General features: G+C 39.3%; 2 protein-coding genes and 1 long non-coding RNA gene across 4 annotated transcripts; 1 reads left to right on the top strand and 2 right to left on the bottom strand.

The window, feature by feature from the left end:
* Positions 1 to 30,593: 30,593 nt before the first annotated feature.
* On the bottom strand, positions 30,594 to 71,914 carry EFNB2 (ephrin B2; the record flags this gene model as incomplete). Its single annotated transcript, XM_080612882.1, has 5 exons — positions 30,594 to 30,976; positions 32,571 to 32,684; positions 33,441 to 33,533; positions 49,992 to 50,275; positions 71,787 to 71,914. 5 exons carry the CDS (start codon positions 71,912 to 71,914, stop codon positions 30,594 to 30,596), a joined length of 1,002 nt encoding a protein of 333 aa, XP_080469008.1.
* Positions 71,915 to 78,942: 7,028 nt separating this feature from the next.
* On the bottom strand, positions 78,943 to 89,989 carry ARGLU1 (arginine and glutamate rich 1). 2 transcript variants are annotated; one of them, XM_080613296.1, is made up of 4 exons: positions 89,353 to 89,983; positions 84,687 to 84,912; positions 82,231 to 82,314; positions 78,943 to 80,964 (listed from the first exon to the last, which is right to left on the bottom strand). In XM_080613296.1, exons 1-4 carry the CDS (start codon positions 89,706 to 89,708, stop codon positions 80,800 to 80,802), a joined length of 831 nt encoding a protein of 276 aa, XP_080469422.1. In that variant the 5' UTR covers positions 89,709 to 89,983; the 3' UTR covers positions 78,943 to 80,799. The 2 variants fall into 2 exon arrangements, 1 of the variants encoding a protein (XP_080469422.1); XR_013956433.1 differs by having other exon boundaries at positions 80,899 to 80,964; positions 82,231 to 82,799; positions 89,353 to 89,989.
* A 74-nt stretch (positions 89,990 to 90,063) lies between these two features.
* On the top strand, positions 90,064 to 110,853 carry LOC308218867. The gene is made up of 3 exons (XR_013956434.1): positions 90,064 to 90,240; positions 104,774 to 104,832; positions 105,265 to 110,853. It is a non-coding gene; the product is annotated as an uncharacterized lncRNA (long non-coding RNA).
* The last annotated feature ends 33,326 nt before the right edge of the window (positions 110,854 to 144,179 follow it).

Below are 144,179 nucleotides of genomic sequence, written 5' to 3'. Positions count from 1 at the left end.
TGTGCAGCCATCCAAGCAACATAAAATTTACATGGATGTTCACAAATACAACAGATAAGCTGGTAACATTAAATTCTACTTTCTGAAAAAGAAAAATTCTTTTTCACCACAATATGCTGCACAACAAAAGCATTAATGGCATGTACAGCTTTTAGCCATAAGTATAAAAAAGTAAGCCATAAAGACTCACCACAGAGTCTGAACTATCAGTAATTTTTAAAAGGTTATGTTTTATCAAGAGCACAACAAACAGTCCAAGAACAGAAGTCCTATTCATTATAAAAAAGTTCTTGCTGGTCAATCCTCACAACATTTGTTAATTAATATAACTTTGCAGTAAGCTTAAGTACGTCTCACTGAATGGACGGATTGTGCTATACGTATTATAATAGGCTCAGTAGCTATATAGCACAATGAAGGATTTTTTTTTCTTTTTGAAGGATCAGAAGGACTTACACTAATCAATTTCATACAGGTTTTTTCCTGTGTTTAACAATAGTCAAAGCTGGGTATTTCAGAAGAAGCTGTAAAACCCTGACATTGAATGCAACTGTAGATTTCTATACCATAAAGCTAAATTTCTGCCAAAGCACAGATGGTGATCTACCTATTTCCTCAAGCACAAGGTTTGATGGCTCCTGTAATTTGATTCACTTTTGTTAGTACAGCTAGTCAATGAGGAGTACCTTTCTCTGAAAGTTTTGCATGTATATTAATAGTGTGTGATGCTATGCTCTGCTGCACATATTATGCTGCAGACATTCTGCCTCCATAGGAGATTTTAAAAGCATGTTGGTCCAAAATATTAACCTTACTAATGTCTGCATATTTAAAGATGACTTTTTGATACAGAAAGTTCAAAAAGACACTTATACAAATCACAAATTCAAGCAACAGTGGTCCTGTTCTTAGATAAAAAGGTATGAGCTTTTTAAATGCCCATGCAGATGCCAACCAAGGATACTATTTTTCAATTCCTTTTCAGATATTTTAAGTCTGCTACATGACAAAATATTTATTTTCTCTAAAATTAGCCACTTTCATTAAACATAGAAGCATTGATCATGCACTTTGAGAAATGCTTTTAGTTTTGATCAACTAATGTTCATATTTATGACTCCTGAAAACAAAACAATATAGTATTTTCTTTTCCAATGAAAAGATAAAAAAGCACCAGTACTGTATTAAAAAGAAAAAAAAAGTCATTACTACCCAGCTGGCTCTAACATTCTTATTGTTATCTGCCACAGAACTTTCCTGGCAAACACTGATTATCTTTGTAAACTAATTGCAACAACTCAGCAAAAGAACTTGATTTTATGGCTGAAATTCTAATGCTGACACCAGATTTCACGTGCTTGTGAAATCCGGCTGCAAACTCAGGGTCATAGAATTGAATATATACACATTCACTTTAAAAAAAAAAACCCACAAAACAAAACAAAACAAAAAAAAAAACAAAAAACAAAAAACAAAAAAAAAAAACAGGTAAGATATTCATAGCTCTGGTCTCCCTACTGAATTATACAATTATGTTCCCAAACCAGTTATATAGGAAAATCTTCTGGGAGATCTGTTTATCGAAAAAAACTTTCCATGTCCGTTAGCTGTAATTACAACAATACTTCTTTTAGTGTGATCAGTTTCAGAATTAAAATAGAAACTCCCTCAACAGCCTCTTTCCTTTACTTTGACTACATTTCTACAGAGCCTAGAGCCATTTTAGCCAGGTAAAAAAATATATTAAACTGAAATTATGTCATTGTTGGAGAAGCAGGAAGTTTCTTATAGGTTTAGATAAGTGGAAGGTGTTTCGTGGTATTTCATTTTTTACCATCCCCTTCTGCTGTAGAAAGGATAAGTCCTGCATCTCATTTCTGAAGAACATCACTGAAGAAAGTGTTGGTATGCCTGTTAGTCAATAACTGCTATTCTGGCCTGTGGTGCAGGTGTCCTCTGAAGTGTGATCCTTAATACCAGGTGGCTACCAAGCTATGACTACAGGACTGTCACTCTCCATGGTACAACCTATAGAGAGGGTCCTCTGACCACCCAAACTGGGCGGATCTATTGGCATGTATGTCAGCACTTTCCCTGCTCATGTGCCTGGTTTTTCCTCAAAGGGAAGGACACCTCCAACTAAAATATAGATACACCAAGGGTAATTTAAACACTTGCCTAGATCATTTCTTGTATGGACTTCCAGTTCAAGAAAGCATTTCGTTTTCTTGTTCCCTCAACTGAGATGATCTGAGACAGTCCCAACAGCCTTCATTTCCCTATATAGCATATAAGATCAGGATTTAAGTCTTTCAAGCTCAGCCATCTGCCATTTATTTCAATTATATTCCTGCACTTTAGATTTTCCTGCCAGTCTGGTGGGAATTACTCATCCATTTTGCTTTCTCATATCCCTGGATACACACAGAAGTACATGTGTACACATGCATTCCTGCAGGAGGTCAAGCACAGACTCTCATACTGGGGATTCAGAGGCAGCAGTGACAGCTTAATTAAGAAATACATCCCAACTCTGCTCCTTCCCAATGCAGGTCAGAGCCTAAATATCTATTACTTCTTGCTACTGATTCAGATAATCTGCAATCAGTAACTCATAAGCCTTATTATCTTTACCTGAGATGAGATTAGTCACAAAATGTCCCATGAAGGTTAAACTATTTTCAGTGGATATATTTTCAATGGATATATTTTCAGTGGATATAGTTTATTTTATGGATTATTTTTTGTCTATACAAGTTTCTCTGTTTTCACAGAGGTCCTCTTCCCTGTTATGAGTATATTCTGTGTGAAAAGCAAGCAAAACTAATTGTTATGTCTATTCCCCTTATGTTTCCTGCTCCACTGGCATCAGGAGGAACTTTGCTGTTAAACGCAGAGGATATTGGATCCAGTCCTAAACAGGCTCATGTACTGCAGTAACATCGTTTCCTCTTGTTTTCAATGGCATACCTTGTTCTTTCTATTAATGTCCATCTAACACATCAAAAGCTGATTGAATCAAGGCAGGTAATAGCTAAAAAGAACATAATCCCCACCAGCAAAGTTAAAGGCTGAAGCTATGACCTACTTTACCTAATAAACAAAATGGGCTTCACAGGTGCCAGAATTCCACTGCACTCAACCACCAATATTTGTTTTCCAAGAGTGAAATAACAACTAAAGCAATTTTTCTGCAAAATGAGTGGACTCTTGTCAGTTTTGTGTTAAAACAAGAGACTTCTGTAGGTATTTTTGAATGTATTTTTAATTGTGAACTTCTAATTCTTCTCATATGTGAGGTTGGAAAGGAATATTTATATGATTTGATTCTTTCATCTACCTCCCAGGCTCAATTATTTTATCAGCTGAAAAGCTGGAAAATATTTTTATGAATAAATAACTTCATGTTTATCATTCATTTTATTTTTTTTGCCAGCCCCCATGATACCATTCTAATTCTGATAAAATTGATAGAAGGAGCTGGAAGCATTTACATTGTTATCTAACAATTCTACTCATTCAAAGACATTGTCAAATATATAAACCACTTGCCAATAAACTGGTATAATGAATATATTTCATACTGCAATAGTTCTCTTGCACAAATAGATCACAATCTTTTTTTATGCATTCTATATTTTCATAGGTTTATATATAGCTTAGTTTTCTATGTAAGCATTGGTTCTGGGAAGAACAAATCATAAATAAATCATATTCCTATTAAACTGTAAGATCTTTAGAACTGACATTCTTGTTTTAACCTAGGAAGGAGGATTTGTTGGTTGGATTTGCTGGTGCACCAATAACAAATAATTGCCATCTCCTGTTTCTTTGCATTTTCCTTGTTTTGTAACCTATTGTTATCAAATAGGCTCGCAGAATCAGAGTGAGTTTTTATTTTGCAGGCTACATAGATAACTTTGACTTTTTGCAAGCATTTTTTGTGGCAATTTAATTTTGATGGTCTGTCAGACATGTGCAGCCAGCAACATAATTGGCTTTAATTTAAAAAATAATAACTTTCGCTGTTCAAGTAGCCAAAGAAAACAAAGAAAGGGGACAAAGGGTTAATATCTGAGCCAACTGCCTTTCCTCAGGAAAAGCCTGTAGTTGAGACAAGGGGAAATCATATATGAGAACAATTTTCTCACTCTATATACAAATAAAGAGAAACTTTACTGTGAAAATATTAGCCATCAGATTTTTTCTGACAGATGTCCTTACATCTTGGTTCCATCACAGTTCAATATAATGTTTTTGAACTCTACCTCATTTCAGTATATATTTACTCAGAGAGAGGAGAATGACAGCAAGACGCAACATTCAGAGTTTTTATTATAATTTTAGAAGATGCAGATAGCCAACATCCAAATCATTACCCAATGGTGCCAGGCAAGTAGCAATCACATGATTTTTTAATATGTGCACAAATGTTTCGCATTAAAACCTGATAGACTGTATAGTACCTCCCTCTAAAAGGAAAACAGGGGAAAAGAATAATAAAAAGATGTGGAGCAAGTAATAAATTGTTATGCCTTTCTTTGCTCTTGATTGCCCCTTTATATACATAAAACCTCTCCTCCTCTTCAAGAGGCTGCTATTTGTTGTAGACAGTTTGTAGCAGAATCACTGACACTACTTGAGGCAACTGGATTTTAGCTCTTCCAGGTTTCTTTGTTCTGCATTTATACAGTTTCACTTTAGGTATAGCACCCTGACACAGGAATAAGGAAGCACATGAATGTATACAAGCCCCTTTACTTCTTAGCTTACTGCAGCTTTTCTGTGCTGGTTTCAGGTGGAAAAACCTTGATAGGTTTTAGTTGTTCCTGTTGGAGTTTGCACTGAAAAAAAGATGTGCTTCAATTAACACAGACCTGCATGACTTCTGCAACAGTTCGTCACATGCCTCACTTTAAAAAATCAAAAGTTCTCCACATCTTCCTATTACACATGGCTCTCGGGGCAAAAGCTGGTTTGTGTCTCACACAGCTGAAGCACCTCACTGTTTAGGCAATCTCTCTCTGGCTATGGCCTGAGGAAGTACTTCGACAGGAGCTGGTGCTGGTGACCTTTCTCATCTTCCCCATCTCTGCCACACCTCACAGTGGAGATGTGACAATCAACAGACACTGCAAGAAGAGGGTTTCTCATATTTCTTATCGAAGTCTTACCTTCACCAGAAGGAAACTTCTCCACCCCACTGCAGAGGACCAGGGCTTACTGTTCCTTCCTCAGGCTCCCCGTCTTTTCGTCTCTACTGTTCCTTTAATGGCAGGATACACATGAAAACCCTCAAATATGTGCTTTCAAAATAGTCCTGGTAGATCATCCCCAAAGCTTTTGTTTAACTTTTTGTTTATTTTCAATGAAGGTAAAAATACGGCCATAGGATGTTTAAAGGGAAAAAATCCTGCTGCGAGGAAAAAGGAGGAAAAAAAAACCAAACCGAAATAACAGAAGGGTATCCTATTTGTTCCAGAAGGGTCTCATAGAGATGACCAACTTCTGAACATTGGCAGAGACAGGGTAATATTTTTTTTTTTAAGTAAAAAGTAAATCTGGTTCATAGTCAGCTCCACATGCTGTTTATGAAAATCCTGTCTCATTCACCAGAAGCTCAGAAACAGCTTAAAAAACATCATTGATTAATATGGTACATTGATAACAACAATCTCCATTTGTTTTAAGCATTATTTCAGATATTCAATAGAAGTCTGGAAGAGATAAAATGAAGAGGTGTTGAGGATCCAGATTTATATCACTAAGGATACCTTGGACATCCCATTAGGCTTTCTGAGATGTGAAGGAAGGAAAAATATTAATAACTAGATATACAAACATAATAACTAGAAAAGGATCTCATCACCAAACACTGAAGTTAGTATTGAGGCTTGGCTAGCAAACGCATTTGCAAAACATCCAAGAAGATAGAAACATTTTTGTCATTCTCAAAATGAAAGAAGCCAGAAAAGCTGCTGTTAATCAGAAGGTAATGTAATTCCAAACACACCCTTTAGAATATTTATACTACCACTGTGTTTAACAGTGATGCATGATTTTGGTTGCCCTGACTCCATGTAACCATCCCAAGTTTTAAAAGGCTTGATGTTTAGAGGATGGAACTGAGACACTTGAAACCACTTATTCAAAAATCTCAATTTTCTAGCATATTCAGCAATACCTTAAAGAAGTGAAGTGCTGCCACCAGTTATCTGAGACTGCTTCCTAATTATCTCACTGTTTCTAGGATATGGCTGCTCAGAAGTGGGTTCCCTGAAGCACAGAGCTATCTGGACTAACATAACCTAGTTAGTTCAGACATCATTACCACTCCAGTGTCAGCAGCCCGAGCTAATTTCTCCTCCTCAACAGAGCAAATTGCTCAAACTTCAGCAGAGACAGTCTTAGCATAAGAAATTGCCAGTTTCTGTAGATATGGTGTACAACCTCTTCTTAAAGTTAGCTTTTAATATGGGCAGAGTAAATCACCATTAACATTTGTGTAATATACTGGGGATTTTTCAAGTGGTGACAGATTTTAAGGTACGCAGTAAAACTTTAATTTTGCCTATTCAGGAATGAAATTGTGGAGCAAAACTGTACATTTACAAATGTTATCATTCATGGTACTGAAAGATCAAGTAGCAGAACTAAAGAGACAAGCAGATGCACTTAGAAAAAAATCAATGCATATGAGATATTTCTTTGATGACACATGCCTAGTTTCAGACTCTGAAGAGGTGACAGGAGAGGGAGGCCAGCTGCAGGGATGGAAAAGATGAGTAAAACAGAGATAAGGCACAAGAGAAACAGGATAATATATAAGATAATGATTAAGTAATTGTGAAGACAGATATTAAGAGAGGAAGGAAGCATGGCAAAAACAGTGATGCAGTAACACTGTCTCATATATCAAGTATTGGATATCATGGATAGTGAGTCAGAATTTTTAATATAACACTTGAAAATAAATAAGAAAAGAAATGACAAAACAATATAGTCAAGGCTAGAATGGTGGCAGAATGAAAGTATAGAAGGGAACACTGAGAAACAGAGATACATTTCAAAGAAAAAAACATGGAAGCAAAAACCTTGTGAATTTTTTCCTTTAATTAAAGTTCATGTCTATTCTTTTGTCCCAGTCAGCAACAGTTGCTGCTTATTACTGATTTTTATTTTCTTTACTGTATTAGGGTTTTTTTAATAATTACTATTATTATTACAAAGCTTTGTTCAGTTAATAGCTGCTTTTGTTTTGCAGGCTCATTGTTGCTAGGAAGCATTTCATAAAGACTATCTTTGTTAGCAGGTATCCTCATACCAAATTTACCCCTTGGGTGCTGGTCTCCCAAAGTTGGTAGTGATGTGAAGGGTTAACCGATGTACAGGGGGGGTTAGGGTTAAGCCGCTTGCTTAACAATGTTACTGTTTATTCATGCTTACTCAACAAATGCGTGCTCAACACTTACCGTGCTTGCTGGAACAGGGTGAGAGGACCAAGACTATTGATAAGAGGAAGGAACAGTAACTCTGTTCCTGTTCTCTAGACCCCCAAACCGGCTGAAATCAGCTTTGCGTTTGGACGGTGACTAAATCACCAGGGAACATGCTCAACGACTAGAGGTGAAAAGTTCAAGGAAGACTCCTTACTTCATCTTGAGATCCTCGCCCATGACCACCAGGAAACACTATGCAAGCAAGGACCTTTTACCTCATCATAATACGAGAGGGGATAGGTCATGAATACTTGTAAGTGTGTTGTGTAACCTCATGAACATGTATAAATATGAAGGAGAACAACGCTGAGGCACGCATGCCTTTGGAGGAGCGATCCCCCATGCGTCTCAGCGTTGAATAAAGCATACCTACTTTACAACTTTAACGAGTTGTGGAGTCTACCCGCATATCAGGTAGGGCTGTACAACCTTAGTGAAGGACAAGTCCAATCAGGTAAGCACTCCACTGCGTGATACATAATTTCCATCAAGAGATCAGGACATAGGACACACTTTCCTGCCAGATTTGTCTCACTAATAGTGAAAGGAGAGGTACTCAACAGAAATAAATAGGAAATGTCTTCTGGGCTGCTCTGCTAGGCCACAGTCAGAGAATATGTCTTCAAGTGGGAGTCCTTTCCACTTGCAGCCTGATGAGAAAACACACTCCATTTGTATTTGCACCCAACATCACTAACCTTCAGCTCCTTAAGGATGACAATACAACTGCTCTGGTATCATTGCACCAGCTACAAATTGCAAACTGTCCTCAAAACATGAGGTGTGGAAGGTGACCCAAGGCTTTTTTCTTATTATCCCTCTTATTGAAATTCCAAGAATAAAAAGCAGTGTGATCTTTATGAATATGGTGGGCCTTGCATTGCAGGGGAAGGAGGGTGCCCCACAAGAAAAGTTTTACTTCCAGCTTAAGGTCTAAAAAAGGCTTTGTCTCCAGCACAGATCGTGGCTTTATCATTATGCAAAGAACTGTGATTAAACACATCAGAAACCAGGGCCCTCCATATAGAATTAAAAAAATCATAGCACCCATGAATCAATCTTACTGAATTTTTGACTGAGATATAATACAGAAAAGGTCGACATGTGCTATGGGAACGATTGGTTTTCCAACAGGGAAGTTGATTGTTGGTTGAAAGTCTAAAAAGTAAGGTTTTTTGTTTTATTCTTTTCCCATTCTGAAGTTAAAAAAAAAAAAAAAAAACAACACCAAACTAAAAGTGTTTCCTTGATATAATTTAAACTAGATCTAGTATGGAGTTATTACTCTACAAAAATAAGAAAGCAAGCAGTGAAATTAGCTCATTCTTTTTCATATTGTTATAGTCAGTTTCTTGGTAGCTGCTTCTCACACCTAATTTACCTGTATCTACAGTGTCAGCTGATTATTCAGAAATTTCTAAATGTTTTCATTGAATTGCTCATACTGAAACTACTGGATAACTTGGGCCCTACACCATGCTGAAACTTTGTAACAGACACGGTGTTTCTTCCATACAAATGAAGCTTAAGCATCACATTACTATGGGCTTCACTCACTGCAAGTTGCATTTATAGCAAAGGAGTCTGAAGGTCTAAATTGTTTAAAAGTACAGCCAAAGCTGCAAGTTTTTTAGCTGAAGAGAACTTTATCTTAATAGTTAGAACTCACACCTGCTCAGAGGACAATGCCAGATCCTTAAAATGAATTTAAGCCCTCATAATATTGCTATAAATTTAAGCAGCAACTTACCACAGAAGCCTTGATCTGGCTCTAGACCTAGGAATAAAATTCACCTGCAGTGAGTGTTGTGTGAAAGGAAAAAAACATATGAGAAAGATTCCTCAGAACTAAGCAATCAGGTAAGTTAAACAAGAGGATTGGCAGAGAGCCTGGTATGATTGGTCATATTGGATAAACAATGTGAGAAAAGTAATCTGAGATATTTTAAAAGCTATTCTAAATCCTTACCTAGAAACAAAGGAGAGATATACTACACTTCTTTGTGTTAACAAGAAGAAAGAGTGAGGATATCGTTCTTCCATTCATGCCTTTGCTGAGGCCCTGAATTTTCAAACATACTGAATTAAAGCCAGAGGAAAATCTGAGCTGTAGAGATACAAAACAAACCAGTGATAAAGGAAAAGAATGCATAATAGGTTAACTATTAAATACTATTTTCCACCAATTAATATAATAACAGATACAGCTCTAATAGGATTAGAAAAATGCAGTTCGACATGGTATCTTTGTAATATAGAACACAAAAAAACAAGAGCTATAGCTGAAGAAAGCTAAATATGTTGAGTTGTATGAGCCAACCAAATAGATTACTAGCCATCAAATAAATCAGATATCTAAAACCAACTTTAAAAAGCTTTACTGATCTAGTATTCGAGCTGGAAGACTGTTATTTCACACTTTGCCTGTGCTGGCAACTTCTGCAGACATTTCTCTGCTTACACAACATGAGTACTTCATATCTTTATGCAATCACACAAACTACACATCCAAATACAGGTTGTACATTCAAGCTTTTACATGTGATTGGTGCCTGTAACAAATAAATGGATTTGAAATAAAGGTTAAATGAATTATCATATTTATCTGGGACTCCGAGCTGTTACCAGGCTTTCCACAGGCTAGCACTGTGCTTAGGAGTGCGTACTTCAAAGTAAAAGGTTAAGGGTTTTATACAGGAAAAAAAATCAAATAATCAACAAGTTCATTTGCTAAGTCAAGTAATAAAGACACTTTATTCTTCAAAGTCAGAACAGAGGTAATGTGGTTTGTAAAACCCTGTATGAAACTAGAGAATGTTGAGGGTTTCCTTTAAAACTTCATCTTTCAGCAGGAAATGCAATTTATCAAGGTAATATACATACTTTTGATTGACCTTGCTTTTGCTTTACAGTGACATCGGATATTCTGACATAAGACTAGAACCAAGAAGAACAGAAAACAGATAGGAACTCCTGGTAGAAAAGCAGCAGATTTTGGAACTTAGGTTCATATTTGCAAGTACTCAAACATGAATTTCACTTCAGGAAATACAGCATACAATTACAATATAACTGTCCAAACATTACTCCTGTATGGCAACTGTATTTCATATCCCTATTATGCATGATTTCAGAAACTACTTTCAAAGCTGTACGCTAGAAGTGGCTTCATTCCAAGTCATTGTGTGTTGGATATTACTAAACATAATAAAGCCCAGTTACTGCTGAATATGAAATGGCTGTTATTCATGTATTTGCTCTGTTAGTGACAAGCTTACAATAAATTTGTGGTTAACTGAAGCAAAACTCAGTGTGTGATGCAAGAAAAACCTGAGCTAATTAATTATCTAAAGCTTATATGCTATCAGCCGTGATAATAAATTCCTTTATTCAGACAGAGTCTCCATCTTATAGCTTAAATTTAAAGCAATATTTTGAAGGAATAATTGTAGCAGTGTACATTAGAACCAGAGTCATCCTTCATTCTGCAGTACCTTGCAAAGCTTTTAAAAATGAGCTCTAACTAGAAAAACGTGTTGCAACCTATCATAGCCTAAGTGTACAGACCTGCAGAGTGTGAATGCATAGCCTGAAAAAATATAATAGGCTACCTGGTTTTACTTGGTTTTAAATATTCTGCATGCTTTTTATAAATGGCTATTGTTACGAAAAGGAGCAGTTGTGACACTTTGTCCTCCTTTTTTCCCCCAAGTATTAATTTGATAAGTTTTAATTAAATACAAGCATATGAAGATTACAGGAGCATGGACATGAAAGTATATACTGTGGCACATACATGTGTCTACATTATTTTTAGGAGAGGCCCAGTACATCTATAAGTAAATGAATCTGAGGGCTCTAATTTCCATCTAATTTGAGGCTAAACCAATAAACAAATGAAACATAAATTGAGGTGCACACTTCCTGGACGAAGCTATCTTTTCCCATCCTGCAAACCATAATGCTCCACAAGGATAACAGTAGTTAACTATTTCAGCCATGTACAATGGATAAAATGCCTGAATCAATATTTATGAATGTTAATGTTAATTTGATTTCACCATATGCCACAGGAACTTATGGGTTTAATTATGACTTTGCATCAGAATAAATAAAGATTTTAAATCTTCTAAGTAAAACTTTCCAGATTTCTCCTAAGGGAATGCCATTATCATTATAGGGTTTTTTTGACAGGCTCAGTGTGTGAAACAGACTTATCATTTCATTACTCCAGGACATTAAATTGCGCAGCAGAGTGAGTGCATTCCCCTCTTGGTGTGTTGAGTCATGCAGTGTCTATGCTGGGTTTGCAAAATTCCTTTATCTCTGGTAACCTCTGTGACCCACCCCAATGACTGACTGGCACCTTCACTGTGTGGGGTTAGGATACCTCCAGGCTTTCACTTTGAGGAGTTTTTGTAAACCATTCTTTTAAAAGCTGAACAAGGCCTCTACAATTATGAAGTAATCCAGGAAACTTTTCTGCCTTTCTAAATTCTTGCATAAGAGCCTAGTGTCAATGAAACTATGTGCCTAAATGAGCTCCATTACAAAAAGAGATAAACGTTATAATTGTAGTGTTTAAGCTGACCTGTGATTACCTGAATTGAGTCTGACACGGATACGCTTCATGCTGAAAGTTGCAGTGGCCACTGGCAGATTATTAAACCCTGGGAACTCAGCAAACATTTTCATTTTAATTGTATCAAAATGATGACCCAGTTCAAACTTTCCCATTTTCATTATCTGGGTTGAAAACATCAGCAGATAATGTTGTCAGTAAAATCAGCTGTCCTAGCCACAAAACTGAATAACCCAGGGCAATGGTGGCTTCTTTCAATTAGCACTTTGCCTTGCAAAGTTGGCCCAACCATAAATTGGCATAAACAGTCATTGAGCTAAATCAGGTGAGGCTGAACAGCCAAACACCTGAGAAGAGATGGTATTTATCCTGACTAACCTGCAAAAATAAGATGGGGTGGGGGAAGCGCCTTTTTTTTCTTTTTTTAACAGTAATATAATAATCTGCCTAATAATTCTGCCTCAGGGAATGTGTATATGCACAAAGGTACAGGCTTCATCAGTTTGTACTTGCTTTTTTAAATAAATCTGCAAATACAAACACAAAGAGTAAAAAATTATATACCATCATCTAATTTTTGGCTGTGCATGAAAGATGCAAGTTTAAAGTATGAGACATACATGAATTTACTTATTTTTAAATGTGTTCTTTCATTTCTATCCTTCAGAAACTATATGCTATTTTATAGTGTGAGCACACCTGAAAAATGAAGAGACAAAGGGAAGATAGCAGTTCTCTGCCTATCCACAATAGTTGCATATTGCCTTAAGAAAAAGGAAAGGTATTGCACAAAACAAATTAACAAAAAACAGCAGCCACAATACTCCTGTAAGAGCAAGGTAATGTAAGCCTGCAGACACAAAGCACTGCAGGGCTTTTGAATCACATGATTAGGTTGTGGTAATGTACATGTGTTTATTTGAAACAAGGTGGCATTTATATATACTAATGTGGTATTTTTTGGTACCAAAAGAAAGAAAATATTTTTGGAAAATATAATACCAAAAATTAAATAGAATAACAAAAAATAATTGATCCATTCTATACGAGGTGTATATGCTACTACAAAATTAGGAAGGAATGAAATATAGCCAGTAGCATAGGACAACTTTGCACCTTCCTAGTGTCCTGGATCCTAGTGATCAAAAGCGTCAGGATATTTCTGATTAGCTGAGACCGTATTTTAGTATCTTCATAACATGTCCTGTGAGGAGCCATGCCGATTTCAAGCTGCCAGTACAGTGAACAAGGAACTAAGAGGTCACTATGTGGATTTCTGCACTGTATTTCTCCCTGCTTACCAGTGTTCCCCTCTGCATTTGTCCTGTTGGATCTGTACAGCGTTGCTCTTACTTACTGAATCTACCCCATCTCGCAACCCAGTCTTCCTGCTCATCCTTCTCTTGGGAATCCCCCCCTCCTCTGCACTCCCAGCTCTTCAAATTCCTAATCTCCTGATGAAACTGTTCCTTGCTGCAGTATTGCACTATGATAACTGATGATTAAATAGTTGTCAGGTGTGACTGTTTTTCTGGATTCTCTTTCCTTTCCTGAGGACAGCACTGGTGGAAAAATCAAAGTGACTGTCATGATACTTCTTATTACGTATAAATACAAATTTTCATATCTAAAATTAATCAGAAGTCATATTTTATACGTGATTTCATCTCAAAAGGGGATTTTTTGGCTTCGTGATTTTGTTGTTTTGTTTGTTGGGTTTTTTTTTCAAATGGCCAGCAAAAGGGCACTTAGGACACAGACATCTCCCTTAGCTACTCAATGACATTTTGCATTGGCATCTCCAAGACACATTTACACAGAAAATGGCAGTATATTTCCATATTTTATCAGTCATTATACTCCTGGCGTTCTCCTGCTAAACTTTGTTTTCGAGAAGTTTCCTCAAAGGCAGCCAAGCCAAGGGAATACGGTAAATGCCTGCTCTGCTTTTTATTAATGCATAGTTTACAGTGGAGATAATCCACATGATCCAAGGAAGAAAAACACCCACTTCACGCAGGTGTGTGGGCACGGCTTAGTTTCACTGTGCTGCCAGAAATCTAACACAGGCCTTGAGACTTATGCTGACTGGATAAATATGCAATCCTTCAAATGATTTTTCATCCAATATACCACTAATTTATAAAAGTAAGCACATAAAAAAATGGCACCTGCCACATAGTGTAGTCTTCAAAAAGCCTTGGTACAGTAATGATTTATCCTGCTTAACAAGGAGAAAATAATGCCTAGTAAACAGTTGTTAACACTTCTTACAAACCTCCAAAACAATCTTTTTTTGCTCAGTGACAGAAGATTTCTTCACAGGTTTTCTTCACACAAAATCTCTAAGCGGTTATCCAAGATCTGCAGGTTTTTTTCCTCCAGCATTCTTCCTCCTTCTGTTTGCTATTCTACTTGGCTCTGCTCTTGAGTGTCAATGAAAGGTGTCATTCTAAACCAAAAAGTTTAATCAAGAGCATATAAATTTGCTAATGTGATGGTATATCAAACACAATGGCTGGTAGAGCATGCTTTAAATAAAACCCACAACATTTTGTGATACGTCAAACATATACTGCACTAGAGGGTGCGCATGCTAGCATGAGAGAATAAAAATGAGGAGAAAAAGAAAAAATAGAAACAAAATCAAAACCAGCAAATCAAACAAATGTAATAACTGCTTGTTTCCTGATCTGACCTAGTTACTGTTTCTCCATCTACTCCTGCGCACCTGCTACTCTGGGAGGGGTTATTTGCTCAGGTGCAGTAGTGCGTGAGCACAGGTAGCCAGCTCAGGCCACAGGGTACTGTGGCTCTTTTTTTCACACGAATCTGTGTCCTACCTAGTGAGCCCTCTTACAACTAAAAATATTAGGATACTAGAATATTAACCATGGGTAAAGGCTGTTCAAGTGTGGCTTTATTGCTTCTGGGCAATGATTCCAGGTATTTATGCCACATAATACCTGATCTAATAGATACGGCCAGATCTATGTTTCTTCTCTGGAGTCATATCTGGCTTTACATCACAGCTGTACTCACATTTGAGTGCATCTACTGAGGTCTCAAACCAAGGATTCCTTTCACCTCACCAGACCTGATGTTGTGCGTGCATGGCACATGGGGAGAAGGAGAGAATGGTGATTGCCAGCAGCCAGTATTGTTAATAGAAACCTTATATTCTGATTCACAAGGCAGCATAGTAGTCTTTTGACACTGCTCTCTCTCATCTTCAAATGAAAGTGTTGGAAAGACCACTTCTACCCATTCATTTTAATACATTTTAATCTCGTGCCTTATTTTGTCACACTTATTTAAACTTACTCCACAAGTCCTCCCATTGATGTTAAAACATCAGCTTACAGTGATCAGGTTACTTTGAAGATTCTTCCTGAAAAAAGACAGAGCAATTTTATCTCTATTAATTTTATCATCTCATACAGATAAAAAGCTTCTTCAAACAAATGCCCAATAGAACAGGTATCATGAGAAATTATGTAGCAGATAATGATTTAAATTTATTGTTATTATTGCCTTTTCATATTCCTAAACTGTCACCTATTAAGACAGACGAATAATTTCCCTTTAACCAATGACAAATAATCTTCATGTTATTAGCTTTCTAAAATAGAGCTTCTCACAATAAAAGAAGCATTGCAAACAATACATGACTGTGTGTTTTGGCTCATAACATAAATGAGTATCTGACTGTCACAAGGAGTGCCTGCAAAACAGCAGGTCTTGGTAGGGTGCAGAGTGATGTGTGGGAGCACACCGGACAACTGGGGAAAGGTTTTTTTGCTAAGATATCCATGTATCAGTATATAATAGCATGATTTTTTTGGTAACTCTCCTCCTAATAGCAATCTTCTGCTGTTTACAGTTCTCCATTACCATATCATGTTTCTCATCAGACTGCAATACATCTGACATAGGATTTGTGTCTAACTGATCCTTCTCTAAGGCATCTAAGATACTACAGGGGTGCCATAAGTATATATTTTTAATTCTTTCTTCTCTCTAGTCATATTCTCATCTCTCTTTATGAACTGCCACTCTTTAGAAATTGTGGTCTTGAAGATTTGCCACTTCCCTGTTCCTCTGTGGTGTTACACTCTGCCTCCAGTTCAAGCAACTAAATTAAGTCAGTAGCACCCAGCTTCTCTCTCTAGGCTTTCACCTGCTGCTTCATGGCAGAAAAAGGAGCAGTTCTCCCCAGTCTGCAGCTGTGGGCTAATTATCTCTGGTCTGTCAGCAGAAAATTTAAAGAAATACACACTTCTACTCTTTTTTTTTTTTTTTTTTTCTTTCAAGTAAACCACAGGCTAAGTGTTCTCCATTTAATTTTCAATTTAACCCCACGGACTTCAGAGCCTGTACAAAATAGCTGAATTTAGTTGAGTAGATTATGATTTACCTAGTTCTTCTCCCCGGGCACTACATGGGGAATTCATGCACCACATCTGGGTCTCTGGATTCCACTACAGAATTCAGACACCTAAAATTTAGGTTTGAGCATTGCCATGCCTACAATTCTTTCTGCATCTGGAGCACTGAGATCTACATCAGCTGTGCCTAAGGCTGCTTTTCTCCCACACCCCTTCAGATTGAGGTTTCCTGCCCCACCTCAGCAAATAAATGGATAAAGGTCATTAAAGACAAAGAGTCTCTCCCTCTTTCAGATTACAAATATATAGGATGGTGCCTCTGATTTTAGGGTAAAATCAGCCTTATTTCTAGGGATACAGAGTTTTTCTAAAAGCAGAACTTTGGTAAGGAGTCTAGTAATAGTAGCAAAAAGTTAATTATTCCTCTTCACAGCAGCAGGAAGGAATTAAAACCCTCAATTAATTCGATAGGTGACAGCTTCCTTTAACGACCCACTCAAGCATGAAACAATAAGGGGACCCAGAGTTTATACCTGTACTATCGAACACCACTAAAAGAAGCATATGGAGCAATGCTGAATTCTCTGTTGGCCTAGCAGTAATTTTATTCATGTTGCCATGGGGAATAGACTGCTCATTAATTAGCTTACTCATCCTTAATATTTTCTTTTTGCATTAGCTTGTAAATAGGCATTTCTAGGTTAAATCAATCATTTGTCAAGGATCTGATGGTTTGGCCATCATAGAAATGGTTACAGAAAATGGTTAACACTGCATTGAAAATGTAGTGTTGTCATAGAAAATGGTTAACATAAAAAATATTAACCTTGTCATAGAAAATGGCTAACACTGCATTAAGCAGCTAAAAATTGTTATCTCTTCTAATGGAAAAGAAATCAGAATCTGTCCAAATCTCATGGAACTAATTCTAAAATAGAAAGACAAACCAGGCAGGCTTTCATACACTTCTTTTCCACCTTGTAGTAGAGAACTGAAAGCAGTTGTAGACACCTAAGCAAATGAAGCCCATGGAAAAGACATATGGCATAGGATACATCCTGTGATTGCCTGGACGTAAAATACTGAAGACATCTGAAAATGTCATCTGTGAATCTTGACTGTTGGTGGGAACATCTCTCACCCAGAGCTAAGCTTTTTGAAGTGCAGGGCCTCAGCTGTTTCCTTGGCACTTCCTGCTGACATCCTTGTCTTTGATGCCAGCACCAGCTCTGCCTCTTTTAGGATAAAGTGTGTGTCTTTTACATGTGGATAGATTTGATTTATTTATTCTTAAACAATGTTCTTCTCTTGCTCTGTTTTTTCAACTGTTTGTAATGTCATTAGTTTCAATAAATTCAGGGTTGTGACTGTTATAAAATAGTCCCCCAAATGCTCCAATGGGATGGGATTTTCTTCAGTTATTGTACACTTTGCAAAATTGTCCCAGCTGCCTGACCATTAGATATAAGCCAGCTCACTCTGGCTCCTAGTGATAGAAAATGCACATGTAAATTGAAATCATAAGATATGTTTACAGTAGTCTTCCTTTCTGCCTTTTCTCTTGTTGAGAAAAGGAAGGCTACTGATTTCCTATTATTTATTTTCTACTGTTCTAAGTTTAAGCCTTTTGTGGTTTTATGAACCTTAGGGGAACTAAAACCACAGTGCTGAGAAAGGGTTAAACAACTTTTTAAGCAAAGAAAATGTGTCCAGACTTGTTGAAGCTTTTAAAATACCATCTGAAAATCAGTATATAGGAGTCAGCACCAGCTCAGCGGCTGAACATAGAAAGCAGTGCTTTCAAAAGGGCACTTTATTGTTGAAGTACTTTGAAAGTGTATTTTGAAACATCTGGAGCTGCAAAAGCTGTACGAGTGGGACTGTTCATTATGGGAAGAGGCAGGGGATGGCAAGCAGCCATGGGATCAACAACATAACACCTGGTTTCTGACGTAAAGTGACTAAACTGGAGATCTCATCATTGGCAGCCACAGCTCCCCTGCAACATGATATATTCTCTGATATATTTGTCTAGTGCTCTTTCTAGGCCTCCTGTAGACTCTCTCTCCAGAAAATGATCCCTCTGAGTTCTTTCTTTCCTTGTAGAAACTGGCAGAGAGATGAGAAACAAAGTATGAAAGATGGCAAATAGATCTCAGTGGGGTGAGCCCCTCTCTCCTTATAATGACCAGCCAGCATGCCTATTGCTCCAAAGCAGAAATTCAAGTTTTGTCTTTAAAATCACCAGGCATTTCCTAGACCTCATGGACTCCCTAATTTTACCTCCATTTCCACATTATAGCATTCACACTTCCTGCTACAGGTGTCTAACCGCAGCAAAAGTTTCTCAGTCTGACAGAAGGATTGCTTAGAGACACCATGTATTTGTTTCAGTCCCACGCACTTCCGTACATTTCTTGGTGCAGACATGTACAAAGTCAGTAGGCATTATTCCTGTGCATGCCAAAGCTGAATATGGCCCTAGATTTACTGTGTCATCCAGCATTTGTAACACAATAGCATTTGTCAAAGTGCCAGCGTGAAGTGCAAGTGGATTTCAAACAGCTGTGGTGCTGCCATATGCTGCCCTTTGGTCAAGCCATGATGTAAAGTTCAGCTTCCCATTTAGAGGAAAAACTGACAGATTCATCTTTTTCGGATCTTCAGAATGAGCCAGGCTTTTTGCTGTGCCTTTCCTCATCCAAATCCTTCAGATGGGCGCTGCTGACACCTCCCCCTGACATTGGACCCAGTGGGTACCTCGATTTCTGGAAAACAAACAAGCAAAATCCATCTCCTGATGGAATTCACTGTCCACCATCAAGGAAGTGTTTGGGATCTCAGCCCAAACCAAAGCTCAGAGGAGAAAAACAGACATGTTGCCAGCAAGACCTGATATCCCACTTAGGACACCAGCCAAATGGGAGACAATGCAAGGGGCAGAACCCTTGGACAAGATTAGGTTGTGTAGATGGGCTTGCAGTATCTTCTGAACTATGGGCTGTGCCCTCCATATTAAAGGGTAAATCCTTTAATGTCAGGTTTTGCGATATCTTTGATCCGCCTCTCTTACGGAACAGTGACTGGATAATGCTACTACATATAACTAGCGAGGCTGGACAAGAAGGGTTAGAGCCTGACCCCTTAGACTGCTAGTTCATAAATTTTAGTATGTTAGAGGCTTTTCTGAGCAGTAGTGGTTCAGCTACCAAAAATGCTAAAACTCCAACAGAAAAGAACAACAGACTCAAAATACCCGGCAGGGCACTAACTTGAAATCATATATCCGTATCTCTGTTCAGAGTGATGCTGGATATGTATTTAAACTCAGGACTCCTACACCCCTGGTGAATGACCTAAGCTGGAAAGCAAACGCATGTTTCCAGAGGCAGCGGACACGATGACAGTCTAGCTGCTAGCAGGAACCCTTGGTACCCGGGAAAGGACCCAGCCTTTGCTCCAAGTATGCTCTTGTCTATAAAATATAGATTGAGAAATAAGGCAAATTATTCATATAGGTGTGACCGACATGGTTTGTAAGAGAGAAAAAAAAAAAGTTGAATTAAAAGGCATATTCGAAAAAGGAGTTTTATGCACCAAGTTGGAAGATACAACAACGGAGTATTCAGAGAAATATTCCCGGTTAATGTATTACAAAGGAAACATCCTGATTTTGCTGTAGAGAAACATAGGTAGAAACCTCTTAAGCTTTGTGACTACAGGCAAGAATATAATCCTTTCTTTCCCAGTAGGATGCCTAAGAGGTGCTGAGCAGTTTTAAATCCTGCTACTATTGATGCAAGCTTATCACCATGCAAGATGTTTTACAGGAGCAGTTTCCCACAATGCTGTGGACACAGAAATTGGCCATGATAGCATCCAGACTGTTTCATATGCAGTTCCTCCTCAGCTAGTCTAAGGTTACACTCTAGGAAAAAGCTATGTAATATATATATATAAAACTATATACATTCCCTCTCTCTTTGTTTTTAAAGGATAAAGTGGAGCTAAGGGAGAGTTCAAAGTACAGAAAAAATAATTAAAAAATAATTGTTGGGGGCATGGAAAATTCACCAAATGGAAATAGTCTGAGGAGCATGGGTACTATAAGAATAAGAATGAGATGAACTATTTTTTTTTAAAGATAGAATATGCTAAGAAGTGATAGAATTTAAGAGCTGATTTCTCTGTCTCAGAAGAAATGAATAGAGAGTTTCAAAGGTGGGAAGCTAAAAATTGATCAAAGAAAACACTCTTTTATATGATGTGTGACTGAACTATAAAACTCACCTCCACAGAAAGCCACTCAGGCCTAGAATTTAGGGAGCTTAAAAAAATCAGAATTTGAATATTGATTAAAAGTGCTTGGAGTTCTGATTTTCACTGTTCTTAAAGAAAAAAAACTTGGTACACTCAAAAATTATGTGTATCTTAAAGCAGCTGGCAATGAATAGCATTTTTGCAAGAGCTATTATTTCTAAGAGACTTGGAAATGTTACTAAATGGGTTTTATATTTTACAGTAATTTAATTGCCACCTGATTCATGGCTGTCAATTGGTGAGTGATCAGGGGCCAAATTCTTCAGGGCACTGAAATCAGTCAACTGCATTAGTGAAAAACTCCACTTCAGGCTTAAGAAATCACGTTTGGGTCAAATGCTGTTCTAGGAGCTGGCAGTAATGTTAAGTGGAGCTGTCAAACAACAAATAGGGAATGTAAGCCTTCCCAGACCTCCTTCTGCAATCCAGGAACAGCCTCTCCTGAGAAGCCAGTGCACACCTCCGGGTCTGCAGAAGATGCTGCTGTGATGGTTGCAGCTATTTCTCACTGCCTCTCTGATTCTCACCACCCATGCAGTTTCCAAAGGTTTAATTAAGCTGGATCCTCCTCATTGTTTCTTGCAAAGCACGGCTGGTGGAGCGCTCAGCAGTGGTACAGCAGATGAACTAAGGCATGCCAAAAGCCCTGGATCAGCCCCCGTATACTTTCCTTACATGAGCAGCCCACTTCCAAGTAATCTTTTGATTCCCAAATGGTTGCTGTCACAGCCACGAGCAGAAATCTGAATGACTAGCACCACTGCTCAGAGCTTTGGCCCTGCATTTATCACGTTTGGTGCTGCAGCAAGGGCCATGTGAAACTCCCATTTTGTGCAACACGGAACAGCTCTTCCCTTTGAGAAGGAATGGTCAAAGCCCTGGGGATTGCGGCCTCACCACCTCCTCTCCGCCTCCCTGCAAAAGCCTGAACAGCTCAGGGTAATCCCTCACTGCTGGTGACTGAAAGAGAGAAAACAAAATCAGTCCTTACAACTTTTGTGAGCAGGAATGATGCCTTTTTCTGGACCAAGGTGTATTGGTGTTTTGATCTGTCAGTAACGTGACACAATTAAAATGCAGCGGCAAGATATCTCTCAAAAAACTGATGCAAATTTCATCTGGATGTTTGTAGGCACCGGTCTATTAATGGTGCCTTGAGTGAGGGGATGCTGTGGAAATGTTGCAAGCAAAGAGCTACACAGGAAAACAAAAGTGTTGTATAACTTGATAAATATAGTTCTGATGCTATCTTTGAAATATTTACACTGGGTGAAAAATCCAAAGGAAAAAGGTCTGCTGTTTCAAAATGCAGCACTAGAAGGGAGCGGAGGGGAGCTGGCAAAAGGGATTTATGTTTCTCCTGCAGGAACAATGTCTTCAGATAAATCCCTTGTATTGTGTGGAATCATGTAGGTTACACCTACCAGTGGCCAAAGCATCCAAACTTTAGTTTTACCACTGCTCGTCATAAGACACTGAAAGGACAAAGCTACATAAATAAACCCCAAGCTGGCTGTCACCAGGCTGGTGCACCGACAGTAAAACTAGCAGCACTTCCTGCTTCACAGTATTGAGCTGACTTAAGGAAACGAAACAAAACCAAATATTGGGTTTTGTCAAAAGTCATTCTGTCTTTCAAATATGCTCACTTAATTTTGGGCTGCACACTAATCACTGTCTCTTAATTGTGCTTGAATGGTGCCTTCCAAAGTGAAGTGCTTACCCTTTTCTGACAGATATTTTAATAGATCTTTTTTTTTTTAACTTATAAGAAACAAGACAAAATATTCTGAGGTATTTTTAGCTTAATGCATTGATGACTGGAGATGTAACACCAACCAGACTGAAATGAGCTATATTTAAATTGTATTTAGGAATCTTACTGCATGCTATTTTCCTTCAGATGCAGTTGAATAAATACAAGAGGAAGAGATAAAGCCACATAAAAATTCAAACTAAAGCTGATTGGAAAATAAGGGGCTTAGAAGAAAATGCACTCTTGGTACAAGGAATGTTCCTGTGTTTCATCAGAATTTATTCATTTTTTCTTTCATGAAAAAGTTGTCAGAAGCTAAAATCCAGAGCCAGTCATATAAAAAGAGGAAAGCCTAGGGCAACATTTGAAAAGAAACTTTCACGGTGAGCAACTTAAGCTTTGTCCGAAAGTGAAACCTTATCTGGGAAGATATGAAGCCCCAGAAAGGGCATTGGGACTGACAGGGCTGGTGCACTGAGCAGGTGATCAGGGCATGGCATCAGGGTATGTGATAAACAGGCTGAAGGAAAGCAGTCACTGTTTTCTCAATAGTGGAAATTTAAGGGAAGACCTCCAGGCCCGGCAGTATGCATATGGAACAGAACTGAATGCAGGAGCAGGAAGGAATGAGTTTAAATATTAGAAAAGAGGACAAAAAGACACACTAAAATGTGATCAATCTTTATTAGACATCTCCTAGTAATCCAACCCAGTTCTAATGAACAGATACAGCAAATTGCCGATGATGTTCAATAAAATACAAATTAGAATTCTTATGCCATTTAATAGCAGTCTCTTATAAAAGCAGTCATTGTTGGTATGTTTTTGAGTCCAGTCTTCGTAATATTCAGGACAACACTGTTATAAAGCACTTTCTCACAGCTAAGAGGTATAAAAAAATCTGTATGAGTATTGCTTATGTATGTGCAATTCTGAACTGTGATAAGTAGGATCAGATATCAAAGTGAACTATGCTAATTTACATCCACTGAAGGTCTGATGTAGAAGCAAACATTCTCCCACCCTCAGTGGATTCCCCATATTATTAAATTAATTGCACTTTTTTAGCAGCCTAAGCACATGAGGCTCTGTCAATACACTTATGAAAACGCAAGTCCTACTCCAGAGGTTATGACAGCTATGCGCAAGGTTTTCTGCTGCTTAGACTTTTAATAGTCATACAGTTATTCAGTTCTTGCAGATCCTTGATCTCTTTTTCACAGGATCTCAGCTTGCAGAAAACACTAAATTCTGGTCTCAGTTCTCCATCCTATGCAGGCTTTTTCTCCTCTCAGGGTCTAGCAGAACAACGTGGCCTCCTCACCTGCTCAAAACAAAGCCAACATTTACCAAATGCTATGTTTACTTGCCTTTCATCTGTCAATACTTTTCTTCTGCTTGATGCTGTTTTCCACTGAAGCCTTTACAAGAGTTGTAAAGACTCTGTCTCTCTAACTACCTCCACAGCTGGGCCTGTCATCTTGGTCTGATTTCTCCCGAGGACTTTGTCATTACAGATGTCTCAGAGTCTCCTCCTCAGGAAGTCACTGCCTTCTTGTACATCTTCCCTCTCACCTCCTCCCTCTGCTCCACAGGTTTTCCTCAGCTAACAGCCTCCTGCAGCATCCCTTCCTCATCCTCACCAGGTGTGGACAGACTTTTGGCCCTGTTTCACAAGAGACACCAGCCCCCATTTGCACCTCACTCATCATCAGGAGATCCAGGCATGGGCAAGGATATCGTCTGCATGCTTTTTCCAACAGGAACTCCAGTTCCACCATCAGCCCCATGATTTTATCTGTAGAGTGACTCCTATGGGTTGCATTATGCCTTAATTAAGCATCAAAGTATTTCCGTGAGTCATGTGAAAGATATTATTTTACTTCATAGATGATAGCTCAGCCAGCTGAATCCAACACCATTCAGATTATGAATGGCACAATCATGAATACACTGTGGTGTATCCTTCAACACCCACCTTTTTCCAAAACAAATATTACCTGATTTCTGATCTGATGTTTCATGTAATGACATGTGAACTGTTGAATGAGTATGTTTGGTGCTTTTAAACCCTGGGATTTTTCCCTACCAAAATGTCTATTGTGGCTATGAAGATGGAGAGTGTCTCTTAGAAAGAGAGAGTTTTCATTTTCCTTTATTTTGCTAACCACTACACAATTTTAAGCTTTTCTGCAAAAAGAAAATTTACGGTGCCCATAGAATCAAAATGAGCATGCTGCTGACTGAGTGAGCATTTGATCAATGCATCACAGCAAAGCTATAGAGAAAGGCTAAAGAAAGAGGTATAACGTTTTAAACCTAGGCAGCAACATTGCTAGGCTTACGTTGTGAGGCACTATTTTGTGTAAGAGATCCTTATTCCGCTCTAGATGGATAACAACTGTAAATTATAATTTTATTTTCCACTTAGCAGAGCCTATTGACTCGGGCTGGCTCTTGTCAGGAACCAGTTTCATAACAAAGGCAGTAAATTCTGATTTTGTGCTTATTTGATAGTTAATAGTGCAGCGTCAGCAGCAGTGCAAAATGCGAGTATGATTTTTTTTTTCCTCTACAAGTTACAGAAGATTGGTTATAATTCAGTGACTTTATGTTGAGTGTCTAAGGCACATATCGTTTTCTACAATGAGTGTAGCAGACTCAGTGGAGGTTCCGTTATGCTTGCTGAGATATGTATACAAGGACCTCCCATCAACCCAGCATCCTTGTCCCAAATTATAACTATGTAGATACAGCTACACCAGCAACCATTTTTTTACCCCCCCAGTTGAGACACTGTTTATAACAACACAGTTTTTCCCTTATTGCTATAACAGTGACAAAAATAGGGGGGTGTGGGTATCAGTATACAAGCTAGCTATAAATATAATATATAATTATATAATAATACGTTTATCATAGATGGAAAAAAAGGGACACTAATGAAAACGCCATGTAAGCTTGACACTATTGAATTATTTTTCTTATCACCACCTTCCAGTATTTACCAAGGCCTAAAATAAAAACAATAGCCTTAGCCTTTACTAAGCTAGTCCTATCTCTAACAGATGGCTGTATCAGACAAGCTTTTAGCATAGACCAGACCTGAACACCACACAGCTATTAACAATGTGGTGACCCTTACAACAACCCACTGAGGTGAGCAAGTGAAATCACCCAAGTGCCAGCACAAAGCAGGGAGTGAAGTCTCAATCCAGCCAAGCATGCGTGTGCCTCCAAGTATGTGAGACTACTTCCTCTGAAGTGATTTACAGCGATTTACATGCAGGATTAGGCCCAGGTGATTTACTGAGAAGTCAGAGGATGCTCACATGTTCTACCACGGGGACTTAATGCCTTCTGCTGGGCCACATAACTCTCCCAAGGACATCTGTAACAGTCAGGAGGTGAACTTAAGTGTCACTATGTGACTTTACCCCTAAAGTCAACTTCTATCACGGACTGTAAACTGGACCTGTAAAATGAGATCCGTTAGCAAGAAGCCATGCTAGCTCAACCATTCCAGTCTTTAGGGCTTTCTGTAGGTCCTGTTTAACACTTGTGCCACAAGTGAAGTGGCAAGTGCCACTTGCAATACATACAGTGCCTCTGCCATAGAGTCATTTTTCGATTATTCAGAAAAAAATAATTTGACAAATGGGAATTGCGTGACCATTGTATGACTGTATCTAGCTGCCCCTCTACAATGCATATTTTATGACAAATTGGCATCTATTGTTAAAGCCACAAGTGCATCTTTGTCCTCTGTAGAGGACAAAGTTACTCCATGAATGCTCACACCATTTGAGCACTAACAAACTGAAAGATGCTTTACTTCCAGTAAGCAAAAAGGGCTGGGCTTTGTAAAAGAATGAAGGTATTAAATGAGAGAATTGGTTGTCCTAGTGAAAATCACAGTAACGCAGCCACAGAGCTTGTATTAAGGCTCGTGTCACCTGCACATTGGCACCCACCTCCCTTAAGGTACGGTAAAGCATGGACAGAATGACGCATGGCCCTATTGAAAGAACCATGCAGAGATGTTTTGACTTTGCAGCATTTCCAATCCTTAGGCATTCCTCAAACATCTTCCATCTCCTGTCCCTTCTCATTCAGCCCTGCCACCCCCAAGCTTGTTGTTCCCCTTCCTCAGGAGCAGCAGTGACAGCAAGAGCACCAGAAGGCTTCACGTGTATTTTTATCTCTGACTCTACCCACAGTATGAACCCACTCCATAATGTCTGGCAATTACTTGTGTGCTAAAGCTCGCTGACTTCCAAGAGCATAAGATCCATGTGTTTTATAAAATCTGCTGATATATGTAAGAGAAAGCCCAGGAAAGAAGTAGGTTAGCAGAAGCCAGTATAAGACTTCTTTCCCATAAACCATTAGCAATCAGGGTGGAGAGCTGGGAGAGAAGGGGGGAGGAAGAAAGGGAGGGAGGAAAGGACAGTCAAAGGGAGGCAGGCTTGGTGGCTTTCTAATTTTCATCTTTTAAAGAAGAAAAAAAGTCACAAAACAGAGAAGAAAATACTTAAAAGCAAGGTTTCCATAGGAAAAAAATAATTTTATTTTTTTAAGAACAAATTCAGTTTGAAACAGACGTGGAATGTGATTTTCATAATTTTCATTTTCTGGGAACTAATTGCAATGTGGAACTAAAGCAGATTTCAAACTTATGACCGGCTAGTTTTAAAACAGAATGAAACAAACAAACAAAAAACAAACAAACAAAACCAAAAAATATTTATAACTCAAGCATAATACTGTGTTACTTACAAACTGGACAAAGAAATTCTTAAATAAATATACCTGGTACACAATTTCAGCACAAATATGCGGCAATTTGGCAACCTTTTATACCATTTTTTTCCTCAATACAGTGCAAAGGGGAATGACACTGCCTTTAAACAAGCTGTAGCTAAATACATTGCAAAATTCAAATTTTATACAAAACATCTTGCTCGGACTTTATAAAAAACCAACATTGCTCTATATACACAATCTGGTTAAGAAAAGCCATTTCTGTCTTGTTTTCATGTGGGATTTTTTTATTATTATTATTTAAAAAGGTGAATAAGGCTACTGTAACACCCCAAATCCATATACAGTAAATCTGAACCTATTTACAGCATCTTCACTTAGACATGATGGTGCAAATTCCAAGTCGGTTGACTAGGGATGATCATACAAGCAAGGCATTTACAGTAACTTTTCAAAGCTGGACCAACGTCAAAGAAAGGAACAGTTGGTAGATTGTCATAATTCTGCACCAGACACAAAACAGACGCACAGTACATTTTCTTTTTCTTCTCAATTGGTTGCAGGTTGCTCTTGAGCAACTCATCTGATTTTTTTTTTTTTTCACAGTTTAGTACATAACTAGAATGTAGCCAACTGATGAAGCATAATTTGATAAAAATCAGTATCAGTAAACCCATCTTTTCCCTTCCCCCGTCCACCCCCTCCCCAAAATAAAATCTTAATGACTTACAAGAGAACCTTGTATGGATGGATTCACAAAAAGGAAGGGTTGTTGAAAAGAATTACATATGTACTGTAGTTAGTCACCATGGTAACCTTCCACAGAACCATGGGTTGGGATTTTTTTTTGTTTTGTTTCTCTCTTTTGGACTAACATCCCAACATCATTTTCAGGTTCAGGAAACAAAGAGAGTGATCATTTTTATGACAGATATTTTTTCTTTTTTTTCTTTTTTTTTTTCCTTGCAGGTGCTCACTGGAGGTCTGAGATCCCCAAATGCTGTTGCTACATTTTCTTTCCAAGTCAGAAAGCAAAGTGTTACCATAGTAACATGACTATGTTAGAAATGTCTATTTGCATAGCACATATAAAAGTAAGAGTTTTTTTATTTCCTCCCCAGGGTGGGAGCTGTAGGGAACAGCCATGCTAAAGAGAAAACTTTAACCTGAAACCCCCATCTACGAACCTCAACGAAATCTACAGAACACATCAGCCTGTAAGGCAAAGGAAAACACAACACACAAAATAAATGCCGGCACGCCTTGTTACTGTTAAATATGTGATGCAGTAACACTGACTTCCTGATATTTTGAGCCTTATATTTTGTAGTTTTCTTGTATGAGATGCTTTGGATTATTTATCTTTTTTTCTTTTAATATGCTCCCATTGTTATTTTTGGATGGCTGATGTTTTTCCCAGAAGCAGTTTCTTTTTACAGAAAAAATGTGTGTATATGTGCATATATATACATACATATATGCACATAAATACATATATATGTGTGTATTTATGTATACACACACACACATATATATATGTAAAATGATGACAAGTTAAGACTATTTAATTGCCGCAAAGAAATTTCACATCTTCTGGTGTAGATTCTGTGCAATCTCAAAATATATATTAGTAAAAAAAGCAAACCAAAACAAAAAAGTAAGAAAGAACAAATGAAAGAAAAACTCTCACTTTATATCCCTTGTGTTCTATACACCTATTATAAATAAAGACATATCTTCCTTCTCCATCTCAGTGTCATAATTTATTTTATTCTTACGGACTGCAAGAGGTTTGCCATATGTGCTTTAACTTTGCAATAGAGCACCAATGAACAGCTGTGTCAGTCACAGTACCTAAACTCACTGTGCAGGGACAGCACTACAGTAAACCAAAGTGTCAAAAGGCTCAGTCAGAAAGAAATTCTCTCTTACTTTAGAAATGAGAAAGTGTTGGGGTTTTAGTTTGGGTTTGGTTTTTGGTCGATTTGGGTTTTTTTCTTTCCACAACTTTACCAGTGATAGAATTACAGCTCATTTGACCTGTTGGCTTACAATCATCTTGCTCAGATTTTGTTCTCTGCTATTTTCTTAAACACTTTCCCTGTGTTTAACAGAAAGGGATAGTATAGCAGCTGAGTCTGCTTAAAAGTCATCCAAAGCAGACTACGTTTTTGCTACAGCTTCAAAGCTGTATACTTTATTGCCAGTACCACAACAGCCCTGCCCTAATCTATCCTCAGCGGCCTGCTATTGTCTTGTCCTCTCCAAGCTTGTTCACTTACTAACAATACCCCTTTGTTCTACTGTATTGAAGGTACTATTTTTTTTTCTGCACACTGGTATTTGATAACCATGAATTCCTTCAAATGCAGCCCTAATCCACTGCGTGTGTTACTGTGTCTCCTACTTGCCTCTTAAAACTTACCATACCAAAGTGCTGTGCTACCTAAATGTGTTTTTGTTTTCTTTTCTTTTTATTTCCCAGCTTCTATTTTTGAGGCAGCAGTATTCAACTGCAACTGCAGTCAGCCCTTCCCTCCACCACCCAGTCCTGCTCTTGACTTTGTTGACAGCCTAACTTTTTGGCTGGAAGGCTCCTTACTATCAGACACGATTTCTATAAATGCATTACCCATTCGAGTGAGGCTGCTGTAGCAGATGGATGGAGCGTGGATCTCCAAATATTAATGTTCCATTAGTGATTCAGGAGGTGGAGTGAAAGGAAATCTCATGTGAAGGATGGCACAGCCCCAGATAACAGAAAGAAATGGAACAGTGACAGACTAAAAGCAAGAGAACTTTAACGAGTCTTACTTAGACACCAAGGTCTGTGTGACAAATCCAGTACGTGCTGAGAGAGACACACAAAAGTCAGAAGATTGCATTTCAAGCTTGATATATCCTAGAGCACCTTCCCAGGATGCCTAGAGCTATTAACATCCACAGATCACTCCATCTTCCCTTGGCTTTTGTACATGCCTGAATGCCTGCAGCACATGGCTTTGAGGATGATGAATGTAACAACAGTACAGCAATCAGAATGGGCATCTTCTACATAAAAGTCTTCCAGCTTTTAGTGAATACTTTTTCACCGATAGGAATTCTACAGACTAGGTAAGCTGTCCAGCTCATGTCGGCTCCTGGAGAAAGAGCTGTCGCCTTCTCCCCCCTGTGCTTGAGTCAATGCTAGTGCACAAGGCGTCATCACAAACTCCAACAGAAAGCATTTGACCAGCGAGTTTCCTCTACGACTCAACTGTACCACAGAGTTGGTTGTGTGTTTCTCAGACCTTGTAGTAAATGTTTGCTGGACTCTGAGGAGGCATTTCTTGAACTATGTACACCGGATGTCCATAGTCGCCGCTGACCTTTTCATAGTGGGGGCAAAAGACACTGTCTGCAGTCCTGAGAGGAATGATAATGTCACTGGGCTCAGAACCATTGTTGTTGCCACTGCGTTTTGGGGTGGCTAACGTACTAAGTGAGAGAGTTGTTGTGTGTTGCGGGGAATGCTTCCTGTGTCTTCTCCGGTACTTCAACAAAAGAACCACCAAAGTGATGATGATGACGATGAAAATGATGCACCCTGATGCAATCCCTGCAAATAAGGCCACCTCTGAACCCAGTATACTGGAGTGCCCAGCCTTACTGCCATCTGTGCTAGATCCTGAAAAGAACAGAAATACAACAAACAAAAGTTATTGCCATGCTGCGACGCACTTACGCTGCTTAAAATGTATAGAGTAAGCAACACTGGGAAGAATTAACTGACAGCTAAACTTTGACAAACCAATTACCCTGTTAGATAGCTAAATGCAAACAGCCGAAGTCAGCAATCAATATTAAACAAGACTTTGTGTCTGTTGGTCTCACTTTTGTGCTGCTCCCAAACCACCCTGCTTCATACATCACCATCCATCAGCAGCGAGGACTGGCACTGACAAGGCAGCCTTTGATGCACACCGCATCTTTTAACAGATGCCGGCCAGCCCCAGGCAGCAGAGAGGGGTGGGATAGGACTGCAGGGGAAAATAACACAGAAATTGCAATTCTCAGGACAACTGGTTCTGTTCAGTGTCACACTGTTCTTCCACTATTTTATTCTTCAAGTATCGATTTAAGCTAAACCGTTCTTAGTGCCTCTTTACACGGACTCTTCTTGCTTGCACACAAAACAAAGGAGCTTGAGGCAGTGTGGGAGACAGGCAAAATGGCTATGGCATGTATCTGCTTGTATTAACTTACATTTTACTTACAAGAAAACACCACCACACACTTGGTAGTTAGGAAAAGCTCATATGCTGAAATACTGTTTCTGTTGAATATTTGGTGCTGTCACCCCATCATAGCATTTGTCACAAAAATTAAATGAAAGATCACTTGACCCTTTCTCACTTGAAAAGTTGGACTTCCCTCTCTTGATCCTAACTCACAGGTGGAAGAGTGCTGCAGCTACTACGTCCACGTAACTGTGAACTTTTCCTGGAACCTCTGTAGGAATTAGCTGAACCCTGGCCAGTGACCACTGTATCAAAGATTCATTAGCCCAGTAACTAATGACAGAATTGGCAAGAAAAACTTGCAGCCATTTGGGGAAACCCCAGAATCAACTGCCAGCAAGTTTTGCTTTCTAGCATTTCCAATTCACCAAACCAGAGACCATGGGTCTGAAGAGTTAGGTTTTTTCTTGTCATTTAATGTTGTCAATGCATCCTGAAGATATTTGTTTGGAACCATCGGGTTTATCTTGCTTAGATAATTATTTTAAAAAAGAAAATCTTCAAATTTAGTGAAAGTCCAGCCATTCAAGTATAGACTTTACATGGTCAGTTAAAAGATCAGGACATTAATTATAGATGCTTTGAAATAAACTTTATAAATGGCTGTCAAGAACCACTTGGTAATGTATTATACGGGAAGAGAAAGACAGAAAGACTCGTTCATCTGCCAGAATACAAAATGTAAGGCAGCATTTACCATTGTAAAGCTGCTCAGAGAATGTCCTGTCCAAAAACTTTCCCGTAAATGAGTGATATTCTCACAAGATGTAATTAACTTCTACTGCAGAGTAGAAAAGGGGAGAGAGCAGCTGTTGCCAGAACTTCCAGCTCCCAGACATTATCCACCAGAGCATTAGAACTGGCTTTTGCTTCATTTCAGTATGAAAAAATTCGTCTTTTTGGCACTTTAATGGTAAAACAAAACACATTTGGGGACAAAGGCTGGAGCCTCACCCCAGCTGCAATTGCCACCATACCCACCTGAGTGATCCTTCACAAAAGGGCTGGTTGTGGAACTCTTCCCATTGGTGCCAGCTTCCTGCTCAGGGCGCTTGGTGGGATCCGTGTGCCGGGGCAGCCCTGCCGAGCTGGGATCTGGGGGAGAGAAAGATGGCTCATGCAGCTTCAGTGCTTGATGGTACGGAGCCTTATAAGCTGGCTCTCAGTACCTTGTGAGACACAAATGGTTTTGAACAGAAGAATCTTTATGCAGAGGACTGGGAGATACAAGAACATAATTTTCCTTTTAAAGCAAAATGGGCAGATTAGTTATTTCAGAGGTTTAAATTGTGAGGCCATCTGCAGAAACTATAGGGACTACTGTAATTGGCAAGAAAAGCTTTGCAGATGACATTTCAGTTTAACTGAGGAAGCTGACTGACTACTAAACCAACCTCTACTTAGAAGAATAATGCTTTCTTCCAGCACAATAGGTTATCTATATGTGGAAAGAGACAATGAACAAAAACCTCTCTGTATCAGAATCCATAACAAGCAAACTATAGAAATATTAGCTTCCCTCCTTTCATGTATTTTAAATAATTTTAAGCATCGGAGTTGTGGCTTTTGTTTTTAAAATAAAAATAAAAACGACTGAAACACACTATTCCCAGGTGACCTTCCCTTCTAGGGATCTCTCCAGTGAAGAGATCTTATTACACTAACCCTCCTTCTGTAGAAATCTGTCAGTAGCCTACGAAGAGAAAATAGGCTTTGCTTTCAGACTAAAGGGAGGAATGACTGCACTAGACTCGGTTAGCTCCTTGTTCTACACCGCTAAAAGAAGCCTGAAAACTAAAAGGACACTGAGACTGATCAAAGTGATTTCATGAAACAGCAGATGGTCTTTACCTTGTCCAACTTTCATGAGGATCTTCATGGTTTTTGTCTGGCACACCCCTCCCTCCTGGTTATCCAGGCCCTCCAAAGACCCATTTGATGTTGCTGATCAAAAATAAAAGAAAAATAAAAAAAATAAAAATAAATAAAAATCAGGAAATCAACAGGCAAAGTGATGTGAACATGGATGTCTGAAAGCAGAAATCTTTCAATCTACCAGGACCTGTTCTTGTTGCTCAGGCTGACCTACGGCAAGTTGTGAAATGTTGAAAGCCAAAGGAATGAATACACTGGTAAGCCATACAATATATACAAATGGAGGAATGTGTTACCAAGGTTTCAGATTTACCCAGCAACCTTTTTTTCTATGCACAACTGACTGACTGACTGGCTTGGCCGAGAACACAGCACCTTGCTATAAAGGTGATGGGAGCCAGCTGAAAAGGAAGCCCTGGCAGGCTCAGAGGAGCAAAGCACTGAAAACTCACCTCTTCCCCCCCCCAACACACCCCCACCCACCCCCCCCCCCCGCCAATATCTTTATAATCACCACATTACACCTGCTTCCTCTATTACAAATCTCCTGCTGGAAGAAGTGAACGCATACAAAAGACCGAGGTGAAAGCTGAGATTCTGCACTGATTGGAAAACCATTTAATATTTTAAAGTACAATCTCACTTTTCTCAGCATTGAGGAGCCTCCGTGGGGGTGGGTGGCAGGGGGAACACACTATTCTCCCGGAAACCTTTGAGCTCATACAAACAAACGGGTGCTTTCCTCTCTGTTTATATTGTTCACTCTTATCTAGGTGCTGGCTGGAACTATGCAACCCCGCTGCAAGCTGATACTGCAATGGGATTCCAGCACCAAGCACAACTCCCTCAGAGAATCCAAAACGTTGAGTCACAGTGTAGGGGTGCGCCGCTGCTGCTGCCCAAGCCAACTCTTGGTTGCAAAACCCCAACAGCTGCTGAGAAACTATTTGGCAGCTCCTCAGGTGCAGGCACTGTGGCCACCCTGCACCACGCCAGGCACCAACCACCGCCAGCATTGTGTGCTGGTGCCCCGGTCACAGTGGTAATGCAGACACATCCACCAGCAGTGGACTCTGACTTCTCTAGTTAGGGAACGAAACAGGGGATTTCCCACCCTGGTTGCCCTGAAGGTGGGAATTTCACCGTCGTTTCTTGGAGCTGTTTATTCAAGGCCCAATACACATGCAAACAGGTACAATATGCACACGCATCATTAACGGGCCACCAACTGGAGAAAACAAATAGAAAATTGGATACAGCAGAGCTCGCTACTTGTCATGGCTGTGGCAAAGTGTTTAAGCAGCACTTTCTTGCCTTCGCCCTTCTCCTTTCAGCTCAGGATCTAATTCAATCAGGGCTTCACACTGTTCCTATCTTTGTTTTTAATTCTCTCTCCTTTTTTTTCTGCTTTCCTCGGGGATTTTCTTTCAAATGCAGCCTATGTATATTTCCTTTTTCTTTCACAATGTCTTCCTAGCCCCATGGCAGTATTTTTCTTGCTCTAATCTTCTCTCTAGCCATAAAGATATAAACCCCATACCGCTGAACCCTGCTTCCTAGCCTTTGATCTACTTCTTGTTTTTGTTCCACTTCTGCCTCCTTTGTGACAAACTCGAATTACGGCCACCATACAAACTTCCCAAATTGTGCTTTCTTTTCCTAAAATTCCCTTCTCCTCATACGTGGTCCCTCCCAGTTCCTCCCCTTGTTCTCTCCCCCCTCTAAAAACATGAAAATGGCCACATATGCAATTGTCTTTTTTTTTTTTTTCTGTAACTTGCAAAAAGGCTTTTTAAAACACAGAAGAACGCATTGAGTTATTTAAGATAAAAGGTCATCTGAAATGTGCCACTGCATTGCCATGCTCAGAAAATAATGGAGACATATAGTTTTGTTTTCTTTTGTTTTTTTCCAGAGGGGAAAAAAATCAATACTAAGAACCTGTTCTGGACATAAATCAAATGTGTCTTTGCTGAAAGTGTTTTTTATGACCTATTTGCCAAGGTACCAGCACAAGGACATGGGAAAAAAAGCAGTAAATAGAAATACCAAAGCTGAGCATCAACTGAAAGTACAGCTAATAAACACTGACTTTGCCTTACGTTTTCTGCTACCCTTCGTTTGTTTTTTAATCGAGGTGCTGGGGGCTCACATCTCCTTAAACACTTCTACTTGATTTTAATTGAATAGAGTACTGCTTCTTCTGAACATCAATGCCATTTTATTCTTTAAAGGCCTATCCATTTAACCCACAGAGCAGGAGACCTCAATAAGATGCAAAGGATGCAGCCTGACCTCAGTACAGAGTAACAAAGTAAGATGGCAAAAAGAATACAAAATTACTTCAAATACAGTCTCCAAACGGGAAGGCCCAGATGTACAATGAGTCTGGTTGTGTGCCTACGCGAGCTCAATCTGCCTCACTTGCTTGCTAAAAGAATGCTTTAGCTTTGATGTCAGATGAATGAATTTGCAGAAGTATTCACTTTTTCCACTGTTCTTCAAGGGGTTTTCAAAAAGCCTATGTTATAGCTCAGAGTACAGACTGCCACGTCCCGAGGAATGGGGGATTTTCAAAGAGGAGCATTTCAGTGACAAAGCAAAGTTTCCATCTCAGCTGCTCCCTGTAATTAAACCGACAATTACCCAAGGCCACTGGAAGAAATTATGTTTCAGAATTTATTAAGACTATCAAAATACAACCTCACATATCCCTAGTGTACCAGGAACAAAGTGGGCAGTTTTAAACACATCGTTTCAAGATTTGAAAAGCTGCACTGAGAAAAAGCAGCAATTTGGGACATCAGAGAAAATACAGCTTCATACTGCTAATGCCCCCTGACAGTTCAGTGGACAGAAGTCAAACAAGGGAGTGAGCACAAAATATTCCTCAAACACTTGCCACTGCCTTTCTATATTGATCTCCAAATGAAAATTATACCCACTATCATGTAGGCTCCTCCACCGCACTCTCACTTCTGCATCAAAGTGACCCTGTACCTGGAGCTCGGCTCACAATGAAAGGATATTTCAGAAAAACCCACCAGGGTCTGTTATAGGAGTTTTGGGTATAAACACAGAAACGTAACACAATCTTCTTGTGTCTAAAATGGAACAGCTACTCCCCGGTGTGTTTGTATGATCAATACCTAGACCTTCCCTCCAGTTTATTTTTATATACATATATAAAAAAGAACAGTTTGCACTTTTTTTTTTTTTTTAATTAGGTCTAAAAAATGATATATTGTATAGAGGTAATTACTCATACACAGCCCAGTGCTAAGAAAATGAGATATTACTTGAATATTGACTTTAATAAACATCATTAAAGATTGACACAGTTTTCCATGAGTATTAAATGTTCTCAGGATCCCACACCGCTTTGTATTAACACAGCAACACATAGGACACTAAATTCAAGTACAATGTTGCTAAACAGGTAGCAAAATATTTTTGAATCTTTTAACGGATAGGTACCTCTGATTTTCTGAGACCTGTCCTGTTCCACTGGTGTCAATTACAAAACTAATAATTACAGTCAAAAGCACACTAAATTATTCAGTTGACAGTTTATCCACACCTACAAATAAACACATATAACTGCCCTAAAATCTCTAATAATTTTAAGACTTTCTGACAAAATCATAATTAATTTATAGGCAAAGCTCACAGCAGTCAATCAAAAATGATGTTTGAGCTCTGTATACACAGACACTGTGTGCCCGCATTCCTTGAATACATCAGCAGCTGCCATTTTATGAGGAATTTAAGATGGGTTTTCAACTTTCAGAAAAAATTGACTAGTTATGAAATTATGGTTAAGAGTCTGCTGATACACACTCAAGAAGCTAGTATATATTTTCAGTTTCGTAAAACAGTGCCTTAACATATCCTCTCCTTTACACAAGGGGAAATGAAATTATTCTGACCAAAGGATTGCATTCCAGCTCTGTCTTTTCTTCTTCAAAATATATGTTATTCAAAAAGAAAACAAGACAAAAAACAAACAAAAAAAGACAAAAACAAACAAAAAAACCCCCACACCCCAAAACCCTGCAAGTCATGTAAATCAATGTATAATGTTTTACATTTATTTGCTTTCAAAACTTCACAAGTGGTATTTACTGTTCGAAATGCATTAGTCATAAATGCAGAGGCAGAGAATCAGTGAGCGAAACAGAGTCAGCTGACAAGAACAGTTCCTGGCTATGACTCTTATACAGTCCCCATGGAGAGGAAGTAATATTACATTTTAATATGTCTTCATTTGATTGTTATTACTCTGCCTCCCAGGAGGCAAAGCCACTGCGTGGATCTTGGCTGTTTCCAACCTATCAGGTTGGTAACATTGCTCTAATCAGATGGAGAATTAAGCCGCTGGATTTGTGCCTGTATATAGCTTTTCATTCACAAAGAGATTAGAAATGAAGGCACAGTCACAAAAATTCAACTTCCTTCACTCCTAAAAACCCACATTACAAAATGAAAAAATGCCATCACAATTACTTTAAAGAAAAAAAACAGCAGACAAAAATCTCAGCCTCGTAATTCTGCCACAATTATTACCCATACTTTTATGTTTTAGAATTATGAGAAACATTACCAACTTGCAAATTAAATGTTACATCCTTTGAACCAACACTACATAGCTAAAGAAAGAAATTATGAACATCATACTTAATTTTCTTGTGACCTCTCCTGTTTCCACAGACTATAAGAATGAATGAGTGATGCCAACAGATGGGTGAGGGCAAAATTGGTTTAGCTTCCCCCCTTACTGTGCTGACAATACAAGCCATTTGGCCATGTATCAAAGGCACATCATTGACGAGGTTATCAAGAATTAATTGCTGCTGGTATGGGCCTGTTAATAGAAAAATGAGAATTACAAGTTTCTTTGGGGTAGATCATACTGTCTGACGGTAGTGATTTTCACCTTTTTTTTTTTCCTTAAATACTGCCCGAATTCAGCATCAGGAAACAGGTGTTTCAAAATCAGAGCTAAATAAAATCCGATAACCCTACCCGCCTCCAATTTTCCCCAGCTGTGTTTAGAAATGAAATAGAAGAGCCTGAACAGCAGCAAAAAATCCATGAAAGCTTTAGATCCAACAGCAGTAAGAAGTTATTCTTAAAGCAAAGCTGCACTTGATCTCACATGCACTCACAGGATTACTAAGCACACATAAAGTTTTTGATTTTTTTTTTATTTTACGAAGTAATAGAACACTATTTTGGTCAGGCATCATGCATTTGTCCTCTGACTGCTTTCATCTCCTTTTGGTCCTTTTAATGACTGTCTTAGTAAAGCACCAAATAAATACTTCTTCTTTCCCATAAATTATCTAAATTTATGGGACAGGTTTAAGAACACCAGAAATCACACACTGCAAAACCACAAATCACAGATCACAACACAGAGGTGTTTCTAGACCAACCAGGGATGAAGAACAAGGCAGCTGAGGTAATAGAAACACTGTTTTAATTAAATGATTTTTTTTCTTTCTTTCTTTCTTACTCCACTTACTAGCAACGCCAGACCTGCATGGAGATCAGAAACAACCAGAAAAAATTGTTCAGTACGCTCACCAAAGAACAGGTAGCTTGGCAAACACTTGGCAAAAGCTTGGGTGAGCTGCAGAGAGTTTAGAGAGAAGATACACACACCAATTTCTACTACTAGCTACTACCAGCAGTTTACCCTTACTTGTAGTGAGACTGACACTGAACCCTTCACTTAAACAAAAAAAAAAAGAAGAAATTGCCTTCCAGAATTTAACTATCAGCAGTGCCAAACCTGGACTGTAAGTGCTAAAACTGAAATGCATTATGAATAGTTGCATGGAGTACTGTCACTGTGTTGTCTGTGTTGCTATCTACAGACAATAAAATCACATCTTAACTTTTCCACTGATCTTACAAAGACAAAGAGTCTTTAATAAAAAAGATTAAAACCTGCTGAACTGGCTCAATTAATACAATTCAGGACACCAAGACAGCCATGAAAAATGTGTAAAAATGGTCTACCAATAATTTGCAGTTTTCTAACATGTCTGGTTTTCATTTGTCCTACTTGCAAAGTCAAGGTGGGAGCAGGATTTTGAGTTTCTCAACCTAAAAGCCATTCAGAAACTCTCATTCTCTCAGTCTTATTCCACACATTTCTTCAAATTAAGTTTTTCTCTTAAACTAAAGCTTATAGAGTATTTATAAATACTGATGAAGGCAGCCTTTTTTCCCCTCTATCCACACACAAGGCAAGAGTTCCATGTAAAGAAAAGGACAAGAATTATCCTTCTTTTCCACTTCTCATTCTTGTGTTTTTTTAAAATTAAGTCCTTTGTTGTATGTCTCAGGATTTGTATCTAAACGGGATCCACAAATCATATTCTGCACAACAAGTAAGCAATGCCCTTCCCAGTTAAGCTAAAACCAGAACAAAATGAAGTAAATAAAAAACAGGCCTCTTCTTGCCTGGAAGAAGACAAAGGCTTTACAGTGAAACCTTGTGATTAACATTTCTAACTACTGCTCTAAAATGTATCTTGTCCAAAGGCGAATTGTGTGACTTGTGGTACTTAGATGAGACTCTTGATACAAGAGTCTTTATATAATTCCCCACAAAAGTCTCCATTTGTGGAGGACAGAAGCAAGACAGGGCAATCAGTTCTGTGCTGCAATACACCTTACTATATACCAGTTGGTTAATTCCAGGCACACTTCTGGAAATCCACAGACTCCCTTCCAGGATCTCATACCACCCGAGAAGGACCATCCAAGTATTAAGCACAAAATACGGACAGAGTTCTTGTAAAGTTTCCTACATTCAGAATGATTTTATTAATTCCAGGGATACAGAGTGTCATACGAGAGTACAGGTGGTAAAGAAATAAACAAGTAAGTAACTCCTTCATGTCAACAAAGTCATAAAGCAAAAAAGAGACAGTGAGCAAGACACAGTTGGAAAGCATCAAAAAAGCTGTTGAGCTCTGACGAGTTTCTGATGCTTATAATTTTAAAAACAGCACCACTTTATCTCTGGGGTTAAGGAATACCACAGCTGAAGTGTACTAAACAGCAAACTATTGGCTGAATTATTATCTATTACAGAAGGTCACAGCATCCACCCACAACAAAATCCTACTTGCTTCAGTGCAAGTTGTCTTGAAGTAATTTAGAGATCATACAAAAATTAAAAAGCGTCTCCATACTGTATCCTTATGACTGACAATTTAAGTCTTTCATTACAGTTAAGCATTTCTAAAAGTATTTCAGCTCTGTATTTCACATACTCTGAGAAATGTCAGATAATGATCTACTGCACACATGGTTGCTTCTAGTTTACATAAACAAATTATATATTTGAGAGCGTTGAAGTAACTGTGGCAGATGCAAGCCCACTAATTATGATGCATTCAGTGTATATCAGAAAGTATGCATCTAAAGCAGATTACTAGCTAGTTAACTTCACCAACCACAAACAGGTATTTTGCGTAAGTTTATCCTTTCTCCCAGCACACTACTGGCAGAAGTCTATCATGGATGGGGAGAAGTATCTCCCCACCACCACAACAAGCTTTGCTTAACAGTTCAGCTGAACAGAACTAATAGAATTAGTTAGCATTCAAGTTACACTGATTATTGCTAACGACAAGCCAGCTTGCTGGAACAAAAGCAGAAGCTTTAACATTAAGTGAAGACCTATTTTCTGTATTGTACAAACCCTACCCTACTCTTGAAGAATGTTCATCTGCCTTGAAAATCTCTCTGCTTTCTGTCTGTAGCACTTGGATAAGGCAGGGTTATAGTGAAAGTTCATATTAAATAAATAACAACCCTCTTGCTCATTCGACTGTCACTAATTGCATGCAATGATATTAATGACCCAGTAATTGCTATACGAGCAGCACTGAAGTGGAAAACATCATTTTGAGGCAGAGTTCATCTCTAGGTGGTAGGACTTCACCAGTGACTGAATTAATGCCTAGTGACAGTTTAGAATATAACACTATAGATGAAAAAATGTGCCAGTCTCATGGTTAGAACAATTTAGATGGACATGATGTTATTTGCTTTGACCACAGAGAGTCCAGAAGTAACCCCAATAAAGTGCCACAGTCAGAGTTTGCCCTATAGATGAACCTAATTTTTTTCAGGGGAGATGCTCTGTACTACAACAATCTAGAGCAATTTTCCACATGTTTGCTTCAATAAAAGAATACCTTCATCTCCTGCTTTTACATCAAGCACAACAAAAGTGTGTTTTATTGCAAAACACAAAAAGCTATTTACATCATCTAACCATCCTTCAGCAACACAGAGTTTGGCACCTTAGTACTGAGATCAATTATGATACTATGGGATGACTGTGTGCTTGGCAAAGATGATCAGAAGTCAAGCACTGTTTTGACTGCAGTACGCTTATGTTTGTGTTTAGAGCTTTAGAATACCCATGGAGCAAAACTTAATGAGGGAACATTGCTGAAATAAAGCAATGTGAATTTCCAAGGTGCTACAGGACCTCTAGTTCAAATACTCGCTGTAAGAAATTAAGGGGTTTAGCTTCTTTAGAAATTATCATATAGGCACATCTCGGTTCATTTTAAGAAACTCCGATGGGATGAGAATGTTAATCCAGCAGTGGGTGAAATTTTGAAAAACTGTAATTAAGCAGGAGAACCCATACTTTTAATAATTATGTTCATACATATTTTAATATTTCACTAGTGTTTTAGTAGTATATTATTTTTTGTTTGTTGTGTTTGGTTGTTGTTTTTTTTTTTTTAATTTTCCTTCTGCTACACAAATTTTTTCAAGAATGTCTTTATTCTGCTACCAAATCTGCTGTGGCAGCCTCTGGATGGCAGGTGGAACTGAGTTTCAACACAGGCTGGGGCCAAACACCTGAAAAGTGGATTTGCAGAAAAGGCACTGGAGTCCTGGTGGACACCAAGTTGACCACAAGCCAGCAATGCGTACTGGCAGCAAAGGCAGACAACAGCCTCCTGGGCTGCATTTGGCAGGGCACTGCCAGCAGGCAAACGGAGGTAATCCTTCCCCTCTACACAGCACTGGTGAGGCGACAACTGGAGTGCAGGGTGCAGTCATGGGCTCCCAGCACGACACAGACATGGACTTAAGGAAGCAAGTCCAGTAAATGCTTATGGAGATGATGAAGGAACTGGAGCATATGTATAGGACTTCGGACTGTTCAATCTGGAGAAAAGAAGGCTAAGGGGGATTTTACCAATGTGTATAAATACCTGGTGGGGGGACTAAAGAAGGAAGAGCCAGACCCTTCTCAGTGGTGCCCACTGACAGGACAAGAGCCAATGGGCACAAGCTGGAATATAGGGAATGCTGTTTAAACCTGAGAAAACCTTTTTAAATGTGAAGGTGACAGACCACTGGACCAGGCTGTTCAGGCAGAATGGAGTCTCTATCCTTGGAGATCTTCAAAATTCAGCTGGACACAGTGGTCCTGGACAACCGGCTGCAGTTCAGCTTTCTTGAGCAAGGGCTTGAGCAGGGGACGAGATCATCTCCAGAGGTGCCGTCCAAAGTCAACCGTTCTACAATTCTGCGATCAACCGCACCGCTGTGGTCTAATGCATTTATGTGCTAACATGAGATACTTGAAAAACAAATCTTTCTTGGTTTCCCTGGCAGGATTTGGATTCAGACTTCTGTTTCTCTTACAGCAGCTCAGAGAGCACATAAGGACTAGTCTGCTGCTGCGGTTATTTCTGCTGTCTTCATCTACTGAACAGAAAACAGATAAATCATGCTAACAAAGATCCGAACATGCTTTTTAAAAACAGCCTTATCAGCTTAGTACGGACTCTTCTCCAAGAACTTCTAAGGCCTCCTTAAGCCTAATCCTGCTTTTACTCACAGAAATATTTGCATGATTCCCTTGGAACTGAAAAAGAACAACTGGAAGACTGCCCATTCGGGCTTAGTTTTATAGTCTGATTTATCAGAAATAAATCCTGGAATATTCTTCCTGCAAAGCTCCCAGGATTGACTAAAGTCAGGAAAGAAGGTCCAAGCTGACATTTAACCCTGTTTTTCAACCATTTCAACCTTGTGTTTTAGTTAACACAGTTCTCAGACCAAAGTACATTTCTCTCCAATCCAGCTATGTAAAGACTTTAATGAGACAAACATTTTCAAGTATTTAAAATCAATTTCATTAAATCCTCTATAATTACTTACACAGTTCCTGGCCTTTTATTTTAAGACTTAAAATACTGTAATATGCAACAGATACTATATGAGCAACTATATAAAATAAAGACTGATGATCCCACTTGATGAGATAAATACTCATCACCAAACTTAGGGACAAAGTGAAAGTTAAATACGTTTTAGTATGCTAGTGTGCTTTTCCAGTATTTCCAATATTTTTAAATTATGAGGAACTATAAAAAAAAAAGGAGAAAAATAAACAGTGACTAAAAATATCAAACAGCTTCCTATGAAGTTTTAAAACTGGTTTAATTCCTGAGTATTTCCTGAATAATTCTTTCTTCCAGTCTGAATGATTATTCTTCATTTTAATCTGATTCCATGTTTATATGGAATACTTGGGAATGTGGGGGAGAACAAATGCATTTTTTCACTAGATGCCATCAATTAAAAAAGTGAGCATTCCTCTTTCATTTCCTTCCCTTAGGAATAAAGAAATAATAACAGATTTCCTGCTGAACTATCTCTGTCTGCTTTAAAGGAGATAAACGGTTGGTATTGCCTAGGTAATGGCACCAAATATGAACGAAGTCCATCAATCTAAAATAGCCTTATTCTCTTACAAGACCTATGTGGTCTGGGACAAAACCCCAAAGGACCATGACTCCATTAATCCTGTAGGTCTTAGACTCTGTTAGAAATCTGAAGCTGCACAGACAGTGATTTTTTTTTTTCTCCAATAATATTTGTTTGAGCTGTATTTATACTTCATTCAACAACAGCTAAGTGGTATTGCTGATATATCCCTTAAAAGACTCTCAGCAAAGTCAAAGACTGACCTTTGGATATCATTTTACACTAAAAAGAAATCATTTATCTAATTTTCCAAGGAAGGAGGAGGAGAGGGGAAAGAAAAAATGTGATCTGTGTACAACTGGAATCGTGACGGCTATTATCACATAGGCTTTCATTACCACCACCAAAAAAATAACAGTTGATTGTGGGACCACAGAGTCTTTCACAAAAAGCATGAAAAATGTGTTTGCTGCAAAAGAAATTTAATTGAAATTCTGATAGCTTTAGTCTCCTGTTTTGGCTAGTTTGGAATTAACCTCCAAACAAAAGAAACCCTACTGTTTCTTTTTGGGTAGCTCTTACTGGGTGTTTGTGAGGTTGCAGAGGGCTGTGGACTGAAACCTGCCTCAGAGAGGTGTCAGAATGCCCATACAGCCAGATTAGCCAGCACTTAAACTGTCTGGTCAGAATACAGAAATAACATTTTAATGTAAACCTATTTGGCCATGCAGAGAGATTTTTTCCTCCCAGCTGAGCCATATTTCAGGGCACAATCTATATTGTCCTTTAATGTGTTCTTCCTCAGACAGTTATTGCCCTTTAATTGTAACAGAATGACAAAGTGAAAACATAAAAAGCCTTGTGATTTTTTCAAACCCAGCTAATGCAAAAGTTTCAGAATGACTGTTTCAATTTTAAAAGCCCCAGCACTCTTAAAGCAGTTATCCACAATGTATTGCTACTAGCCAGTATAAACCTTTAAATCAGTCAGGGAACAAATATATATATGTATGTTTTTTTAATTTAAGCCAGAGGCCAATTACATAAGTGGGTCACTTGAAAAAAGTTGACAAAAAACATTCAAGGAAAGCTGCGTATTCAATTTTGCCAATGTCAAAGCCAAAAGGCATCATTAGCTCAGCAAGCTTGGCTAATGAGGCCCAGGCAGAACAAGCATTTGAGAGGAACCTCTTCCAGGACCATGTGTAGACCCATCCCAAGGCTCAGGCCATTCTTTTAGAAATTTTTAACAGGTGCAGGCTTCATTGCAGGTGGGTTATCTTTTTAATGCTGATGATGCTAGCGCATAACCTTCATTTTACTTATGCAAAAGAAGGGATGAAATGAGTAGAGTATGTGCTTGTTTGGCCAAGATATGTCAGGAGTGTGACGGTGCTCCAAGGTAAGCAGCACTGCTCCTCTCCCTCTGGTGTAGCTTCCTTCAAGCTTCCCTTCCCCAGGGCGCTCCCTCAGTGCAAACCCAGGATATCACAGCGCACTCTCTGTGCCCTCTGACTAAAGGCCAAGTTTGCTGGGAAGGATTCAGGACTACTCCTGTTCACCCAAAGTAAACATCTTTGGCATATTATATATGCTTGTACTATGCTAACACACCTCCCTCCCTCCCTCCCTGCATCTGAGAGAGGCAGTGAAGCATTTACACCGTGAGCCAAGTACTTCCAGATCAATCCCCAAATACTGAGAAGATATTCATTGCTCATTCCAAGTAATCCACAACAGCACAAAATTACACATCATTCCCTAACCATGCAAAGACATAAAAAGACTTTTTAATGCAAACATCAAGAGTAGCAAATCTGCACACTCTTCTTGTGCTTAACTTTGCCCTTCACACAGATATTCTTATTGTTGGGCATGATGTATCTTCCTTCACACATCTGATTAAAGATTTCCTTAGAGACTTATGATATGTTAGCTAAATGGTCGCATATTTTAGGATAATCTAACTTTAATACTTCTGAGATCTCAAGTACATTTGACCTTCTCCAGTTCTGCTGAAAAGAAATCAGGTAACTGGAGGAAAATGAATCTATTAATTTCCCAGGAACAAAAAATTGATGATGGCAAAGAATAGAAAAGCCAGGACACTCTGTTACATCATTTATTCACTTCCACAATACCATTCAGTATCATCTTTCCAAGTACTGCTGTTCACAGAATTAACTCTTTTGATTCTGATACTCATATTAAGGAATATTTTGTCAAGAAATGGATTTTATTATTTTTGAATTAAAGTACCATTAAATCTGAAAACAGGTATCAGAAACTCATCTACACTTTTACATTTTTTAAAAAATGTGAATTGTGGAATGAGAAAAGTTGCGTCTTTATATACTTAGGCCTCGGGACGTACTGAGCAGAAAACATCTCCTTCTGCTATACCTATCATGAATATATCTGGATGATATAAAAACTAAGGCTTGAAGACTTCCTGCAGAATCACATTTCCCTAAAGGTACACAGGGTTCAGGAAGCTGCTTCATCCTGTGTTATAACTCCTCATCCCAAAATGACTAACCCTAATCTGAATAGAGGTTTTACTGTTTAATACAGCTCCACAAACCACATACTATTACCTTAGAAAAACAAACCGTGTTTTCAAATAATGGCAAGATGATAAAGGTACATGATGATGCATAAACCATTTAAGGTCTGACAACAGCCTGCCAGCATAAACAACATGAGATTAGGCTACAGACACAGACATAGTAAGCACTACAAAGACACTGGGCTAAGTGAATTCTTGTTTCAGGTTTGTTCGATGCCTCTTAGTCAGGGGAATACAAGATCCTAAAACACTTCAAAATCAAAAGCTGGCACATAAAATGCATCATTGCCTTCACTTCATAGCACCCTCAGACCCCCCAAAAAACAGCAAATCAAGACAAAACTCGAAATTACCAAAGGGAAGGGAAAGGGGAAGAGGAAAGAGAAAGGAAAAAGAGAAAGCGGAAGGGGGCAACAGAAACAGGAAAAAGGGAAGAGAAACGGGAAGGGGAAGGAGAAGGGACAGAATCAGAGTTGGTGGGAGACCCAGTACACCTGTTAAATTACAGGCCTGGGAACAGAGATGTATGCAAATGATTTATGGCCTGATTTGCATACCTGATTAAGATGCATTATATTACTAGTAAAAATCACAGTAAATGTCCTGACTACCAGAACTTGCATCTGACAGGGCTGTGTCAGGGTCATGAGCTTTTGAACACAAGCTGTTAAAATCCTACCAGCTCCAGTATCTCTGTAAAATGGTGTCCTAACTGAGCCCTGGCCTAGTTTTCCCTCTTAGTGTTTCTGAGACCAACATCACTGAGTTCATTGTTTTCTCCCTGAATGACAGAAAAGCATTTTAGCTTTAGGATGGCTGGGTTTTAAGGATTGGGGTTTTTTTTTGTCCAGCCTATTAAAATGCATGGGTAGCCTTGATGCATCTTGGTCAGTATGCTAGCAATATAGTGATAGATTAGCCATTTGATTATGCCAGAATGAGCAGGGAAAGTAATATCCTAAGGCACTCCAGTATTACTGCAAGGCCAGTGTGATTTCTGAGGCATTAAGCTGAAGCCTGAGAAAGTTCTTTCAACCAAACTATACTGTAATCTTCCAGGAAATGCAACGTCTATTATACCTTACTGCTATAATGAAATAATTATACAAAACTAATGAAAATGAGACATATTTAATAATTCTCTGGGTAAATTCATGACATAGATATGACAGAACTGACAGGGTATCAGAAAGCTCAATTTGTGCCTATAATTTTCAGGTAATAATTGTAACAGTGCCATTTGTTCCTCTACAGCTGGTCTGCTGTGAATGTTTTTAAAAGCAGCACTCAATACTGAACACATTTAATTATTACAGGCAACTATTTGAGCATGGTCATTTTTATACTACACATTTTCACTAGAATTACAGACTATTTTTCAACATCTAATCTTGCAGTTTTTACCCTGGTAAATCTCACTGGATTTCAGTGGGAATTTTGTCAAAGCTAAATGCTGTGTAAGTGGGATCGTGTTTCAATATACCCCTTGACTGAACAGAAAGTGCCTATACTAAGCGATCTATTTGTCAAACCTTAAAAACAAAAAAATGGTGTTTTTTTTCTCTCACCAACTGTTACTTGGTAATCTCTGTATTTAATATTTAATGCAGTGAATTCTTAAGTTTCTGTGACATACAACTTGTTTTATACACAGTGTGTCTGTGTACTATTATGCATAACTGCAAAGTGAGCATTAATTTATATTAAATGCATTTCCATTTCCATTTTAAAAGTACTTGCTCAGAGCACTTGTAAAATTACCATTATTTTTAACTAAGAAGTTAAGACATATTTAGAGTGGCAGCCATTACATAAAATAATTATCAGCCCTCCAATTTTCAAGGTTTATAGATAGAATTGTGTTTGGGGACAAACTTTTTAGCAGGGTCTGTTGTGACAGGACAAGGAGCACTGTTTTTAAGTTAAAAGAGGGTAGATTTAGACCAGATATAAGGAAGAAGCTATTTACAATGAGGGTGGTAAAACGCTACAAGTTGCCCAGAAAGATGGTAGATGCACCATCCCTGGCAGTGTTCAAGTGCAGGTTGGACCTTGCTCTGAGCAACCTGATCTAGATAAAGATGTCTCTGCTTATTGCAGGGGGGTTGGAACTAGATGACCTTTAAAGGTCCCTTCCAACTCAAACTATTGTGTGATTCCATGAAGTAAGATACACCAGGATCCTACTTCTTTGTAACTGCAGAAAAGGCAGTGCACAGAATTTGTCCATCTCCTACTAGCCGGTGATCCTTGGTCAAGACTTCGGAAGTCCCCACGGAGCTAAATGAGGCCCGCAGGCTCATTTAGCATTATAATGACAAAACCTAAGCTAATGTAAATCACTGTTGTACTGCTGAGGTCTCAGCTTATGCTAACTCCTGATTCACATCATTAACTTTACACATCGTAAGTAATTTGAATCACTAAACACAGCGGTTACCTCCAGACTTGTTTTCAGCTATAAATCCCTGATCAGATTACAATTCACACAAAGTTTATCTTGCTGGACACAGGCCTGTGTCACACACATTCTTCTTACAAGGCCAGACCCATGAAAATGGAGGAAATTCAAGATCATACTAGTCTAGGTTTTGTCCAAGAACCCTCCCAGCTATTATACGGACATGGCAGGTATAGACTGTAGCTAGTCATGCTCAACTAGAACCTACCAGTAACCCTTGTGGAGAAGTTACACGGTCGAAGTTTGGCACCAAAGTAACCAAAGGTGTTTCCTGTTAGAAACTCCGGATCACTTAAGAGTAATGGCCAGCCATCTCACATAAGATGCCTCAGCTCAGAATGTCCAGGCCACCCTAATCCTGCTCCTGGTGTAAGAGCTTTCAAGTGTAAGGCCAATCGCATGGCTCATCACCAGAGCTGTGAGTGGGAAACACATCACGGTTTAGCTGCACACAACTTGCAAGGTCAATACAGGACACAATACGTGCACAGGAGAAGCCCTTTACAGGCACAGAAGTACAATCTAATTTGGTTTACACGAACCAAGCTAAAAAGAGACAGAGGCCCCATGGAAGTCAGGAATAATGTCAAAAATATGCTGACAAGAAAATATTTTCAAAGAAAAAACCCCCAACAAATCCATTCACATTCTTTTTAGTATGCCTGTAATGTACAACACACAAAAGAACAATTATATTTAAAGGAATCAACAACTGAAATTTTGAACTTACATATGACGTAATAATCTTTGTTCTTCTGAAATTCCAGGCCCCAGAGATTAGGACTGAACTCTTGAAACTTGATGGTAAACTTAACATCTTGATCTGGTTTGGCACAGTTGAGTAGAGGTGTATTGTCCTTTTTAATAGCACAGCTATCTGCTTGGTCTTTATCAACCATGTAGACCTTATAATATTCATATTGGCCAACTGTTTTAGAGTCCACCTTTGGGCATATAATATCCAGTTTGTCTCCTATCTGTGGATATAGTACCAATCCTTGTCCAGGAAGGAACCTGAAACAGGAAAAAAAGGAGGGAAGGATATGGGAGGGAGGGAGGAGGTGGAAACATAGGGGGAAAAAAAAAAAAAGGGAGGGAGGGAGGGAGGAAGAGAAAAAGGGAAAATGTGAGACACTTGATAAAATTGCATCCAGAGTAGTAGCAATTGCAGTGGACAGAAAAGAACAAATACACAGTTTCCAAACCCAAAATGACTGAGCAAACCAGATCTTAATAATCTGGGCCTGGCTCAACTTAATATCAACAAGATGTTTATCTAGATCTTGGAAATTACAGATGGATTAAGTCTTCTAATCCTTATCTCAGTTTTGGGAACTCTATTAGGTTTTATGTCTCTGGCAGGCATTGCTGTTTCTTCCACATTTGGCCATTTACAGCAGCTAGTACAACATCTGCTGTTGTACTAGCTACAATCCTGTTTTTCAGCTTTGGTAACATTTCTACTATTCTTGCACATACTTTGCTAATTTTGGACATAGGAGGATGACGAGAATAATCTTTTCAACCCCCCTAAGCAGCCATGTGGGAAGGGAAACAACTCAGACATTAAAATTTAACAACATATTAAGATACTGATTGATATTGCCAGTGGAAAACAAAGGAACGTCAGTGACACACCAGGATCATGTTTACAGACCTTGGGTAGACAGAGATCTACCTGACTCAAGGACCCCACATGCTTCTGATAAAACACTTTTCCAAGACAGTGTGACTGCTACACTGCAATTTCTTCTCTCCAGCTCTACCATTACCATCATGATTTCTTGTGCTAAACATGGAACATGCATGTGCCTTACTGCAGATGAAGACTTCTTACACAAACTGGCAGTGAGCTTTAATGTTTGGGGTTAGACTCAATATTGTATCTATGCTACTTGCACTAATTAATAGGCAAACCTCACCACTTCTTCACAAAAGAAAAATATAAATAATTACTTATAATATTGATTTATCCACAAAACGAGTAGCCTTGGTCTCACAAGGACAAAAGCCACAGCAGGTTTGTTTGTTTCTTTCTCTGTAAGATATATTTGTTCCAATTAAGGGCAAGAAGTGCGTGTTTTAGAATTACAGCCAACGTCTTCGAATGCAGACCTAAAAGACTGACTTTCTTTCCTCTTTCTCCCGCCTGCCAGCTTTTTCAAAGATCTTCCTTAAAGGAGAATTGGCCTGAAAAAAACAACTGAAACAACTGCTGCCTAATGAACACCCTTCTCCAAGTGCTAGCGTTTAAACAGCACATGTAGTAAATCTAGCTTATTCACAGGCAGCCTTCCTGGACACTTTAATTTAAAAGTATTAAGGCCCAACCAGAACAAAGCTGGTGCTGGTGACCTCCAGCCTCTGGCTTAGCAAAAGGAGCCCACCAGCATGTAGTAGTGCTAGAGGAGAACTTACTAAGTTAGAGAAAATGACAATGCAACACCCCAAATTTCAAGTTCATCATTTAAAACTGCTTGCTCCCACACAATGCAAGTTTATGATCTGTGCTAACTGAGTGGGATTATTTTCACTCACAAACCCTGTGTGAGAATTATATTTGTTGTGAAGCAGCACATAGCAGGACAAAGACATGTAATTACAGATTTAGGGGAAAAGAACAATGAAATGTTATGGCAAGAAAAGTGGCTGTTGATGTATACATCACTGCACTCTTTTGTGCCATGCAACGTGATTTCCAGATTACGGAAGCTAGGCTTGGCCATGGCCGTTCAAACTGAGAAGCACTGGAGGCAAGGAGAAGCCGCTTCTCCTCCTCCGGTTTTCGGGCATGCCAAAAGAATGCGGTGACTACCACCTCCCAAAATCTGAAATGGTTAAACAAAAGGAAAGGTGGAAAGGCAGGAAGGCATCCTCCTCCAAGTCACCAGCCTGGTGAGGGATGACTGACGGAGACGCTAGCTCTGCAAGGACGCCAAGGAAACGGTGGGAGGAAGACCCCAGCCAGCAAATGTTCCCAAGGGAGCAGCACGGATCCTGATTCGGGCTCTCCTCGGGGATTGACTGACCAGGAAAAAGAAAAAGGACACAGTTTCTGAGCTAACCTCTATCACCTGTGACTGACTTTACCACCTTATCTTGATCACAGTCACATTCTACTTTGCTCATGGCACAGCAGTGTTGTATGAGAAAGATGAAAATTAATTGTATTCCCCCATCTGCATGACAGGACAAAGGCTTGTCGCTGTATGATCCCACTGCTGTAAATATTTCTCCTTGCCAGTAATTCTTCTTCACGTAATGGGAATATGTAATAGGAAACACATGACATTTCAGAGACCAAATCTTTTTTGTTAAATCAATTTAGATTCCCATGCATAATAAATATGAAATTCATAAGGTTAGAAACATGCACCTCTGTCATTATCAGTAATATGACCTAAAAGCTGTCCTGAAAAACAAAAAATACTGATTCTAATCTTAGGTTTTGTGTACATACGTATGTGTGTAATGAAGCACCAGCGGTATACATTCCCCACACAAACTCTGAGCACAAACAGTATACGTTCAGAGAGACGGCATGCCAGGCAACCCTCAGAAACAGCTACCAGAGAGGAATTACATTTGTGTGCCTTGGATAAGTAGCCAGGAATTGCCCCATAAAAGGTAGAGGACAGAACCACCCCCAACAGACAGCTAAAACTACTTTTTATAAGAGCTTTACACCAATACACTCGTTAGACTTTATGGCAGGGGAATATTCTTGCTATGGCTCCAAGTCTGTGCAGTTTTAGAACTAAATTTGGTAAATCTCCTTCCACTTGAGTTTCTGAACTTGCAGGATCTAACGCTGATGGGATTAGGAAAGAAAAAAGGCTGAAAATGAAAGGATTAATCTTAGAACTTGATTGTATTCAAATTTTTTCCACAGTCTGCACTTTTGATCGTGACCTCTGCAAGAAAGATATTTTTCCAATTTACTTGCCTTATTTCCTTGCAACAATAAAGCACAAACAGGGATGGAGAGAACATAAAAGTTTCACATCATGCATTCCAGTTCAACCACAAAATTTACAGTGGCTGATTAGTAGTAGGCATGATTATTATTCCTGCATCTGTGTAATACTTTTGCTACTGTATTTTCATGAAGACTTTAAATAAAGCATTTGCTGGGTACTAAGCATTTTCTGAAGTTATTTATTAAATGCCAGGGGGATTAAGACTACTGTTTCACTATCCTGTTTTTGAAAATCTTGTATCTGGAAAAAACAAACAAACAACAAACATCCAGCCTTGGTAGAGGTTAACAAAAATTTCAGGATTAATCCTGAATCTTTATTTCTGCAAGTACCGAAATATATGCACGTAAGCATTCCAGGGTAGCATCAACACTTACAACATGTTTGCAGGCTGGCATCTATAAAATAAAGTTAATGAACTGGCTTTAAAAGTTTGATGAAAAATCGGAATGCCCTTTCAACTAATTAAAAATTTTTTTTTTTTTTTTTTTTTTTTTTACACAAACAGAAATATAATACAGATGGAGGAAGAGTTTTCAGAATCCTGAGACTGGTCCTGAGAAGGCTGTGCTGCTTGGGACAGTAACACTCTCTTTAAGAAGTCAGGGTAGCAACAGCACTGGAAACTTTGCTTTCTATAAAAAGCAAACTTTCTGCTTTTCCACTCTAAATGTTCTTTACTGGGAAACCTACATACCAATATAGGCCCCTGTGCCCTAAGAGAAACTTAGGAGAAAAGCTTAGGGAGTTCCCAACTCATTTCTCTCAGCAGTCATATATAGTGAGATTAGAGCATTCAAAGAATCTTGCTCACAATCAATAATCCTAGTGCTTAGTGTGAGAAAGGACAGAAAAGTACATAAAGTACAGTAAAAGCTGTACGATGAAATTAATGCACTTTATGTCTGGCACTTTTGGATACAGATGGCATTTTTACTGTCAGCCCAAAATTGGTGTATTGTGGGCGACATCTGACATCTGTGCAAAGCCCATGGAAGTGAATCCTTCTCACACTGCTTATCATGTAACAGCAACATGCAGGGTTCCAAAACCTTCTTGAAAGTATTATATTAGACAAAAAGTCACATGACACATGAACAGAAAATAGGAACCAAGTAGTCCATCCCCCACTACCATCAAATGTTACAATAATTCTCTGTACCACACTTAATTTAAGGCCCAGCAATTCCTGGCAGTAATGTAGCCTTAATGGTCAAAGTCCTAGAGAAGTTAAATTTCACTCTGAAATTTCACAAATACCAGAATTTATATTATGCACAGTTCCCAACTATGTTCCTAAGAGTCTACTTTTTGTTTAGAGGAAATTAGCACATTCAACCTTATTAAACAATAAAGGAGTCTTCCTTAGTAATAACCACTCAAACCTGTCTAATTTCATAATAGTAATTTCTAAGAAAAAAAAACCCCAAACTTTATCTGCTCCGGAAATACTCTACTATTCCTTACTACACAGACACTTCTGAAACTGTAAAATTATTAACAGATAAAATTCTTAGAGAAACGAATTCTTAGAGATTTTGTTAATCAGTATTGACTGATATAACAAATGTGCTGTCATGCTTCTTCCAACTTGCAAAACTAGCTATACACACACATACTATAAATATATATATATGTAGACTTATCTTTAACTATATCCTGGTAATTATAAAATGAATGCAATTTTAGAAAGCATGTTAGTACTTGTTGTAAGTCTAGGAAAACAGTGAGAATTTCTGCATTTTAATATCGTACCTGAACTAATTGGTGAAGGCAGTTAGCTTTAAATTAATGTAACAAAAATAACCCTAAAAATGCAAACAATCAAGATGCTTCTTACAATGCAGCCTGAAACCTTCTGTTGGGGAATCCTACCCACTTAACTTTATGAACTTTAACTATCATCCTGACTATAAAGTTATTAATTGAAAAGTTTTATTAAGGAAATGTCATGAATAGTAATAACACAGTATGTTAGTCCGTTACTTGTACAAGGGCAAACTGAAACAGAATACAGAATAGCATTCCACATACACGTCCTTACTGTTGAAAAGGAATGGTCATAAAACCGTATATGCATTCATCATCTGGCTTTTGAGAAAGTAACAACGTTCATTTTTTGAGTATCATTTTGTCCACAGGAGAAATATTTAAGGAAGGCGTAAGTCCTACCAGCTTGATGCAAAGCAAGTAAAAGTTCCAGGAAAAGCTCCTAGTGAGTTCACTGAAGGAGCAGTGGACCAATCACAGCCTGCTGAACAAGACGAAAACCAGTTTACTGCTTTCCAAAACTTTGAACTGAGTAAAATCCAGAAACATGGACCAGAGCTCTCTATAAGAGTCCACTGCTCCCTACAGAGCTTTCACATTAGTTGCTGTCACATTCAACTTTATATGCAGACACATCATGTGGATAACAAGGTACGCACCCAGCTGTAAACCTGAAATGCATTTTTGCAGAAGCACTTATTTTACAGGACTGAATAGATTAAGTGAGAAGAGGACCAGTAACTGCTGTGGAACAAAAGAAAAGCAAGTTTCACAAAAAGGAGAAAAAAATAAAACCAAAAAAGATTATGTGGAGTCTGTCTGAAAATGGGTACGGAGTTTGGTTAAAAAGAAAAGTCTGCTCTTAAGAGAAATCTCTGCAAAAAATTACCATTGTGTGACACAGCAAGATGACAGACTGGCATTATACACAGACTAGCAAACGAAACTTTGAAAACAAAAGTACAGGATTTTACATTACTAAAATCTTTTAAAGTGAGTTTTGGAAGCTACTTTTCTTTGCCAGTGCAGTATTATTAAATCATTTTAATACTATAACAAAGTTTTATAGAACATGCTAAATAGGGGTATTTTTGAATTTAAATAAAATTTAAGAAATTAAATTTGCTGACCTTTATTTTTATGTATCATTTTTCCATGCAGTTAATGAAAATATTCATACAGCAATGGTTACTGGCATTAATAGGACTTGCAGGCTAGAAACTGAATGGAATTAACACAAATAAATAAACAAATATATTCACGCTCATCCCTTCAGATCTTTAGTGGCAAATACCACATTATACAAAGCCAGATTACAAAGTACCATAACACAAGCTGCTAAAGCTGCAGCTCCTGTATTTCTCACTTCCACTGGTAGGGAAGAGCCTCTTTCTGGGGCTCGGGCTTCCCTGTGATAAAACTTGCTGCAAGCCCATAAATGCTTTGAAATAATCCCTTGAAACTGTAGCTAAACTCCATGGTGGGAGTTTGTGGTACCTCGTTGTCCTCCCCCTTCCTCACCTCCAAAGGAGACCATCTTCTTTCGGACTACCGCGGGGGGTTGGGGGGGTGGGGGGAGGGAAAGCTTGAAGGGCACTGAAAAGGAGAATGGTCAAGTGTTTATTTCGTTTTAATCACCACCGTGGACACAAGATGGTAGTGGTGCCACCATTTAGTGAGTCTCAAGTAGCCATGCAAACTGATGGTCCTTCTTGGTACCTCTTCCTGGACCTATTCTTATTGAAATTGGCTGCAAAACTTCCATTGATTTCAGTAGGGCAAGACAATGCACTATGTTTACAATGGAAATCTTAACCTACACAAGAATGATTCTGCAGCATTATTATGTCTTCTCAAAATTTTAAGTGGACAGGGAACGAGTGGGATGTATGAAATTTTATCTGTTTCATATATTAATTCACTGCACTACCTTTTACAAAATACTAGAGGAAAGCATTTAAAATACAACAAAGGGTTTCTAATACGCATAAAATAAGGATGGGCTGAAAGTGCATACACTTCTCCTCAAATAAACCACTTTTTTTCCATGGCCCTGTGAGATTTTACAATCAAATCGTACCATCATATCACAGTCCTAAAAGCACAGAGCTTCCACTGTATAGAGGGACACCCACAGATACTATCCCTCTTCAAACATGGCAGAATATGCTCTAACCGGTCTCCTAGAAAGATGCGCTATGGGTTTCCTTCAACAAATAACTTGTGTGTTGCTGTTGCAAAGATACAGGCAGTCACTTTTTTTCTCTATTCAGCTTATGGCCTGCCACAAGTCTAAAGATGCCTTGCACTTGAGAGAGCACAAAACCTGCAGCTAAGACATAGTAACTAGCAAAAACCATATCCCTTTCACCTTTCATGCATATGGAAGGTCACCTGCAACCCGGCACCAAATACATCTTACTGGAGACACTCTCTCTAAGAGAAAATCTGGTACTCTAAGAGCTGTGATGTACGAGGTTGTGAATGTGATCTCATTCCGTGGAAAAAGTAAATAAGCCAAAGGAGGTGCCGCAGTCTCTCCTTCAGGACTACCTCAATCTGGGCTCTACCAGAGGTAGCTGACTGCAATTCCTGTTCAGGGGATCATGACATCTCGGGGTGACCACAGACCCCCTTTCCCCATGTCCCTCCATGAAGCAGAAGCAGCTTCCTGGCTTCAATCGCCTGCATGCAGCCGTCAGAATGGTTTTGCTGTAAGACAGCAGATCTGTTTCAACTGGACACCATCTCCGCCTGCAAGAGATGATTTAGCTTTTGCTGGAAAGCTGCCCTTACCCTCGCTGCTTGGCTCTCACTCACAGTACAAAGCAAAAACCCCACCTACACAACTAAAACCTTCAGACCAACTTGGGCTTTGCCCCCCTCCGTAACATAAATCCAGGGTGCAAAAATGAATGCACGGTTTTTCCCCGTCTAAAAGGGAAGCATGTTTTCCTTTGCCTTAAAAAACCTCTCTGAGAGCAATCACCTATCTGTTTGGGCTTTTTCTCTACAATGGGAAACAAGAACTGGGCTTTTTGCAGAAGAACATCCAGCCTGGCTTAGAACATTTACCACAAGGGCAAGGCTTGAAACGCTGAAAGAGGCACGATTTGATTTTTTTTACTAAAGTTGACAAAGGAATATTTTATAAAATAATACAGATTTTATATTCAGTTTTCATACATGACCTCCACACAAAGCACTATTAATAGCAATTAACTTTTTGTGTTATTGTGGAGAAAGCAATTACCGCTCAGCTAAAAGTACTTAAAGCACTAGAGAATTCTGATCCATTTACTAAATCAATTCCGGTTACCACAAAAGAACTGCTAATGTGCTTCAGGACAGTCTTCTAACTGAGAGGAGGAAGAAAAAACCCAACAAAAAAAGGGCATGGATATGACCAGTGTTCTATTTTAAAGTGTATTATATTAACATTTCATCAGCATTTACAGAAATATGAACCCTCACAAAAGCACTGGACTTACTGAGCTTCAGCAAACAGGGAATCACTCCTCAAATCACTGCACTCTCTCACTCTCTCATGCACAACCATGGAAACACACAGAGGCATATTCTCCTTTTTACTGCATTTCCTCAGAAACATGCTTTCTACATAGAGTTTAAAAACTGCAAGTGGCTGCAGTGAAGAGTAGCAGCCAATCTGTATAAATGGCTTATTCTGAGGAATTTCTGAAAGAGAAAACACTCAGTAGGTGCATTGCAATTAGCTGCTCTTTCTAGTTACCTCTTGACAAATGATGCATGTGGGTCTGGATGAGAGCCCAACTCTTGACCCATGCCACCACTACACACTTCAGTACTTTCAAGCTGAAACCCCTAGCCTCAGCATTCTTTTCATATTGGTTTTGTTGCTTTTTCTTCTTCCAGGAAAGCGGTGCTGGTAATGCACAACATGAGAACCAGACATGATTAGCAAATTTGGAATTCTTTCAGAAGTGCTTCTTATAGCTATGTCCTAAATATATCTGAGGAAAGCCTTTGATTCCTTCCAAATATGTAGCATGTTTCAGGACTGAGTTAAAAGGACAGGACATGGAAATGCACACAGCAAACACTGTTCCCACAATGCCTGACAATAAGCTTTGGCCACATTTATAAGTCTTTCAAAAGCAAGATATTCATGTGATCATTATTTTAAATGCAGGAGATTATAAACTTACTGACAAATGCAACTTTTGCCACAAAAGATACCTTCCAAAAATAAACATTTTTTTGGATAGCACTTTACTGCCCCCTTTTGCACTTTAACATTAGAACAGGTTTCAACATGAATATACCTCTGGGAAGCACTGAAGAGATTGGGGTAAAACGACAGGGCATGATGTTTACATACTAGTAGACTATTAGGCATTGCTTTGGGGACATCTTCCACTTGCCACAGTAAACAAATGAAACATCTAGCTTTCATTGTCCCTAATCTTCCAGGGAAGAGATCAGTAATAGATGGTTTAAATTACTGTCTTCCATTTTCATCTGCATGTATATGGGCAACTGGGAAAGAGAGGGATATTGCTCATTAACACTAGTTGTCTCTCCAGCACAATTTTCTAAAGCAAAGATCATCTGCAATTTGAATTTGGCTTTATTCATCAGGAAGAAAAGAATGAGAAAGGACTTTCCAGTCTCAGGTCGCCCATGTGTTAGCAATCCTTCAACTGAAAGTATGGGTGTATCCTTCAGAAGAACACTTCATCAACTGGCAGGCAAGAATATTTTCATGAAAGGTGAAGACAAGAAGCCTAGACATTCAAATACCCCGCAAGCCTACAGGCATAAACCCGTTCTGCAACTCCATGCTGCAATTACAGTGAGTACAGAATCCATGTATGCCTCTGTGTGTCCACATATATCTGCAAAAGGTAATAAATCTATAGTCTAGTGGGCAGTTATTTACAAAATACTAATTCATTATGACAGAGCCAGAGGGGGACCCATCCTGCCCCAATCCTCAGCTTCCATTTGACAAAGTCCATGTGCTGCTGTGTACACTTATATTTAAACTTAATCCATTTTCCTCTGTCATCCTACAATTACAATACAAGTCACAATAATATTAAATTTCACTGCCTACAGCATTGCACAATTGAACCATTACTGTAATGAAAACTGACTCCCTTTGATATTAACACTGGTGTTTTCTCCCATTTGCCAGCCATGAAATACAGGAAGAGACCAATGTTGTTTTAATTAAAGAATTGTTGTTCAAAATATGCTACTGGGAATTTTAAAGTAGCTCTTTGCTCTCACAGCAAAGATAATCAGGTATTTATATAGTTTGGATTTTTGAAAAAAAAGAAAAAAAAAAAAAGACAAATTAAAACCAAAGAAAGATCTGCCATGAATTCAGCGTAACATAAAACCAGTGCTCTACTTGACTTATGCTCACAGAGGTGGGGTGTGCCAAACCCAAGAAAGACGGTGCTTTATTGAAAAGATGCAGAGCAGTAGTTAGCACAGAACAGAAAGTCAAACCAAATCATGTGTGCTTCTTACACAAGTCACTGAAGTCTTCCCTTTTAGAAAGCCAACAGAGAGCAGCTGGCATTTGCCAAAGAACTACTTCTTTAAAAGGGCACTGTAAATCACAAGAAAGAAACAATAAAACCACACTGTATTATCACTGTGCTATTCTGTGCTCTTCCCTGCCATTCCTATTGCAAAAGCAAGTATCTTATGTCAGCCACAATACAGGGATACCAACCAAAGTCTGCAGTCTTCTTCCTCTTAAGTTCAATCTGCTTGCACCTGTAGTCTTATTTCAAGACATGCTCCAAGCAAAGTCTATAAAAGAAGGTGGAGACTGTCTTGTTACTTGATGAGACATTAATAATTGGTGATTGTATCTCAAATTCAAACAAAAAAAACCCAGCTGCTTTGCAGTTGCTAGAAAATGTAATATTGTATACCACTTGCTTATTGCATAAGCAAACACTGGGAGTAGAACAAGTTGTTAACTCACAACTTTTAGCGAAAGTTATGCCAAATCAGTAACAGCCCTGTGAGGCAAACCAAACGTATTTTGGCAAATCATTGTTACGCAAAGGTTTCGGGATCCAGTCAGAACCCTCTATCACTCCTATACTGTATCCTTTTCCTCTTTATATTTAAACGATGGGTTTCGGGTGAGAGAAAATAACCTTGAGCAAAAATCCAAATGGGAGATCGACAATCAGTCTGCACTTGCATCTCACATTAAACGCAAGATTCGGCCACCTGCAAGAGTGGAGATCCTACTTTTTTACATTAAATATCAACTTTTCCAAAGTTTGACCGACCCCCAGAAGAAGAATAAAACTTGGTGGCTGCTGCCACCTCCAAAGCAGTAGCAGTATCTGTCCTATCAAGAACCAGCTTTTGGCCCACTGCAGGTCTGAACCTCTCAAATTACACTAAACTGACACTCAAGTAGTTTAAAATCCTCCTGTAAAGGTCCAGAAGTGCATTCAACATTAGATCAGACATCCCTACCCCGGGTGGAAGAGTCAATCAGACAGGTATAGCAGATGGCTGCGAACAAGTGGAGCTCCAGCCACACAATTTTACCCCACTGGAGCTACAGACACTCAATTTTAAGCTGCTGCCCAGCGCCTGTGAGATACTGATATTTTGTTCAGACTACCATAAGGAGGTTCAACCTGTGCATCTGCTGCAAACTGAGTTCTCTCCCAGAAGGGTAACCTGGGCTCTTGGGAACAGCTGGGTCGCTCTCAGCTGTCAGTCACCACTGGAAATGTGCTGTTGACATTACACTGAACTGCAAGCAAAAGCACAGAAAACCCAGTTCCAGCAGAGCTACTGGTGCAGTCAGACCTCCAAGACCTGCTTGAGCCTTCCCAGCCAATGCAAGGGATCACCATTGGAATGGATACACTGGCTACTGGCAAGCTGCATGAAAATTAAGACTTTCCAAACGCAGACAGGGCTGTACAGCTTCTGACATAATTTTCTTTTATATATATATATATAAAAAAATACATAATGAGGCTTCAGAGAGATTTGTATTTGTCCAACCCCAAAAAGCCTTTTTGCTCTGGCCTTGGTTCAAGACAGCTCATGCTTAAATTCGTTCCACTTCAGCAAAATATTCAGCATTCAGCACATGCTCAACATGAGTTTTTCTGAGTAAAGACAGTTTCCTGAGTCAGGCCCTAGGAGCACAATGAAGTCTTGCTTGTCTTGTTGTCACACATAGATCCACAGAATGGAAAAGACCACAATAATGCAATAAATGTATTAAGATTATTCAGCTTTTGTTTTTCTTCAGAAAGTGCCTGAAAACTGTCTGATAGAAGGAACAATTACCACTAAAAATTATATTATCTAAAATATTTATCACACAGACTAGTAATCTTGTCTGCCAACGTAACCTTCCCTGTTCAATTAACCTATATTGCTTGGAAATACCTTGGAAAAAGAAACCCCCAAAAAACCTGACGGTCAAACGTTGTGCACTGATTAAGCTAGACTGCTTCTGAACTAAACTGAAACTAATTAAACATGAAGAAAGCAACTGAAGTGTGGACAGTGAATGCTATGGGACTGCAAATCCTCAAAAGGAGCCAAGATGTTCCAACTCCACATTTATACTTTTATCCAGTCAGGTATAGAAACCAACTGCTGCTGAGGCAGTAGGTAAGCAGATGGCAAGAACCAGCACAAAATGAAAATGTGAAAGCATGCACCAGTCGAAGAGTCAGAAGTGCAGTTATGTGTGCTTTCACCAGCGATCTCACTGCATAGGTTCCTTAAACAAACTGCTTCAAACTTGCAGAATATCAAAAGCCAGATGGGTCTTCCTGAATGAATCCACAGGCAGGGAGCCAGGATTCTCGTATGCTGCAGAAATAGGCCTGGATTTGATTTGAGCCTTCTTAGCTTTGACAGGCTGGAGTCTGGCAGAACTCCCAATCCAAAATAAAATAGCATTCAACTGTGACTGGGCTTTAACTAATAATAACAACAATAATATTAACAATAATAATAAATTTTAAACTCCTCTTATTGGCTTTAACATACGCTGTCCTTTATAGTGCATTGTTCACCTTTCCCACTGCTGTTCTTTGCTTTGGGTATCTAAGCGAATGCACTTTTCAAACAGAAACTAACAAAATGGTGAGAAGTAGTTTGCAGCACCACAGATTTTTCAGCCTAAGGTATCATTCCAACATCAAACCTATCTGTGTAAGACAAACCATAGAATTTCTCACTTTCTGTTGACACGTGTAAAACTTGACTAAGTTTTAAAGTGTACACAGATCTGAATCCTACTAAGTGAAGTTTTGTAAATCCTATTTCAGCCATCAACCATGAGACATTTAAAAAGAATACCATCTAATACATATGCCATACATTGGGAATGATTCACCTAGCAACATAATCCTCTACCGGCCTTTATCTTTTTTGGCTTGGAACCTAAATTTAAAACCAGAAAAAAGCACAGACTATTACATCAAAGTTTAAATCAGCTGCATTATAATTACCATGCTGATACCGCAATAAACACTGGGTGTTGGCTGGCCAGGATTGCCAAAAAAGATAGAGGTCCTGCCCTTATTTGCTGTCTTTTGACAATGTATATAATCACATCAAAGGGAAGTTCTCTGCACAGTTAACAACGGGGGAAAAAAAAAAAAAGAAAGAAAAAAGAAAAATAATCTGGATGTTCTATTTTTGAATAACGATAGATTTTGCTCATTATAAGAAAATGTAAATTTTGCCTATAATGAAAAAAACATTTATAATGTAAACCCCTTGACGGCTACTGTAATACTGAAATCCCTGGAGGTATTTTCATGGGAGTTGAACAGCAGTTAGACAGAAGCCCTGAACACATTTATCTACTCGCAACTACAAATACAAAATAGTAAGTGCCATTTTCAAACATGGGATTTAGAATTACCTGTTGTAATTCTGCACTGAAGGCTGTTAGAAGACTTCTGAAAATCTGGCTAAGACTAAACAATTGAATCTATAAGCACAAAAAAATAATTGAAAATGACACTGAAGACACTTCGAGTTCAGGGAATTCCTGTGTGTATGCTTCATAGTTTCAGTTCTTCAGATCTCTCTGTCCTTGGGGGGGGGAGGAGGAGCAACTTCGAAACTCTATTTTGTTCTGCCATGTTGTTTCCATACTTGGCTTCCAGAAGCAGACTGAGGTGCGATGTGCTTGTTTTCCCAAAGGCTCTCCACTGTTTGGTGTTTGGGGTTGGGTGGGTTTTGGGGGAGTGTTCCCCCAATTAGCGAACAGAAGTGCAAACCCTCCGTGTGCTAAGCACAACTTTGGGCTGATGTAGGCCGGGGAGCAGTACTTCGGGGACACAGAGGGGCACCTGCTGGGAGGGGTATTCAAAAAAGAACCACCGGCTCTTTTCCTTGCCCCACCAAACCTATCGAGCCACCTCCCGAACGTTCCTGAAATGTGACATGACAGGCAGGTTCGAAAGCTAAATGTTGGATAATGGTGGGCAAACAAAGGACATCGGTTTTTTCATTATTTCTTTAATTACTTTAACCCTTGTTAGAGCAGAAAGCACAAGGCCAGAGCAATTCAGCTTCTCCCTTTGTCATTTGCCTGCCATAAATATGCACCAGTCTGCATTTGAAAAGCTGAAGGAGGCCGCAAGCTTGCTGGACATTTATCATGCTCTGTTCCCTGTTAACAAGCAAATACTTTAGTTGAATGGCCCATTAGCAATCATTGTCAAATGCAGAATGCAAGGTGCTTGGATGTGACCGGCCTGTAAATTAGATGAGGGTGCCCCCGTGCTTCGGAGAATTTCAGCAAATGAATTGGATCTTTTGATATAGATTTCTGAAGGTTAAGCTGCAGGAGAGGAAACCTATCTGAGCACTTCAGGCCGCGTATACTCTGACAATCTGTTCAGCTCCCTATATGCACTTGTTTATTTTTCATCTGTTAAATCCCATCAGCAGCTTGACAGTTTTGGGCTTGGAGTGCCGTTCTCAGTCAGAATTGTGAAGCTTTCAGCTTACTATGGGGTAGGATAAGAATGATAAAATTCAAGCATGTAATTAACATCTTTATACATATACATATATATCTATATATATATAGAGATATAAAAAAAAACCACAAAAAAACCAAACCAAAAATCAACCAACCAAAAATTTTAAGTGTCCCAGCCACTGCCAAACGAACAGCATGAATTCCATTTTGCCGAGCTCATCCCAAGCTCACTCCCAGTAAAGAAAGACACAACTGTTATTGTAGACTTCAGTGTTTTTTCCCCTTATGTCTAGACTCTGCCTAACAAATGCAGAATGCTTTCCTCCCCCCCAACCCCCTCCCAGCAGACAAATGAGCAGGCAATAAAGTAAATATTCCTCATTTGAATCGTGCCCCTGATTTGCAATGTAATGCTGACTTTAAGTTGTGGGTGGTTACGGTTGTCAGTTGGGTAGAAAAGCAAGTCTTAACTGTTAGAAAGCTCTGTAAGAGAAAAGGTAAGGAAAATAAAAACCCAAGTAGTTGCACTAAGAGAGGTGGTTTACTACCTTTACAGCTGCAGATCGCTTAAAATAAACAACAAAACAACGGCTAAATTGTCTGCTGGCTGAACTCGAGGGGCAAACAGCAAACTCATCCCAATGGTTTTCAGCTGGGGATGGGAGAGTAGGCAGATGCTTATCTCGTCCCTTTCTAGATTTCAGCCTGCCTTTCGGAAATAAATAACCACCTCGAGACTAAGCCAAATCAATTTTGTTATCTGCAGCTTTATTGGTAAACAAGAATGGATGCTGGTTTGCTTGTGGGGGTTCTTTTCCCTTTATATTTTTGCAGGATGGGAAACACAAGAGATGCTGAAGTATCACCTGGCCAAGGCACAGACAATGCAGTGTGTTTATCTTTGGCTGCTCTCACGGAGTGTGAGACAGAGACCACAGCCTGAAACAGCTGAAATCAAAAGCTCTGTGTTTTCCTTCCAGATAACCCCAGTCCTACCTATCCCCTCAGCTTTCTGTTCCTTGCCAGCATGCTCCTGCCCCAAGCCCAAATAGATTAAGGCAACAAACCCCAAGCGCAGCTAATTCTTTGGAAGGGCTGCTGCTAGGGCAGGAGTTAAAAAGGAAAATCTTCCCCACCCAACAATTGCATCCATCTCAAGTTTTAATCGGCCCCCACCTCGGCAGAAAGCAGTAAATGAAATCTATCTTTACCATATTATACGCCACCAATGAGCAAGAACTGAGCAGCTTTTCTTTGCTGCTTTAACCATCCCAAGCCACAAGTAGGCCTTTCATACTTCCTAATCCTGGCCCCCAAGTTTTGTGCGGTTCTCACATAATACCTTACAGCCCGGAGCAAGGTCCTTAGTTTATAACACCCCTTTCAGAGACGTGTCATTTCTAACATCAAGCTAATCTATATGTTGCCATGGCATCACCCTTTATCTGCCTTTACATCTTATGAACTGCATGGATTTACCACATTATTTTTATCTGAAAGACAGAAAATGGTGGTTTTATTGCCATACAATCAGATTACTGCTGCTAGTTTCTCTATGCCTTTTTACCATACTTCAATCAAAAGGGATCAGTTTCTTTATACTCTGCCCTTGATTTACATTACATCTGTAAAGACCTAGTCTGGGTTGTAATCCCCTTATTAACTATGACCAGGGTTGATTTGCCTAAAAATAAAAGCAAATTGTGTCAGACCTTTTCACTTTGTTTTTGATTCGGAACTACAAAATGGATTACTAAAGAAATCTTCAGAGTTCACACGGCTGGTATAGTACTGAATTTAAAATGAGAATTAAACAAGTTAAACATGGGAGCTGTGTCAATGGTTTACATTTTCCATCATGGGAGAAAGACTGAACTGCGTTTGTCTTTGTGTTCTCTGGCTTTATGGAGACAATGAAGCCACAGGAGTTTTTCCAAGCTCTTCTAACACTGTCCATTTGCCATCCTCCCTGCCTCTGCTTTTCATGAAACTCCCCCCCCCCCAACTCTCCTCCCTTGCTGCTCCCTCTCCACCCCCCGAGAAACCTCTCCTTGTTCAAGACAGCAGTGGTCTGGTTAAAAGTCTGTATTCTATGGCACTGCATATTTTAATCAAAATATTTGAAGCAGTTTAACATTCCTATTTAAGTTTCCACAACACCTCACAAAGAATGAGCTCATAAGCAAATCCATGTAGATGTATGATAAATGACCAGAAAAACAGGTTTCTTTATGTCAGCAGCCAAGGCAGGCAGACATTAGGCACACATGAATAACATTTTAATCACTATTTTTTCCTCAGAAGAACACTTTCTTCTCATTTGCAACAAGCAGTTTCAAGTACTGCAGGTTTGCACGACACATAAAGACCAGGTCCTCCAAGAAAAGAAGAAAAAGCCCCCAGAGCACAACCCAGGCCCTGGCTGACGCGCGGGGCAGACAGGTCTGTCTGTGCCGGCATGTCACAGCAGTAACCTCAGGTCCTTGGCTGAATTTGAGACGATGCTGAGTGTCACATCTAAAGCAATGTGATCTCCTTACAATAAAACAGGGAAGAGAAGATTAAAAAGAAAAAAGGCAAAAGAAAAGGAAGGGAGGCATTCCTGTGTGTGGGAAGAGGGAGAACTTCAGTGATTTTAGCTTGACTTTTAGTCACTGCCTTTCTAAAGGCAATTACTTCATTAAACAAAGTGAAATAACGTAGCACGGCTTACAGATAACACACTTTAAGATAATTACTATAAATAATATAGCAATTATACTCCACGTATAAAAGGCTGGGGCAAATAACCAGCTGAAGAATTTGGCCTTCAGTTTGCTCTGAATTCATGTTGCTAATTCACTTGTGCTTCGGAGAACTGGCTACGAATGCCAGAGATATCAAATGGACTGGAAGCCACCACTTGCTCCTTGTGTTAGCATGCCAAGTGTCAACAGCTATGTTTTGGGTACAATTTAGGAGCATGTGTTTAAATCATTTTACCCTTTCACTCCTGTTTCTTCAGCTTGAAGCTGTAATTGCTGAGGTTAGAAAGTGTGGTCCCATAACACAGGACTTCCAAATAAATTCTTGTCTCAGTGAGAGGCTCCCAAACATGTTGTGAGATATCGTTTTAGCAAGCTCTTTGTGCTCCGGCTGGCTTGCCTGTCCCGTGAAACAACGGCTGTCCATTACCTACAGTTTATCATCCTGACAAAATGCGAGGAATGTGGATGTGAAAGCACTAACAATTCCACCCCTGGTGCTTTCTCCTTTTTTCCCCTCTGTATTAAAACCGACAAGATTAACCCAGATGCAAACTGCAGAGCATAGTTCAAGGGGCTATTCAATCGGTAGTGAATGTGCATTTGTTTATCTACAAAACTAAGAATTTCAGATACAATGAGAAGCAGACTAGTCTATATGCTACTGAATAGAACATTTAACAGGGTCATCAATTGTAGTTTATTTTATCAGTTTCTAACATGTTATATGCATTATAACATGTTATTAGCATTCATTCAGAGGCGGGCTGTGAAATATCCCATCTATAACTGGTTATCAGAGGGAGAGAAAAACAGCTATATCATCTAACTTCATCGGTGTCAAAGGCACCACTTGTGAGGATTACCTTCCACATGCCACTAAGGAGAATGAACTGCTTTGCTCACTGGCCTATAGCACCCAGGGAACTGCCACACTTAAGGAATGTTATTTTGAATGAGATGTCTCTACCTTTTGCCTAAAAGGCACCCTGTAACGCTACGTGCTGTCCTGCGTGTCAAGAGGTGGTGCCTGAGCCCTTGTGAGGTGAAACTGAGGTAACCCATGCTATCTACATACATTGTTTGTCTTGGCAGAAACAGCACAGGCGGAAAGTCCCCCCATTAGAAAGTGTCAACAGGAGTTAGGTCCACAGAGTAGTTTTTCTCTATGTTTTCAAGATCATGAGATTTAAGGTTCTTCAAATGAGAAGTCTGTAAAGTCTACCAGAATCATCTGCAACAATGATGCTTCATCTCCCAAGCAATAAAGTCACAGGTGTAATTATTTCATGTGTCACATCTTGCAGTATCATTGAAGCAATAAAAGCAGATCCCTAAAAAAAGGAGAGAGGGGGCAACAGGGAAGGGAGCTCTGAGTTCAAATAGCAACTGTGTGCTCTCCATCTAGCCACCTGCTAGAAATTATAACCTCTAGACTTCAGTGCAAAACCAATTCAGTTTATACATTCACCTTAACCTGAAATTTATTATTTCATACTTTATATTAACCTAACAACTTCTCCCAGCATTTAATTGCCTACCTGTTCAGCAGATTTATGTGCTGAGGCTTTCAATAGAGTTAAATGCACAGCTTCCCTGAATAAATTAACCAGCACCAAAGATAGTTATTATTTCAAACCTAGAAAGGAGCTTTATTATTATGCTACGCCAAAATCCCTTCAGCAGCTTGCTTCTCAGGCTAACATCCAGCCTGAATCCAGAGTGAGGACAACCTCATATAAGCAGAAATTATTCCCTATCCTTCAGGCAAACAATTGTGACAAGAATTAGTAAGAAATCCTGCTCTGAGAAGTGGAGCTGTCTCACCGGCAGCAGTATCAGCAATGTATTTCTAAGCTTCCACAAACGACGGGCCTCCAAGTGGCCTATAAATCACTAGCCCCAGCAATTGAAAAGACTAATTTTAATAGTGTACTTCTTCACTGTGGTGATTAAGCCTCAATGAATCACTCAAGAAAACCCAATTACATCAACACCACAACCTATTTTTAAGCGTGCATGCATTTAGAGTTGAAAAAGTAATTAGATATTATCATTAGATCTACCAGATCAACCATTAGCAACATCCAAACTTTTTTTTTTTTTTTTTTAATCAGATAGTTTAGAATTAGCCAAATGGAAACACAATTTGTATTTGATAAAGGAAGCATATCCCCGGGCTCCGAAAGATGGGCTGAATTCAGCTGCTGGGATACTTTCATTTCTCTGATGGCTAATAAAAAGCTACCGGTAAGTTAAAAAAAAAAGCAGGCTGGAGCTGGCAGAGGCGAGGCCGCAGCAGCGGGCACAGGCTCTTCTGCATTGGAAGAGTGACCTCTGTAGGTATAAACCCATCAAGGGCCGGAATGCAAGAGCCTTCCCCTTCCTCCCAGGCTGCGCTCAGCCTGTTTTCCACTAGCACAGCAGGCCTTCTAACGCAATGCAACTCCGGCTTGCAGCCTTTGACTCTGGAGAATTCAAATAGCATTATATAGCCCGCTTTACCACCGGCCAGATCCCCTTATTCTTAGATGTTACGTCGTACCTTTCTTAAACCAAAGAATGGCTTAGCTGTGTAGCATCATAAAAGTGCAGAGCCAGAGACTGGAGCTAAACTTTGTTTTATTGTAACTGGTTGCCCACCTGGTGCATATATAAAATGATCATGTCGCACAGTGTTAGGAATGAAAACTTAACTGAGCAGTCTACAGCATATTTTTTATTTTTTTTTTTTTGTTAATCAGAAAAACTTTTCAGTAAAGAAACCGTATAAAGACACAGCAAATACATCCATTATCGAAAAATGCCAGCAGAAATCTGCAGCAAGTTTTCTCTTCCGTGGGAACAACGGTAGGCAATGATGGCTGTAAAAGAAGACTACAAACTTGAGATGTTACTTGTATTTCAAACTTCACTAAACTCCTGCAAATCCTGCCACCTACACAGAATTAATCCCTGATTCAGGAAATACCCTATTCGTTCTTGTCTCATCACCACCTGGTATTTCCTCCAAAAAGTCTCTCGGGAAAACAAGACGGATACTTACTGGATATAATAGGACATTCTAAATTCAATTAACACAATGCTTATGGTTTGCTTTGAAATATATGTAACTGCAGATACAGCATGAGTTAAAACAAATTATCTTAACGTATTTCTGGTGTAAAATTCCCCAGACTCGTTACAAAATATTTTTTCCTACAGTGATTTTTGTTTTCTAGACTCGTGAGTTTAGTCACAAAAGTTCAAAGGATTTCGCAACTAACAAAGCCAACTTTTATTATGCACCTCAAAAATAAAAGAGGAGTAAGAACTGAAATTAGTTTTTCATCACTACTTCAGTTAGAAAGAGCACACTTCCCAAAAAGTTCCTCTTCCCAATCGCAGTAATTCTGTATGTTTAAGAACGTTTTCTAAAAGGATATACTTCTATTTTAAGGGTATTTTCTATTTTAAGGGCAGCAAAGCCCTTGTAACATACAAACTTTTTTGCTTGGGTTTGTTAATGAAGAATGACACTAAATGGTTGTGTGATGGATAATGCTTAGTTCATTACTCACTGACATGTGCCTTGATACCATCAACTCCACAACCAAATTTAGCCCTGTTATAAGCAGATGTAACTTCGCTGGAGTCAATGGGATGAGTTTGCATCTGCAGACGGAGAAGTTGAAGAGTATCACCCTTCCCTGGCAGCCCAGCGCGGCACGGCTCCGCCGGCCTCCGCCGCACCCGAGGCGGCGGTTCCGCGCGCAACCCGCACACCGCGCGCCGGTTTCAGCCTCCCGCTGCCGCCCGGCTCCCGATCCCGCTCCACCGCCCCATCCCGGCTCCCCCTCCCGCCGCCCTCCCTCCCATCGGGGCGAGGGGCGGCGGGGCAGCTCCGCCGCGACACGGGCCCCGCGCACCGGAGAGGCCCAGATGCTGCTGCCAGCCCAGGCAGCCGCCTGTACCAGCATCCCCCGCCCCGTCCCCCCGCCACGGAGGGCAGCGCCGGCCCCCGGAGGGGAGGCGGGAGCCGGCTGGAAACTTACTTGGGGTTGGAGGAATTCCAATAAATGGGGTCTAAAACGATGGACCTCGCCAGCGCAGTTCTGCATAAAACCATCGCGACTCCCCAACAGCACTTCCAGGCGGAGGCGTCTCGTCTCCGCGCTGCCATGGTCGCGGCGGCGACGAGTCCCACCCGCAGCCTCGCCAACTCCGCCGCACCTGAGCGGCAACAGCGGGTAGGACACACCGGTATCCCAGCGGCAGGCGCGGTGGAGAGCGACTACTACTAGTTCGAAAAATAAAAATCACACGCGAAGGGTCGACGATGCACTTGGTGAGAGCTGCAGGCAGATCTACTGAGTCATGTATGCCACTCGCACGTACAGAATTCTCCTGCGAGGTAAGATCCAAGCTACCTCCGAAGTAACAACATCAGTAACAACAACAAACAGCAAAAAATAACGCAAACGCTCAGTCCTTCCTCTTACTCGGGGTCTCCCGGCTGCTTTGGAAGATACCACTCAAATTGCCAACTCCCATTTGGATCCAGTGCGCCATACACGTTCACAGTGTCTAATACTGGCGTGAAAAGGAGTAGAGAAAAAGAAAGGTAAAACAAATGTAAAATAAAGGGTTTGGCGGAGAGGGACCCGGCCTCGGCAGGAGGCTCCCCCCGTGCGCCTCTCAGTGCTCCCTGCAGTTTGCAATCCGCGCAGGCACCAGCCCGGGCTGTTTCAGGGAGCTCGGAAGCAACCGCGAGTCAATAAATCCACTCCGAGAGTCAGCTCCACCGGTCCCGGGGAGGCGCATCCGCAGGGCTCTGGGTTTCCTGGGGGGCCACTGCTGTCCTTGTCGCCGGCAAAGCTTCCCGAGCGCAAGGGGGGCAGAGGAGTGTGGCGAAAATACGAGTATTTTTTGAAGTAAAAAGAAATTAAAAGGGGGGTCCGCAGCGTCAGAACGTCCGTCTCTCCCGTTGCGCGATCCGCAGTGCGCGCCCCGGCGGCAGGACAAGGAGGAGGAAAGCCTGGCGTGAGACTTGCGCAGCCCAGCGCGGAGAAGGGAGGAGAAGCGGCGCCAGCCACGGCAGTTCCCGCCGCGGCGCCGCCAACCCGGGATACCGCTGCTCCGCTCCTGCTGCTACCGCCGCCCCGGCCAGTCCTCTGCGCAGGAGCGCAGCCGGCGACAGCGCGCCGCCGTACCAATATAAGCGCGGCCCCGCCGCCCCGCCGTCGCCGCTCATAGGGCCGCCGCCGGGCCACCGCGCTGGTTGGGCGCCGCGCGTGTCACTTACCGCCGCCGCCGCCGCGGCGGGCGGGGCTGCGGAGGGCCGAGCCCAGCCCCGTCGAGCCGAGCAGGGCCGAGCCGAGCCGAGCAGGGCCGGCAGGTAACACCCCTTGGCTACCGGCTCTGTAGTGCTGCGGGCGGCCGCCGAAGAGAGGGGAGAGCCCACTCGCTCTTAGTCACGCCGGGGGTGCGTGGGAGGCGCGACTGGCCCACGCGGGGAGAAAAAATAAAAATGAAAAGAAATAAATCCCAAAAAGGTCTTTTTTCGGATTTTTTCAAACGTAAAAAATGGACGTTTTTCAAGTGCACTGCTGTTTAAACAGCCGGGCCCGCGGGGCTCCCGCACTCCCGGGAGAGCACTGATGACGGCGCTCCGTGGACGCAGACACCTCCGCGGGGAAGGGCCGGGTCTGCGGTGGTGCGGAGCTCCCCGCGCAACTTTCTGAGGTTGCCGTAGGAGTGTGGGGCTTTTCCGCGCTCGGTGCCGACCGGCCCTTACCACGGGGCCTCTGAGTTCGCGAAGTTTTATCTGGTTGCGGGACAATTAGCCAAGAAATGGAGGGGAGCGGGACACGCGGAGCCTGTCAAAGGGATGCGGGGTAATCAAGGGCTGTGAGGGTGGCTGCGGGCTCCCTCGCCTTTCTCCGGCGATCGCTCAGCGCCTTTTCCTTCCCGTCCATAATGGGGGGTTGAGGGGCTATTTTCGGATCCGGTTGTTTTCAGACCCCGCGTATCTCGCTGGCAACTCGGCCTTTTATTTCATTTTGCTATTAATTCCTGGCCAAGAGGGATCTACCCGCGCGGAAAGGGTCGGGGATGCGGCTCCGGAGGACACCCCCTCCACACTTCGGAGTGCGGAGGGCAGAGAGGCGACCGCGCAGGTGTCCCCCCCCGCCCCGCGTGCGCGCCTGCCGCCGCGCCCGGCGCTCCACCGCGGTTCCACGGGGACACAGCGCCCACTAGCGGTCAGCGCCGCCATCCGCGGGGAGACCAGACCCCGCTCGGCCGTGTCTGCCCCTCCGCCGCTCCTTCGCCTCCTGCCCTGCCCGCAGCCTACGCGGTCGTGTCTACCCCTCCACCGACCCCAAGAAAAAGAGAGAGGAGACGGCGGCAAAGGACAAACGAGGCGCCGGTGCCGCTGCCCCAGTGGTGGTTCGCGCCAGGAGCTGCGCGGTGGCTGAACACCGGTTGTACCGTGTCAGAGTCAGTTCCGTGAAATGGAGGGGGTTGCCGAATTTCTTCGAGCCGGGATTTCGTGCCAAAATAGTATCTGCAGACAGGATTGAAAGTTAAAGCGCAGGATATCACAGCGCTCTTTTTCTGTCATTTCCCTACCTTTTAGTTAAGAACACTCTACAAAGGACCGCAATAAGGAGCCAATTTCGCACAATTTTATTCCCGGAGAAATACGGGCTTTTTTTTTTTTTTTTTTTTAATCGGGTTAGCGGTGGAGCTCCTCCGGCTTTTAGACGAAGGCGAAGAAGCCCTTAGAAGGTAAACGACTGGCATTGTCATTTATTTCCCTGGTCAATTTGGAAGGAAATCTTCGCTCCCCCCCATTTTAAACTCAGCTGGCGCTCCAACCTTCGCCGCCCTGCCTGGCAGAGACCACTCCTTTCCCTCGCAAGAGACGGGGAAGGGGAGCAGAGCCGCGTTCGATGCCCCATAGATTTTGTGCTAATTGTGTTGGGTAGTTCTCTTAATGAAATCTACCACTCAAGGAAACAAGGAAATCAGTTTGCTTTCCACACAAAATATCGAATGCGTTTTAAGCAAACTGCTTAATTAAATTTAATTTGCAGTGAGGAAAGAATTGCAGATCCGGCGATCCAATTTGGTGGAAAAGGATCCGATTTCCAGGACGGAAACTTGGCACTCAAGTGGGAGACAGAGATTGGGTATCTATGCACATCGAGGGGCATCAAAGGAGAGCTTTGCCAGCGAGGGGAGGAAAGTACTTAATTATTAAACTTTTGAACAAATGTGTGGTCTGTATCCAGTAGTAAGCCACTGTAAACACAGAGCCTGATAAACTCTTCTAGCAACAGAGACGTGTAAAATAGCTTTACCTCAGTTCTGTGAAGCCGCTGCTTCTGTTTTGAAGAAAAAGGTTACGAGCGGTGTTTTGCAAAAGCTGTGAGTAAACTGTGACCTCTAACTCTCCGTATCCTTGTTCTAAGTAAACCAGAGGAAATGAAGAGCCCTGGTATTGTCTGAAAATATCCTCATGTAGCTAAATATATCGCTCGACTTCTATTGTCCAGCGGCTAATTATTTTACGTAAATACAGCTGGTTTACTCAGCATCCTTTTTATGCGCGCTGTAGGCGTATAAAGATCAGCGTTAATAAAATCCTTTTAAGTAAGAACCTAGAGAAAAACTTGAACTTATCTCCGAGATAACCCAAGCAACAAAGGTTAAACACATCCAAAGAAATACGGGCTCGGTGGCTGCTCCCCTCAGGTCACTCCTTTTGCCAGAGGGGCCGATCCCCGCGGCTGGGGGTCAGGGCGGGGAGCGCTTTCTGCGCCGCAGAGTAACTTGCGACTCCGTTCGGACCCGCGGCCGGGAGGGGCGAAGGGGCCGCGGCGGTAGCCGCGGTGCGGCCGCCGTCTCCTCCCGTCCACATCCCCGTCCCCATCCCCGTTCCCACGCCGCCCGCTGCTTTGGCCTCCAACTTTCCCGTCTCGCCTCCGAGGAGCAGCAAGAATCGCCTCGGACACGGAGGAAACGTAAGAATACGTGTTGAGGCCGAGGGGTTAGAAGCAGAACAAGCTCACAAACGTTAGGAAGTTAGCAATGGCCTTCAGCCGCGGCTTCTCGGGGGCTATCTCAGGAGGAGGTCCCGGTAGATATTTCGGGTTTCGCGGGGAACACGGTTTCCTGGCAGATAAACGCGCAGGGGACAGGCTTCGGGGGGAGGAAATGCTGCCGCCGCCGTGGGATCGGCGCCGCGGCCCCCTGCTCTCGGCTTCCGACAGACGGACGGACAGACGGACAGATGGATGCATAAGCGGGCCAGCGAGCAGGTGAGACCTGCTTTTCCCTCTGCCTTCAGGGAAAACCAGCACTCTGCCATTTGCACTGCTCAAACCTTGATTTCCTGTACCTCCGCCAGCCTGACAGCAAAAATCGGGTTTATAGCTCAATAATCAACCCCTTTTGGCTTCTTTTCGACAGTGACATGGGCAATAATTACATAAATACTGGCTCCGAGCCTATAAAATCTATAACAAAAAGGGCAGCTAATCTGAACGGGATCAGGATTGGGCCCGCAACCCAACTCTCTTAAACATCAGTCTGTTAACATCGGCTATTAGAATATACGGGACATGAAATCTTTTATTAAGTAGAAAAGCTTCATTATTACTTGAAAATTTAGCAGTTTTGAAAGTCAAGAATAACTCACTAGATGCAATTCCTACTACTTTTAATGAAGACAAGTGATTGACACTTACTGATTTCAATGGGTTGTTTATTGTTTGTACAAAAGGCCAAGTGTGCTGGATACTTGAAACAGCTCCTAAAATATAATTCCCACCGTAACAAAGCATTTTCTGTACTTTATGGTAGAGTGTATATCTAGATGTTAATTTGTCTCCTCCATGTCTGTTTTATAACCACAATTTTGGTTAACCATAGCTTCTTAGAAAATGAGAATGGCTCCTCCTCAACACAGCTAAGGAATTCAAGCAGCCTTGTAATAAAATCAGGCAACAAGTACATCCTAACTATGCATTTTAATTCTCCATTTGACTTATTTTTATACTGATTTTCAGTATCACTCTGTGAAAACAAAAATCCCTGCATTATTTTGTGGTCTGTGATAATGTGGGTGAGAAACAAGGATCAAAGCAAGGATCAAACTTCGGCTGCAAGACTGTCTTTTTGTAGAGGTTTACATGTACTTGAGCAGAGCTGACCACTGAGCCAGCCTAACCCTTAGTTCTACATCTGTTCAGCAAAGACAATGGGAAGCATTAGGCTGCTCAGCATGGAAATGTCAACAGAGCTTTAGCACTCCCCAGCTGGCAAACAAAACAGCAGGATGGGAAGATGGAGATAACCTCAACGTGCAAGTGTTCAGTGGTACTAGCACAGAAATGGAACAGAGGTGCATGAAAGTCATGGTTTAGCTCCAACTGGACCAGCCTGTTGGTACAAAACTGCACCAGCCCAGTCACTTCGACCATATCCTCCTGCCTTGGAATGAGCCTTAGGCACACATGCAGCTCTACCATTCTCTTCAGAAATAAATCACCTCTGTAATGCAAACTGAAAAGTGGTTTCTATCAGCACGAATTCCACCTGAACTTGCACTGAGTTGAGACCCTGCAATAACTGAGCTAATAATTTTCCTCCTGCTTGCCAAAGAGACCACACATCCCCCAAATACTCTGAAAATGTTTAAAGAGATGCTTCATGCAGTTCAAAGTGAATCACAGCCAGCACCTTCATATTAGGTGTACATGCAAAAAATGGCACAAAAAAGTCCAAACGCCTGTAAGAGAGAGCATTTATAGCATCAGGAAGAGGGGTTTACAATCTTGAAGTCAGCAAGGGTGAGGTGTATGAGGTGACAGAAAGCTTCAAAGAAAAGGAGAGACAATGAAGACAGATCCTTCTTTTTCAAGACAAGATATGAAGCAGATGAAGTATTGATACTTCAGTAAGATAATACTGACATATCTGTCTATACACAGGTATGCAGTTGCTTGGCAGCTTAGACATCTTGCCAACCTAATTGTCTGCTTTGCTAAGCTTCAAGGACACCGGCTCTCCAACATATCTCACTGCAGTCAGCGTTCTACTTGTGCTTAGAAAAATGATGATAATGAACATGGGAAGTTCAAAGGGCAGTTTAACAAATATCCGAACAGCACACTGCTAGGACACTGCTGTAAAGGCCTCCTGCTCTCTCCCACCTCTGCTGGAGAGATGCATTGTTCACTATTAAAATAATGCTCCAGGGCATTTGTGAACAGGTATTGTGAAAACTAAGATCTCTTACCATAGAAGGTAAATGAATACTGCTGAAGGTAGGTGGTAACAGGAAACATCTACCTGCCTCCCTGGGGGAAGGGAAGGAAAAAACCCCGACATACAAAGCCCCAGAATAAACCAAAAATCGTCTAACCAAAATTTGAAGTTGAAACTTCAAACTGTAATGAAATCAAAATTAAACACCCAATGCAACTTCTAGGAGCTATTTCTCTAGGTAGGCCAACATCCTTATGTAGACCCCCCTACAGAGCTCATACTCACTACGTCAGCCTATGTTCTAACCTACTTTGCATTAATCAGGTATCATGTTTTAAGGGAATGTAAAAACATCAAATTCTTATCATCAAATGTCACTTTACCCCCCCTCCTAAACCGTGTGCACCTCTATTTTCCTAGAAATTGACAGCATCCCTGAAGCCCTATGGTAATTTTGAAAAACAAGCAAGCCCCAGAATAATGCAAATGTGGCATCCTCCCACAGTGGGTCTACAAAAAACTATCCAAGAAATACTGTATACTTTAGGACAAGCCAAGAGACAGTGATTTCTACCAACTGAACACTTTTTTTTGGGGGGGGGGGGGAGGGCAGGATGGGAGGAGAAAAGAAATACATAGCCGCTTTAGCTGCTCTGCCTCTTTTGAGGGCAGAGAGAAGGAAAGGCAGGTAGCAAGGTGTGTGGAATGGCAGAAGGGGTGATCAAACTGTGATCAGACATTTTGGTCACACAGTAGTCGTAAAGGAATACTACCGGAAACAACAAAGTCTAAGCCTGCACAATGTTAAGTGTAAAAAACAGATGTTATTATTTAGCTGCAAATTCATGATGTAGAAGAAAATACTTGATACCACAACTGCACGTATGAGAACTTAATTTCTTGCTTTCAGAAGATGAAACAAAAATGCATAGGTCTGTTTTGAGTATTGACTTTTAATAGCTTGTTTCTCATAAGGGAACAGGGGATGTTTTCTGGTTTAGAAATACAGGTATCAGTTAAGTTTTTAATACAGCCTGCTCCTGCCAACAGGTCATGTACATGATTTATTTGGCTTCAGCTTTTGTTTTTATGCATCAAGCAACCTTCAACCTTCTCTGTAACAATATATAGACAAATTTAAGTACAGTAATAGTGTAGGTATTTTACTGTCTTCACATTTTTCTTAACATACTGGAAAAAGCAATGCATGTCAACTTGCTCGCACACATTTAATTTGCCAAACCCACAGAAACAGATCCTTTTGGAATATCAGGAATTATTTCCAAACTTTGTCCAGTGACATTCAAATGCTCAGGCAACTACTGGTAACTTTCATTTTATGGTTAATACTGAAGTTGCACACCAACAGGAGAAAGTTTTAGAACTGGACAAGCTATAGTAATCCAGGTTTTGGTAGAATAATTATAGACAAAAAGGGGAATTTTATATAGTTTTCAATCTGTAGTTTAATTTTTCAAAATAAAACCTGTATATATAAATGGACAACATTCAAGATCTGTATAGAAATAACAGTTGCTTTCTGGCTAAAACAATGTATTTAGACAGAATCTCATTTTCTGTTTTTCACTTCAAGTATGCTAGCCGGTCCAGTCCTTTGGGAAAAAAACTTCAACTTTTAAATCCTTTAGGATCCATCAGATTCATTATACGGTCATGACCTTAACTTATACAATATACTATATTACGAGGTGAACTGAAGTAATATTGGTCTGAGTATTGGTCTGAGTGCAGTAAGCCAAACAGCTGTTTAAACATGATACTATGGCTGAAATAAGTCTCTGTCAGAATAAAAACCAACATTCATGAAAACAGCAGCAGCCATCAAAAACATTCACAACTGCAGGGATTTGTTACTGTGTGTAATTTTGCATTATAAGTAGAAGCCACAGTAGTTTAAAGCAAATTTTTAAAAAATACTACTATAATCTTGAATTTAATAATGTGAATTGTCACTTTTATAACCGTTTATAGATGTGTACTAAAAAAATTTACTTAAACATATGAATTTAAGACTTTCACTTTATTCAGCAAATTGGTTTATTTACACAACGGGGAACGCTGGTTGAATGCTGTCAATGTAATAAAAACAAATCTAACAGAGACAATACTGAACTCCCTCTATGTATTCATAGCAGAAATGACAAACTATTTCCTTACCTGTATCAGGAACATCAAGCGCAACAATGGGACAGTATCATAGGACACTGATTTAACAATAAACCACAGAGGTCCAGTAATACTATGGCAATTTATTCATGTATTTACTGACTTAAAAAAAAAAAGAAAATTAAAAGTCAGCAATACCCAGTATAAAGTCCTGTCAATTATCAGAGTCAAACTCTGATGAGTAGGTCAGTAAAACCTTACCAGATCATCCACAATTCAAAGTGACCAGATCTGCTTCAGACCACTAACACAGTCACAAAACTGATGAGAACAGATTGCACTCTAAAAGGCAACAATGATCTGATAAGGGTTTAACTTAATGGAAGTTTTAAAAAATTAAGAATTGCAGAGCACAGCCCCTATCAGAACAAGCTAACTTCCCAGACTTCCAAAAAAAGACAAAAGGAAAAAAAAGAAAAAAAAGGAAAAAAAAAAAAAAAGAGGTGGGAAAAAAAAAAACAAACACCACCAAAAACCCCACACTTCAACATGAAGCTACCATACAAAGTTGTTGGGTTGGTTTTTTTCCATTTTTCCTTTTTTGTTGGTGGTGGTTGGTTTGTTTTTTGTTTGTTTGTTTGTTTAAGAGTTCAGAGTTGCAATTTAATCCTGGCTTTTTAGTGAGAAGGACAGTTTTGGCCTAGACTTTCCTTTGCCCAGGATAATTTTTTGCTCTTCCTTTTGCTGACGTTGTCTCTCTTGTTCTAGTTTCATCCTCTCCTCATGAATCTTTCTTTGTTCTTCAACAATTTTCAATTGTTCTTCAGCCTATATATGAAAATTGTAGAATTTAGGCCAGCATATTTTGTAGTCATAAAAGCAATTTACAAGTCTGAATTAACTTCCAAACAGGTCCAATCCTGCACAGGTATGTAAGCAGTTCTACCTGAGCTAGATGGCCCCAGCTGGTTTCAATGAAACTATCTGTAAACTGTTATTTGAATGCAGAAGAAACACTGAAAACTTTCTACAGCTAATGTATCAAAATCTTGAGTGCTTACAGGCAATGCTTTTCAGCATTGCTTTGCAAACAATACATTACATTTTAATTAAGGAAGTCCGTGTATGCATGGAGAAATTCCCGACACCTGTCATGTGTCAGATGAAAGCACAATATAATGATGTAACAGACCTTCAGAGGTCTCTCCACTCAAAAATACATGTAACCCCCCCCTCCAAATTCAAAACCATCTTTACCTGATTTCTAACAAGCCAATCCTTACACTGACTTACGGTTCTTACAGTTCTTCCAGTGGTCTTCTAAAGGTGCTTATTTTGTTCATTTTGTCAGTTTATACTTTCAATTTTCTAATTGTCCCATTTCCACCATATGAGGTTGGGAAAAGGGTAAAACAGAAAGAGGTGTAAAGCAGACATAGTTCAAGCAATTTTAAGAAGCATCGTCTTTATCTGAAAATGGTGTAATTACTTGGGTAATTGAAACTGGTACGAGTTCCATCAGGATTTACAAGCAGCTTAGTCTGGGGTTATCATTAATTGATTAGAATCAGCTATATCATACTGAATATTCTCAAGAGGCAGACACCTGCTTAAATAGTCTTGGAAGCCAGTATAAACTAGACTTACGTAATGCAAGACATCTTAAGCTTATGCTGAAAGTCCCTTTCAGCACTTGTACATCAACGTTATACTAGTCAAAAATCCAGTTTGTACTTGTCCTGCTCAACAAAACACAAGTAGTCACTTCTGTTTTAGGAGCAGAACATAATTTACAAACTTACTTCAACCTTCCCTGTAAGATACAGTAAAATAAATAAGAAAAAAAAAGTACTTTTTAAATTCTGAAGGCAGCTATCTTCCTCTGAATTAACTGCACCTTAACTATTTTTTCAAACCAGTGTTACTGCTAAGGATCTGGTCTCATATGCTCAAGAGAAGAGCAACACTACTGACATAACCAGCAACAGACAAGTTAAACTCCAGAAAGGGTCAATTTGTTTATTTAATTGTGTTGCAAATCAGGCAGAGGGACCTGTATTCCTCTACAGAACAGTTAACTACATCTTCACATACCAGTTTAGCTTGTGCTTCTGCAATTTTTCGATTATTCTCTTCTAGTATTCGCTCTAGTTCCTCACGCTTTGCACGCTCTTCTTCCTAAATGGGAGGACAGGGCAAGATGTTAGTAAAGTAAAATACTCATTTCTGCACGTTCACTAATCTTTCTCAGAATTCTTTTGTGAACTGACTTAAACTGGCAGCTTTATAGCCACCTATTTTGTCTCACAACGGTAAACTGTGCAGCCACTAATACTGGTTTCTAGCACTCAATTTATATAACCCCGCCCAGTCCAAACAGCAACCAACTAAACCCTCCCTAATCATAGAATCCTGACAATTTATCACTAGAATTTTAATATCACACAAATCAACAAGGACAACTACAAAAACTGGATAGTATTTACCAAATTAAAAAGTAATATAGAAAATATAAATAAAGTGAATAGTTTGTCTCACCAATTAAGTATACCTACGTATTCTTTACCTATACTCCTTTAATCAGCATTAAAAGTTGAATATTTACTGTCTTGTCCAGTGTCCTGCAGAGTGTGCTCCTCGGCTGCCATACACGCCAGCTTCCTCTTTAAAATGATTTGTACTGTTAGCTTGGCAATACCTGCATCAGCAGCTCAACCATTTATAAAGAAACAACATACAGGGAAGGCTGAGCTGAGGAATGCAGATGTTTATGATAAGAAGGAACAAAAATATGTAAATCATTCCTAAGGCAAACAATTAATAAGAAAAATACATTTACTGTTAGTGAAAAATACAAATGGTAATCCATACTTCATGGAGCTATGGGCTTCTTTCATGGGGAGAATGGACTTAACATTCAATATTTTGACAATTTTAAGACAGCTGAAACTGTCATTTGCAGTCTGAACTTGGAATTCAGGAGTCCAGGGAAAGCAAGATCAGGAAATGAAGCCTTGTAATTGTTTTCTTGGTGAATTTTATGGAACTCTGTTATACAACTCAAATATGAAGACTGCATGAAAGTTTTTGAGGTGTTTCAGTTCACATAATATATATCCAAATTATTTTAATATTTGGAAGATTTAAAGTTAGCCAGAGGTTTGTGTCTGTGTAAGAAAAAAAAGTTAATACGAACAAAGCAAGCATATGAAAACTTCTTACTATGACTAGTAACCAGCTACTAGCTAGCACACTTCACTCCAGGCATGGAGGGTTATTCTGCATTACAAAGAACCGATGGGACTTCATCACATCACATCGACAATAGCAAAAATAATTGAAAAACAAACAAAAAAAAAATACTAATCCATCTGATCAAATGAAAACCTATATACATGAAGCAATTGCTGACTACAGACATCTAAATTTAACTTAAATTCTTTGACAGTAAGGCTTGAATTTGCAGAACAAGTGTGATTTAATATTCCTGATATTTGTTGTATCTCAGTGATTTGGGTTTCTTTTTTGTTGTGTTTTTTTTTTTTTTTTTTTTCCAAATTAAAGATATTATGTGACAGACAAGTCACACATCATATGAAGGGGAAAGCTTCATTGCTACTGTCTTTCCTTTCGTAAGCCAATCAAAATATTAATTTAAGATAAACTGTGTAGGAGGTAGAATGAAAAAGGCATTTGAGACTTCTAACTGTTCAGCACAAATTTCCTTTACAATTTTAAAATTTGCCTTGAAATTTCTGGATCCTGGAATGATTGGTGCAGGCAGGCGTCAAAGCCTTTAGTAGCAAATTACTGTCTCACAGAAAGACATTTTCAGCTTCTGCTCCAGCTGCTGATTAAAAACCAAAAAACCCAAGTCATATGTTCAGCTTGACTTCAGACAAGGGCAACCTGCTCTTTTATAACTTCTGGGGGGGGGGGGGGGGGGGAGGGCGGAAAAAAAAAAGGAGTTGTTAGTAGTTATTAAAACTGGATATAATGATTTGGACATAGATCCTTCGTGAAGACGTGGATGGGCTTATGCTCGAAGTCCCAGAATTAGTCCAGTGTTTGCTCAAGGAAAACGTTCATTTTAAATGAAGAATAAGAAACCTATTTGTTAAAGAGAGGTACTGCAGCTCACTGTTGGACCCTGATTTTTGCCTGACTGAAGGCAAAAGCCTCTTACAGTCTAGGTAAGCAAAATGAAACAAATTAAGGATACAAAATTACAGAATTTCAGTACCCTTCCCCAGAAATGAAAGGACCGCTGATAAATCCTGCAGCCATGGCAAAAGTTTCAAACAACTCTGAAATATGTAGGTCAGTTCCATTAAAAATCAGTATCCTTGTTCAGGTTTTAGAATAACTGTTTAATATCAGCGAGCTCCCCTGAATAGGCTAGAAATTAAGTTTCGCAGCAATGCAAGTTTATATGAGAAGGGAATTAGATTTGCTGTATTCCATCTCTTTCTGAACCGAACAGGAGGCACAAACCAACACTGAAAGTTTTGCCATGGACTGTTTCTACTTTCCAAACGACCGAGCGTTACCTCTCTGGCTTTTTGTGCTGCAAGTTCAGCTTGTCGCTGTCGCTCGAGTTCTTCGAGCAACTGTTTTTCCATGATGCGCTTAGCCTCCTCCACCCTGCGGAGAACCTCTCGCTCAATCTCATCCTTCCTTTTCTCCAACTCTTCTTCTACGCGTTTAGCCACAAGCTCTTCCACTCTTCGAGCAGTTTCTTCTTCTATGAGTTTCTCTTCAATTTCTTGTTGACGACTACAAAATGCAAACATGAGTATTACCTTTTTAATGAATAAAGAATGGTTGCACTGAAACAAACTCTTTCAAATACACATCATCAACCATGCTCCTGAACCACTTTAAAACAGTTTTATACATTATACACACAGATTATGAAGAAAGAATATTTTGCCATACATTTAAGGATAATGAATATTCAGGCAATCAGTATTTCTATCCCAGGGAACCCATTCAGACCATAATGTATTTAGTACCCCTTAATTTCTTTAGGAGACTAAGCTTGAGGAGACAGCTTATCTTGACTTCTTGATAACTTTTAGCAGAAAATAAAAATAAAAGAGCTCATCCAACTTTGTCCATCCTTCAACCTTCAGGAATTCAAATGGTCTCAATTTTAAGACAACATCTTGCAAAACTTATCTTAAAGCAACCACCTCAGAAGCATCAAACTAATCTCTAGTATCTAAAATAGAAGACAGAAGCAATAGAATTCATAATTTGAATCAGATGTTGTATCTGTAATCTAGTTATTATCTACCTTATCAAATTTCAAATACCTCTGCTCTCCTTAACATCTTTATTGCAGCATCACAATAAAGCACAACAATGGTTTCTACTGTAACTATCCAAAAAAAATATAGCAAGTGCTAAATAAATCCTTGCAATCTTTATAGTTTTCCATGTCCTGAATTTTGGTAGTATTTTCAAATGTCTGCTTGTCTTTATCTTTTATTTGCAGCAGCATTATCACTTAGCCTGATCACTGTCACGAGTTTTCATTAAAAAAAATACAAAAAGATTATGTCAATTTGCCAGGTTTATTACCAAAGGCAGAAAAAAAAAACCAAAAAACTTTCAAGTAGTAATCACTAGTACCATATGGCAATTAGATATCCACAGACAAACAAAACTGGGTACAGTATAGCTATGTGTCGTATCGTACTACTTATTTGGAAATATTATGGGCTTTGGGGAGAAGGTTATTCTCTTTAACCTTGAAAACGAACTTTCATTTTAAGTATTATGTTAACTACAGAACAATCTTATAAACTTATCTTCTGGCCTCTCAGCACCAGAAATCCATGATTTAGAATAACAACTGCTGCTGTAATATCCTAATATCCTGTAATTTTCCTGTAAATATCCTTGTAATTACTGAGTTTCCATTTTCTTAATTTATATTGAGACACACAAAACCAACTCATAAAAAAAAAAAAAAATTACAGGATTTGTTAACTTTTAGATTTCTTAGTGTACAATTTGCAAATACGCAAAAGGAGATAACGAAGTATGGAATACTGATCTAGATAAACGCGTGAAATACAGAGACGAAAAGCTCTTAAGTTCCCCTGTTCATGGTTGGTTTGTTGGTTTAGGGGTTTTTTTTGTTTGGGTTGTTGGTTTGCTTGGTTTTTCTTTTTTTTCTTTTTTTTTTTTTTTTCCCAAAAAGTGTACTGAACCAAATGGATAGTTATCTCCTTCATTAAAAAGTTCTGGAACCCCCAACTTAAGACACCCAGCCCCAGAAGACAAATTTGATTCTTATATTCCTCAAGAGATAGCAAAATTATCTGGTAGCACATTAGGCCCGCATTTACTTTAACTTAAGCAACACAGGATCTCGTGGTCTTTACCACCACTATCCAGAAAAACAACACATTAACCCCATTCTGTTAGCATGCCCAGCCACTACCTACAATCCTTTTGGACAAATTTTTCAACATCTTTCATATTCTAGGCATCCTTTTATTTTAAAGGGGTTTCTTTAACCCTCCATGAGTATTTATTCAGCAGCAAGTACTCTCACGATTCTGTACTGACACAGCTTAGAATACACAAGAGGCTGTTCCACAGAAGTTTTCGTTGTTTTTTTTTGGTTTTGTGGGGTTTTTTTTGTTTGCTTTTTTTTGTTTGTTTGGTTTTTTGGGGTTTTTGTTTGTTTGGTTGTGTTTTTTTTTTTGTTTTGTTTTGTTGGTTTTTGGGGGGGGATTTTTTTGTTTGTTTTTTGTTTTTTTGGGGGGGGAGTTGGGGGGGCGGGGTTATTATTATTTTATTTTAGCTTCATGCTTAACACTGGGGAAATCTAGAATAAGTTAGCTAACTGAACAACGATACCACATAGCTACAAAAATACCCCTGACACTCATGTCTGAATTAAGTTTTCAAATATCCTCAGCAATTGACAATGGATGTACTATTAAGCGCTGTGCCTGCACACATTTCTTTCTTCTCAGCCCAAGTAATTCCATTCAAATTTAATTAAACCAAATGTATCTTTTCACATTCAAAGGTTGTAACAATACTATAAGTATATAATAATATATATAGTGGCTTTGACTTTATAACAAAAATAAAACTGTAACCAGATATAAATCTCAATGATCTGTTCTGTAGTTTATACCAACTATTATTTTAATTACATGAACTTACAGTATTTTATATACAGGTGTAAGTTTATCATCCTGACCTACTGAGCCATGACACCAGAGCAACAGATAAGTCATTAATGTAAAAGTTTTTTAGTACGATCCATTTACTTCTTAAGACTAATTTCATGAAATCTGCAGAAAAGAAACTGCTTACATTTAATCAGATTTCAGAGGGAAAAAAATGTCACATTTGCAAGGCCTTTATGGAAAACTAGCATTATAAGAAAAAGCAGAAGGCTACGTACTAAGGTTTGAACAGACACGAGACGAATAAAGTGACTTTCAATATATGAACTGTCACCTAGTTAGTCAGCAAGGAAGTACTTCCAACATGAGTATATACTACCATATGTAACATAATTTACAGATGACTTACTCAAATACAAAATTATCTACTCTATTAAATGTTATTACTTTTTCTTTTGGAATATAAATTGTATTCTAGAAGCATCAAAATTCTATACCAAATCTTTTCCAATATTGTTTCTGCTTCAAAAGTTTACTATCGAGTTGCCAATATCACTCAAATGTCATATTCCTCCTATACAGACTTCACAGGGTTTTTTTTAAATTTCAAAGCTAATTTATATAGAAAACTTACACATGAACTAAACCAGCTCCAGAATACAAAAATAAACTATTATTTGCATTACACTGCATTCTCAAATTGTTAAGCACATTCCAATTCTTCATCGCATGGAATATTTTTATTAATTTAGGTACTGAATAAAATTATAAACCACAAAATTAGGATCAATGACTCAACAAGCCTTCAACATTTTCACATGTTTGTGTTACTATGCAAGTTTTTGATGACATCACGGACAAATTCTGAAGTTAGGATAGGAGATTATTGACAAAAAATGAAAGCGACAACTTGGGGTGATCAAGCCTTCTGAACCACAATTAATATTTCAGTAGAACAATGTCACTCAATAAAACTCAAAGCTCCACGTGCTGCTTCTACATTCAGTGCTTTAATGAGCAACTGCAACACTCAAAGAACAAGTACCACTTTATCACAACTGTTAAAACCGTTGTTATCTCTGCTGCATAAAGATCTCTTTCATAACTTAATATCGCTAATCATCTTAATGCACATCCAACGTTCATTAAAATAGAATTTATGTCTCTTTAGACCTTAAAAATAACCACATTCCTCACAACAAAAACTGAAAAAAGAAAAGTTCTCAAACGAAACAAGTCACCAGATCCTACTGTCCTATTTTGCAAGAATCACAGAATGGTAATGGTTGGAAAAGACCTTAAGATAGTCTAGTTCCAACCCCCCTGCCACAGGCAGGGCCACCTTTCACTAGACCACACTACTCAAAGCCCCATTCAACCTGGCCTTGAACACTGCCAGGGATGGAGCATTCACAACTTCCTTTGGCAGCCTGTTCCAGTGCCTCATCACTCACACAATAAAGAATTTCTTCATTATATCTAACCTAAATCTCCCCTGTTTAAGCTTAAACCCATTGCCCCTTGTCCTACCACTACTGTCCCTGATGAAGCGTCCCTCTCCTCCATCCTGCTATGCCCCAACCCTCAGTGTTACTGTAATCGATGCATGGTATTTCTTAAATCCCTAGCAGAGCAACCCCAGGCGCCTCCACTCTACGCACAAGCAGCTCGCCACGCAGTGAGGGGAGGGGCGGACAGTGTGGCAGCGGAGCACAAAGCCTCCGCGGTGCGGAAGCCCCCGCCACAGAGGAAGTTTCCGAGCAGACCAGCAGCAGATGGGAATCGAGCGGAGCCGGCGAGGGGAGGCAGCGGGCGCGCGCCTTCCAATGCCCCTGGGGAAGCCAAGACTTCAGGGAAAGGAAGGATGGCGGGAAAAAAGGCAGAAGTTAGGCCTCAGCAAGGGCCTAAATGCCTTCACTCCAGTGGCAGGCGGCCCTAGTCTGGAGGAGGAAAGAGCGGAAGGAAAGCCACCAGGACACAAAGCACCTTCTGTCCTCCCCTTTCCCCTCGCACCCTCACCATCGCCCCCCGAAGCGCCCAACCCAGACCCGGGGCTCACATTTTCCGCTGCCGCTCGAACTCCGCTTTTTTCTCTTCCTCCTCCCGCTTCTGCTTCTCGTCCAGGCTGCTGCGCTTGCTCACCGTGCGCCCGAAGATGTCGATGCGGTCGGGCGGGGAGGAGGCGCGATCGCGCTCCCGCTCCCGGTCTCGGCGGGAGGAGGGGGCCGTGTTGGAGCGGGACCGGGAGCGGGATTCTCGGCGTCGGTTCCGCTTGCTCTCCCGGGACTTAGATCGCTTCCGCGCCCGTTCCTTCTCCCGGGAGCGGGACCGCGATCGGCTCCGGTTCTTCTTGTTGTGCTTGGAGCTTTTAGTGTGCTTGGAGCGGGACGAGCTCCGGCTGCGGGACCGACCCATCCCGGCAAAGGAGAGGCCGCGCCGGTGACCGCTCAGATCACCCCCCGCCCCCTTCGCTAGCGGTGCCGGAGAGAAGTGCGAGGAAGCTCCGCACGCATCAGCACTGCCCAAACGGGCCTGTCGTTCTCCCCCTTGCCACCGCTTTGCGCTGTGAGGAAAAAGAGCAGGCCCCGAAAGCGGGAGCAAGTCCGGACGCAGGCAAGATGGCGGCCCCAGCAAGCGGTGACTCTCCTCTTCCGCCCCACAATGCACTGCGCAGCGTTCGAGCCGTTTAGGTTCTCATTCCCCCCCACCCTCGGCGTCGCGCCGGAGGTGCACGAAAGCACTCGGTAATCTCCGACAGCCAATGGCAAGCGTCGCTCGCGGAGGGAGCATTTCTGGCCGCGCTTCCTTTCTGCGCATGCTCGTATTAGCAGGCGTTGTGCGCGGTTGTCGTGGGCCGGGGCTGTGAAGAGTGCTGCGGCTAGGCTTTTGGGCGGCAGTCTCCCAGAGAGTGTACCCGGGGGTGGGCTGGCTGGCTTAGGAGGAAAAGGTAATGGCGGTTTCAGGCGTTTGGAGGCACGTCTGGTTCTCGAGGCCTACTCGGGAAGCGGCCAAGAAGCGGGGAGCGGCAGCCTGTCTGAGCAGCTCCGCGTCCAGTGTCGCCGTGCTCCTCAGAGGAGGATATGCCGTGTTTTTCTTTTAATTGAATTTTTTTCGAGACTTCTGTTGCTTGATTTTATTTGGTTTGACATAGGGGACAGAGGGAGTCTGTTGCTGTAGATTAAGGAATTTACAAAGCTCATTAACTTTCCCGACAAATAGTGACTTCATTTTTTCTGAGTCTTCTGTTGAACCCCATAGTTCAACAAAACTACGAACTAGGTTCTACTTCATTTAGCTATCTCTAACGTGGCACAGTACTTGTTTTGCCTGCATTTTGAGGTTACCTCTATACGTTGTTGTCCTTTGTTGACAACAGGTATGTAAGCAAAGAGGGCAGCTTCAGGTCAGGTGTAGTGTGTGAACTAGTGATTCAGTAGGTATCTCTGTGTGAGGTTTTTATCCCAACTCTGCCATGCAATTGTTACTGTTTTCTGCCGTAACAAAATTTGCAACTGGTAAGATTCTTGGTTTCAAGAATATGCAAGCTATGGATAGTTAAGCTTGCGCTTTCAGAGAAAATTAGCTCCTTGATACCTTTCACAGTTTCTGCTTTTTTTTGTTTTTCTCTCTCTTTAAATATATATGCCTACATTCTAAGTAAGTTACATCTGGCAAAACATTAATCACTGGACAAAATCCAGTCTCATCTAATGGTCTTTTCATCTAATTGTTTTGTTTCAGTGACTTGTCTTGCTTTTCATGAAGGAAGACTTCCTTATTCTGTAATTCAGACTTTAATTAGTACCAAAAATAAATAAAATAGAAGCATCTTTCTGACAGACCACTTTTCAGGTGGCAGCAGAGTAATGGACATTGTGAAACCTGCATGGCAGGAATTCCAGTGACACAGACCCCGGGTGCACTTGTTTGTCTCTAGCCCTGGGGAACTTCATGCCACAGGTAACTACGGAAGTTAACAGTCAGACCTTTTAGCTTGGGACTAGGTGGGTGAGTTTCCAGCTGGCATAATTTCCACAGCAACTTGGCTGTAATTGAGCACTGAAGCTTTTAAATTCATCTGATGCAGCAGGTTTGGTGAAAAGTTACAGCATCATTTTATTAGTTCTGCGTTCCACATTGGATGTACCTGACCTGGAATGGGGGCAGGGGGAGGGGAGAGGACATTACTAATTATTTTACTGTCAGTTATAAATGAGTTTTTAAAATACCCACAATTAGCTGAGTTTTCTCCTTGGCAAATCACTATTAACAGAACCCATATTTAGCATCTTGGTTGTCTGAAGAAATATAATTTTGAACTGCAGAAATTTATTTTTATTTTGTAGTACTGATTCATCAAAGCTATAAAATACAATATTTTCTGAGAACAATCCATGATGTTGGATTGTGTGGAATTGAAATTGTAAAGTATGGTATAATGAAATAATTTTCCCCAGTCCATTACTGTATTGCTCCATCTCAGTTTTGGTTTTTTTTAACTACTGAATTATTGAGCATGAGATTTTTAATACCTATACTAGGTTAAGGTCTTTAGTCCACTGTGTTATTTATGAGGACTAAGTTCTGGTACTTCTGGAAAAAAAGGGTCCTTTTCCTTTCAAAAATGCATTCCTGAGAGCTGACAAAATAGATCATCATTCCTGTGATTTCTTCTTTGCTTTGAAGTTGATAATTTGGGTTGTTTTTTTTTTTTTTATCCTATCACCTTATTTTTCCTAGCTCAATAGGGATGAAGTAATAGTATTTAGGGTTCCCCTCTCCAGGTGTAATTACAGTTGATCTGGAATTGCAGTCCCAAAAGAAAATTTTAATACTAAATTTAAGAACCCTGTTTCATTAAATAATTGAATTTCTTGTTTGCAGTTAGTAGAAAAAGATGGTAATTTCCGATGTCTGTTCCATTTCAAAATTTTAAATAGTTGATTAAGCACATGTAATTTTGTCTAGATTAAATAATTCTAGGATTTCTGAGTTTTTAATCACATGTAAAGAAATGTGTTACTCATGGTTTGGTAGCCATACTTCATTTCTGTGCGTTGTTGGGGGTTTTGCATTATTTTTCTCCATTTTAATATATCTCAGTACATTACATTGCATAATCTGCATCTTAAAATAGTTGCATTAAAGTTGGAAAACACCTTATTTGACAACCAAATGCGGTATAATTAAAGCACCTCACCCTTCTTTACCTTGGCTACTATCATCACATGAAATCTCTCAACCCGCAGGCATTTGGGGGGTAGCCCTGTGAAGATACTGTGTTCTGATAATCTGCAGGTCATACCTGCTTTTGTCCAGGTCACACCATAGCTTTTGTCATTAGCTGGGTCAAAAGGAATCTTGAGAGATTAAAGGTGATTGTGTTAGTGTGGCACAGCTGGATGTGAGATCTTTGTGATAGGTCTAAAATGAAAGAACTCTGGAGAAGTAAGCAGAGAAAGCAAGCAAGAGCATAACAGGGTAAGGTGTTCAGTAGGTAATTTACTGTCATCTGGTGTAGTCTTGTCTCACAATAGTAAGGGCATGAGTAGCACAAAAGAGCCGAGTTCTTGGAAGTTAAAATCAACGTGGTTAAAAATGTGTGTTGGTTCTTTCAAAGTAGCTGTTTCAGCCTGAGTTTATTACAAGGTCAGAAACTATGTATGCAGGGTTTGTTTGTTGTTGGGGTTTTTTTCCACTGAAATTATGAGTCAGTGCTGTGATTCATGTAACATAAATCACAGAAGCTGTGCAGGTGTAGAAGTTGGATTAGTTAATCACTTTTTTTACACCTGATGGCAAAGTTGCTTGTTTCGCTTACTCATTTTCTGCCAGCTACTTTGTTTCTCTTTTAGCACTGCTATGGAGATCTGAGCTGCTAAGCTGCAGAGGTAGGGAAGTGAAACGTCTGGGAGGCTGGCAGAACAGCTGTGAGGATGGCATGGTAGGAGCATGGAATAGTCCTCAGAAAGGGAAGTAGCTTTTCTAAAACTTCAGAGAATAGGTCATTAAAACTGCTGCTGCAGAGGATTCAATTGAAAAAAAAAAAGTTTAATTGAAAGAATGGAGAAGAAACCCTGTACAATAGGAAATTAAATAAATGGAAAGGGTTTTCACATTGTACCTTTACAGAAAGGCTGGATAGATTGTACACATAAGTATAGTTATTAGCTAAAATGCTTCTCTTTTCTACATGTTCAGATGGTAATCATATCCTTGGAAAATGAACAATACTATACAGAATGCTATTGAAAGTGTTTTGTAATTTGGATATGAAAAAAGGCACAGCTTGAGTAATAGGGTGTGTGATAATCAAATTAATTTAAAGCTATTTTCATTCCCATGTGGATTTAGTTTTAGAAAATAAAATTGCTGAATCATGATCAGTGTGGAAATCTGAAAATTACGTTAATTATCAATGTCAGAGGACATTTTACAATTTTTATTTTGTGTAAATCTACTTACTACTTTTTTTAATGCTTAGACTACTTACTACATTCTACTTTTTGTAAGGAAGAAAGTAAAATGAACATTCATTTGCTTACTTTGTTCAGTTTGCCCAGTCCATGCAGGTCCTAAACAAAAGCTCTTGAATATTATTAGAAGTGGTGAATGTAAGTTTTTATCAGAATTTGAGACACTGATCTGCAAGCTGTGTATCCATAGTGATATGCCTCTTCATAGTGAATGTTTGTTAAAAAAAAAATTTATACTATATGGAGTATACAGATTTAATATCACATGTAAGTATTTAAATGGTCCTAAGATTTGGTTCATTGGAGACTGACTAATAAAAATCCAACCAACCTTCTTCAGCAACAGCATAATCATTGAGCTGCTTGAACTCTATAGGCATATTCTGATTTATCTGAAAGACTTCATAGCATTTGTAGTGTTTGGTATGTGTAACTGGGGATTTACACCAGTCAGAAATGAGTTGAGGTGTCAGCTAAGACTCATGATCCAATGTGAAAGCTTGAATAATTCCTTTTAAAAAACCCAACAAAACAAACCAGAGTAGCAGCAGACACTGTTATTCAAAACCAAGTTGCTCATGTTAGCATAGTTGTTAGACTAGTTGGACAAGCAAGGAAATTGGATTCAGGTGTGTCCTCATTCATATCGATGTCTCTTCCTTCCCATGACAGGATGCTAATCACCAGGCCGGTGTCAAGGCTGGAGGAAAGTGAGAAGGGAGGTACAGGCAAGGTCCCCTTATGCTTCCTCAGTTGAAACCAATTAGATTTAACAAAATGCAAAATAGATGTGTTCAGATGCAGGGCACAACATGTTTGTAATTTAATGACTGTGATACCCTGAAAGAGGGGGGAGCAAGTTGCCTTGGATTTAAGTTAATTCAAAAGACTGTTTTTGAATTTTGTTAAATAATCGTGAGAAAAGAAACAGGGCTAATCTTGAGAGCTACACAAAACCTGGCAGGTGCTGTAACTGCCCAGGTGTTGCACAACATGCCCCCTCCCACAGCGGCTGTGTTTCAAAAGGGGTGAGCCATGCTCAGTTCTTCAAAGGCTACTGCCTTTGGGAGATGACTCCAGTTTTTGGCCTCTAAACAGGTGAAGATGCCATCCTTGCGATGCTGACTCAGACACCTTGGCCTTTAATGGGGCGACAGCCATGCCTCCTCATGCAGCATTTCCACTTGGCTTGGTGATTCCTAGCTAGCATGTGTATTTTAAGAGTTCCTAATTCTTGCCTAATTTTGAAAAACTGTTTGGATGAAGTACTGACTGTGGAAATTTTATATCCTAAATATTTTACATATTTCATTTGTAACCAGCGATCTTCCTGGGTTGTTTTTTCTTTCCTTATTTAAGCACACTAATATGTCTAGCAGTACCACTTTTTCTGTATGAATATGAAAATGACTGGGAGCGATTACTTTTTTTTTTTTTTTTTTTTAATTTTTTTAAGTAGTCAAGAAGCGACTTGTCTGTGGTAAAAATAGGGTTGCAGGTATGGCAAAAGCATTCTATCTACACTTAAAAGCTAAATCAGTGCTACCACAATTAATGGGAATTGACCCTGAAGTGTTTTTGAATGTTAATAGTTGTTCTGTTAAAGTTTATCAAAAAAAGTTGCATGAAAACTTGTTCTTTTTTTCTTACAACTGTGCAAATTGATGAGCTTTAAAATTTGCACATATTAAGAGGCAGAAAAAAGTTATTACTTTCCTAAGTTGGTTTTTTTTTGTTAAAAAGTAGAAGACAAATATGTTGTCTATATGAGCAAGCCAGTTTAGCAGGAAGTCTCCTGAGTGCCAGATTTCTGCCTTCTGTATTCACAAAAGTAGTGCTTCATTTTGAAAGTTAATTCATTAATTCATTTCCCTGACTAGCTAGGTTAAAGGTATGAAGCATTTGATCATGATGTAGTTTTATTACACAGTTTAATTTTAACAGAAGCTTTTAAACTTCTTTTTTTTTTTTTTTAAGTTTTTGTTAAAATCTCATTAAAATGACAACTGAGAGACTATACTTGTAGAGTTCTTTCCTAATAATCTGAACAGAAACAAAATACTACAGAGAAGCTTATCCTTCTGAGAGTTTTTATTGAATGTCTCTTCATTCTTTTTAGAAGATATCAGAAATGTTGTGGCATGTCTTGTTTGACTCTGATACTGTTCCTCATGTCTTTTATTCCTAAATCAGATCGGTAATATTTGTCTGCAGATTGATATTTTTTGAACTGCAATGATAGCAATTGTGCAGGTCAGACTGAATTGAATCTTCATGAGTGACTTGGCTGATTTTGTTGACCCAGCTGATGATATGCCATAGAACTATCACTGTAACTGTGACTTCAGTAGTACTAGAATAGGGCTGTCTTAATCAGTCACAAAGCTCTGAAAGCTGGGTACCCTCAGAATGCAGAGCATCTAACTTGCTGCTTACATAGTGTAGTGTCATGCTGTCCACAGCTATACATTCTGTAGAATCTGTGCACAGTGTATTTAATCTGCCATCAGCCCTCCTGAGCATGGTGTTCAAAATGGGGTTGGGGCCTGGTTCATTTGGGTCCATGTCTAAGATGATAATTAGAGTAGGATTGACTTCTAAATGCATAGAATATCTGGTGCCTGTGTGTACTTCTCTAGAGATGCAGCTGACATCAATGTGTATGTGGTTGCTGGTCATTGATAGTCTTGTGTGTTGCCATACAAGTTTGATGAAGTTGTTTCAGGTTTCTATCACAGATGCTAATTGCAGCTTTATGAATTCTTAGGGTTAGAATCTTAATGTGGGAAACTAAGTACGTGTAGAAGGGAATACACTGGTCTTTCTCCCTTACCTCTTATTTGTGTTATTATCAAGTTTTGAATGCATGAAATGTATCCTTGTATGGTTTAAACATTTTGTAACACATACTGTGGTGGTATATTTGTGTTTAGACAGTTCTCTGTATTGTACTTTTTGTCTTGTGTTTGGAGACAGGGAAGCAGTTAGGGAAGAAGGAAAAAAACTGTCCATACCATGTTAAAACATTTCAAGGAATACAATATAAAACACCACTTTTTAAAGTCAGGCACTGCTGATTATAAATAAAAGTGGCGGAACATTGTTGTAGTAGAAGAACCAATGAACGAATCTGTGGTAGCATTTCATCTAGGAGAAAGTGTGGTGGTTTTGGTGTTGAAGTGAATCTCTTGAACATTAATTTGATTGCATTGGAATAGTCTCAGGCTGGGTAAGCTGGATTCTTTTTGGATAAGACTAAGTCTAAAATCAAAAATGGAATATGGTAGGTTCTGTTTGAAACACTTTATTTATTGTGAGGGTGAACAAGCACTGGTACAGATTGTCTGGAGAGGCTGTGAATTCTCTGTCCTTGGAGTTATTCTGTACACGATCCTGAGCAACAAGCTCTGGGTGACCCTGCTTGAGCAGGACAGTTGAACGAGATGACTTCCAGAGGTCTCTTCTAGCCTGAACCATTCTGTGCTCCTGTGAAATCAGATGGTGTATTTTGGGACTCCATCTGCTATTGGAGTTTCAGTCTGCAAGACTGGTCTAGAGCTAGTGGGAAGTAAAACACTTCCCAAAGCATGTAGCATGGGCATCCAGTTCTCAATAGCCATTGTCTTAGTTCACATACTTTCTGTTGCAAAGTGCTACTTGCTAATGCAGACATAGCCACTAACATCACATGGAGCTGAGTTAGCAAGTCCTTTGGTGTTGGCTTCTTTGCTCAGAAGCAGATAGGTATTGCAGAAAGCATAAGCCAGAAGTTGACACAGTTACTTTGTATATTGGATCTATATAGACATAGGCCTTTAAGCCATTTTTTTGCAGGCTGGAAGACTCTGGAATTTGGCTATCAGCATCTGAAAGATAGGCACCAGGCCAATCTGAATATATATAGCATTGGGATATCTAGCCAATCTAAATTTGTAGACTTTCCTGCTAGTTGGTTGATGAGTTAGCACACTCTTGACTCATTCCATTTAGCTCCTCATTGGTCAATTATATATTCTTTCTGGCTTGCCAAAGGTAAGTAGAAGAAATGAGTAGGGGAAGGTAATACTGAGGTTGAGTGGTACAGGAGGCATGGGAAGAGACGAAAGTATTGCAGTAGGTGGTGAGAGAGGATATATGTAGCTTAGGGTTGGTATGATGAAAGTTTGTCTGCACACTCAAGTCCGGAGCTCCTGCTGTGTATATTAGGCAATGAAATAATGCACTGACATGCTGTGACTGTTCAAAGCAGGACCCCCAGGGCAAAATGCCATCCATGCTTACTCACCCCGCTGGATAGCATTGTCTGCAGTTCTTCTCAAGCTGTTTCTGCAGGTATTTGGTCTTGGTAATGTGGAGGACCTGGAATTGTCAAAGAAGCTGTGCTTCAGGAAAAGGTGATTTTGCTGCATCTGTATGAAAATGCTGCTGTAAAGAGTAAATGCAGAAAAAGTCTTGGAGCTTTGCAATGCAGGCTTGGAGCCAAGTGCAGACTTGCAGTTCATTGTGAGACATCTGTCATCAGCAGGAGTTGCCAGTGGTTGAGCTGGGGGCTACAAATGAGAGTGACAGAAGTACATGATGACCTAGTGAAAGAAAAGCATTTTCTAAGACAAAGGATTGTAGTTTGTGACAAGAAGGCAAAATAAACTATGTACCTGAAAGAGGATGATCAGGTGTGGGGGATGTGAAGGGGAACTAAAGAGGACAAAACCACACCAAGAAACAAGCTGTGAGTGAGTAAGACTGGGGACAGGTAGTAAAATGCATGCGTTGGTGAGAACGAAATGAGCATGGCGAGAAAACGAGTAGGAACTGAAGAGCAAAAAAGCAAGGAAGTGAAGGATGCAAAACCCCAGAAAGTACTCACTGCATTGAGGAAAGAAAAAAAAAACCACAAAAATGTATTTTCAATACTACTTTTCTATATGGTCTGTTGCTAATGTTGCCAGAATGAATGTTAAACACTTTAAATGGAATGGTGTCTGAAATGAATTCTCTTCAGCTGTATGTCTCCTAGGCAAATGTGTGAGAACTGCTGATCTGTTCATCTTGTTCAGATCACATGAATGTGAACACAGCAGAGATTTGATTTGGTGTCACTGTCTACAAATACAGAGGGGAGGAGAAAAAATGGAAAGAGAAAGCCTCCCATGGGAAGAAAGGGAGTGATCGCATTATAAATGAGTCATACAACATCCCTTCTGGAGGGGTGTTGAAATTTCCCATGGGAGGAAGAAGAATAAACAAAGGTTGATATTACTAATAAAAGAAAAATAGTTGGCAACCAAGGAAACAATAATTATTTGATTGCAGTGTCCTGAAAAGCTAGCAACAAGAACAATACCAGTTAAAAACAGCAGGCCAAACGCATCTCAGTTGCAGCCCTACCTGTCATTACACCAGGGATGTATTTGCCTTAGTGCCCTGAGAGCAATGCTTTGCCAGCAAAATATATATGCCCTGAGTTTTTGCCTTTGCTGCTTTACTCTTCATATGACCACAGTGTTCCTGAGGGTTTATCGTGTTTCACTTCACAAAACTAATGTGAAGCAAGCAAGGAGTTGTTACTATCTCTGCTTTAGAAATGAGGAGCAGTGCCTGCAGGAGAGCTGTGCTTATAGCCACAGAGCTTATGGTAAGTAAGGGAGTCTGCAAATCACAGGACAGTAAATTTCTTTGCTCACTTTCTGTGATGGTGGAAAGAGTAATGGAATATTAGTAGTGGGAGGGCATGTACAAGGTTTTTTTTTCTTGAAGTTTACTTACTATATAAGAAAATAAATGAGCAAAGCTTGCTATTGCAAAAAGGATATTCCAAGTCATGACTTCAGCAATTTCAACAAGTGATCCATATAGTTACGAAAAAAACATGAATCATGAAATATTGTTTGTGCAGCAGCAAGACCCTATTAAAAACCAGTGCAGTTTTGTTTTAAGTTCAAATTGGCAAAGCCTGTTGAGGCCTAATTGTAATGGGCATTACTATTTCTTAATGGAGAGGGTTAGGGAGAAGGAAACTATGCGCTGGTCATGTTACCAGTCTGCTTGATGATGCAGTTGCAGCCCTACCTGCACTTCCTCAGAGGTAAACCTCGCTGAATGGCACCGTTTACTTTTGTCACAGTGCAAACAGTTGTTCTGCATTCCCAGTGATCTTATCTTTACTAGCAGTGTATAGCTGAGTTGTGGGATGTTTTGTTCCCAGTTCACTGAAGGTCATATAGGAAACACTGTGGTATGGCAGGTATCACTTTCTAAAGCCTGAGTGCATGCTGAAAGTGATTGAGAGGCAGTACTCCAGTAAGAGTCCAAGCTAATGTTCTTGGAAAGGGATAGGTTGTGTAACATGAGTTCAGTCTTTTTTGGCTAGAGAATGGGTGGGTGTTGGATGTTCCCAGTACACCAGTTACGAGTTATGAGGGCTGTAGCACACTGCTTTTTGTCTGCAGGAAGTCAAAGCTGTTTAGCTTGATCTTCTTTACTGATTGTCTTTTTGCTTTGTTAAAGCAATGTCTGTTTCTTATGTTAGCTATTAACATTAGGGCAGATCTTCAAGAGCTTTGGTATCAATCATCTTTGCCTTTCTTACTGCATCTTTGAGTTTTTATTCTATTTCTTTTGCATCTACATTAGGCATTGCTACCCTGTAAGTGAGATCAGTCTTTTAGGATTCTTACTTCCTCTTAAAATAAGTTACCTTGGAGAACAGAAGAGAGGAAAATATTAATTTGAATTCTTGATCTTTTTTTTGTTACAAAAACATAAGACTGAATGGTGCTTACAAACAGAATCATTTCTTAGAACTTAGTTGCAGCATAGGAGTGAAAAATGCAGATCATGCAAATTGGTGTTTCTAATAATACTAATTTTTTTTATTATGCCTGTAGCTTTTTAGGTATTTTAATATTAAAGATATTTTTCTTACTGTAAGAAAGCCAAACCTGAAAGAGAGTTGACAGCTGAAGACTGATAGTGGTCATTGTACAGGGACTCTTTCATACGACTGTGTGAAACTGAGTGTGCTTCATTTTGTAGTGTTAATTTATTACAGAAATTTATACTACAAATGAAAGTAACTGTTCTTATTTCTGACAGCTCTGCAAAGTTAGGTATCAGCAGTATTTTGTAAATGTATGTTTCTTTAGATGTTTGCATGTAGCTATTTAAAAATGTTAACCTCCTAAGTTAGTATGAAAGCAATCAGTTCAAATATGCTGTTTTAAAGTGATCTGAAAAACAGCATGTAGAAGTGAGAGTTCCTGAAATATTTTCTTTCCCTTTTCAGTGACTGCCTCGCTTGTAAGGAGGGAAAAAAAACCCAAAAAACAACAACAAAAAAAACCCCACCACATTTTAATTTCCTCTTTTGGTTTCTCTTTGTGGAAAATGGCTTCTCAGTCCCTTTAAAATTCTTTGAGATATGTGGAAGGGAAAATGCAAGGAAATAATTCAAATATTTTATAATGGTGCTATATGCAGTTTATTTTCATTTGTCGCTAAAGCATGCTTGAAAATCTCTTTTCTTCTTGCCTGCTTCAAGATGGGATAAAAAGTTTTCCCTTTAACTAGCTGCTTTGATCAACACTTTTGAATTGAAAATACCATTTTAAGAGCTCCAGATAGGCTCATGGAGGTTGGTAAAAGGATTTGTAGTCATGCTTGTGGATGTTGGATGGTGGTCTGTGTTCATTGAAGATGAATGTCAACATGATTGTATGAATATTACATTAGCGTGTCCTTCTTAAAGCAGTCTACAAGAAACCCTTGGATTGCCCGACTCCAATATTCATAAGCAAGTACGACTAAAATAGGAATAGCTTAAATAAGTGTATATTTGCATTTGTGCTCAAAAGCTCTGACGGGAGTACTTCGTATGCAAAATGCTTGAAGTCGGTTGACAGTTTAAGTGCCAGTAGATGGCACTGGAGAGCACAACCACAAGTTCTCCAGGTTCAGCGTGTGGTTGCTGTGACTGCTTTCTGTCTGAATTTCTTTACATGGTGTTCTTAATGAAAGCCTATTCTAAGCCCACTCCTAAAACGGGGCCTATGGAACTTGCATTTGAAAACTGCTATCCTGCGAATGCGAACTGCGTATTTCAGGTTTTTTACTGGAGGTCACCATCTTCATTCCAGTCCTCAACACTTGTTTTCCTTATGCGATTTTTTTTAAGCATAAATGATTTTAAATGAATGCATCCATTTGAATATATAAAAGGCTGCAATGAGAAGAATTGGAATGGTACAATTAGAGGAACCCTGCTTCCCATTCTGAACAAAAGCAGTGTCAACAAAAATCTGCAGGAGCAGCCTTTGTTGAACAACATTCCATTTCCTGTTTTATGGGCACTACACTAAATGCAGTTCCTTGCTTTTGATGGAAATAAGTGCGCTGTTTGTCAGTCCCAGTGGAAGCAGAATTCTTGAATGAGCCTAAAGTTCCCTTTTATAAGAAAGTAAGTAAGAACAGTCCTTAGTGATTAGTCTCATGTTGGTTATTACTGGTTTATCAAAGCCTTCACCTATTCCATGTGGATAATGGACTCTCTCTGTCCTTAACGTAATTGTTAGTCTAGACTGGAGACATGTCAGGTTAATATTTCCACAGAGAAGGGTTTTCCTTTAAAACCAGATGGTGGCTTGAATCTTGGGACTAAATCTGGAATGTGCTTCTAAAAAGACTATGATTTGGTCCTGTTGGCAAAGATTACTATACTGGGAATCACTCCCAGAAAAGGGAAATACATGAATCACAAATAAGCTATTTGATTCCCTGTGGAAAGGATCTAGTGAAAATTTCTGAAGAATAGCATAGGGTAAAGGTATTTTTATGTTAACGATGAGTTTATTTCATATTTGGCCTTGGCCTACTGCTGTACAGAAATTACCCAGATAATCTGATTCGTTTCTGGGAGTGTCAGATAATACTTTTTGCTAAACTGTAATGACAACCATGGGTGATTTGATTAGATTGCTATTTCTCCATCTTGTGTCAGATAGACAATCTGAAACAAATGCCTTCAATTTGCCCTGAAAAGAGAAAATTAACTTTGCAATGATATTTTGGCCATGGTGACCTCTTCAAAGAAAGGTCTCTATAAAAAAAAAAAAAAAAGGTAAAAAGTGTAATTCATGCCTCATTAGCACTTCTTATAATACATCTTTACTTGTGACTTACAATAATTCCTTCTTCAAAGCTATTCTAAGAACTCAGGAAATTTGCTAGATAGGGATTTTTGTGCTGATATCTATACAGAGCTGAAAAAGCTGGGAAAGGTGGTCATTCATTTTTGGTTACGGAAGCAAAGTTTATCAAAGAAAGCTTCAGATTCTTGCACAGTGTGAGCATTAATGTGTCTAGCTAGAACTGGTGAAGTACAGAGTCAGCATTTCCATTATAAACTGTCATTTTCAGTATTTTGTAAAGTAATGGTCCCTAGAAATTCCTTCTAAGTGAAACCTTAGCATGTAAATTCTCAGTCCAGTTATTTTTTATTTACAGATTTTGAGACAAATCGTTTTGCTTTCAAGTTTCATGTGAGATGATGATTTTTTTATATGTCTTTAAATGCTTTATTACATTCCTGTAACAGTGCAGGAATTCATGAAAAAATATTTTTCATTAAAAAGAATGTTTTCAGTACATACTATTAACCTGGGGGGTGGGGGGGTGTTTGTTTTTTGTTGGTTGGTTGGTTGGGTTTTTTGACATTTGAAAGTAGCTACTGTGCACCTTGTCTTACTTAGCCTATAATACTATAATATTATTTCACAGAAACAGATTGGCTTATTATGGACTACCTGGGACTCTCTTGTCAGTGATCTATAAAGAGAAGGCTATATTAAGTGTTAAGTGTGTGAGAATAAGTCTTCAATTAGGCCCAGTTTACATCGAGGCTTGAAGCATTTTCTTAATCTACACAGATTATTCTTGTAATAGAGAGTAATAGAAATTGATTTAATTTCTTTAAATTTCTTTAAAATTCTATTTCAAGAGAAATGGAGTATTTTTAAAGGATGCTTTCGGTCACTGAACACTGGTACAAGATTAGATCCTCATAAATAAAAATTACCATAATTCTATGTATTTGAATATGCCAGCTTTATACTTACTGTTAATGGGATATAAATTATTTTAAGACATTATATCGAGGTAGAAGATATAAAAATTTGTATCCCATATAAAACCTAAGAAATTGACAGGCAATATGGAGTATCCTACTTGCTTGCCACAGTTCTTTGTGTGATTAAAATATCTCTTAAGCAACACCTCTGCAGCATTAATGTTGGAGCAGAACTGCCAGGAAGTTAACAATTCACAGAAATGAGCACTTTTCCCTTTATTGTCCCTACATTTGAATCCACAATTCTCTGAAAAGCATGTTAACTTTCTTGATGAAGAAATAACTTCATCATTGGGTTAAAGTAATTATTATATATAGAAACAAAGTGTATTTGTAATGACATATTTCAGGTCTGTAGACATTTTCCTGAGCTTTGCTCATCTAATTTCTGTGCTGGATTTTAATAATGAGTGATAATAGTAGCAGAAATTACAATGGAAATAATAATGGTTCTTAGAAATACATCATCTCACTTCACAAAAACGTTTGAAAGCACATGTATTTAGCGAACAAATGCAGTCTGATACTCTGTTTTATAGTACCTGTATTTTAAATCCACCTGAATCCTTGTGAAATTGGGGAACTTCACCATAGGCTTTTTCTCAGAAAGACAGGTATCACGATTGGCTGGGTGCCTATCTTTATAGCTGGTGTTAATAGGCTCAGTAGGTACAAAGACCTATGAGAACAGCATTTTGAATGCCCCTGCTGAGCAGATTCTTGCAGAGACCAAAGTTTACCACTAATCCAGGGTGATTCTGCTCTGATCTAGCATCAGGGAGTCACTTGTAAGTTTAATGGTGGCTCCAGTGTTACTACTCAAGATGCTGGGTTTGACTGTTTCAAATGCATTGTTGCCATTATCCTCATGATCGTTACAGAGTTCAAAAGCAGCTCCCAGACCAAGTAATCCTGCACGGTTCCAGAGAAGATGTTGCAGGTGAGTTTCTGTCTTACCATTCTGTGGCAGTGGGAGTCCATGTTTCCTCTTCTGCTCCTCCAGCTGCCCTCTTTTTCCTTGTGTATTAGGTTATTTCCTTGTATATTAGATTAGGCTGCCATAGTAGAAAATGAAGCCAACTATCTTGGGTTTAGGAAAGACAGAGGCTGTTTTCACTAATTCAGATCCAGAGAATATATTTTTCATAGTATCAGAGGGGTACACCACTTATCCCAGAACCCTAGAATTTTTTCCTTATTTTTTCAGGAAGTTTAGTGAAGTTTTCCTTTAAGTGAGATGTTGGGGTTTGTAGTACGTTGTCTCAGTAGAATCACTGTTACAGTATTTAAGCCCTCATTTAGCATCATTTAAGCAGGACCTATTCTGGCTCTGTGATAACTGCATTCCTGAACCCTCCCTTGACTATTGTAGCTTTACTGCACGTGAAAGACTAAGAGAATCTTCACTGTGATTGACATCAAGAAGGGATCATCTCCCTGGAGCAGTGACCGTGAGTGACTCAATGTTATCTTTCCCTGCTGAACTGCAAATATGTCTAATGAGAGTTCTGTGAAGGAGAGACTCTGGCAGTGTGTTGCTTGTGTCAAGCCACGTGGAGGTTCAGATTTTCTTGGGTAACTTTACAGTAATATCTCTAAACTGGCAAACCCTGGTGGAATTATTCCAGTGCAACAATTCCCTCATTTGTAAATCTCTCCCCTCAACCCCTGTCCCATTGTTCTCCCTCCTCCTCTTCTCCTCCTTTCTGTCCCTGCCTCCCCCCTCAAAAACAACGTTAAAAGAATACAGTGTGGCTGGAGAGACTTGATATTTTGTGTAATTATTTCCTTTAATAACAATTGTAAAGCATGTAACTTTAAAAAAACTGTATTAAAGTCAGACTGATTTCTTATGAAGTTGTATAAGAATAGGAGCATATACAACATCGCAGAGTAGGCAAGTTCATGACATAGAACTTGATTCTTCACAGTCTCTTTCTGTGTCTTGGATGTTGTAGCTACTACTGTACTGCTGGTGGCAAAAAAGATAATGAAGCATTTTTCCTGGAATAAGTTTGGTTTTGTAATAAAACAAAATTATGGTGACTTCATAGCCCTGCTTCAGAATCAAAGGTGTTTTTTTTTAATTTTTTTTTTTTTTAATTGGGATATATCCTAGTGCATATATCCTATATGAGTAATGCATTACAATGCAACTAAAAATGTCCCTTAAAATTCAAGTATTTCTGAACATTTTCTTGTTGTTTTTAATATTAGATAATTGATGCATAGCTTAGGAGATTTAACTGTGACTTTATTTTTAGTTTAGAACTTAAGTGGAGGAATTTTCATCTAACTTTAGTGGTCAGTTAAGTCCCCCAAATAGCTGATGAGAAGAGATGGAGACCTCCCTAGGTCCTATACTAGGAAATGTATGACAGTGTAAGTGAGAACCATTATCCCTGGCAACTGTCTGCCTTTTTGCCTGGAAAGGAGAAGGGAGACTTGGTGTCCATGGCTGCCTTGAACAACATCTTAAGTTGAGGCTTGAATCCCTCTTCAAATGTGCAGAAATCAGGGGAACACTTTAAAAGGTGCAGATTTAAAATTTGGTTGGTTGGTTTTGGTTTTTTCCTCAACACATTAGAGTTTATTTTTCAAATGTTTCTTAGAAGTTTTATGAGATAGAAACTTTTCAAAACTTTCACAAACATGGAGGGCTAAGTTTGGAAGAGAAGCATATTAAATATCCTCTGAATCATGATGAAATTGTGAAGACTGCCTGAACTGGTAGGCAGGGACATCTTTTTGATTGACCATGTAACTGTGACGTTAATTTTGTCCTCATTGCTGTCATTCTCACTGATAATAGTGATGTTCTTGCTAGTAGTAACGCATCACTGCAGACCTTAAGTTCAAGGGCAGTCTCTCTTTTGTGACTGGTTCTGCAAGAAAGAAAAATCTCTTGTGGAAAAAAATCCCACCCAACCTTTATGTGATAAAGTTTTTGTTTGTTTCTTACTTGATTGGGGAATTTTTTTTTTTTTCTTGGTTGAGCCTTGTGTCAAGCCCATAGGGTGTCTGGTTTGCAACATTTAAAGTCTGAGTAGAGTCGTAATGTTACAAGTTAAGTGTATTTAAGTTATTTTGTAATGCTTGCTATATAGGAAATGTTGCCTTTTGTCCATTACATAACAGAATCTGAAGGGAATTAGCCAATAAATAAGTACATTAAAGACATTTGCAGTATAGTGTGCGAAACAGTTAAACCAACTGATACACATCTTGAAAGCCTGGCTGAAAGGATTACTAAACTCTGAAGATATTTTTTGACTTCAAAAGTATTGTAAGGAGGTATTCAGTACTACTGCTAAGAAATTATCTTGCTTTTGCTAAACTATACGTTGCACAATTAATTTATACTTCATGACAAATTTTTAAGTGCACATCTTGGAAAAGCTAATTTTAAAAACAAAACCAAAGAAATGCCATAAAAGTTCACATCCAGTGTTGTTACCAGAGCAGAAGGTCTAGTATGGGTTAAATTCTACTCATGGGAAGCAGTCTTCAGGGAATAGAGCTTTATTTCAGTGTTCTTACCAATACAGGTTTTTACTGTTTCTTATATTCTTGTAGAAATCTATGACACTAGCTACCTGGCTAGATCAGTTTTGACTCTCATTTATGATCAGAACTGGTAGAGAAAACGTCTAGTGTCCTTGTTCTGTATCTTTGCAACTTCAGGTGATAATTGAATTTGTTATTGTTTTCTTACCATGGTGGATGTAGCCACAACTGTCCAAAGCAGGAATGGCATGATGCAATTTCACTTGAGTTGTGCCTTGGGGAAGCCACCAAAGTTAAACCAGATGTGGGACTGCTCTGAGGGATTTTGCTCAAAATTACATATCTCTAAGGGCAAGGCTGTGTAAGAAAATTTTCACACAGGACCTATAATAAATCTTGCCCTGTAGATTTTATGAGGGGAAAGGGCAATCCAAGTTCAAATATGCAATATCTCTGCCATTTTTTTATTATTTTTTTTCTTCACAAATACCCATGTGATTGATTGATTAACTTGAACTATGAAAAGAGATTGACTTAATTTTGCTTGCCCAATCAACATCATGGTTCTGTCCTTACACAGAAAAAAAGTGGTTTTTGCCAAAAAAAATCGGTAATTGGAGGGAATAAAAGACCAGAAGGGTCTTTTGTTATCCTTTTTTACACTTCTTTATGGAAGGTGTGAAGGAATCATTTTGTAGTGGTTGTGCTGCACTGATTTTCATTTATTTCTGGAGATGGAGGCAAGATTGCTCATTTCTTTAATACTGCTGTGGTTGTCTTTCTTGCTGTGCTAACCTTTAAATCTTTATTCCCTTATGGCACTATGTTTGGAACGTGAAATTCATGACTTAATATGCTTGTAAGGATGCTATGAGAGAGTCAGCGGTGCTCAGGAAATTAGTCTGAAAACATGGTTTAATCCTTCTGTAGGACAGTCTGGTGGGTTGTGCTGTGTGATTCTAAATCAGAAAGATGAGTGCTACTGATGTCTTGCCTTTCCCGCAGCAGAGAAATTAAATGTATGTATTTGCTTTTATGCTCTGTTTGCTTATGTTCAATAAGTTCTGTTGCCCAAGTTGTAGCATAGCCTGGTGATACCTGATGGATGATATTTAAGAAAAGCCTACTTTGGTTTGCTTTCTGTATATTTCTCTTAGGTAGAAGCTCTCTTTGATTTTACTTTTCCCCCCAATGGTATATTTTCACTGTGCATTTCAAACAGTGATGAACAATAGCTCTGATTACTCTACGCAGGCTGTGTCCCTTCAGACTGTATTATCTCAACAGGGACTTGGAGTGAAAAAAAAGCTATTTCCTTGTTTTCTAGCAATAAGTCAATGGACTCTTAAGAGGACAAGCTTTGCCACAGATGCAATTCTTAGGCTATGAGCAAGCAGAAGATAAAAGAGATCAAAAGCTTCAAATTCTGATGAGGGGGGGAAAAGCTGCTGTTAGCAAGGGGCCAAAAGCTATAGCAACACAACCATTCTCTAAGAAGTGAAATCTTAAAAGGAACTTTCAAAATGTGTATCAAACAAAATCTAGTGTATGTTCTCTGTGGACAAAGGAGCGTATGCAGGCTCACCACTTTCTATCTCTCAGTGAAAGGTAAACAAAAATCTTGTTTGATTGGTCTCTTTTGTATTAGCCTAGTTACATAGGAGACAGTGGGGGAAGGATCAGCTTAGAAGCTGGAAGGACTGTGCTCAGCAGAACTGTTTTTATTGTTCAGGGAGTTGAGTTTTAACTGCTGGGCTGAATTACTGTATAAAATACAGCTTTGCAATAACTTATGTTTTACTAGAGAATTATATTTCATTTGATCATAGTTCTCTTTTTAAGGATTCACAACTTTAGCTGACCTAAACAGTAACTGAAGCTGAGAGAAACCACTAAATTATCTGTGGTATTAAAGCAGCATTCAGGCTGTCATTTGAAGTATCTCATATTTCTTTCTTGCTGTACATAAAAGCATTTATTGCAGAGGACTTTGAGGTTTGTTACATTAACAAACACATTAAGTTCTGAAGATGAAATCTGTCTTCCTAAAGACATAAAAGTAATTATGTAATTCATTTACATTTAGATATGCAATCACATATAATTTGTGAGTCCTTATAGTCTTCTGTGCCTTTTATACAAAAGCAGGTGGTTGTTACATACACCCAGGAGACGCAGTTTTCATCAGTGGATTATATGCTGGAATTCAGAGATACCACTCTTCACACTGTTCTTGTAGGCAGCATTAGGAATAAAATCTTTTAGTGCAGTGACAACACAGAAGAATTATATGATTGAGACATTTTGTTTTCGCGAAATTCAGTTACAGTCTTGTTTTCTCAGGGAGTAGTGTTGCCAGGTCACTTTCCATTCTTTACAAGTGAATAGTGGAAACTACTGTTCCTCTGAGATCCTAAATTTGGAGAGAAAATTCTCAATTTATTGCCTTTTCCCATTAAGGAAAAATGCTTCCCAGTTAATTGAAGAGTTTAGGCAATGGTAGTTGATTGTGGAAGAGATTTAGTCTCCAAGATAGATTCATGAGAATGTTACCAGAGGTTTCACAGGAACTTCTGCATACTGTACACAGAATGGGAGAGTTAGTCAGCTGTAACATACTGATTAGGACTCAAAGCCATTATGGCTTGGGTTTTTTTCTCCATTTGGATTAGATTAGGTGATGCTGCAATTTTTTGCACCCTTTTCCTTTTCCTAACATAAAATATTTTATAGTTATGTATCTTTGAAACACTTGTAGATCTTATGCATGTACAGATATGCACTCTTAAGAGTCTGAATAGAATTTGGTAAATACATGTTCAAAGATTTTTTTTCACTCTCCCATACATGTGTTCACCTAAACCAGACTGAATTATTATGAGACTGAGTGTCTCTCTCTCAGATCACAGTATGTTTTGTTGATGTTTAGCATCAATAGAGTGATAGAATGATAACAACAAATCCCTAAATAGTGTTTTTGTTTGATTCCTCCCGAAACCCTACCCACCTTTATTTCATTCCACTCCAAATGGCACTGGGCAAATTAGGCTGCTGCTTGAGGTCCTTTTCTGTTACTTCATATTTGGCATACTTCACATTGTCCTACCACAATCCCAAACTGTTCCTTAAACTTTCATAAACATAGTCAGACCTTTTATAAATCCGTAACGAAGACTCTCACATCATCATCAGGGAAAGTGATCTTTTTTTCCTGTTGTGATATCTGTATGCCTTCTACAGCACTAATCCCTTGGTAAAAGAGCAATAGCTTGGTCAAGTAATACAGGATACATAACAGCATTCCTGGTTTATCCATCTGTTTACCTTATTGATCTAATTACAGATTAATTATCCACATTGGTGTACTTGTCTTCTAGACTGTATGTAGATTCATTTAAATCTGCATTCCTCTAAAACCTTTGCAAGAAAAAAAATAAAAGAAAAAACCTCATGAGTCAATGGTCTCACTGGCATTCATGGTCCACAGTTGCTGAAGTAATCTATCTGAGCATCCTGCATGGAGTAATTTCATTATGATGATCAACATTAACCATGTACCCTCTATTAAACATAGAATCATAGAATGGTTTGGTCTGGAAAGGACCTTAAGATCATCTAGTTTCAACCCCCCTGCCATGGACAGGGATACCTCACACTAGACCATGTCACCCAAGGCTCTGTCCAAGCTGGCCTTGAACACTGACACGAACGGAGCATTTACCGTTTCTTTGGGCAACCTGTTCCAGTGCCTCACCACCCTTACAGTAAAGAACTTTCTCCTTATATCCAGCCTAAACTTCCCCTGTTTAAGTTTAAACCCATTACCCCTTGTCTTATTGCTACAATCTCTAATGAATAGTCCCTCCCCAGCATCCTTGTAGGCCCCCTTCAGATACTGGAAGGCTGCTATGAGGTCTCCACGCAGCCTTCTCTTATCCAGGCTGAACAGACCCAACTTTCTCAGCCTGTCTTCATACAGGAGGTGCTCCAGTCCCCTGATCATCCTCGTGGCCCTCCTCTGGACTTGTTCCAACAGTTCGATGTCATAGAATAGTCAGGATTGAAAAGGACCTTAAGATCATCTCGTTCCAACCCCCCTGCCATGGGCAGGGACACCCCACACTAAACCATGTCACCCAAGGCCTCATCCAACCTGGCCTTGAACACCGCCAAGGATGGAGCATTCACAACCTCCCTGGGCAACCCATTCCAGTGCCTCACCACCCTCTCAGTAAAGAATTTCTTCCTTATATCCAATCTAAACTTCCCCTGTTTAAGTTTGAACCCGTTACCCCTTGTCCTGTCACTACAGCCCCTGATGAATAGTCCATCCCCAGCATCCTTGTAGGCCCCCTTCAGATACATGGAGGCTGCTATGAGGTCTCCATGCAGCCTTCTCTTTTCCAGGCTGAACAGCCCCAACTTTCTCAGCCTATCTCCATACAGGAGGTGCTCCAGTCCCCTGATCATCCTCGTGGCCCTCCTCTGTACTTCTTCCAACGGTTCCATGTCCTTTTTATGTTGAGGACACCAGAACTGCACACAATACTCCAAGTGAGGTCTCACGAGAGCAGAGTAGAGGGGCAGGATCACCTCCTTCAACCTGCTGGTCACGCTCCTCTTGATGCAGCCCAGGATACGGTTGGCTTTCTGGGCTGCAAGTGTACACTGCTGGATCATGTTCATTTTTTCATCGGCCAACACCCCCTAGTCCTTCTCTGCAGGGCTGCTCTGAATCTCTTCTCTGCCCAACCTGTAGCTGTGCTTGGGATTGCTCCGACCCAGGTGTAGGACCTTGCACTTGGCATGGTTAAACTTCATAAGGTTGGCATCAGCCCACCTCACAAGCATCTTGAGGTCCCTCTGGATGGCATTCCTTTCCTCCGGCGTATCAACGGAACCACACAGCTTGGTGTCATCGGCAAACTTGCTGAGGGCGCACTCAATCCCACTGTCCATGTCACCAACAAAGATGTTGAACAAGACCGGTCCCAACACTGATCCCTGAGGGACACTACTCGTTACCGGTCTCCAGCCGGACATCGAGCCATTGACCACAACTCTTTGCGTGCGGCCATCCAGCCAGTTCTTTATCCACCGAGTGGTCCACCCATAAAATTGATGTCTCTCCAATTTAGAGGCAAGGATGTCATGTGGTCATCAAGGATGTGACTTGTTCCAACAGTTCCATATCCTTTTTATGTTGAGGACACCAGAACTGCACACAATACTCCAAGTGAGGTCTCACGAGAGCAGAGGGGCAGGATCACCTCTTTCAACCTGCTGGTCACGCTCCTTTCGATGCAGCCCAGGATATGGTTAGTTTCTGGACTGTGAGTGCACACTGCCAGCTCATGTTCAGTTTCACATCAACCAGCACCCCCAAGTCCTTTTCCGCAGGGCTGCTCTGAATCTCTTCTCTGCCCAATCTGTAGCTGTGCTTGAGATTGCCCCAACCCAGGTGTAGGACCTTGCACTTGGCATGGTTAAGCTTCATAAGGTTGGCATCAGCCCACCTCACAAGCGTGTCCAGGTCCCTCTGGACGACATTCCTTCCCTCCAGCATATCAACTGAACCACACAGCTTGGTGTCATCTGCAAACTTGCTGAGGGCGCACTCAATCCCACTGTCCATGTCACCAACAAAGATGTTGAACAGGATCGGTCCCAACACTGACCCCTGAGGGACACCACTTGTTGCTGGTCTCCAGCCTGACATTGAGCCATTGACCACAACCCTTTGCGTGTAGCCATCCAGCCAGTTCTTTATCCACTGAGTGGTCCATCTATCAAATTGATGTCTCTTCAATTTAGAGACAAGGATGTCGTGTGGGACAGTGTCAAAGGCTTTGCACAAGTCCAGGTAGATGAAATCAACTGCTTTGCCCCTGTCCATCAGTTCCGTAGCCCCAACATAGAAGGCCACCAAATTGGTCAGGCAGGATTTCCCCTTAGTGAAGCCATGCTGGCTGTCACCAAGCACCTCGTTGTTTTTCGTGTGCCTTAGCATGCCTTCCAGGAGAGTCTGCTGCAAGATTTTGTCAGGCACAGAGGTGAGACTGATTGGTCTGTAGTTCCCTGCATCTTCCATTTTCCCCTTCTTGAAGATGGGGGTTATATTACCCTTTTTCCAGTAGTTGGGAACTTCACCTGACTGCCGTGATTTTTCAAATATGATTGTCATTGGCTTAGCAACTTCATCCGCCAGCTCCTTCAGGAACCATGGATGGATTTCATAAGGTCCCATGGACTTGTACACATTCAGGTTCCTAATATGATCTCACACCTAATCCTCTCCTACAATGGGCAAATCCTACATTAGCCAAATGAACTAACTTGGAAGTCAGAGTCTTAGACTTTCCAAACAATGTTTTAGGCTTCAGAGTGCACAATATGCAAGATTGAGATGTAGGACTTGCAGCATCCTTTGCTAGGTTTCATTTTACTTTAAGATCATCTGAATAAATATAGACTGGAGCCTTCCTTACCTAGCAGTACAGGAGAAGGTCTTCTTTATTTTAATTGGCCTAACATTTGTTTCACTCTTGTATTTTGGGCTTTACCTGTCCATTAACATTTTAGTTACAACCCTACAGTTCTTTATATCATGTCCTTTTTAAGTGTCTCAGAAATAGATCTTAATAGTATCATTATGAGGCTTGCTTATTCCTTTCATTTTAGTCTATTTTCCTTTAATAAGGAGAACATATCCTTTGGCTTTAATCAAGATTTAAGATGGCTTTATGTAGTACACAACATTTGGCAGTGCTTTCTTTTGTGACTCTTCAGTACTTACTAACTTCCTACCTGTCTTCAGCACCTAATTGCCCATTGGCAAATTGCCTCCAAATCACAAATTTTTCCTCCTCATGTAATTTTGAGTCAGGTTCTCCAAATTCAGCTAAGAGAAAAAACTCCTGTATTAAAATTGTCATTTTGAAATAGTTTTCCATATTAATTTTTCTTTCTTTTTGATGGCAAAAAATAATTTGCTTAAATTCTGACATACTTTTCTCATCTTTTTCACCTCTATTTTGCTTTTGTGAGTGTTTACTGAAGTAAACTATCCTCTGAGTAGTACTACATATGGTTTTGGCATATGGTACTGGAGGTAATTACTTGGAGCAGCCAAAAACAGAGCCAGGGACTGAAATAAAAGTTAAGCAACATAGGTGATGAGGTCTGATGCTGGGGCTCCCTCCCTAGCTTTCCTTTATTTAGCACTATACCTCCATCCCTTGAAGTGTTTGCAGTATGATGGATGTCTTTTTAGAATATCTCTTACAGTTGAAGTTACGAATATGCTGAAAAGATTGCTGTTTAAAAGCTTTATAATAATGTATGCATGAAATCAGTCTAAATAAATGCTCTTGTCCTTCCTAGCTTTAATGTGTTAAGCGTATGTGTAATGCCTGAATTGTCAGCAAAGCATTCTCAATAATAAAGATACTTTATATTTCTCTCTGAAAGATTATGATTCCTATATTTCACAGATATTTTTGACTACTTGGAATAAAAGAACCCCAACTGTTGTGCTCTCCTCCATATAGCTGTAGCATTCGTGTTTAGTCTATGGGGTTATAAAATTGTATATATGATTATCCTTGATTCCTGTACACTTTCCTGCTGCGCTGTACTACCTTCTAGATGCATTCAGTTTTAACTGTTGTGGGGATATGGACTGCAGCTAAAGAAACAGAGATATTTGTCCTTTGTTTCCTCCAGCAGTTCAGTATTGCAGATGTTCTTCCTTTTCATGCTTTTTGTTCAAGTTTTCAATTCACTACTGTTTTCATCAGCTGTGTAGTTTGTTACCCTATTCTGTGCCTTATCTTTAATGTTCAAAGGCATTGTTTAACTTTTAGTACAGTTCCTGGGTTGTTACAATGCTGCTGTTTGCATTTTCCAGGCTGGAGAGTTTTGTATCTGTGGCTTAAATCATGTAATGACTTATACATGCCTTTTATACAGTGGAAATCCTTGCAATGTCAGTGGGAACAGTCACAGGGTGCTAATTTCATAGAGTGACAAAATGTTGGTAAAGGTTTACCAATAAACAGCATTTTTGATAATGAAACAGTATATTTCTGGAGAGCTGTATTTTCAAATACTAGAGGCACTCTAGCCTACTGTGTTGTGGGTTTTGTTTTTCTTTATCTGCAGTTGTATATTTTTAAACCAATATATGAGTATTCCTCTGAGTTGCTGTTGTTTTTGAAGAACTGCAATGGGTTTCTGAGGAGTTAGGCAGGTAATAAGCCTAACCAGATGGAGAAGATTGTAGTTGTGCCACTGACTTCAAGAGGTGCAGTGCTTAGTCCCTGGACTTCAGTGGCTCAATGAAATGCTGCTGCATAGCCGTGCTCTTTTCCATTTATCAACTGCACATTCTCCAGAGTACTTACCACCTTGTGCTATAAGCTGGCCACTTACCCAGGGTGTGGGTAAGTGGCCAAGGTAATTGTTGCCAAGAAAACTGTCCTAATCCCTTTTTACTTACTCTTTTGTATCCCTGTGCCAGTTTCTAGCCATATGGTTCCACCCGTTCCCTCGTGTCAGCTTTTACAGTAACACAATTCATCTTACTAGTCTGGCAGGAACCTAGTCAGGTTTTCTTCTGCTGTATTTTTCTGCCAGATTAGTAAAATGCATTGGCTTGCCAAAGGATCTGATAACAGCTTACTTTCCATACTGACAACTGTCTGAGAAAAGAGCTCTGACAAACCATACACTGTCTCTACGGCAGTCTTCTCCACAGCCCAACTTCTTCCCTAGAGCCCATGAGTTCAGTTTTGGAGAACACATGCTGAATGTAAGTAGAGGTCAAACACTGGTATGCAAGATCCTTGATTTGAGAGTGCTATTTTCCCCCTGGAATATCCCTTGTGGCATGAAATCACTTACTTTGGGTAGCTGGATAATCAGAAAAAGAAGTCTCATTCATCTTGATTTGAAGGTCAGCCCTGAGAAACGCCTTTTGTGTCTTTCTTAAGTGCAATTCTGTGCTGTTTAGAGCCAGGGACTGTAGGTGCTGCAACACCATTAATTTAGGGAAATCTGGAGGTTCTCTACAGAAAGCAATGTTGCCAGTCTTTCCTGGAATCCGGTGTAAAGCAACTTAGGCCTGACTTTAGGTGGGCCTAGATTTAGAGCAGAGGTTGCTTGGAGGAAGCGACTGTCTACTGTTTCTGAATGATTTCAAGATGACTAAGAACATTGCAGGTCATAGGTAGGGGGCTGGTAGCGAATGCCTGCTCTTCAGCAGTGACAAGAATAAAGATAGCAATGCATTTGCTCCAGAAGAAAACCAAACACAGTAGGATTTTTCGCTCCATTATTCCCTCCAGAGTAAAAAGCTGTGTTTCTGCATGCAGCTGTGATCTGTTTGTACTGATCCAGTGGAGGGTCCTGCTAGGTATGGGGGATCTGTGTCCTTAGGTGTATAAGAAATTAATAGAGAAGGCACAGTGTGTAGGAGCATCCTCTTCAAGTGGTCTTTAGGCAAGCTGAATTAGCAAGTAGGAGAAGGCTGAACCTATAGGGTGGTTTCTTGCTGCCTGCCTGCTCCTGTGTTGGTACATGAACAAATATGCTTTGTGAATAAGGAGCCCAGACCATGGCTGAAGTTTCCTCCTTTTGTTGAGAAGTGCTGGCAGTTATTGTTATTAGTCAAACAGGAAATTTTGTGTAGGTCATGGGTATGCTGGGTTGCTGGCACATGGATGGTGGCGTGGGGATGAGACCAGCCTAGGAAAACCGTGCTGCGTGAGGACTAGTGGGTAAGTACTGACCCTCAGGGTGTACTGACCATGGTGGTCAGAAGATACTCCAAGGGCCTGAAGTGGAAATAGTTTACTCCATTTTAGTGCCATGACTGAGACCCTTTTCATGAATAAATCTACCATGGCCAAATGAGAACAAAAAGTACATTCCTGAAACAGAAATTTTCTGGCTTTGAAGGAAAGAGTTTCTTAGAAACTGTCATACGAGACATCTTGTAGCACTCCACAAACAATGTGAACTGAGTGTAGGCTGCCCAGTGGAGACATTTCAGGCAACCAAACCTGAGAGTTTCAGAATATTCCACCTGACTGGTCACCAAACTGGTAGGCCAAGTTTGATTCCTGGGAAGTCTTTAAAAAAAAGCACTTACTTTGACTTTTGTGAGAGGAAGAGACTCCTAAATGCTGCAAGTAGTATTCTGGTTTCCTAGTCGTGGTGGAATAAAACTTCTTTAGAATAAAGGGGTTTAGGAAAAATTAACTGAGTTTTCATTTTAGAAGATGATGTCATCAGTACCTTAAAACTGGAGATAAACATCTTGCCTTGCATTTTACTTGTAATCCAAAAAGATCACCATTTCTCACCATTAGCAGGGTTGCTGTTTTTCTAATTTTAGGTGACATCAGCGTTTGGAACAGAACTAATTTATCCGAAAAAAAAAAAAAATTAAAGATTTCTTGGTTTACAGCAGTACAGCCTTTATATTTTCTTTTGTTAATTTATCAGCAAAGTTCCCATTGTTTTTTTACTGATGATAAATTACACTTTTTTTATGGAGTGCCGAGTCATAGTAATTTCCTTGTTCCAATTTCATTAACTTCCTGGTAGTATTGTCTGGAGCAACCAGATGCTGATGTGTAATCCAACTGTTTCCCTAGTATGTGGGAAGCAGTAAACTTTTTGTTTATCTTGTAAACAGTTCTGGCTATATATCTTTGGCTGTTTCTTTCCCATGGCCAGATTAAGATTGGCATAAACTGTATTCTCATTGGCAACATGCAGTGCCTAGAAACAGGGACAAAAAAATCCTAGACCTATGTCATTAGTCTGGTTCACAGAAGTTGACTGTTTTGTTTTGAAATCTGGCTAGGTTATGTTATTTTTACATATAATCTATACATGAACAGTCTTCAAGAAGCTGAAACTTTACAGTTGATCGTAAAATTAAATATATTTTTCTAGAACCTTACCTAAAATCTTCCGGAAAAGGGGAACACTGACATTTAAAACTGATGGCAAAATATTAAATTGTATTGAAGAGAGACATTTTCTCAATTCTCACAAAATAATAGCAATTGCCAAGCCAAAAATAATTTAATAATAGCCAGGCATTTTGCATCTATTACAGATATTTACTATTGAAAAACTGATTTTGCTAAGCGTCAACCTGTATTTGTGTATATGTATGGATTTTGTATCAAATTGTAAAATACTATTGTAGATTAAAATTCTGGGGTTTGAACATCTCTCAAAAAAAAAAAGAAAAATTCATAAGAATTTTTGGACTAGTCTCACAAGGTTTGATGTCTTGAATTGCTGTTTTTACTGGTGTAGCCAGTGATATCAGGGCCATAATTAATCACCTATACCTCATATTAGTAAATTGCTTGAATATTTTGGGATGAAATATCTTTATTTTCCTTAAGATTAAATCAAAATACAGCAGCATCTGACATTCTGTCCAAGTTATTCTGTCAAAGCTGGGTATTTCTAGCAACAGCAAATACAAGTAATTTATGAGCAGCTATTGCAATAAGATGTGTTTTCATTTTCTAAGTTTTGAAAGGGTTACTTGAAAAGGGGGGGGAAGCAATGCATCATTTCAAATTTGGAATTCCTTTGCTTTATGTACTTTGAGATAGGTTTTATGAAATGCTATGCCGACAAAAAGTTTCACAGTGGCACTTTCATTGAGGTATACTTACTTGAGCATTCTTGATCTTAGTAACAATTTGAAATATTTAAATTGTTAGACTTGATAATAATGGGGTTTGGAACTTAGAACAATGTGTATTTAAACTTCTGAATTGTATTTGCAGGACCGGTCTTATCTCATTCTGTAACTATGGAGCACGTTTTTGCTTTATTTTAACTGGCTTGGAAATAGGCACTCTAATCTTTGCTTACATGACCAGATTGAGATTGGCATTCAGGCTGATTTTCACAGTGTGTGGCACATTTATAGTGTTTCTTTTAGATGCAGCAAGATTATGAAGTTGGCTGCAGCTATATATAACCATGTATGCAATATAGCCACGGGCAGGTCTAGATTCAGTATGGAGGCATATACAAATTAGGCACTGAAACTCTTCCATCTTGGGTGGCCAGATATGTGGTGGGCCAGAATTGGACATCTAGTATTCTTATGCGATGTGCAGGGAGATCCAAGTGCCTTAGGGAGATAACTGTGCTTATGCAGTAAGGTTTCCATCTCTGGCAACTAGGAAGCGGGAGCAGGAAAGAACAGGGAGAATCATCATCTACATAAAAGGCCACCTTGGAGAATGTAAGTGGACTTTGGAGTTCTTCTCAGGTCAGTTGTTTGCACCTGCAATGGCTTTGCAAAGGGCTTACAGAGATACTATTTAGAAAATAGTACAGTGATATATTTAAAAAACCTTTCTCCCCTACTGCGTGATTCTGGGCTGTAGGTAGGCCCCTTTATTAACCTGTGATCCAGAGTTCAGAAGCCAATGCTAAGAGATGTTGTCCATGTTTGACTACTGGAAGTAGCAGAAAAGAATTTACACCATATTTTCTTAAGTTTGTAGGTTTCTAATGACATTTTATACTGTGTCCAGTACTATAGGATTCTTTGAATACTCCCTGCAGCAGTGGCTGAGCATCAGAACTGCCTTGTCCTGCCCACCTGCTTTCACTTCCAGATCATAGATCCATCCTTCTTGGCTTTATTTCTGATACTCTGAAATTCAGGATTTTTGCTGCAAAATAGTCTGAAGGGCCTGAGAGTGCTCTTTCTTGTGCAGATAAGTTTAGCTATCCTGAGTTTGGTGGCAGCTCAATATGAAATTGCTGTTCTGCACTGATTCCTTTGCCTTGGCTTTGGCCTATATTTTGCTTTAGATGCTTGCATCGCACTTGGACCTCACTCTTGGTTTTGTCTACAAAGTGCAGTAAACTGGCCTATAGAAATACCAGGACTGATTTCTGTGAAAGATAAGTTGGTCTGGCTGGATATCTCCACAACACAATTGTATTAACTCTGCTAATTTGGATAGTTTATTTAGAGTTAGCTGCCTTTAGATGGAACTGAGCCACAAAGTGTGGAAGTATTCTGCTCTATCCAGAAATTCTGAAATCGGAAGCAACTGTAGTCCTACCAGTGCCAAAACAGCGATTATTATGTAAGTTCAAAAGTTATTGCTTGCAAAGTAGTTATTAGTTTGGTTTGTAAATTGTCTGCCAGAATGGGCATAGCCAGTGGAAGTTTTTACTATTGTTTCTTTTTGTTCCAACAATGAATAATAACCAAACACATTGGATTTCAAGTTTTAATAAAGCTTCAGGTTGAATTTTCATTTAAAACTTTTATTTATAGGTAAAAAATACTTCTGTGTCTCATAAAAGTAGTAGTCATGAACACCAGAGCTACAGGAATCAGTGTTTTTATTCAGCCCCAGCTATTTTTATCAGTGTTATTTATATACTTACTTATACACTTATTTGCAGTGTATTTGTTGAAAAATATAAGGTATTGCTTTAAAGTAACAGCAATAGAGATGAAAATGTTTTAATTCTGATAGTACAGATTTTACTGGAAGAAAAATACACATTGCTTGTATTAAAAATAATTACTACATTAGATGCATATCTTTCAATTTTACTACTAGAAGGTAAAATTAGGAGTCTCACATATTGTAATTTCTAATCTGTTTATATTTTTCCACAGATTTTATTAACACTTACTGAATCAGACCTTGTTCTTCGAATTAGATTAGCATTGCAGGTGTTTTTCAAATTTTTAATGGCAGGAGAGTGGTATCCGCTTACATATAATTTTTAAAAAATAGTAAAATGCTATTATGAAAATAATGACTGAAAAATAATTACTTTACTAAAATCCTCATACAGCTACTGCTTACCAGTCCAGTCCTGTAGGAATCTATTTAAAAATGTATAGTTTTCATATAAACGTGCTCCACAAAATGGATCTGATTAAAGCTAGTGGAACTGCAAATCTGAGTGTTTTCTAAATGTTTGTATATATAAAACCTCCTGTCTATAGCGAAATTGTCACACTGTAAAAAATCATGGTTTCAATAAAAGAAGCAAGGTCAGTGTGTGAAGTAAATGAGATATCTCCTTGTTATCTTTTTTGCTAACTGCCTAAGGTGGGCTTAATTCAGGCATGTTTGAAAATATTTATGTAATCTCTCTTTTCCTCTGAATATCATAATACTCTTGTGCACATTGAGTTGTATGACTATCTCATCTGATGTGGTGGTGCAGTTTAGCATCTCTTCCAATGCTTGTGGTGAGCATACCGGGAATTAGGTTGATTGAAGCCTGGTCTTTGTGAAGGAACAGAGTGTGGGGAAGCTGGAAGGGAAGGTGAAGACATTACTGAATTGAATGCATAAATCTCTTAGAAGTTTTGAATGCACATGATATAACAGAAATTTTCTTTTTTCTTTTTTTTTTTTTTTCTTCTGTTGTCTGTTTATACCAGAATAGACTTAAAAAAAAAAAAAAAAAAAAAGTCCACTGGAGCCACCTTGCATTTCCCTGTCAGTTGCCTTTAAAAAAAAAAAATATATAGCTCCATAGAAAGCTGTTTTGCAAACAAAAGGGAGTCAGGTTAGAAGGTCATAAAAGAACTGAGGAAAGCGACTCAGAAAATGACCCTTGCTGAAGAGCAGTATTGTTAATTGCCTCTCCCACAACAAAGTTCTGGTGTCTGAGGAAAGCTGGAAGAGCTACAAGTAGTGTTTTAATCTGTCTTCAAGCAGTGGGTGCCAGCAAGGATAGAAGGCAGCCAGCAGTACGTTTTTTGTTTTTAGACTTTCTTTTCTGACACCAGCTGGCACTGAAGCACTTGATGTGTTTAACAGGCAGGAAGGATGGCTATGAAATGGTTTAAAATAAGTTTGAGGAGTACTGAAATCTGTGTAAAAACTAAACATATGAAAGATGTTTCTATATTTGATAGGAACTGTAAATGAAAAGCGAAGCATTTGTGACTGTTTAGAGGTTGAACATCCTCAACTTTGAGAGGCTGAATCCCTGGTGATAGGCCAGATTTAACTGCAATCTGGAAAAAAAAAACCTCTAGAGAATGTGCTGTTGAGATACCCAAAATTAACCCTTGGCAAAACAAGTGCAGTTATATTCCTTGTTGGTTTGGAGACATGGTTATGAATTACAGGTGTGCTTTGCTTGGCTTTTGTTAATCCTTTTTGACTGCCCTTTTACAAATATGAAGTTTATTCATTTCATTTTTTTGTAAGACTTTGTTTTGATGTCTTCAGATGCTGTGGAGTGTCTGTGCAAATTTACACACAGAGAAGGGCTGTTTTGTTTAACAGTGTTTTGGGACTTGAATGCTTTGTTGTTACTCTGCACTGTCCAGCCTTTCCATTTTGGAAAATGAGTATGAAAGGGTAGTTCTATAAATATAAATAATGTCTCAAGTGGATAGTCTATCTTGGATGTATTCTAGTCTGGCTTTAGATTTCATTTGGTGTTGAGGTTATTTGTGTGCCTAACACAATTACTGCAAATTTTGACCCTTGTACATATGCTAGATCTCTCAGCTGCTGATAGGAGGGAAAATCTGATTTTTCCTTTGAGTGATTTTCATATGTACATTTGACTGCAAGTGTGCAGGGAACTTACAAGACTGAGCTTGGAGATATTTTGTTTGGCAGTTGCATATAGCATGAGTATATATAAACTGAGGTTTACATTTGTGCCAGAATAAGACATGCCTAGAGTTCATATCAGAGGTAGTTCCAGATTTCCAGCCAAACCAGCACATTCACATCATATTTTTCTGAAAATCCCATCATCAAGTATAGAACTGTCTCTCTACTTTTTTGACAAAAACCTCTGGATTTTTTATAAATGCAAACACAATATTTCTTTACACAGTCTGTTGCCATAATAAAGAATCACATGTAAAACTTGTCAGGTAGACATGAAAACAAGTAGAGATTTCGTGGTGGGCTTTCCTGAGAAACCACTCCAACAGATTTTGAGTGACATTGGCAGCTTAACTGAAAACATTAACTGATTTTTTTTGTTTTGCAGTAGCAGGAAGCAGTATATGCAACATATTAATTTGTATAGGCAGTGCGTATGAAAGAACATCAGCAGGTAAGTAACTTTGTGCTGTATATGGAAAGAAAGTTATTTGGCAGTGAAGGGTAGTTCTGTACTGTCATCTCATCAGCAGGAGATTTGAATTGTCATCCCACCTCTTACTTTTCTCACAGAATTCAAACTAAGCATTCACAAACTAAGGAACAGCTGAATAATTATATCAAATAAACTATTTAAAAAGTTAGTAAGGGCAATTAAGGTAATCAGTCATCAGAATTTACAAGCATTAGTTTTCAAAAGGAAAAAATACTGGGATATAGTACTAACAAATGCATTTTTAAAGTGTTTATGTTGATACTTGATTGTTTTTTCTGATTCTTCCAAATGTGACCTGATTTAAGTTGCAGAACAGACATTCAGGCATAAGCCATATTTAAGGTATAAGTTATACTCTCCATTTCTTCCAGTTATTAAGTAACAGTAACATTTGGAACAAATAAGGGAGTACCATAAGATATGTCCCCAGAGCTGTAGATATCACTGATTTTATGGGCTGGTAAGCATACATGGTAAAAAGCTGGCTAAGAGTATTCTTCACCCTTTAGGCTATTGACTGGTGCATATGAGTGATCTGAAAGTTAACTGATAAATAATGGACTTTGCTTTATTTATTTTTTTTAATAGGCATACTTAACTAGGATTTTGAAGGTTTTGAAGGCTTCTTTTTTTTTCATATTAAGCATGGAGTGTTTTTCTGATCTTACTGCAGAATGTATTGTGACGTGTGAGAAAAGGGAAGACCTGATGTTTCAATCTTTCTGCTTTAACTTCTACTGCATATTTATTTGCAATGTTTTATTAGACTAGAGTCATCTTAGTTCACTTTGACGGTATCATGATGGTGTCCTGTAAAAATCTGTAACTGGTTTAGGAAGAAGAATTTTGGAGAGATGTTTTAAGAGAGTTGAATCAATGCATTCATTAATTGAGGGAAAGCAAGAGTATATACTGGGCATAAAAACATGAAAATAGGAAACTTGGCAAATGGTATAAGGCCTCTGTATGAAGTTCTAAGTAACGGCATTTGGCACTGTAGTTTTCAGAACTTCAGATGAAACACTTACAAAAAGAGAAAATTACCATTTTTTGACAAGGAGAGGAATTTGGACTTTGAATTAACAGTGAGCTAAAGGAGGATAGTAGGTGTGAATTGAAACTAATTGGTGCTTCAGATCATTGAGCTGCTTGAAAATAACGTGTGGTGAGAACTGTGGAAGTTAAGTCTCTCTTAAATGCCTAATTAAGCACAGTTCTGTCCTGCACAGGAGAGGAAAAAAAGTTAATATCACTTGCTGCTTTGTACTCAACTGACTGATTTAAATGAACAGTCAGTCAAAAGATTCAGCTTCTGTGAGGTAAAGTTCTCCTTGTGATTAGGTTGATCTACTAGTCCTAGAAAGGGTGATACCCTAAGGCATACAGATATAGGCATAAAGATGGTCACAGGTATAATCAGAGTTGTCCAGAAAATGTGTAAAGCAGGTGGTTGGCACAACTGATGAGCATTTTCAAGTGTGTGTAATGTGGGTGCAGAAGTCTTGTAGCTGAGTGTCTAAATGGCATCACACCCTGTGGCCTGACTTAAGCACACACCTGTGTGAGTTAGGATATGACAGATATAAAAAATGAAATTTTCACTGGAAAAGTACCCATTAAAAAGCATGGAAGAACCCCCCTTCTACTCCCTTGAAAAAGGCCTGACAGTTGATCAAACTTGTGTAAAATAAATTGGACCATTTGACATGTAAGATCCTTTGCTTTCAAAAAAACTGTTGGGTTCACTGGCCACAATCCAACAGAGAAAACAAAATGTGCAGAATAAACACTGTCTATAGCAGGTGGACGTAATGCTTTATTATGCACAAATGCCGTTTTGTATTGTGTAACCTGGGGACAATTTAGCAGACATTTTTGTACTTAGAAAAATCATGGTTTATGCAGAAAAGGAGAACCACGGATAATGAATTGTCTACATCTGAAAATACCACACTAGATCTGAAACACATGTCCCACAGCATTGTCTTACAATTTCAAAAGCAAAGGAAGGAAGAGAGATTATTAAATTTAATTTCACTCCCTCATATAACTTTAAAACAGATGTTTAAAACCAAAAACTTATCCCTGCTTTCCAGTATTTATTCTGAAATATTTTATTACCAATGTTTTGTCATTCAAGACCAAACACACAAACAGTGGCCCTTATTCATCATGCACCTAAGAAAGAGGTATTGTAATTTTGTGCCTGCAAACCTCAGTTTAACTTTAAAAACAGAACAAAATAAAATGCAAACACAATGCCACTCTGCCGTGAGAAGCATGGGCTGTGTGTGTTTATGTGTATGTGTGCAGACATGGCTGCCTGGCTTCAGAAGAAGCTGATCCCTGCACTTGTCTTCCCCAGTAGTTTTTTACCCTCAATTTTACACAATCAAGTGCCGGTATTTTCAAAGAAATAGGGGTTAGCTGAGATGAGAGTTATATATTTAAGAAGCCAGGAGTCATCTGATGTATTTTTGAAGACCAGAGCATACAGAGTTATTTCTTGGACAGCTTAGATGTCTGTGAGCAAAAGTGCTGACATTTTGTGCAAATGAATCAGTTGTCTTCACATTCCTACAGAACTGTGAAGGTAAAATTATGTCACTACTCAGGTTGGAGTATGGGCTCCCACAGACTAGACTGGAATACTAGAGCCTGCATCACCAGCAGATCACTGCAGTTCTGTGTTTCCAACTTTTGAGATGGAAGAAGAAACAACTGGTTTCCCATGCAACATGTTTTGCTGATTTCATCCAATTTCATAATTATCAGCTGCAGCACTTTTTCTTCCAAGTGATTTATAAATACTGACTAATTTGTTCTCACAATTGTCACAACAATCTGGATTTTACTCTCTCAGACTAAAAAATGTCACTGAAGACAAGAAAACAGACTAAGTTAAATATTAATCAAAGGGTTCATTCCCTCTGTGAAGACAGCCTCAGAATGGCATTAGATCCCATCTGGGCAGTCCTTATTATTTCCAGCATAGGTCTCGTCACTAGGCACTTGTTCACTTGCTCATTTTCTGTGAAGCTGGTTTCTCTGGAACCTTATTGCCAGAGAAGAGGAAATTAAAAGAAAAAAGAAAAAGAAAAAAGAAGCTTTCCCTTGTTAATGCAGCTGGTTTTGTAAGTTTACTTCAGCTTCATTCCAATCCTTTTCATTTAATGTTTTGCTCTGCATATATTCAGGTGGAAATGTTTATAGTGTTGGGACTGATCCTGTTCAACATCTTTGTCGGTGACATGGACAGTGGGATTGAGTGCGCCCTCAGCAAGTTTGCCGATGACACCAAGCTGTGTGGTTCAGTTGATACGCTGGAGGGAAGGGATGCCATCCAGAGGGACCTTGACACACTTGTGAGGTGGGCTGATGCCAACCTTATGAAGTTTAACCATGCCAAGTGCAAGGTCCTACACCTGGGTCGGAGCAATCCCAAGCACAGCTACAGATTGGGCAGAGAAGAGATTCAGAGCAGCCCTGCGGAGAAGGACTTGGGGGTGTTGGCCGATGAAAAAATGAACATGATCCAGCAGTGTACACTTGCAGCCCAGAAAGCCAACTGTATCCTGGGCTGCATCAAAAGGAGAGTGACCAGCAGGTTGAAGGAGGTGATCCTGCCCCTCTACTCTGCTCTTGTGAGACCTCACTTGGAGTATTGTGTGCAGTTCTGGTGTCCTCAACATAAAAAGGACATGGAACTGTTGGAACAAGTCCAGAGGAGGGCCACGAGGATGATCAGGGGACTGGAGCACCTCCTGTATGGAGATAGGCTGAGAAAGTTGGGTCTGTTCAGCCTGGAAAAGAGAAGGCTGCATGGAGACCTCATAGCAGCCTTCCAGTATCTGCAGGGGGCTTATAAGGATGCTGGGGATGGACTATTCATCAGGGACTGTAGTGACAGGACAAGGGGTAATGGGTTCAAACTTAAACAGGGGAAGTTTAGATTGGATCTAAGGAATTCTTTACTGAGAGGGTGGTGAGGCACTGGAATGGGTTGCCCCGGGAGGCTGTGAATGCTCCATCCTTGGCGGTGTTCAAGGCCATCTTGGACAGAGCCTTGGGTGACATGGTGTAGTGTGAGACATCCCTGCCCATGGCAGGGGGGTTGAAACTAGATGATCTTAAGGTCCTTTCCAGCCCTAACTATGCTATGATTCTATAGAAGTGATCCTTTCTTAGAATTTATGGTTATCTTCTCAAGTGTGGCGTGTGTGTTATCTAGGGCATTCCATTCAGGCAAGTGCAAAATAGATGTTTTCTTCTCTGTGGCATCACAGAAAAGAAAGAGGAAGAGAATGAGTGAGCTAGCTGAGCCATGCTCAGCCCAAGCGCTTAATGCTCATCAGAAGATCTGGCAAACATAACCAAGATTATGTTGTTCTTCACAGCCAGAGAGACCTGGGGTGTGCTTCTTTGAGGCAGAGGCTTTCCCACTGCACTCTTCTGCAATGGTATGACTATACAGTCACTCGCTCCAGTTGCGGCTGGCTGTCACAAGTAAGCCTGCTGATGGGAGCGGGACTGCTCATGAAGAAGACATTCTTTGTAAGCAAGGCTGGTAACAGTGGACATGAAGTATGGCAGTGTTCCTCAAAGACCCCTTGGTACCAGATTCAGCCTAATTCTCTTTGGCTGGTAAAGTCTCATGGAAATGTAACACAAGGTATGATGATGATACTGAAAGTCTCAGAAAGCTTTTTGCTTGGAGTGCTGTTCTGAAACCACATGGAGAAGTTGTGGGGTTTTTTTCCTGCACTATGTGTGGAGTGAATTAACTCCATAAGTAGGGTTTCAAACAAAAATAAACATTTAAAAACTTTTTCTTGGCAAATGCTTTACAAAGTGTGTCATCTTCTATGTGCATATTGCATGTGAATGCAATGAGATATTTAGCAATCCAATTTCCATTTTACTTTAATGCTCATTTAATAATCACAAGAACTTTACTTTTTAAACATTTGCTTAAATTCAAATATTAAGTATTAGTAAGGTTTAATCTGAAAAAAGTGTAGCAGCAGTTCTGCTTGAGTTTCACTCCAACCTTGTGTTTACCTTGAACCTATCACATAGGAAAGCCTGAAACATTATTAGTAGCTATAATCTGTGACAAGCTTATCTCTGGAGAGCATTACAAGAAGTCCAAAAATGTGACTTCGTATTGTCAGGAACAGGGCAAAGAGTTATACCCATTCACTGGGGCTACATACGGAGATGGCCATTAAATGGCAATGTTTCAAGGTTTTATAAACCTACTGTAGAAGATTCAGAGCAGCTAACGTTTTTAATGTTTGTAGGATTTGTTTTGGATTTTAAAATGGGAAATGCAATTTAATCAATGGCATGCTAATACAAATCAGCAGTTTTCAACCCATCTTCCTGAAAAATGAGATATCTTTAAAAATTGACTGACTTCTCCAGCATCTGCCAGCGTCCGCCACCTTGAAGACATTATAGGTTATTGTCAAAAGATGACTGGAATACAGAGCCACTAAATATTTCATCTTAATGATAATTTATGCTGCAAAATTGTTGAACTTTATATTGAGCTTTGAATTGACTTTTGATAAAAGACATACTGGATTCCTTTTTTTTTTTTTCCACACATTTACTTTGTGCCAGGAGCAGGGGTCAAAGTTAGCACTTAAATACAGACTTTTCTCTATTTATTGCTAGTAAAATGAGGATATCAGGGGATTTATTTATTTTTATTGTAATTTTGAAAAGTCTGGATCAAGTTCAACTAATTAGTTGTGATTTTAAAGAGATAGATGGGGTAAATGCCAGAAGTGTTGTGAGTCAGTTATTTAAGTAAAATATGTCTTGTTCCACTGAAGTTGAAGGTAATTTTATGATCCCTAACCCTTTGAAACTTTTGTGCTGTACTCAGCCATGCACCCACCTGTGCCCTACCCAGCTACATGCATTTATTAGTCAGAGAATCTGCTTTAAACACCAGTGACATAAGAGCCAAACATCTATCATAGTCAAATGGGCTGTAGTTCAAGACAGTTCAAAATGTATTTCCTAATTTTCATGATTGACTATAACACAAAACCAGGTAGTTCCTGCATGTCTAGAGCTGTTTCTTCTTTTCTTTATTTTTTAAAGGAATTTTGGAAAAAAAGCTGTTCAAGCTTAACATGAACAAGTCTCACCAAGTTTTCTTTCAAGAGCATTTTACAGTCACAGTCTCATTGTCCAAAGCTGCTTCTGTATATGAAGCAGCAGTTTATTTATGTACATTAAAAAAAGTGAAGGTAATCTTTAGGGCTGTAGGTATTTTTCCTGATATATTGGGGTTTTCCCCTTTATTATTTGCTTTCTACTGTTGAATTTAAGTCTTACAAAGTGCTATGCATGCTTTAATTCTTTTTTCAGTTTATAATTTTTTTTAAGAAGGGCCTGATTAATTTTATAACATAACAATAATATTTTACCACATTTCCAGGAAAAAGCTCATGATCTCTACTCTTTCTAAATATGTGTATTTGCTCTTAAACATTGTTTTTGGGAATAAGGCCCTGCATTTGCCCCAAATAAAATGGTTAATTATAAGTGTTCTAAAAAATAACTGTTTTCAGGCATTTACCTAGTGACTGATTTATAACTTAGCGGAATGGAAAAATTCTACTGTTTTGTTATAGTATTGCAATGTCCAATTGTCAATAATGATTTCTTTCCTCCTTGAATTAGGTGGTTTAGATCTCCTCTTGAAACTGGTTGTGTTCAAAACAGTGAAATGAGTTCAGAGTTTGATAAAATGGCAATCCAACCATTTGTATGCTCCATGTCATACCTCCATCTTTTCAGAAACTAAAATATGCTTTACTGCTACACTTTGGTTACCCGCATTGGTTTTGCATCAACAAAATCGGAAGAGATGGTTTTAGGGCTTTTTGTGCCTTAACTGCAGAATCATGTGGATCATGATGTAGTCACTTACACTCAAGTATCAATGGGAGGAAAATGCATTTAAGAAAGTGTAGGCTTGAGCCTTGTGAAATGAATAAAGTTTGGGGTTTAATCCCACATTCATTAAAGCTGATGTCAAAGTTTTTGCTGTCTCAAATGGCACAGGATGGCTCAGAAAGGAATTTTGGGACTGAAGGTTGATGCCAAGGTCTTCGAGAGGTAAACAGGAAGTCTCAATCATGGAAAGAGAAGAGGAATGGAAAAAAAAAAAAAACTAAGAAAGAACAAAATGCTGTTTGCTTTGCAATACTTCACTGAATGAAGCTTGGAAGCTACAAATTTACTTGATCAGGCAGAAAAAGAACGAATGGAGAGGATGTCAAAACACATAAGTTTCAGCAGATCAGTGGATGTGCAGCTGCTGCAATTAAGCTCTTCAAGGGGCATGTGTTAAGTCGTAAAAGTTTGAAGTCAGAAATGTTTATTTTGCATGGTTATTCGTTGTGCGGGGTGATGAGCACATATAGCACTATGCAAACAAGTGCAATGAGAGATTGCACTTTGCCCCAAACACTGACAGGAGTGCTGTGGTGGTGAATTCTTTCATTGCCTTGGGTCTGTGGGAACAGGGAATGAGGGTCCTGCCTGTTTTCTGAGCAATGGAAATGGGGTGTTTCTTGCTGCCACTAGCACAGTGACAGGGAGTTCTTCTCCACATGCCTTCAGAAAAGGCATTTCTTACATCTCTGCACTGTATACTATACCTTATTGCAGAGCAAAGTATGGTGCTGTAATAGCATTCATCATAGTATATTAGCTGGGTATACACATATTACGTTCAAATTACCTTAATAACTTTAATCAAGCTTGTAATTAATGTAAAGCATTAAAGAATGCATTTACTGGAATTTTTTTGTTCAAGTGTAAGGAGTGGGAAGGAGATGGAGGAGGAAGGCAGCATCAAGGTTAAATTCAAAGCTTCACTAAATGAACAACTCCTAATCTTCCAAATATTCCTCAGATGTTTCACTATAACCATTGACAGTAGTTCCATTGCTTTTCTTGGTGTCATTTGTGAATATGAAAGTACAGCAGTGTAGCAGAAAACATCAGGATGAAAAATGGAAGACGAGAAAATCGTGACCCCTTCTTTCAGCCCTTTGGCAAATACATATCTGCTGTTGGGTATACTGAGCACAGCACAAAAATCTCTCATGAGAACTTTGCATGAGGAAATGCACTGTGTCTGTCACTAAAAGAAAAAAAGGAACATGTCATCACTCCAAGTGGTATTGATTAAAACAATAAGGATTTCCTGGTGCCAACAGTTGAAACAACCGTGTGAAAAGTAGTGAAGAGGTATTACTGTATTGTTGCAGCTTTCTCAGGAAAATTCCAAATAAACCGAAGGATTCCTGTCAATATTTGTGTAAGGAAACATGCTGCTGCCTGATTCGGAGGCACTTCACACACATGCACAGGCACACATGCCCTCCTCCCTGCATGCAAAATTCCTGAGAAACTTTATCACAGCCGCACAAAAAAAGGACACACTCAGAATTTGGTGCACTCTTTCTCATGCTAATATTTACAACATCGATTTCTTATTGTCAGTATTTAATCTACATTTCTCCCAGCATCGGTCAATGGAAGGCACAGCTGCTGAAGCCTCATATTGTGCAGGCAGTGTGCCTTTGTGTCTGCAGCTGGGGAGTTCTCATGTCCACAATAGCAAGTCTGAGCACACTAAATTAGGAAAGGTTATTGTTTCATTTATTGACTACATAGGTTTAAAACAGCAAGTATATAGTTTGTTTCATGTTTTATTTGTTAAGGTCATTTTCACTAAAAGCTGGGCACATGGTCACAAATATAGGGCAGCTGTACTTCCAGCCACCCCAGTAGGAAGAAAATTCCAAACATTATTGAAATGAAATTGGGTGGTTGGTTGCTTTCATGTGGCACAGCCTCCCACCTGCCTCGTCCCACCCATCCATTTGTGTAGACTTGCTGCAGGTTTTTTTCTCCTCTTTTTGCATCCAAGTTCTTCCCAATAAAGTGTTTATCCTACTGTACAATCCATTTTAAGCAAAGCTAGTTTTATGGTGGAAGGGAAGACAAGTAAGTTCAATTTTTGAGCTCAGTTTCCAAATGTTTTGTTCATGGAATGGTCTATAGAAAAAGAAAGGCAGCAATTTTAGCTGGAAGCAAATAGTACTTGTGAGTAACAAAAAAAGGGAGGGGAGAAAAGGAAGAAAAACCTATTTAACACTTTAGGTTATAATGGTATTCAAATATATATTTTTCTGCCATTTATTCAGTTGTGAAGGAACTCTGTGAATAATAATAGCTGCTGTCAAAGATATTTATATTTAAGAGGGTCTTTATGTAAAATCATTTTTTTTTTTTATCAGGAGTGATTTTTCTCTAGGAGAAGTCTGCCATCTCCTAGCAACCGATATGGCTATCTTTTTTAACAGACACTGCAATAACAATGGGTGCCTAACCTTTATATGGAAGCATTTGCACATGTACAATCAGACCGCTTAGGAATTCAAACCCAGTTGTTAAAGTGCTCCAAGGGAGACACTGGTTACTACTTTATCTACTATGCATCTCGTCTAACCAAGATTTTATAATGGCAGCCATTTTAGCTGTAGCCGAATACCTCCCAGCGAGCTCCAAAACTAAATCTGCAAATGACCCACACCTTAACCTTCCCCTTTCTTCTCTCACAGGAGATGAGGGGACTCACTTCACTACTTCGGTTTTATTTCCTTCTCTGTTTTTGATTGTGTTGCTCCACTCGCAGAGCAGAGCCATAGCATCACCTAAACTTGCTCGGTAAAGAATTCTTTTCATTTTTAAGTCTAAACATTAGAGCACAAAGACCCGTATCTGCAAATAGATGATTAATTTTAAAGGTACATGACTGTAAATTAAGTATCTCTGACTCAGGGTAGGCTCTTCTTTCTTCACCTGGCTGGTTTTGGACCATGTAGATACAGAAGATTTGGACAAGGGGAAAATCTGGCTAATTATAACATGATCAGGCCCATTTCAGTGATTCATACCTGCATTCCTGAAGGCTGGTCTGAATCATGAACCACATAATGCCAGGAAAGAGCTCTGTGAAAAAAAGAGTAGCTGTGGAAAAACGTGTGTGTGGTACCTCAGGAAACATGAGATGTGGCTTCCAGGAGCTCAAAGTTCTCCAGCTACTGCCCAAAGGCTGTTCTGTAACATGTTTCTGTAACATGAGGGACTTTTTATAAGGGCAGGTAGTGATAGGACATGGGGTAATGGCTTTAAGCTAAAAGAGGGTAAATTTAGATTAGATATTAGGATGAAATTCTTCCCTGTGAGGGTGGTGAAGCACTGGAACAGATTTCCTAGGAAGCTGTGAATGCCCTATCCCTGGCAGTGTTCAAGGCCAGATTGCATCGGTCTAGTGGAAGGTGTCCCTGCCTGTGGCAGGGAGTTGGAACTACATGATCTTTTAAGGTCCCTTCCAACCCAAACGATTCTGTAATTCTATGTTTCAGTAGGGGGGCTACCAAATTTCTGTTGCTTTGCAGAAATAGAAACAACTTTTGGCCTGGAAAGAGGGAGCAGTTGACTGAGTAAAGCTTCAAGAAATTTCCCTGATACATGTCCTCTGTTCCTGCTCCTAGAGGTGTTATTATCTTTTTAATATCTTGAACCATCCTTGAACAAAGCATTTGAACAGCATTGGCAACAGGTACGTTGCTGGTGATATGAGCAGATGAAACAAGAGGCCATGGCTTTCCCATCAACAGCATGACTAAATCGGTAATTTCTTATCTATATGCCACAATGAGTAAACCAGATTCAAATCAGAAAGAAAATGAGGCACAATTACAAGTAAATAAATTAAAACTTTCCGTTGAAAGTTCTTCTATCAATTAAGTATAGCTAAACATTGAACTTGAGCACCCCCACCCCCAAACCTGTAGCTCAGTCCCCTATTTAGTAAATTCATAGGAAGCTATGACAAATCCCCAGGTGTGATGACAAACAGATCCTTCATTAAGCTTCAGCATCTTTCTCTGATCCCAGTTTATCCTTCTCCATTCTGCTACCAATTCCATTCAAAATGATGCTTAAGATTCATAGCCTGAAAATAAATACTTTTTTTTTTTTTCATCATTTGTGGTTGACCCCAAATTTGGTTGGAAACAAAATCATGTTATATATGCATGTTTTGGTCAAAACGTTTGAAATCAGGGATGAAAATGGAAATAAATCCACTGTGGAAGAGATTTTGCTTTCTTGTATTGCTAACAACACACTGTTATTTTCCAGCTCAAACCCAAATCTTTTACAATAAATTTGATCTGTATTCCTTTTGCCTTTTCTCTAATTTTTAGCCAACTGCAAATTCTTGTCTTCAGATTTGGATATTCTTTCTTTAGTGGTTGAGCATTTTTCAAAGCAACTTTCTAGATCCTTCATTTAACTCCGAATACAGAGCTTCTGTTCTCATTTTTTATATCTGTCTTCAGGCATTTCCAAGTTGATTTAGTGTGGTCTCTACTTTTACCGCAACATTTAGTGTTTTTCATTACAGATGCTCTCTCCTTCATTTCCACTGATAGATAAGACCCCTGTTTATGTTCTACTTTGGATCACAATTTAGATGTTTCCCTATAACTTTATAAATGCTTACATATATATAGATTTCAACATATTGCTTTCATGTAGCTTTCATAAAAAAGGCTGAGTGCTAGGTCAGTGGAGTGTCCTGAGAATGTATCAATATACACAGGCTGTAGATCCAGTAGTTCTTACTTTCAAAGTACGCTTTAACTTTAGGAAGTTTTTACATAAATTCTTGATGGAAAATATGTGTCCCAGAAAGAAAAGAAAAAAAAAAAAGGAAAGAAATCTTGATGTCAGGGAACTAAATAGTAGCCAGTGTTCCCTGAGTGTCTGATGTCTGTCGTTTGAGTGCTTAACCACAAATCTTTAATTTAGTCCTACTAAGAGAACTCATTAATATTAGATGAATTTCATTCTTTACATGAGTTATAGAATAATAAAACTAGGAATAATTTGCAGTGGATAATTTACTTTTAAAGTTCATTTGACAAATTTCACTTCTTTTTCAGTATGTGGAATACCAACTAGTGCTTATAGGTCTCTGATAAGGACATAGGGTAAGAAAGGACGTCCTGGGTAATGGGGAGCAGCTACAACCTCCTGGGTGACAACTCTCTGCTGTTGCTGGCAGCCATCTCATATAATTCCTTTTAGGAACGTATCCAGTTTGATCTTAAAAGTAGTCTAGCTGCTCTCTTACTTCTCTGGAAATTAGAAACCTTCTTTTAATTTTCCAGTCTAATCTTACTCAAGACTACCTTTTTTTTTTTTTTTTTTTTTAAATCATTCTTGGATGAACTCCTCTTTTTCAGCTTTGCAAGCTCTTTGTCTTCTCTAGTGTATACTTGTTTCTCAGCATCTGGTTTGCTAAATTAAGCAAGCCTCATCTAAATCTTCTTTCTATTCGCCAGACCATCCTAGGAACTCTTTCTCCATCTATTCAGATTTCTTACTTTTATTATGATTTGACTTAATTCAGCAGTTTTTTCTAACTTCAGAGACCAATCACAAGCAGTTGATAAGTGTTTAATAATCAACGTTCACTGCTGATTTTTCTCAAGTATTGTTTCTATTCATAATCTTTCTCTAAGCCTTTCTTTTTATGTAGCTTACCTAAAATCTATTGATTTTACAGAATTCAATGGGCTGAATCCAACTCATAATAAAAGGATAGAAAATGACCTATTGTTTTCTCTTCTGGAGATATAATACTTGCAGAATTACTAGACAAGTAAAATAAGGCAATTTTAGAACCATTTAATGATTTTTTGTCTGGGTCATACATATCTTGCCCAAGGTTATTCCTGTAGAAATCATCTTGGTTTTTTACAAATTTATGATGGGTGATGATTTAAAATATATACAGTCTACCCTTTGTGTCTAGCCTGTCCTATTTCTGTTAAACCTTTGTTTCAATCTTTCTGCATGTTCTTCCTGTTACCTGCTGTAAAATTGCTAGGCAGCAATGGCTGGATGAATTATTGCTGACTGATTTCAATAGTATGTTGGTTTTGCTTATAAAATTAACTTCTTTCCCCTGTTACTTGCGTGTTTAGCTACTCTATAATTAGCTGTTTCCTTTTCCCAAGTATTGCTACTTGATTTCAAGTTGAGTGAGTGCAGCACCTTGCAATAAATGAAAAGCTGCCAAGAGGAAATGTGGTTTCTAGTGGTGATCTTGTCATCAGTAGATCACAGACCAAGACATGGTTTGCATTTGGCGTAAAGGGCCAGAGGGCAGGAGAAGGATTTGGCACTGATCTGCAAACATATGAAGTAAAGACCTAACTAAGAAAGAAATTGAGGCCGAAGGCAGTTGTGCATTTCTCTTCCGTGCAACACTTCTTGGGTGTCTGACTTGTTATTGGTGTTGTCCTTGTTCTTTCTCCGTATGTTTGCTATAGTTGCTTGATGAACCAAATTATATTTTATATATTTTATCAAAAAGGCACAGGCGAGAAGATAATTAGCTCTGGTTTTCCTGTGTAATCCAGCAAACAAGGTACCACATAGCACCAGTGATCAAAAAAAGGTTTTGATGAAGGGAAGAAGCGATTTTAAGAAAACTGTTTTGCAAGTAAATGCAGAAGGTCAGACTCTGCAGGTGAGAAAATTGTAGCTTTTCCCTGCTGAAAGCAGAGGGAGAGCTGATCCTCCTATCATGGCTTGGGAAATACTGCTGTGCTGGAGCGTGCCTCCGTAGTTGGCCGGTGTACAGAGAGCTCCCCCTCCTGTTTCATTCTACATCTAAGTGCTTGCAGATCTCACACCTCTAACTCACAAATTTCTGATGTCTTTCGTTTATTCTGCAGTATGATATACCAGCGCAGAGAACACTTTTCAGTGCCAGTGGATTTCCACAAGCTTAAGTTGTAAGCCCAACCTAAGAGGGTGGGGAGGAGGGAATGCTGCCCAAAACTGTCGGGTACTATTCCACATACAACCATAGTTTCCCCACATTTGACTTTGGGTTTATAGCGTTAACTTTTCTTTTTCTGTTTTGTAACTGTAAGATGAGGACCATTAAATTTCATCCTGTGAGGAATCTCATAAAAAAAAAAGTTGACAATTTTATTTTTCAGGTAAAAAAAAAAAAAAAAAAAAAAAAAAAGTAATTCTTGGATGACCAGATTTAAGAAATTTCCCCAGCTCAGATTCAAGAAGGAACTCCATGGAACCCCATGGAAAAGCAATCTGTGTCGAGGAGGAGCAAGCTGTGACTATGAGGGAAAGTGCATTAAAAGGGATTTGATACATGCTGTTGGAAATTTTCTGTGGTTACCATGTCCACAATATAGAAACTGAATTGCGTGAGACACAGGTAATGATAGAGAATGACATATATTTTGTGGAAAACTGCTCAATTTTGTAAACAAAAATAAAATGTATCCACAGCCACCTAAGACATAGAGATGATCTTTGCTGCAGACTTTATTTCAAGAATGAGCAATAATATTTTTCATGAGGCTTAATACTGATATTGTATAGGCTCTTAATTCACAATATGGAGAACCACAGTTGGTGATGTACATCCTTTGTAATGGCTTGATTTCAGTGGGTACCTCACAGCAAATGAACAACTTCAAGAAGCCTGAAAGGTTGCTAAAGGAGAAGAATTCCTATCAATCATATCAGTAATTTTTCATTTCCTTCAAGCAAAAGAAGATTCTGGAAATAACCTGCTAGTAAAGAGAAGTGATGAAAGAAACAGACACTTGCTTTTGTAGAACATTGTTCACTTTTGTGTAAGAAATGAGGGTTATGCAGTTTGAATGTCAATAGGAGGAATATCAAGATTAAATATCTCCAAGCATATGTAACACTCACATTACTTGTGGTAAGACAACATAAGAATTTGCAAAATTTTGAAGTGCTTCATCCAACAGAAAATAATTTTACATCTCTTTGTGACGGAAAAAAAACCCATCAGAAAATAAAAAAAAATAGCGTCTGCAGAGGTACCAGTGCTTATGATGGTTTTATTTGTGCAGGCAGAATAAAGCTCCAACCATTAGTTAATACAATATTTAGACATTGTCCTTTAAAGCTAAAAGTTAGATTGCTATAAAAAAGTATTCTCTATCATTTGATAGGACATTTCACCATTTCTCCTTTCTTCACTTTTGTATTTTACTTTCTGGTGTCCGTTTACCTTTTCCTTTTATTCACAAAGATCCCTTTGCCTGCTTTTCGCTGCTTTCCTGCTCTTTTGCATCTTCCCTCCAGGTTTGACTTCTGAATTAAATACTTCTATTCTGTTGTCTCACAGTAAACACATTTATCAAAAGAAAATTGACATGAGGCAGGAGGAAGGAGGCTACAGTCATATAATCTTCCCTCTCTGTGGAAGGTACTGAAGAAAGTGCATAAGAATGAATTTCCAAGAAGTATAACTAGGGTTAGTGATGTTCTGGATTGTCTGATGTTTTATTTCTCAAGCATTCTTGCAAACCTTTTTTCCCTGATGAAGTTCTTCTGGAAAACAACTCAATTAGTTCCTCACTCCGAATACAAAGACAAGCTTTTCTCAGTGAATCCATGTAAAAAAAGGAAGCAGTCAAGGGTTTTGATTTTTTTTTTTTATATATATTTAATTTACAAACAGGCTCTGCTTTTCCTGTTCACCCCTGCTGTACTGCCTTTCATAGCCTTGCAAGAGATTGAGGCAACCTTTGGAAAGTTGTGGGAACGGATGGGTTGTAAAACAAGTTCTGGTGACACGAGAACTCAGCAAATCGTCAACTGAGAGCTGAGATTGGGCGCCTGTGAACCAGCACCGATGTCTGGAAGGAAGCAGGGCCTCAGGAAGGATATGGTGATGCTGGGGCTTGCAAAGCACATTATGTCTAGAACTGCAATTGAGACATTTCATTACTTTAAGATTGTGTTTCGGTTTTGTCTGTAAAAAGAAAAGATTATCCTTGCTTTAGAACTGATACTTCAGGCTTGAAAGTCCATGTGTGTTTCTGACTCCATTGCTGTCAAGTAAGTATGATGCCAGTGCCTCCCAGGTGCTGGGGACCCTAAAGTTTCAGACTCTTATGAATGAAAGATCTGCTTTAAAACAACCCTATTTAAAGATAGTTTCACTAGTGAATCTCACAGAAAAAAAAGGTGATCGCATCCCCTGAATTGTCTGGCTTTTAGGTATGTTTCCTAGAGGAAGTGCTAGCACATGAACTACTACCTCCTTTTATGTAGTTCACCTTTTTTCCTAGAACTGCAGCCTATCCACAGGCACCGCCGGCTCATACACAAAAAGGAGTGTTTCTGGAGCCCACTGCTGCAAGATTGCATAATTGCTTATGCAATCTAGACAGCGGGGACAGGAAAATGAGACTCCTTTATTGCCATTGTGTGTAGCACATACAGAGGAGTTATGGCTAAATAGCAGCAGCAGCAGCCAATGAAGCATCTATATTTGACTGGCCATTCAAACGGATGAAAAGGAGGATTTTTTTCCTTACTTCATTAACGTAAGCAATTATGTGTTGTCTCTGCTGATTGCTATGTGCAGATTACAGATAACTTAGGGCAGAAAACTGTGAGAAGAAGGTAAGCAAATGTGTGAAACAGAGGGAGAATTATACTGGAAGGTAGCTTTGGGAGGATGAGAAAGAGGAAAGGGAAAAAGTGAGATCATTACCCTCTAGGTTAAAGAGCAATTCAAGACCTCTTCCTATCAACAAGGATTAGGATGGTAGGGGGGATGCTCTTATATGTTGCTGTTAATTTGTCTGGGGTTTTTTTTGGTACATAATAATTGTCCATACTATTGGATACAGACTAGGCAATAAACATCCCCTATGGTTTAAAAAGCCATAATGCAGGTGATGTAACAATGACACTTCTTTTCAACTTTGTGTTTTTTCCTTTAAGTCAAATGACTAGAAACACTGACCCTGGTCATGCTGACCCTGACTCCTGGTTTCTGACTGCAGGCTTACTGATATGAGTTCCAGTGTGATGGACCAGCCCCAGCCATGTTTCACAGGGTATGGTAGCAGTACACACTGACTTAATAATTTCCTTAAGCGATAGTCTCATTTGCTTTCTAAAAACTGTAAATTTGTAACATAGATTTGCATATATTTTACAAGAAATATTTTATATTTTCATTTTTATTCTTGCAATTATTCAGTCTAAAAGTGTGTTTAGTTACTTTAAAAGCATCCCAAGTCACTTTCAGCAATCCTGAACCTATACAAATTAACAGAACAATCTCTATGTGTTACTCAAATGGAAATTCTTCATATTGAGAGTAAGGAATGACAGTATTAAGGCAGTTCAGTTAATATTTGACTACTGTCTATGTTTTTTAGATGTAGCTTTTTCTCGTCATGCTGCTGTAAATCTGGGTAGACATATATACTTTTGCAAAAATAAAAAATAACATTTTAAAATCTCTAAATTAAGCTTGTTATGTATTCCATTTTACTTTCCCAACACAATTCACAGCAAAAGAAAAAAAAACTGAACAGCTTTATTAATAAATTCCATAGTATTTTCCCGTATTATGGGAACAATATACATTCCTAAGAGCTCCATGCATCTGAAATTTGTCTCGGTGTGGCCCATTTATTTTAATTTGGGTCTGTCAGTAGAAAAAAAGAAGTAATTAAACTTGTGACTAGCATGGAGAAACATTTTACATCCTAACAACACTGTAGCTTGATACCCAGTAGTTTCTTTATATTTCTTCCAGTTGTCAGATCAAAGTCTCTCAAGTACTAGAAGTCAGCCATGCTTTGATTAATTACTTCACACAATGAATTTGCAAATTGTATTTCTGAAGTGATTTATGTACTTTTTAACTTCAGTCACACATACCCTTCCCCCATTTTGTTTGTGTTGGGTTGGGTTTTTTTTCCTTTCTTTTCCGATCGTACTCACTAATGTAGTCAGGCCACACCTTACAAAAATATTCTTGAAAAATAATTCATGCTATTTTATGCTTAACAAATTGGTATAAAGAGAGGTTTCCTGTAAAGAATGAAATCTTACCTGAACAGTGCAATTAAACAGAACTATAAGAATCACTTAAATTGCAGTCACCCACCAGCACTCCTAGTCAGGACTTCAGCCTCAGTGCTTTCTACAAATACATGAAGTCCCTCCCTAAAAGTTCCCAGCTGCAGGTTTTGTCTAGGCTGGGGTTTTGTTCAAGATAGGGCTATTGGAATAGTTGAGCTAAGGCAACCTTTAAAATACATGTTCAAACCAAACATTAGGTTACTGTAGTTAGACATTGGTAAATAGTATTTAGGGAAGTAATAACTTGCCTGCGCCAGTGATGTGCTTGTCTGGGCAAAGTTTAATATTTACATTTCTGGTTTTATTGTACAGTCTCACATGGCATACTGCTGTTCATGTTCAAGCCATTTGCATTACATAGTGGCGTCTAATCTCTGTTTAGTAGTATTGTGTTTATATATATAAATATCCATGCCTTTTCTAAGACTTGATCTGACAAGCTTCTGAAGGAGTGCTATGAGCCTATTTCTCTCATTATTCCTATCTGGTATCCTTAGCTCTGAATGTTCGAATATGGCCCCTTTTGTATCCTTTAGAAGTCATTTTCATCTGGGTGCTGTTTTGTTCTTTACTCTGGTATGAACTGAACTAGGACGTGGGTGGACCAGAAGGGTCCTGATGGCAGATGTGTGACTGGGATACTGACCCAAATACTTCTGTTCCTTCCAACAGCTGCAAAGTAATTGTTTCGTCCATCCATACAGGAAACTGCACAGAGTGAAATGGGCTGAAGTCTTGCAAATTGGAAGTATTCATTCACTCCCTGCCTTCCCTTTAAAGTATGCTAATAGCTCTCCGTCAGAAAAAACCCAGCCATGGCTTGGGGGACAGTTCACTTTGAAGGTCCCTCATTATAGGAAAAATAGACAAGATTTCGATAAACTTGGTCATTGGACGATACTGACAAGATTTTCACTCTCAAACACCTGAAATGCCTTCATATCATGCCCCAGAACCTGCAACAACTTCCTTTGTATGTGACATACAGCTTCTGTGCTGGTGGGCAGAATTTTTGATCTCACAATATTTTAAACTCTGAACTGGAAAAAAACATGCACACAAAAAGTACTGTGTTCTAGGGCCACCAAAATGCAGCAGAAGGGATACCCATAGGAAATGCCATGCAGTGTGGATGAGGCTAGTCTACTGTAGATGGGGACAGCCAAGAAATGTATGTGAAGGCACACTGCAGCACCAGCTCAGGGGTGAATGATTGTTCCCTGGAACAGATGCATTTAGCTATGTAGGTTTAACAAGCTGTCCAGCTCAGAGTCGTGTCTCCAGTGACAGCTTGAGGTGGAGGCATGAGGTAATGTGTATGCATTTTAATCAAATTTGGAGTGATACCTCTCCTTGTGTATGTTCACTGTCCTAGTTTGCTTGTGCTTTCTACCTTCAATTTTAAATAAACCTATCACTTCTGGGGCTGACCTTGGACATTGGTAGAGACAGGTCTATTTCTCTTTGTTAGGAAATATTTTTCAGATAAATTATTCTGGTCTTTCTGAAACTTTGTGATAACCTAAAATTTTGTAGGAGTTTTAGAAGACCGAAACCTTTTATGACCCCTGTAAATATAGTTTCCTATTACATTGACATTTTTTCTACTGAAATGCTAATTTCACCTAAAAAATTAATTTGGACAGCCAATAAGGAGGGTACATGTATACCTTTGCAGACTGCTTAATTTGGTCACTAAAACATAAGCAAAGGAATTGTAGTTTCTTTAGTTTAAGTCTTGCCATTGCCTTATTTAATACTGTGCTCATGCCACTTCATTTTAAAACTTCATTTTAAAGTAACATGGGCTCAGCCTATGCACAGCTGCACAATGTCACTGTAACTTAGGGCATAGCATTGCCTTCATTTTTGAAAAAGCAAACCCAGCTGACTCAGACCAAATGCCGATGGTCATAAAAACAACCCTACAAGTGCAGTATGTTTGTCATGACTCTCCTGAAAGATACAAAAAATGCAAAACATGAGATTGTTTCTATTTCTAGGCCCAAAATCAAGAAATAAGAATGTCAGCAAGCTAAGTGACAGCTTTACATGAAATAATAGGAGGGATCCTTAAAAAAAGAATAGGTTGATTTTTACATAGAGGCCATTATGAGAATTCTTCGTGAAAAGACAATTAGCGTCTCCATTTCTGGGTTGAGAGTTGAGAAACCAGTGGAGCTAGCATAGTAATAAGGCATTTTAGAATGTCTATTATTAGGATATCAATGCATCTTGTGTATTGAAGCAACAAATCCAAGTGTGAAGTTCTTCAGACATGTAACAAGTATCTCAAAAGACTGCTATCATTGTAGAATAAATCAAATAATACATTCCTGGAAGGACCTCATGTTTCTTAAAGTAGGATTAATTTATTCTGTGTTTGGGGTTTTTGCCATATTTATATGTATCTGTGATGGCAGGGGGGTTGGAACTAGATAATCTTAAGGTCCTTTCCAACCCTAACTATTCTATGATTCTATGATCTTTGTAAAGGGTCTGCTGGAATACTTGAAATATACTTCCTTATAAATAAAAATT

This window comes from Psittacula echo (genome assembly GCF_963264785.1).
Source record: "Psittacula echo genome assembly, chromosome: 3".
NCBI lineage: Eukaryota > Metazoa > Chordata > Aves > Psittaciformes > Psittacidae > Psittacula > Psittacula echo.
This window is presented reverse-complemented; position numbering and strand designations above follow the sequence as displayed.

What these genes read in the sequence shown, in the direction of transcription:
- ARGLU1 (XM_080613296.1), bottom strand. Translation starts at nt 89,708, where the DNA reads ATGGGTCGGTCCCGCAGCCGGAGCTCGTCCCGCTCCAAGCACACTAAA. An exon ending in TTCGAGCGGCAGCGGAAAAT is followed by an intron (nt 84,913 to 89,352) that starts GTGAGCCCCGGG and finishes TGCATTTTGTAG; the next exon opens with TCGTCAACAAGAAATTGAAG. An exon ending in CAGCACAAAAAGCCAGAGAG is followed by an intron (nt 82,315 to 84,686) that starts GTAACGCTCGGT and finishes CCTCCCATTTAG; the next exon opens with GAAGAAGAGCGTGCAAAGCG.